Here is a 144179-nt window from a genome sequence, read left to right on the forward strand (position 1 = left end):
GTTAGGGATAGGATAGTAGGGATAAGGATAGTTAGGGATAGGATAGTAGGGATAATGATAGTTAGGGATAGGATAGTAGGGATAAGGATAGTTAGGGATAGTATAGTAGGGATAAGGATAGTTAAGTTACCATGTTAAGTTGGTAAGGATAGACATGTTAAGAAAAAAACTGAAAAAAAACAGTAGTTAATGAGAGTGAAAGTGAAGATTAATAGGGTTAGGAAGATGGTCAATTCCTGAGGGCTTAGGTTGTAAGGTTTCATTAAAGGTTCTAAGTAATCATTTAAAAGCCTGGAGGTTCTGAGAGGGTCTAATGGGATGGGGTAGAACATTCCAGAGATGGGTGCAGCGTGTGAAAAGCCCTGGATGTAATCTTGAAGTGAATTCTGTGTATGACAGGTAGCCAGTGCAGTGACTGGCAGAGAGGGGTGGCACTTGTGGAGCAGAGATATATGAGTTGGGCAGCAATGTCTATGATGGATTGGAGTGTGCTTATCTTAAACAGGGAGTCTAGAGCTGGGATCCCCAACCTTTTTCACTCGTGAGCAAAACAAGCATTAAAAATAATCTTTGGGGATGCCAAATAAGGGCTGTGATTGGCTATTTGGTAGCTGCATGGGAACTGCTGGCCTGCAGAAGACTCTGCTTGGAGTAAAACTTTCTGTCTGCTTCCAAACTTGCCTCCAAGGCCAGAAATTCAAAAATAAGCACCTACTTTGAGGCCATTGGGAGCAACACCCAAGGGGTTGGGGAGCAACATAGTTGGGGATCACTGGTCTAGAGAACAGTCAGTTACAGCAGCCTATGCGGGATATGATGAGGGCATGGATGAAACCATTTATTTACTGTGGGCTTCAGAGAGTTTGAAATATTTATGTGGTTCTTTAACTTGAAGATCCTGCAGTAATTATTTTTGCTAAGATTTCCTTACAAAGCTTGAAAATCTTCCTTGCAGAGCCAGGGCATGGCAGGGAAGTAAGTCTTACCAATACCTGGCACCATCTGCATAAAGTTTATGCCTTTCCTCTGTGTTTGTGAGGGTTTTTTTCCCCATAATCCAATTCCTGGAAAGTTCATTGGCTTGTGATGAATGTGACCCTTGTGTGCCTCGCTGAAATTAGATTGTAAACCATTGGGTCTGATGTGAACGTTTCAGCATTCGCTGAAGGACTAAAGCTTCAGTGCTATATAATGGGTAATAATAATAATAATAATAATGTTGCCATCGTGGCATTTATGGGAATCTCTCTCCAGTGCTGTCAAGTTATACATACGTATTAAATTCCTTATTGTTCTTGAATTTCCAAACACTGCACCTATTGGGCTGAGTTCTTCAAAATGAAACCGTTTAGCAGAGCCTGACGGCGGCAAATAAGCCTGGCAGATGTGAGGAGAGCGGCACAAAAGCAGCAATTCTTACAGCGTCGGGGAAAGTTTATCACCGGCTGGCAATGTAACGGCGCACGGATGTAGCTCATGTTTAGTCATCTCGAAAAAGAAAGAATGAGGAATATTGTGACAGCAACGATTTCTCCCCTCTGTCATGAAGCGCCGGGCGGATGAGTCACGCCGCTTTCTGATGTCATGGACCCTCTCAATATTCCCCTAATTTGTATCCTGACCTTCATGGAAATGCATCAAGCGCGTCTTCTCCCATGACAGACGCATCAGGCAGATCTATAAAGCGCCGGCCTGCGGAAGGCAAAACAACATTTTCACTGGGAAATTGAAGTTGGATAACATTATTGTGCTGCTCTGGTCTTGTTTAATGAGGATTTGGTTCTCAAATGGGGCGTATTCAAATTTAGGCAAGTAAAGTTGGCTTTTACTCTACTGCAGGGGTCAGGAACCTTTTTGGCTGAGAGAGCCATAAACACCACATATTTTATGTAATGTAATTCCGTGAGAGCCATACAATATGTTTGGCCGCGGATGTTGCGGGGCAAGGTAGGGTGGGTGTCAAGGATGCCAGATGCGATGCAGAAGACGGCGTGACCTGCGCTTAGCGGATAGAAGACGTGTTCTAAGGCTTAGAAAACATCTTCTATCCGCCAAGTGCAGGCCACACCCCCCGTTATTTTTTTTTATTAAAGATTTGGCAGCGAGCCAGATGCAGCCATCAAAAGAGCCACATCTGGCTCCCGAGCCATAGGTTCAACCAGGCCCAAGAAAAGTCAGGATACCGAAGCTTGAATGAATCCAAAACTTTCATATTCGTTGCGACAATACGATTTTGTCGCACAAATTGTTGTTAAGTACGAAAAAGTCATGGAAATAACTGGAAAAAAGCAGAAAATACGCATAGTTCTAAAACTTAGAAAAAAAAGAGTTTTAGCAATTGGACTCAATCGTACTTTAATGAATAGGCCCCCTAATGGGAGATTTATTAATTTACTATTTTTCTTCCTCGATTCAAACTATTTAGCACAAATCAGGGGTCCCCAACCACTGGGCCGAGGGCTGTGCTGAACCGGCCACCTCTGGTCCCAATTACCTGTTATCCTAAACCGCATACGTTTGTTTGTTGAATCACTCCAGGGTAAGTTCACTTTATAGGGTAGCGTCCAATATTTTTCTTCTATTGCAATCATCCTTCAGGACAGGATGGTCACTAAATAGGGGCCTATTTATTATGCTGTGTAAAATGAAACTTGGCGAATAAACAGTGTAAAAAGCTGTGTAAAATAAATGGCGAATTTTGTTGACGCCACTATTTTCCATAGGTTCCGGCGGAAGAAAAAGAATGCGTATGAAGAAGAAAAAAATGCCTACGTGTGGCAAATTGTGTCGCCATTTTTTACACAGTATAATAAATAGTCCCCTAATAGTCTTAAGGTCCCCATACACGGCCGATCCGCTCACTTGGCAATGTCGCCAAGCCAGCGGATCTTCTCCAGATATCCCCCACCTACAGGTGGGTGATATTGGGAGAATCCAGGCTAATTCGATCATTTGGCCCTGGGGCCAAACGATTGAATTATAACAACGGGTATAGGCACAGTCAGTCTGGGGACCGCATCAACGAGCCAATGTGGTCCCCGATCCAACTAGATTTTCAGGCCAGATATTGGTCGGGCAGGCCTGTCGGTAGTGCCCATACACGGGCCGATTAGCTGCTGAATCTGTCTAAGGGACCAATATCGGCAGCCAGAATCGGCCCATGTATGGGGACCTTTAGACAAGTATCAGCAAAAGGCATAACTGTAGAAGAGGCAGACCCAGCGACCAGGGGATAGAGGAGACCTGCAAAGAGGGATCGGGGGTCACTCATGACATCACGTAAAACAAAGGGTGATCTTAAACGCATTGCGAGTTACCATGATTTGACAATGTATGTATTTTTTAAGGAACCCTAACCCATGCCCAAGACTCATGTTGAGTGTTTCCTTTTCCTTTAATGGGGCACTAAAAGCAAAAATAGGTTTTTATCCTGACCACAAATTCTCCTTCTCCCTTTATTCCCCTATTAGCATGCATACAAGATAACCAATCATGCTCCTGTCTGGCTGCTTCCCATAAAATTACAGCCCTGCTATGATGCTTTGGGCCCCTGCTCATGTCTAACTGCTATTATACCTTGTACAGGGGCCACGAGTAAACTGTGTGACCCATGTCTGTATGTTTTACTGAGAGCAAAGTGCTAAACTTTCATCTCCCCATGTTATCCCAAATTCAGCTTTAGATTATTTGCCAGTAGAAATGATACTTGATGCCAATTTTATTAATAGTAGGGATGCACCGAAGGCAGGATTCGGGATTTGGCCAAGATTCTGCCTTTTTCGTCAGGGTTCGGATTTGCCCGAATCCATGCCTCTGGCCGAACCGAATCTTAAAAATCACATGACTTTTTGTCAGGTAAACATGGAAGCTGAAAATGTTTCCCATTTTTCCCTGATTTAACCCTTCCAAACCATAGGATTTGGATTAGCTTCAGTATTCAGCCGAATCCTTAGCAAAGGGTTTGGGGGTTCGGCCAAATCCAAAAAAGTGGATTTGGTGCATCCCTAATTAATAGGGAAAAAAAATTAATTGTAGGAAAGTCGGCACTTTTGTTCTAGAAAAGGTGGCAGCCCTACTTGCAGCCCAGATCCCGTATTCCCAACCAATGCTGGTAATGCCCTTTCCATGCCAGCGCACATCCTAGCAGAGCAAAGGTTATTTACCAGTAATGTATGTTATTGGGTTCCAGAGTAATATTCCTATTGCAAAGTATGAAAGGAAAATTCTATAAGAAGAAAGAACATTTTAATTACATTAAGGATCAGTTTTTAAATATTTATCGGCAACTAAGTTGTAAATTCCTATTGCCATGGAGACAACACAAATCTCTAACATCTTCCAGAGAACAGAGTACAGCTTGCTCTTATTTCTTTTAAAGTGATATTGGCAGGTTGCTGTAATTTATAGGAACGTGTCACTACGGCTAGTAATGGGGGACAGCATATTTTGTACCCCCCTTAGCCACTCCCTAACCCAGTGGTGACACAAACTCATACAGTACTCATACACTAAGGAGATAGTTGCATTCGGCATATCATTGTGGCCCCAGGTGTTCCCTAACTTGCATCTTTTATGGGTTGTCCAGATGCCCCTAATCTAGTTTAGCAACACCTTGTGCCACACCTCTCACAACTCTGGTCATGCCCATTCCCACACCTTGTGTCTCAGCCCTTTCTATTTGTAGATTGTAAGCTCTTTTGGGCAGGGCTCTCTTCACCTCTTGTATCGGTTATTGATTGCTTTATATGTTACTCTGTATGTCCAATGTATGAAACCCACTTATTGTACAGCGCTGCGGGATATGTTGGCGCTTTATAAATAAATGTTAATAATAATAATAATGCCACCCACCCACCGCCTTCTCTGTGGGCAACGTTGCACAGAGAGTGGTCCATTCTAGCGATACGTCTAGGAACCCAAACATTCACACAACTGTATGGGGCAAAGTGCAACGAGCAAAATTAAAAAGGTTCCTTTGCACCCACCTGTTACACTCTGCACCTTCTACAACCACAAAAAAAGCAAATGGCACTCAGGGCTATAAACAAGGGAAAAACCCTTAGAATTTTATTGCGGAGGTGCAACGTTTCGGGGCGACGTGACCCCTTTATCAAGCATGCTTGATAAAGGGGTCACGACGCCCCGAAACTTTGCACCTCCGCAATAAAATTCTAAGGGTTTTTCCCTTGTTTATAGCCCTGAGTGCCATTTGCTTTTTTTGTGGTTGTACTGGTTTTGGAGGGTGCCGATCCCTCCAGCAGTGTGCACCGGGCATTTAATTTTGGAGTACTAGGGTGTGCGGATAAGGTCTCTGTATTACACTCTGCACCTTGCCCATTTAATAAACAAAGCCTTAAATCAGTGGTCCACAACCAGTGGTTCATGAGCAACATGGTTCTCCCCAACCCCTTGGATGTTGCTCCCAGTGGCCTTAAAGCAGGGGCTTATTTTTGAATTTCTGGCTTGGAGACAAGTTTTGGTTTCATAAAACACAGTGTAAAGCCAAACAGAGCCTTCTATAGGCTGCCAGTCCACATAGGGGCTGCCAACTAGCCAATTATATCTCTTATTTGCACGCCCAGGTGCTTATTTTTGAATTTATGGATTGGAGACAAGTTTTGGTGCATAAAAACCCAGTGTAAAGCCAAACAGAGCCTCCTGTAGGATACCAGGCCACATAGGGCAGGGGTCCCCAACCACCGGGCCGTGGACCGGTGCCAGGCTGCGGGCTGTGCTAAACCAGGTCACCTGGTCTTCCATTGATTTTGTATTATGGTGAGCTGTATTATATTTTACAATGTAATAATATCAATAACAATAAAAATAAAGTGCATAATATAAAATGTAATAATGACATTTACATTATACATGTCATAATTAAATTATATACTATGAACTAGTTGCACCCCCCCCCCCAACTTAGGTCCTTGGAAAATTTGTCTTGCTTGAAACTGGGCCGTGGTGCAAAAAGGTTGCGGACCACTGACATAGGAGCTACCAAATAGCCAATTATAGCTCTTGTTTGCACCCCAGGAACTTTTCCATGCTTGTGTTGCTCCCCAACACTTTTTCCATTTGAATGTGGCTCACCGGTATTAAAGGTTGGGGACCCCTGCCTTAAATCTATGTTCCCAGGTGGTGCCATTTTGCTAAAATCTGTATATTGGGCACATCCCTTGCTATTCACGCGCTGGGTGTGACATAAGAAGGCTCAGTACATGACATATAATCCATATTTATGGGAATACCAGTAGTGCCTTTTACTACGCCGCGCCAATCTGAGAAGCTATAATGGTTTTCTGTTTCTAAGAATGACATGACTCCGTGCAGTAAATGTGACAATTAAGGAGTGATTCATAACGTAGATTTAATTTCGTTTGTATTAATATAAAAGGCATTTAACAGCCCAGTTATCTCTGGAAATGCAATATTACAGTAATCAGTTTTTCTTGGAAATACGAAGGTTGAGATGAGAAATCAAATTAATCCTCCCCGTATCAAGGTTACTCTCATTTAAGGGGGGGCCGTAAACTTTTCCTAAACCTGATTCCTTGGCGCCACCCACACTGTAACTAATTAAAGATACGAGAATATTCTGCAACCTGCTACCGCCACATCATTCATCTTGTTGTTACCCAATCTATTGAGATAACTGGGCTATTTTTGCTGTTTAGGGCTGGAAAAAAAAAGGTTCAATGCCTTCAGCAATGGTTGTATAAAGTGTTATATACAAAAGGAACCATACCACAAAGAGTCAGGTGGTATGCAACTGAAAAAACTATATTCACAAATAAATAATAGGAGAAGAGAGCTCCTTGAAGTATTCAGTTTAACTGCATCCTCCACCAAAATGCCTGCCAGGGTCTGAAGAATAAAACTTAACTTTTATTAAATATCTAAAAGCAACTCTCATAAATAATAGAAACAATAATACAAACAGACAAAAATCACCAAAAGCACATTGACCACAGGCCCAGGGGTGGGGGAAAGGGGTAAACTTACTGTCTAGAGCAGGGGTCCTCAAACTGCGGGGCGGATACGTCAAAAACAATATGGTATCAATAATTATACCTTAAGAGTACTACCCCCTTAGCTCAATTAGCAACCCAGCTAAAACACAAAGAGTTAAAATCATTCAAAACTATATAGAGATTATATAGAATATAAAGTGCAATGTCTAGTGCAGAATGGGACAGGTGAGAACGGTAGATGAAGATGAATTTGGGAGCGTGCCAGGAAACTGGAGGGTCTGGTTGCGGGGGGCCTAATTTGCACACAAAGGACAGAGGGTGCTAGTCTAGAGGGACCCATGGCACCCGACTCGAGTATAAGCCGAGGGTGACTTTTTCAGCACATTTTGGGTGCTGAAGAAACTAAGCTTATACTCGAGTATATAAAGTACATGCTAGGCCCCATCAGCCAATTAATCGACAAAGATCTGTCTTTTACTCCCACACTACTTCCTGTTACAGTTAGAGCTGCATCACTTCCTGTCAGCTGATCTCTGAGGGAGCACACAGCCCATCACTAAATGGCGGCTCAAGGGAAAAGATCTAGGGCAATATTTACTGATATATATATTCCAGTTTGATAAGATTCCTTAATAGGCCACTTAATATGATATAAACTGTCCGTTGGTTATGTATTCATTCTGGGGGTATAGTTTTCCTTTAATAAATAAGCCCCATTATATTTTATGATATTTTCATTTAGGTTTGCTGGTTTCCAGGACAGTAGATAGTAATCATCCGGCAGATTAAATTAAATATAGGCACGTGAAGATTGCCCAGATTTATAGTATATTTGTCTACCTAATGGGGAGAGGAAAGGACTAACAAATTTTAATTGCAGAAAGATTTATAGCAGGGTTACAGTCTTACACAAAGGCTACTGGACTGTGATTGGCTAGCTTATATGCATGTTAAATAGTCAATCAATAGGCAATGGCTAGACAGTGATCTCCAACCAGTGGCTTCAGAATAACATGTTGCTTACCAACCCGTTGGATGTTGCTCTGGGCTGGAGTCTGAAGATAGAGGTATAACATATTTCGCCTTAAGTGCCCCTTTGATGACCAACTATAAGCATTAGATATTACATATTACATATATTTTTCTACAAACACTAATGTCACATATATTTTATGGGATTTTCACCTCCTGTTGAAGTATGTAACCTGCTATGGCTCAGCTGCTCCACCCTTATTTATCAGGATTCCATCATGTTCATTTACTGGATTCCATATTATTACACATCCTCCCTGCAGAAGCTTGAAGAGCCTTCAAACCGATAGCTTTTCCAGTGAGTAAAATCCAAGAGGGACGAGTCAATTACTGAGTCAGCTGCTTCCTTGCTAAAGCTGAAATCTATTCCATAACCATTGTACGTTATTAGTCTTTGTGACTCAGCGTTGTTAGCTCCTTGCAATTTGTCTCCCACCTTCCCATCCCTTATGCCTCTTAGACAGCAGCCGAAACATAACAAACCTCCAATTATATTGGGAACGTTAACTGAAATTTAAATGTCACAACAAATCAAAATATTAAGGCACCCAGAGTTAGTTTTAGATCTTAGAGTGTCTGTTTTGGATACAATTGCTCTTCAAAAAGATGTTAATGAACATTTATTAATGTTATTATTACTTTAGAAAGAACAATTTAGAGAAACTTACTGCTGATATTCAACTGGAAAGATACCCGGATACCCGCGTATTCCTGTGGGACCTCAGCTGGCAACAACAAAGACTTGGATAGAAGACAAGTCAAGTGATAAGCAACAGGCAGTAGGCACAGATGGGGGACAATCAATAACAGAGCCGCATAGTAAGACCTAACCTATCTGGGGTTACATTTTGTCCTTCAGAAACTTTATCTAGCTGTCAGGATCTATGGGGAATTGGTCTTTGGACTGTGTGCTAAACTGTGATTGGATTAAACTACTGAGCCACTGGAGGCTCTTTGAGCAGCGTTTGGTTAGTTGCCCTAATGTGCATCCAGCATCTCTACCTGCCTCCCTCTTTTATGTGTTGTTGGTCTAGTAATAAGGGGCCTTTATAAACCTGGCCCTTGTAACTCCCAGTTGCTCGATCATCATTGCACCTGAGTCTGATCTAGCCTTTTATCCTGCAATTCTGTGTTCCCTGCATGTGCCCTGTCTGGTTCCTGTGTTGCCTGCCTGGTTTCCATGTTCCTGCCTAGTTCCTTGCTGCCGTTCTCCTGTCCCTACCCGGTACCCACCTTCAGTGGATTCCCTGGTTTGACCTCTGGCCTGTTTGCTCGACCTCACTTGCCTGCTGCCTGCTACTGACCATGGCCTGCCCTATGGACCTTGCCAGTCTTCTGCCAGCCCTGACCATTTTGCCTGTTACCGGACTGTTTTGTTACTTGCCTTATTTTTGCTCATTAAATCACCTTTACTATGGCTTTTGCTCATTATCCAGCCATTAATGGACATTCCCCGGGTTACTCCTACCTGCTGGTCACTCACCTGTGGCCTGACCTAACACCAGCTTCCAACCTGCCTGACTTTTTCTGCATGAGAATATCATGTTATTATCTGGAGTGCTAAAATATGCTATAAAGAAAAAGATGGACAGCAACAGTCCAAAAGTCATTACAGTCTATTACAAGTTAGAAAATGAAAGCTAATACCTGATTGGTTGCTATCATAACTACAATGGTGTCTACTGGGCCTGTCATGTTGTGTGCATCAACATAAGTCAATACATTTTGTTCTGTCTGTGATTTTTAGGTAAAATAGTAAAACAGTGACCACACCTACATGGTAAAGGCACACCTTATTATACCGTAAAAAACACAGGACCACAGGACATCTTCTCAGTTATGAATAACTTGATTTTAGCCTAAATTGGGAGGTGACCGCATCTACATGGTTAAGACACACCTTATTTCCCAAATAACACCTCGCCCACAAGGCAACTTCCCAGCTTATGAATAAGCTTGATTTTTTACTTAATGGCACACGGGGAGATTTTGAGGGTTCTTCTCCCCACAGACATTAGTCGCTCTATGGGCAGCTGACAAAATGCTCAATACTTCTCTGAGGCAGTCATGGTTTCAAAACAACGCACATAGCTACTAATTACTTCAGGGTTAGACTCATCCCCTTGTGCCATTTCCCATAGAGTTATTAACTCATTGAATTGTTGATTGCTGAATGCCAAAGTGGAAGGTTCCCTAGAAATATATAACATGAAGGCAAGTCAAGTAATTTTGAAAGTAGTCTTACATTTACATGTGAATTGTCCATAAATCTGTCCCAGCAACATTGCTTTGGCAGAGGTCCCCAACCCTGTGAGCCACATTCAAATGTAAAAAGAGTTGGAGAACAACACAGCCATAAAAAATGTACCTGGGGTACCAAATAAGGGCTGTGGCTATTTGGTAGCCCCAATGTGAACTGGCAGCCTACAGGAGGCTCTGTTTGGCAATACACCTGGTTTTTATGCAACCAAAACTTGCCTCCAAGCCAAGAATTAAAAAATAAGCACCTGCTTTGAGACCACTGGGAGCAACATCCAAGGGGCTGAGGAGCAACATGTTGCTCAAGATTGAAAAAGGTCTCCTTGGAGATGTCAGGGCTATGAACACATGTGTATTGAGAAGAGGAATGATGATGTTGGAACGGGAAATAGGTGAAACGGTTAATATAGTAATTAAAGAAGGCAGTGGTGCAGGGCATAGGAGTGAAAATAATGCAGGGCTGGGAAGTGAAAGTAATGTGGCTTGGGTGGGAGGAAGGTGCCCTATGCTGACACAATGTTGAGAAGTTGAAATAGGGTTAACATTTCCTTTAATGTTGCTAGACTGCATCTACCAGCATGCTTTAACCAGATTTATCATACAGAAACATTTGAATAAAGTGTGGTTGAGAAACAGTATTTAGATCCTCTTTGACCTGATCTTTAGTCCAGTTCTTGACTTCTTTTGTTGAGGTATTGGGTTGAACCCAACATTATCAAATCCATACTTTCTCCTGACTGCAACTGGTTGGGGATATCTATATCTTCAGAAAGCTTCAATGTCCATTCTCTGTTCCCCAACTCTAAGATGCTAAAAGACATATGACCGATATATACTGGTCCCAAAGTTCTTTTTATGGCCAATATCTTCAATGCATCGTGATGGGTTCTGCTGTATTACATAATAGCACATTTTAACTTTTTGTGGTGTGGACTTCTTTGGCATTTCAGCCACAGGAACAGGATATCAATGATGAACACAGAAATGATCAATTTTATTCTGAGTTCAGGGTTGATGTGTCCTACTATGGGTGCAGGGCAGTGTAAGATCAGTTTACACGTACGCTAAGAGAGAAAGCCAACTGTGTATGGCGAATATATCATTATGCACAGAAACCAGGAGATGGAAGGATTATCTATTCAGCTGAAAATGAACTACGGCTGGATACTGTCTCTTAGGTGAGTCATCTGAAATTTTAACATTAATATCATGTTCAGGAGACTGCATTCATTTGCATAGATTCATAGACGCTGTGTTTTATGAGCGAGTTGATGGCGTTTGCACACCAGGCTACTGGCGGACTTTCCAATGTCTCGTACAGATGGCAGAAACTTTCATTTGCAGCCAAATGCGCTAAAATTCCCAATATACATATTTGCACCAGTTGTTTGGGGATTTGTTTGTAGATCAAAATACACTATATTATTTATTACACCATGTAAAACCAGAGTCAGAGAGACAATGTTATGAACATGGAGTATATTGTGTTAAGGAGGACAGCAGTGGGCTGCATTTAATCACATAGCAAAACATAGAAACATACATAGTAACATAGTAAGTTAGGTTGAAAAAAGATGTACGTCCATCACGTTCAACCTTAATGCCTATATATAACCTGCCTAACTACTAGTTGATCCAGAGGAAGGCAAAAAAACCCATCTGAAGCCTCTCTAATTTGCCGCAGAGGGGAAAAAATTCCTTCCTGACTCCAGAATGGAGATCGGACCAGTCCCTGGGGCAACTTGTACTAAGAACTATATACCATGTTGGTGTATGCTGGGCCAACTAAAGGATATGGGTGCGAGTCCATTCAGATGCCCCTAGTGGCAATAGGGCCTGGAAAAATGGAATGATCAAGAATTTCAAACTTCAAGATGAGTGGGGTAGAGCCTAGAACAGATGCGGTTTGGGTGAATTGGTGGCTATGACTTATTTAGGGGAGATTTTTTTTAACAGGGGTTCCCATTCTAAAAGGGGTTCAGTCAGGCAGAAGATTAAAGATGGCCACACAGGCACAGGTAAGATAGTATAAAGATCTGTGCATGTATAGTGGACACGGGTTCTGTCCTATTTCCATATATTATGGATATTGGTTGGTTCGGAAGTGGCTCAGTTTGAAAATCCAGTCTGCCACAGCTCCTTTACACTTCCTATTGTTCCAATTGTTCTTGCTCTTTACAAGAATGATCAGATGACTACAAAGTTGGACATACCATGTGTGGCCCCATTCTGTCTCAGTCTGTTTGGCCCATGGGCTGATCTGAGAGCATACCAGGTCATACTACTAGGTAGTATTGGGGCCTCATGAGTTCTGATGGCACTGGGATAGACCCTTTTGTTACCAAACCTAAAAGTACACTAATTGTGTAATCTAATAAAAGTTCTAAAGTCTCCAGACTTTTTGAGCCACATTTTGCTAGAAATAGAAATAATATAAATGTGAGCTATCTACTGAATGGTAGTTTGTTGGGGGGATCCTTAATGGAGAAGGATCTGGGGGGTTTTGTAGATAACAAATTGTCTAATTCCAGGCAGTGTCATTCTGTGGCTACTAAAGCAAATAAAGTGCTGTCTTGTATAAAAAAGGGCATTGACTCAAGGGATGAGAACATAATTTTGCCCCTTTATAGGTCCCTGGTAAGGCCTCACCTTGAGTATGCAGTGCAGTTTTGGGCTCCAGTCCTTAAGAGGGATATTAATGAGCTGGAGAGAGTGCAGAGACGTGCAACTAAACTGGTAAAGGGGATGGAAGGGTTAAACTATGAGGTGAGACTGTCGAGGTTGAGGTTGTTTTCTCTGGAAAAGAGGCGCTTGCGAGGGGACATGATTACTCTGTACAAGTACATTAGAGGGGATTATAGGCAGTTGGGGGATGTTCTTTTTTCCCATAAAAACGATCAGCGCACCAGAGGCCCCCCCTTTAGATTAGAGGAACGGAGCTTCCATTTGAAGCAGTTTAGGGGGTTCCTCACGGTGAGGGCAGTGAGGTTGGGGAATGCCCTTCCTAGTGATGTGGTAATGGCAGATTCTGTTAATGCCTATAAGAGGGGCCTGGATGAGTTCTTGATCAATCAGAATATCCAAGGCTATTGTGATACTAATATCTACAGTTAGTACTAGTGGTTGTATATATAGTGTATGTATGTGAGTGTATAGATTGGTAGGTGTGGGTTAGGTGTGCTGGGTTTACTTGGATGGGTTGAACTTGATGGTCTTTTTTCAACCCTATGTAACTATTTAACATTTAAATGTAAAGAGAGTTGGGAGCCTATTATTAAAGCTGTGAGTTGATATCATGGGACTGTGGAGCCCATTCTAAATTCTAAAAAAAATGCTGTGTATAAACATGCATTCTTCATAATTATTAGAAGACTATGGGCCAGATTCAATCTGATGAGAAAAGATTATCCAAAATGAATTCAAGATTTCCCCATTGCCTTTAGTTGAGTTTTAAGTTTATTCCAATCAAACTGAATCTGGCCCTATATCTGCTACTAAAACTGGCTTTAGCAATTGAGTTTTATATCTCTAATTAAGCTTGGGATACTCTAGGGTTGTGGAAATGAGCAAGCGTTAGGGAAAGTTTACTTCCCCTTTATAATTAACCCATCCAGACCCAGTCTCCAACATCCTATTGATTGCCTGGGAGGTACAACTTACATATATGTGTTAGGAAAAGCAAACATCTGAGCCTAGTTACTGCTGCTTCCAGCCAAGGCACAAGGCTATAAGCACAGCCCCACGCCAGAAGCCAACCTAAGCTCATTCCTTCTGACTGGCTAAACTGGAAATTGATTTTCTCTGTAATCTGATGCTGTAGTGCAGCGCCGCACGTGAGTCAGATCATAATCAGAAACAAACTCAGCTGGACTTGGAGATGAAAGGCGGAAAGATCTCTCTTTATTGCTGCCATTATTTACTTACCTGTGCTGAGCACTTTCCTTACTAGCCTGGAACAAGGGCTTGAGCTCAGGGACTGTATGTGAAACTGCAGGCGCCTTTATGGGTGAGGCTCACACATGGGGAGGATGTACAGTAATGGGATTGGAGGGTTTCAGAAGGGAATTCCCTGCAGGTTTCCAGCTAGAAGGTTGAGAAAATGATACAATGATTGATATTTATGGCGTATGGTTAGCCAATATGGGGACGTGAATCGAGGATTTTTTTGTAGTTGTCGTGAAAATTGTTATAAAATGTGAATGAACCAACCAAAGATCTGGGAGGGGGTTGGTATTGCAGGGAGGCGGAGACCCCCCATAGGTCCCTGATGGCGCTAAGGCCCAAACCGGTGCTTTCGGCGCCAAATAGAGAAGCAAAAGTCGCTACATTCATTTTTTTCACATTCAAAATAATTACAAAAATGTTCGTTACTGTACAACTCCCTGCAGGAAAGGTATCGAGCACGTTTGGCACAGACACGCCCCCGAGGTCTCGTCCGTCGCAGGCCACGCCCATGAGTTAAAGTTAAACTATACCCCCAGAATGAATACTTAAAGTGATACTGACACCAGAAAGTAAATCTTTTTTTACATCTATCATAACAATGTCTTTGCAAGAACTTTATAATTTTGCCATAAAAATTTTTGCCTGAGGCGTTTACATAACCTGTCTGATCCCCTGTGTTCCTCTATGAGGGGGCGGCCATATTTGTCTGTTAGCATTAGAAGCTGTAACTGACAGGCTGAGAAGGGACAGTCAGGTTGGCAAAACAGTCAGGTTTAGGTACTTCAAGGAACAATTACTTACAAAACCAAACCTGTCTGCGAAAAACCGTCAACACAACCTATAGGTAGCTTTTTATGTATATACATATTTTGAAAAGTATTTTTTTCGTGTCAGTATCACTTTAACCAACATACAGTTTATATCATATTAAGTGTTCTATTAAAGAATCTGGAATATATATACTAGTAAACATTGCCTTTATACACACTTTAGCCGCCATTTAGTGATGGGCTGTGTGATCCCTCAGAGATCAGCTGACAGGAAATAATGCAGCTCTTAATTGTCCAGAACTTTGTGATCCCCAACCAGTGGCTCAGGGGCAACATGTTGCTCCCCAACCCCTTGGATGTTGCTCTCAGTGCCCCCAAACCAGGTAGTTATTTTTTAATTCCTGACTTGGGGGCAAGTTTTGGTTGAATAAAAACAAGATTTCCTACCAAATAAAGCCCCTGTAAGCTGATAGTGTGCATAGAGGCTGCCTAATAGCCAATCTGAACCCTTATTTGGCTCCTCCATGAACTTTTATGGTGCTTGTGTTGCTCTCCAAGTCTTTTTACATTTGACTGTGGCTCACAAGTAAGAAAGGTTGGGGACCCCCTTGGTGCACCGTATGATCCCAGGGGGTGACAGTTTTCTATATAGGGTTACCCAATAGCACAATGGTTTATTTAGATGAAGCAGGACCTTACATATGGGCTGTTTAATGCATTATAGAGACCTACAGAGCTCAGGGGTATAGTTTTACTTTAATGCCTCCAAAAACTATGGTTTGGCTTTTGGAACCTTTACCTTTTTTGGTTGTACCCCCTACCAATAAATATATTCACTCAAACCCCCTCTAACTTAACCTCAAATCCCTACTAACTTAAAGGTACACTAAACTCTACTGCACTGCTCAAAGACATCTTGGCTCAGTTGTCGATGGACTATAAATCCCAGCATACTTTAACATATTATCAAGGTTAAAAGAGAAGGAAAGGTAACAACTAAGTAAGCTTTATCAGAAAGGTCTATGTAAATACATAAGCACTTACAGTAATGCTGCACTGAGTCCTCTATCAAAAGAAACACAGGATTTCTTGTCTTCTTTTGTAAACATGTTCTTCTGTGTCAGACTTCCTCTCTCAGAAAAATCTTTCAGGGCACGACAAGAGTCTGCTCCTCTCCCCCTCCCTTTTCCTCCTCCCTCTCCAATCATCTCTCACTCCCTGGTTTGAGTACCAACAGTTGTATATATTTATGAACAACAGTAGCACTGATCTATCGCTACTAAAATGTCAGCTACATTAAAGTATAATCTGTATATATATATATATATAAGTTCTTTATCTACAAAACTTTGATAACTTCTACATCCAAGCCTTATTGTCTAAAAATCCTATTTATAAATATATTTAGACATTGAGGAATGCAGAGACCTTCAACTTCTAGGGGACCGAATTCAGATGATTAGTGGCCACAACACACCCCATGTTCCAACCATTATAGACCAGGCCCGTTTTTTCCCCCCTCAGGGTAATAAATATTCCTGAAAAAAGGCCCTGTTTCAATATTCAAGCCTAGATAGACAATCTGGGCCTTGAGCAGGTAGTGGAATCAATAACTTCAGTGGGGATTCCATGTGGGTGTTTCCTTTATTTTTGTAGTCACTAAAAGACCCTGTTTGTTATTTTTTGCTGAAAAATGTTCTTTGTTGCAAACATACAGAAAGCTTTTACATCTCATTTGTTTTGGGCCAACCCCCCACCAATCATCCAAATTTAACAAAATTCCAGTAGAGTTTCTCAATCCAAATATAATTTCCTTTCGTCAACTTCGCAAATACATCAGTTAGAAAATATGCAACATTTTCATGATTTTCAATGTAATAATATGGTTTGGTACAGTTCCCTAAGCCCCGCCCCCTGTTCCCCATCTGATCTGGCTGACTACTTTGTGACTCAAATAAAATGTAACAGTAATCGCCTTCCCTCAGCCTGCCTTCTCCCAATCCCACAATTCCCTGCACATGTGATGTCAATAAGGAAAGGAACATCAATGTGCAATGCATTGTGGGTAATATAGTCCCTGCATGCTGTCTGTAAGCTGTGGGGAAGTTGTTAGAATTTGTAACATTAGTGTTTTAGTCCCTCCTCCCCTGCCAGGATTTCAAATGATGCAGAAAGAGAGGAACTGTTTGCAGCTGGATTTCAGGATATACAATTATTTTTATTCATACTTGTTGATGATTACAGTGATAGGTATATTAAGGGTTTCTGTGTTGTGTGGGGCTTTTTAACAAATTTTGGTTCAGAAGCCAGAGTTCCCCTTCTATTTAAAAATGACAATAAGAACTCAGATGATAAACACAGCAATGGATATGTAGTTGGGGCTCACCAGATATTCATTGAGGCTAAATCCTTCTCTGCATTTCCTGTGGGTGCACTGTGATCCATTTACTGGCCCACTGACCTAATGATTGGATGGCCCAACCCTTGGGTGGCCAGATCTGGGGTAGATTGGTTTGGTGACCTTGCCAAATGAGTGAATATCCAAGGCCAGACTAGCCTGGAATTATCCAGTTACACTTCAGATTTTCAGTTATCCCCATACATAGACATGGAATATAACCCCCCAAACTTAAAGAACAAAACTGGCCCTACACAGTATATGCTAAAGCAATGGACAGATGGAACTTTATTGTTGAGCCCTTAGTTAATTAAAATACCAGTCTCATTGCAAATTTATACAGTAAATTATACTGAGCTCATTTGAAAAAAAAAAAAAAGAAAAAGTTCTTCAAGGACACAGAGAGGCGCACACATGGGAACAATAGTTATGCAAGTCATTTTCTATATTAAGGCATTTCAGCTTGGCCTCGGCACAAATGAGAGTGCTTTTATGTAACGTGAACATACAAAGTCATGACTGGCTGTTACATCAGTGCTAAATGAAACAAAATGGCAAACGTGATCATGAGACAAATCCAACAGCTCATCATCCAACGATCTGCCAGGCTGATCCAAAAGCTACTTGCAGGGCTGCCCACACTACCTGACGAACGCACGAGAAAGGCAGATGGGACTCGAGAAAGGCTTGCCAGACTGACAGCTGCCGGATAGAGAAGAACACATAATATCCAAAGGAGAAGTGGGTAATATGAGCGCTGATCAACTTTTAGAGATGTTTAATTGTTCGTCTGGGTGGGAGGACCATCAGATACTGTGGGATGGGATTAAACATGTGACCTTATGTTTTTTTTTTCAGTCACTTCATCTTCTATTTTTAAACTGAAGGAACAGAGATGCTTGTTTAACTGAATATTAATTGTTCGGCACGGTTAACGCCATAGGGCTCATTTCCTAATCAGGCTTATTTGACTCCCAACGCAACATTGTTTCCCAGAACTGCAGCATAGCTGTGCTCATTGGATGCCCAACGTGCACCTAATGTGTTAATTCTGGCACAAAATGTACACCTGTTTTATAAACTTGGGACAAGGTGCATTGGTGCTGATGAGGGCGTTCCAGCGTATGGGATGTCAGTAGTATGGTGTCGAACTGGGACCCCCACGGCCCACCAGAAAACCTTAGGCCATAGGCCAATTCTCCAAACTATATTTTTTCCTCCTTTCCTCGCCCAACCTATTTATTCTCCTAGTCTCCTTTATTTACTTTAGCATCTATTCTTCCATCTATTTCTCCTCTTTGTTCCCATTCAGAAATAGAGAATGGCCATGAAGCAGGCCAAATGATCAGGAGCAGGAGGGCCCACTGACCCCTGGGCCCACCGGGAGTTTTCCTTGTATCCTGGTGGCCCAGTCCGACACTAAATACTGTTTGAGCATGATTCAAATGCCACAAGTAGGAGCAACACATAAAGGGAGTCATTCTCTGTTCTATTGGGTAGGGATGAATGGATCCGGCTGAAATCCTTTGAGGGTTGGCTGGGCTTTGGCCAAAAAATGTATTCCCAGGGTCAGGTGTATGCCAGACTTAAAGAAGAGCCTCTCCCTGTTGGTAATAAACTTGTACCAACTCTCAGGCCAAATACTGGTTATAAAATGAAGGAGGACCTCAAGGCCTAGTTGGGTACAGGTAGATAAGCAGCAGGTTAGTGCTGGCACAAGTCAGAAATGTTACTATCAGTCCATTACAATAGGCCAGTGTAAATGCCAAGGTGCTTTTTAGCCCTCTGCCATATTTAATTACAGGCACAAAGTTTGCCCAGCAGCTAATAAGATGTATGCTTTTAAACAGGTGACCAGGACTTGCTACCTTCTGATTGACCTTTTTCAGCATTCAGTGCAAGTATAGAAGACAAAATATACAGTAGGTGCAAGGATTTTCATGAATGGTGGCTTGAAGGGCCCATATTCACACCTACCACTGTGCAGTGAGTAGATAGGGAGGTCTGGGTGACCAAAAATCAGTAGGTTTCAGGTCCTGGGGCTTGTATCTAATGCTTCGTTTGCTTCCACCTTACCCCTGTGCTGAATTGTAAACCCAATACAGCCTGCTTTCCATCTCATCTCAGATAGAAAATAGTCCCTGGCATATCATGTACGGAATTGCCCAAACTGCCTCCCACCAGCCCAATATCTGTGGCAGCTTACAGCAGCCCCTCCGGCATTTGCCAGGGTTTTTAGATTGCCAGTCTGGACACGCTTTCTGACATGCTGACGTGTAAACATCTTGTATTCTCTGAACAATATGGGCTCAGTGCAAGTATCCAAACTGGCATTCAGAATGGGGGTTTGGAGATATTTAATAGAGCAAATAATGACCCCATTTATGATCCTGTCCACTTTCTCTGCTGTGGGGTAACCCCAGGGTTTGTAACCTCTGCTCTAGCATATCTGTGAGTGCTATGTGCCCCTATAGCGGGCCCACACATGCCATTCAGTTATGCAGAGACAAACTAATTATTGGGGTATGTACCAGCAGCTATATTGTACATTCAGTTATACTGGGCAAAGCAATTATAGAGGCGCAAGGACATGCATACTCCATATTTCATTCAACTAAGCAGAGCAATTATACAGAAGGTATGACCCTGGCAGCTGCAGTGGATAAGCACAGCAGTCATAGAGATTCATAGCCAGAGCAGCACTATCCATTCCATTTAGTTAGGCCAGTTATAGCACAGCCAGAGATGCACTGTTACATTCAGTTATAGAGTCTTACAGCCGGCGCTGCACTATCCATTCCATTTTGTTAGAAAAAAAAACAATTATAGCACAGCCAGGGCTGCAATATCCATTCCATTACAGTTGTATAAGTTTACAACCACAGCTGCACTATCTATTCCATTCAGTTATAGAGTCTTACAGCCAGAGCTGCACTATACATTCCATTCCGTTATAGAGTCTTACAGCCGGAGCTGCACTATCCATTCCATTCAGTTATAGAGTCTTACAGCCGGAGCTGCACTATCCATTCCATTCAGTTATAGAGTCTTACAGCCAGAGCTGCACTATCCATTCCATTCAGTTATAGAGTCTTACAGCCAGAGCTGCACTATCCATTCCATTCAGTTATAGAGTCTTACAGCCAGAGCTGCACTATCCATTCCATTCAGTTATAGAGTCTTACAGCCGGAGCTGCACTATCCATTCCATTCAGTTATAGAGTCTTACAGCCGGAGCTGCACTATCCATTCCATTCAGTTATAGAGTCTTACAGCCGGAGCTGCACTATCCATTCCATTCAGTTATAGAGTCTTACAGCCGGAGCTGCACTATCCATTCCATTCAGTTATAGAGTCTTACAGCCGGAGCTGCACTATCCATTCCATTCAGTTATAGAGTCTTACAGCCGGAGCTGCACTATCCATTCCATTCAGTTATAGAGTCTTACAGCCGGAGCTGCACTATCCATTCCATTCAGTTATAGAGTCTTACAGCCGGAGCTGCACTATCCATTCCATTCAGTTATAGAGTCTTACAGCCAGAGCTGCACTATCCATTCCATTCAGTTATAGAGTCTTACAGCCAGAGCTGCACTATCCATTCCATTTAGTTATAGAGTCTTACAGCCGGAGCTGCACTATCCATTCCATTTAATTATAGAGTCTTACAGCCGGAGCCGCACTATCCATTCCATTCAGTTATAGAGTCTTACAGCCAGAGTTGCACTATCCATTCCATTCAGTTATAGAGTCTTACAGCCGGAGCTGCACTATCCATTCCATTCAGTTATAGAGTCTTACAGTCAGAGCTGCACTATCCATTTCATTCAGTTATAGAGTCTTACAGTCAGAGCTGCACTATCCATTCCATTCAGTTATAGAGTCTTACAGCCGGAGCCGCACTATCCATTCCATTCAGTTATAGAGTCTTACAGTCAGAGCTGCACTATCCATTTCATTCAGTTATAGAGTCTTACAGCCGGAGCTGCACTATCCATTCCATTCAGTTATAGAGTCTTAAAGCCGGAGCTGCACTATCCATTCCATTCAGTTATAGAGTCTTACAGCCGGAGCTGCACTATCCATTCCATTCAGTTATAGAGTCTTACAGCCGGAGCTGCACTATCCATTCCATTCAGTTATAGAGTCTTACAGCCGGAGCTGCACTATCCATTCCATTCAGTTATAGAGTCTTACAGCCGGAGCTGCACTATCCATTCCATTCAGTTATAGAGTCTTACAGCCGGAGCTGCACTATCCATTCCATTCAGTTATAGAGTCTTACAGCCAGAGCTGCACTATCCATTCCATTCAGTTATAGAGTCTTACAGCCAGAGCTGCACTATCCATTCCATTTAGTTATAGAGTCTTACAGCCGGAGCTGCACTATCCATTCCATTTAATTATAGAGTCTTACAGCCGGAGCCGCACTATCCATTCCATTCAGTTATAGAGTCTTACAGCCAGAGTTGCACTATCCATTCCATTCAGTTATAGAGTCTTACAGCCGGAGCTGCACTATCCATTCCATTCAGTTATAGAGTCTTACAGTCAGAGCTGCACTATCCATTTCATTCAGTTATAGAGTCTTACAGTCAGAGCTGCACTATCCATTCCATTCAGGTATAGAGTCTTACAGCCAGAGCCGCACTATCCATTCCATTCAGTTATAGAGTCTTACAGTCAGAGCTGCACTATCCATTTCATTCAGTTATAGAGTCTTACAGCCGGAGCTGCACTATCCATTCCATTCAGTTATAGAGTCTTACAGCCGGAGCTGCACTATCCATTCCATTCAGTTATAGAGTCTTACAGCCGGAGCTGCACTATCCATTCCATTCAGTTATAGAGTCTTACAGCCGGAGCTGCACTATCCATTCCATTCAGTTATAGAGTCTTACAGCCGGAGCTGCACTATCCATTCCATTCAGTTATAGAGTCTTACAGCCGGAGCTGCACTATCCATTCCATTCAGTTATAGAGTCTTACAGCCGGAGCTGCACTATCCATTCCATTCAGTTATAGAGTCTTACAGCCGGAGCTGCACTATCCATTCCATTCAGTTATAGAGTCTTACAGCCGGAGCTGCACTATCCATTCCATTCAGTTATAGAGTCTTACAGCCGGAGCTGCACTATCCATTCCATTCAGTTATAGAGTCTTACAGCCGGAGCTGCACTATCCATTCCATTCAGTTATAGAGTCTTACAGCCGGAGCTGCACTATCCATTCCATTCAGTTATAGAGTCTTACAGCCGGAGCTGCACTATCCATTCCATTCAGTTATAGAGTCTTACAGCCAGAGCTGCACTATCCATTCCATTCAGTTATAGAGCCTTACAGCCAGAGCTGCATTATTCATATCCATTGGCAAACAAAGGAATCTTACAGCCATAGGTGCATTGCACATTCTATTATTTGGGGTAAATCATTATATATTTATACAGTATATACCCAATGACACACATCCGTAGCTGCACTGTGTATTTCACTCAGCGCACATCCTTTAGCCACACACATTGGAACATTTTCTCATCACCCTTCCAGCTCCAGAAGAACAGGGGCTGTAGCAAATACTGCCGTTCCCTGATGAATCCAAGTCTATATCACAGATCTATACACAAATCCAAGCCTTTTTCTAAAATGTTTAGTGAATTATAAGCCAAATCCAGAGCAGGGACCACCCAGCTAGAGCTGTTGCTTTAACACCATCCCCATATCACTCTCTGTGTTTCACAATAAAGGTACAACTACCCAATTAAACATCTCTGCAGCATCTCGGTGCTATACAATGGGGATCGTTGTTCGGTTTCATGCCTGGAGCAATATAAGCGCTCTGACCCTAGGGCTGCCTCTGCAGGTTTTTAAGAGCACTGATATAATAGAGCATCTGAACTGCTCGGCTGTAAGACTCAGAATTCTTTTTTTTCCCACTATTCTCCATGGTCTTGCTTCCCACGACTGGCTGTGTTCCCCATCCAAACGTATGATGCAGCTGTACAAGTTCTCAAACAAAGTATGGGGTTTTTAAAGAATTCATGGTTTCTGTGTTTGACTTAAGACTTGCCGAGAGCACCCAACGAGGCATGGGAAATATCATAAATCTCAAATATTGTTTGTAGCAACAAATCCTACTGTAGAAAGGTTGTCATGCAGGGCTGTAGGGTACAGTTTAATAATCCTTGCTAAGGTCTGGGGCAGGATCATAGATAGAAGGTAGGTGAGACCTTGGGAGAAGGCTGCTCAGCTGGTTGTGTCCAAGGTAATGCCATTAAAAAAACACTTCTTTCCTTAGCATCATAAACATTGACCTACTGGTTGTGCCCTACAGTTTACTCTATATATGTCCTTCTGTTAAAAGGATTAGGCTTGAGGATCATGTGAAGTTGCCCACACATATGTAAAGGTAGCCATACACAGGCAGAATTAAGCTACAGATTTGGGTCCTGCAGAGCAATTTGGCAGCTTATCTGCCTGTGTATGGGGACTTCGGCGGGCTTACTTGACCAATATGTGGCCTAATATTGGCCAGATGTTGATTGGGAGGTATGATGAGGTCCATGCTCCAACAGGTTCCACTCCCATGGTAATTTCCCATGGTAAACCATCCTAAGTTGGCACGTCAGTGGAGAGATCTTCTCATTTGGTGACCTTGCTAAATAATGAGTGGATCTTATAGTGTATGGCCATCTTTAGATATAAACACATTGTGCATTGAAGTATTATCTATCTGTAAGGAATAGCGCTTCTTATTCTAACAAAAAACAATACACGAGGACTAGTGATGCACCAAACCCACTTTTTTGGGTTCGGCCGAACCCCCAAACCCACCCCGACGGATTCTGCCGAATCCCAAACCGAATCCTAATTAGTATATGCTAAAAAAGATTTCCCCCGACCATTTAACCCTTTCCCAATGCTAATTATCATATGCTAATTTACGCTAACGAGGATTCGGATTCGGTTTGGCCGGGACCGTGGATTCAGCCAAATCCTTCAAAAAAAGCCTGGATTCGACACGAACCCTGAACGGAATCCGGCATTCGGTGCATCCCTAATTTGGACACATGTTGGGTCCAAAGGTGCAAAAAAACAAGTCAACAAATTAATATCTTTCTTAAATGCCCTTACTATCATTTTATGCTGAGGGGTGGGAGGTACATGCATATGCAGCGGGTAGGAGAGGGGGTGGCCAAGAGTATATAAATGTGCCACTGTGCGGTTGGCAGTTGTTGTTCCAAGGGGCGTTCCCCAGCTTATACGTCTTTAAAATACACAGGTTAGAAGCCCCCTGGTTGCTATTGCCCCAGGGGTAAGAGCTCTGTGTATGGGGGTGCACATTAGTGCCTCTTAGTGCTCATACACGTACCCCCAGGGCAATAGTAAAGGAGCCCTCTGATATTATAGCAATTGGATCACTCAGGGGGGCCCTTTAACCAATGCAGCCCATGACTACTTCATCAGATAAATAGATCGACCCTTTCCAAGGTTTCACACAGAATATTGGATCTAGAAAACCGCACGTCCATTCATTTCACTACAGCGAGCACTCGGGTGGTGTTTGTGCAAAGAGAAAGCGTAAAACCATGCACCCTCTCTGTCATCCCCATTGTGCGTATTTTAACCTAATAATGAAAGACTAATGCAGCATTTCTTTAACTTCCATGTTGCTATGGTTACTTATACAATGAATAAGATAAAAATAATACAATGAATAAGCTACATTTTTGGACATTGGAAAAACAACATCTGTTAACTTTGTCCAACTTGCTTTATTGTTCTGCCAGTTCACCTAATGTAACCTGACTGGGGCTGCTGGGAGTTCAGCAATAGCTAAATCATCAACCACGTCTACACCAGTAGTATGGCTAAAGGTCCTTAAGTTCCGCATACACGGGCCGATCCGCTCGCTTGGTGATGTCGCCAAGCGAGCAGATCTTCTCCGATATCCCCCACCTACGGGTGGGCAATATCGAGAGAATCCAGGCTAATTCGATCGTTTGGCCCTGGGCGGGTATAGGAAAAGTCGGTCCTGCATCGCATCGTTGATCCAACTAGATTTTCTAACCTGCCTGACCGAGATCTGCCCGATTTCAGGACAGATATCAGTCAGGCAGGCCCGTCGGTAGTGCCCATACACGGCCCGATTAGCTGCCGAATCAGTCTAAGGGACCAATATCGGCAGCTAGAATCGGCCCGTGTATGGGGACCTTTAGTCCCTTATTTTAGTGTCCTCTTCCTTGTCAATCATACAGTCCTAAGCCCCCATCTCAACCTACTTATACACCTAAAATGGGACTGGGTATTGGCCCTTTTCAGCTGAGGTTGGATGTTGGCCCTTAAACAATAGGATATGTCCAACACTCACCTAAACAATTAAGGGCTTGATTTGACCACTTTAGTGCTCCAACGGAGATAGCAGTAAAAAAAGGCTTCCATCTGCTCCTGTCATTGGTAAATGCCTTGATGATTGAGAATAGCTAGGGAACAACTGACACTATGAGCACATTTCCAATTCTTTAGAACAGGAACAGTGGTGTAGAACAGAGTAAACCTGTGACCATGGGTGGAACCATGAGGGAAACCAGAAAGGACACAGATTGTGCATGTAAATAGGTGCTTAGGGGGTGTCAAAAGTTGCACAAAGTACAAGTGTGGGATGATGAAGTCCACATTTCTTGCTGGGGACCTCAGGGCCATGAAGTTACACTCCTGGGAAGAGATGACTAAAGGAAAAGTGGGTTTGGATTGCAGCATGCCAGTCAAATCACCTGCTGTGTCAAAGCCATAAATGTCAATGGTAACATTTTATCTCTTGCGGGCAAACTGATTTCCAGATTAAGGAGCTCATTGCACACCTCTGTATCATTGGACTTCTAACCCAAAAACACATTGATGAGTTCTAAGGCAAGACCTGCTGCTTGCAGAGCTTTCCATTGCTGGGATATCCACATGTTGAGGTAGACATGTGTGCCATAGAGGTTGGCATGACACCTCCATATTGTCTCAGTGACTTCTCATCGGCAAAGTGGCCAAGACAAAACTAGGAAAAATCACAGCAGCCAAGAGACTACGTTATTTTCCTGAACCCAAACCTGGCCACGAAGCCAATGATTTTCTGAAAATTGGAACTAACGTATCTGTCCTCGTGATTCTCACGGTAGAATGAAAGCTATAAAGTAGGCGCTGCATCTAACAGTCTAAATGTCTTCCATGAGTCATGCAAGCATTCAATAAAGAGCACAGGAAGAATCACCGCCACTGAAGAGGAAGATTTATTGTTTGGGGGGAGAAAACTGTTTTAGTCCTGCAATTACCAACACCAAAAACACACACAACACAACATTAACATTTGTGCTAATGGGACCCATTGAATAAATCAGTTTAAATCCCTCTAACGTCTGTTCTACACAGCATATGTCACATTGTTAATTAAGTATATATTATTGATACTACACAATGAGAAACAACAAGGTGTGATAATGTAATTAGCAAGTTTTACTATTTCATGCTTGTATTATTAGTAGATAGTCTGTTGAACATAAACAGCTACAGTTAGGTTCTCCTTGCTTCCAGCTAATATTTTTGGCTGAATTTATTACCAAAATGATGAAAAAAAACAGAATATTCATATTTATATGGTTTTACCCACTGTTTGAAAACCCGTAAATAGACATGGAGGGATAAGCAATTTTTGCATGGGTTTGGTAACCCATGGCAACATGACAGCAGTTAGTTTTCTGGTATAGTACAGTTAGAATGATTGAATCAAATATTTAATCATTGGAACAGGGAAAACGGACGCCCCCCAAACTGTTCATAGGTCAGCTCATTTGTTGAGATTTGAGAGACAGGTATTTAACCAGATTTAATCATGGCCGTTCCGTTTTCAACCAACCAAACCAGAAAATCCAGTCTACTTCCGTTTGGTCCTTGGTCCTACTTGTAGCAGTGACCAAAAGACAAGTTTGGTAACCCAAAGCAACATGACAGCAGTTAATTTTATGGTATAGTACAGTCGGAATGACTGAATCAAACATAAAATCATCGGAACAGGGAAAACTGACGCCCCCAAACCGTCCATAGATCAGCTCATTTGTTGAGATTTGAGATTCAGGTATTTAACCAGATTCAACCATGGCTGCTCCGTTTTCAACCAACCAAACCAGAAAATCCAGCCTTCTTCAGTTTGGCCCTTGTTCCAACTCAGTAGCGTAGCAGTGACCAAAAGACAAGGATCACTTGATGCAAATGGGAAGCCAAGGCAGAAAAAGTAGAGCAGATGTTACTGCTGAAGACTACTTATGGTACCACTATTGCAATGATCACCACACAGTGGCTCAGGGGCAACATGTTACTCACCAACCCCTCAGATTTTGCTCCCAGTGGCATCAAAGCAGGAGCTTATTTTTGAACTATTGGCTTGGAGGCAAGTTTTGGTTGCATAAAAAAAAGAGCCTCCTGTAGGCTGCCAGTCCACATAGGAACTACCAAATAACCAATCACTTGCCTTATTTGGCACCTTAGGAGCATTTCAAGCTTGTGTTGCTCCCCAACTCAACATATGAATGTGGCTCACAGGTTAAAAAGGTTGGGGATCCCTGTATAATTGTAAAGTGACCTATTTTGTAGACATTTTCATTGTATTGGTATATGGACAAATTATGCAGAGGACAAAGCAATTTCATAGACATGCTGACCAAGACATACAGTATATAGTATATATGCATGCCCCATTTTTTCCCATGGCTCACCCTGAGTAAATAATGTTGTTCCAAACACAATATATATATATATTTCCTTTAGTTTGCTATTTCCCCACAACTCTTTGGGGGAAGAAATACCATTTTCTTTGGATTGTTTGAGATGTTGGGTTTTAATTGGTTGAGCAAGTGCCGATACGATCTTCAAGTAAAGGTCCCCTGCTGTTTAGAGATGGAATAGTGACACTGGCTTGTTTGAGATAAGTATATGGTGTTTCTGCTCACCAATCTGGCAACCATCATCTAAATTACTTCTTGCTATTATTGCCCTTGGATATGATTATAAACAGTGGGACCTTTATACTCTCTTTGGACACGCTATTATACTTATAGTTCAAATGCTGTATTTGAAGTTGGGGCGTAAGAGTTTGATCTCGGAGGGGGCACACAGCCCATCACAAAATGGTGGCTTAAGGGAAAGGATGTAAAAGGGCAATATTTACTGATACTGTCTCTATATATATATATATATATAAATGTATAACTGTTAATATGATAGACATGTTATTCCTGCTACATTATATGTACATTTCTTTAGCTATGGTGATTAGAAGCTCATAAATTGCCTTAATGAAGGCTGAAGGTTTTTTTTAAATGGCTCTTCTTGATAAAGGTTAATGTGAAGAGTTTGTACACAATGGAAAATGAAATAATATATGATGCATGATGGACTTATCTGCTTGAGATATCATAGCTTCAAATGAATGGTGTAAGCCCCCTTCGCATTGCGGTGAGTGGATTAATGATTACGTGCCTTGCCTTGTATCTTGCATTGCCTGGACCTTTTTTTAGAAAGGGGTCTGCCAAACCATAGGATACACCTCAAACAGCATCTGAACTGTAGGGGGTAATTTATCAACACTGGGCAAATATGCAACCCATGGCAACCAATCAAATGGTTGTGTTTATTGTTCTATTTGCAGCTAGCTAAAAAAGGCCAATCACTGATTGGTTACTGCCCTCAGGCATATTTGCCCAGTGATGATCCATGAGCCCAAGAGTTTTTGGAATTCCCTTTGTACATCGATTTGTGTCAGCCTGAATGTTTTTGGACGTGCACCCAGACCCAAAACTTCACACATTGGCAGTGCACTCCAGGTCAGCATAAAAAGCCGCAACAGTTGGTATTAAACTCGATCAACCTTTATTTGCACATGTAAAAAACACAGCTTGAGGTTACATAGTTACATAGTTACATAGGGTTGAAAAAAGACCATTGTCCATCAAGTTCAACCCATCCGAGTAAACCCAGCACACAACCTATACTAACCAATCTATACACTCACATACATAAACTATATATACAACCACTAATACTAACTGTAGATATTAGTATCACAATAGCCTTGGATATTCTGCTTGTTCAAAAACTCATCCAGGCCCCTCTTATAGGCATTAACAGAGTCTGCCATTACCACATCTCTAGGAAGGGCATTCCCCAACCTCACTGCCCTCACCGTGAGGAACCCCCTAAACTGCTTCAAATGGAAGCTCCGTTCCTCTAATCTAAAGGGGTGACCTCTGGTGCGTTGATTGTTTTTATGGGAAAAAAGAACATCCCCCAACTGCCTATAATCCCCTGCAGCCAGACCCACCATATCTAGCAGTAAGCTTACACTTTTCCCTCCTACTGGACTACTATATTATGTCAGTACCAAGATAAAAGACTCTCACTGTGGGTAAAACATTTGAATGATGTAATTCCATGAAACTGCAGAAGACAATTTCACCCGGTTATGCTAAGTTTGGCTTTGCCATTTGTCCCAATAAAGGGGTATCTTTGGGTGGTTTGCTGTATGTTTGGGGTGCAATTTTGTGCAGGCAACGAAGAGGCTTGTGTGCCATAACCCAAAGCGTATGCGTTGATGAGCAGGATCCTTTTTCAGGACTTTATCGCTGCATCTTTCTTGGGTGGAGAAAGACCATGTCGGCTTTTCTCTTGGTTGCTATAAGTTACTAAATCCATTGCCAACTTTGCCGTTTTTTGTATATTACCCTGTTAGGTGTTTTATATCCTCACAAGGGGTAGAAAGGAATAGGAGTAGCCCAATGAACCCTTTCCCAGGCTCAGTTGGATGTGATGAACCTTCCAGACCCTTGTGTAATTCCAGGAGATAATAAACGGAAGTTGGGGATTTGCTTACATACATCTATTCAATATATTCAATTTAATGGTACTGAGATCCAACTATATATAGGTTTTTTTCCTGTCTGGTTTTGGAATAACCGAGTGGGATTATTTGTTTAATCTTTTAGAAGTAGTTTCATCATTTAAAATAGTTTGGAGCTGACATTCCTTCTGCTAATCCCCCTTATCTAACAGCACTATTCCGCCCCACTTTCTCTACTGGTTTTATAATTCAATTTCATTAAATTTCAATTTTGTTAAGGCTTTGTATTTCTCCCCGTGTTCCTATGTTCAGGGTCTTTTCTTTTATCTTGTTTTAATCTAAATCCCAATTTGGTGGTGATGTAACTCCATCACAGGGTTAAAAAAACAGAATTCATTTTTTTTCTTGATTTTCATTCTATTTTTTCACATCTAATGTACTTTGGCTTTCTTTTAAAAAAAGGGCCTATTCCCAATAAACTTGTGGGCCTCTGTCCATTTAATTTCAGCTTAGTCTGGAGAATTGGAGCCCCTTTCTGCCAGATAATTATGTTCTCCTCATGTTTGGTTGAGTTTCCTCCATTTTCCTCCTAAACTTTGAAAATGAGTACAAAAACGATACTGTAGCTCCTTGGGGCGGGGGCTGTAATATTAATAAAAGTATCAATATTCTGTTCTCAATTTGGCCCTTATTTTTATAATTTAATCAAGGAAACCATTCTCTGAAGATGCATTTTTTTTTAATAAAATCGGTAAAATGTGTGATCTACGGGTCCCAATTCTTGGGCACCAATGATTTATGTGCATGGACTGTCTCTTATATAGATAGCAGTCCCCCTACCTAGGCTCCTAGGTACCAATATCAGTGTTGGACTGGGTCTGCACTGGGCCCACAAGAGAACCTGATATTCACAACCTACACCCATAACAATTAGATGTAAATAGTGATATTACAGGGGTTATATATTGTGCAAATACGTAAGGGTTGATGGGAAAAGTCCTTGTCTAGTATTCAGGGGCGATGCTGCCATGATTGCGAGTTGAGAAACTCAAGTTAACAGGGCAGCAAAAAGCCGTTCCTGGTAAGAGCTGAATTTGTGGTTCTTAAACCGGAAGTTCAGCTCTTCAAGATCGTAATTGCGCTTTCTGCACTAGCAATGTGGCCCCCATAGACCAGAATGCTCTGGATAAGGGATCTTTCTGTACATAGCTTAAGTCCACTGAAAAATCATTTCAACGTCAATTAAACCCAAGTGCTGTTTTATTATTACAGAGGAAAAAAATATGATTTTGCCTCTTTAAAGGTCTGTGGTAAGGCCTCACCTTGAGTATGCAGTGCAGTTTTGGGCTCCAGTCCTTAAGAAGGATATTAATGAGCTGGAGAGTGCAGAGACTGCAGCAAAACTGGCAAAAAAAGGATGAACTAAACTATGAAGAAAGACAGCAAAGATTAGGGTTGTTTCTCTGAGGAAGGAGACATAGCTACTCACTTACACTTACGTTAGAGGACATTATAGAAAGATAGCAGGGATATTTTTTACATAGAAAAGAACCAGAGGCCAACCATTTAGAAACTGAACGTTCATGTGAAACAGTATAGATCAGGGGTGTCTTCATCACATAAGGGGGCCTAATTCTAAAACACAGGCTAAGTTGCGTACCAAATTTTTTATTAATATACTTAGTAAGATACTAAGGGGTATATTTATCACAATGTGTAAAAAGTGGAGTAAGATGTTGCTCATAGCAGCCAATAGATGCTTTGCTACTGTTGAAATCTGATTACTGATTTGATGCCACCAAGGGTCACATAAAACAGCCAGGTGGGCCGGATTTGGCCCCCGGGCCTTGTGTTTGACATATATGGTATAGGTTGTTCTTCATGGTGAGGGCAGTGAGATTGGGGAATGCATGGGGTGATGTTATTATGGAAGATTCTTTCAGAATGCCTTGGATGACTTCTTGGACAATTATATTATCCAAAGCTACAGTAATCTCAAGATCTAGTTAGTTTAGATTAGGCATCGGTATATACAGTTTATATATGCAAGTGTATAGGTAGGTCTTTGTAGGTTGAACGGCGTTGAACTTGATGGACCTCTGTGTTTTTCAACCCAAAGTACCAATGTGACTATTATCACATTTTGCCATCAAACACTTAAAAGGGACACTGTCATAATTTTTAGAGTGTACTTTTTATTTCTAAATTACACCGTTTACATAGCAAATAATTCACCCGACTATTTAAAGTTTTATTCTTGAACCAACAAATGTATTTGTAGCTGTAATATTGGTGTGTAGGCGCCATGTCAGTGCATTGTGCCTGAGTCTGAGCTTTCAGCCAGCACTACACATTAGAACTGCTTTCAGCTAACCTATTGTTTCTCCTACTCCCATGTAACTGGAGGAGTCCCAAGCCGGACTTGGATTTCTTACTATTGAGTGCTATTCTGATACCTACTGGGAGCTGCTATCTTGCTCCCTTCCCATTGTTCTGCTGATTGGTTGCTGGGATGGGGGGGGGGGGGGATATCACTCCAACTTGCAGTTCAGCAGTAAAGTGTGACTGAAGTTTATCAGAGCACAAGTCACTGTGGCACCCTGGGAAATGAAGAATATGGCTAGTCCCATGTGAAATTTCTGCTAGAGAAGCTCTATTAACTGATGTGTTGTATAAGAAAACATGATTTCCCATGACAGTATTGCGGACTGCAATAGATCTTGAGTAAAGCTAGTAAGGCCTATTCTACCTGTCATAGAAATATTTCATAGAAATTTGCCAAAATGTCACCTACCTGAGTGTTTTGGCGCTGAAAACATAGAGCATTCGTGCAAACCCAGGGTGCAGCAGTGCTTATAGCTCCAACACTGACTGTGAGTTGTGTCCATGGCCTGCCCTGCTATTGCGGGTATGGAACCAGCAGACTCGCTTTATAAGCTCACATGAAACAAGTTTGACCAGTACTGTGATATTGGGCCATTAAAGGGATATGCTGCGCTATTATAGATTTAGAAAAGAATATTTTGTTTTGTGGGGATTTTCCTGCTGAGTAATGGCACTCACATTGCTGACTTATGTTAAGTCATTGCTAAGTCATTGCTTAATAAGCAGTCTAATCGTTATTTGGACTATGTAATGGTTGAATTAATTAGACGTTATGCCATTGCTGGTTGGAACATCACCAACCCATATTGGTTTGCTTTCCACTGACGTGAATGCGAATAGGCCCTGGCATTTCAAGTAGAAAGAGACCCAAAGAGACCCCCACCATCCCATTAAATAGTGGCTGTCTATGGCTAGTGATGAGCAATATCGTTCGCCAGGCATGGATTCGCGGCGAATTACCACGTTTGGCCATTGGCGAATTTTTTTACGAAACGGGTGCAAAAAGTCACAGCAGAAAAATTTGCCATGCAACAAAAAACTGCTGTGTTATGGTGGCCATACACGGTAAGATCGGCTCACTTTCCGAGGTCGCCAAGTGAGTGGATCTTCTCCCATTACCCCTACCTACAGGTGGGTGATATCGGGCTAATTGGGTCGTTTGGCCCTGGGCCTAAAGGACCAATATCAGCAACTAGAATCGGCCCGAGTATGGCCACCTTTAGTTTTATTGCCACATAGCAAATTTTATTTGCAACCCCAGATATTCTTGGAACTATGGCTGAATGACTGACACCAATATATATCTATGTATATTGTATATCCCTGAACTAAGGAGAAAGACCTGAACAAAGATTGAAACTCCAAGGGAAGGGGGGGGGGGGTGGTTGGACTTGAACTAAATAAAACTACCAGTGCCCTAGATCAGGGATCCCCAACCTTTCTTACTCGTGAGCCACAGTCAAATATAAAAAGACTTGGAGAGCAACACAAGCACCATAGAAGTTCATGGAGGAGCCAAATAAGGGCTGTGATTGGCTATTAGGCAGCCTCTATGCACCCTATCAGATTACAGGGGGCTTTATTTGGTAGTAAATCTTGATTTTATTAAACCAAAACTTGCCCCCAAGTCAGGAATTCAATAATAACTACCTGGTTTGGGGGCACTGAGAGCAACATCCAAGGGGTTGGGGAGCAACATGTTGCCCCTGAGCCACTGGTTGGGGATCACTGCCCTAGATACTTGCAAAATTGTCCCTACATGCCAATATGTCACTGTAAGAGAATGTGACCACCAAGGCATTCCATAAAAATACTGTATTGTTATGGTGTGTGCTATAGGCCTGTGGGGGGCCCCCTGCAGCATAGAAATTCTGGTCCAGATTTCAACAGCAGAGACATTCCAGATAATTAAAAGGTTCTGATGGCTATGTACACTATATATTATCTAATTCTATTGGTCACAGGATAGTATAGGCCTGTGAAGTTGGACAAACAGATGGGCTTATACACTGGTTACTCACTGCTTAGCTCCATGAGTATTCATAAAAGATTTACTAAGTCAGTTAGAAAAATCACAGTCACCTCTCATTGGCTGCAAGTATCTGGAAGTCAGAATCGCAAGAGAGTTTGTCTGGTTCCATAAGGGTCTTGCAGTCACGGTTGGATGATGCTGCCAATGAATATAAACCACCGAGGATTCATTCATTCATCTAACAGCGGAAAAGAGAAATGTCAAAGACACAAAAAAAAAAGAAAAATACATCTTTATTTGTGACTCCACACGGCAGGGTACAGTCTAACATATGGCAACATGTAATGTAGTAGTATCAATCTTCCGTAATACATTATTTATTCCTTAGGAAATATCTGGGTTTTTTTTTTTGCTCTGATATAACAAAGGTGGGCGTTTTTGATTAGTTGGGAAATTAGCCAATTTCATCGCTTTCTTCCTAGTTCTTGCTGGGAAATGAATGGATCGTTGCCTTAATCTGCTTTTCAAAATCATTTTTGCAGGGGATCAATCTATTTGTTGTGGTCTTCTATTTTAAAGGGGAAGTTCAACCAAATACTAATAAAAATGTGCCCAATGAAAGTACAGGTAAAAACTATGGAACGTTCTTCACAGGTCTGTAAATTACAGAGCTTGCATTGTGGACAGTGTCGGACTGAGATGGCAGGGGCCCACCAGAAAACCCTGGACAAATGGGCCCACTCTCAAAACTTTATTTCTTCCTCTCCTCCTTCAAACTCTATTATCCTAATCTCTTTTCTCTACATACTATACTCTATTCTTCCATCTATCAAGATTCCATATTCCCACACAGAAATAGGGAATGACCATGGAATAAGCTAAATAATTAGAAGCAAGGAGGCCCACTGACACCTGGGCCCACCGGGAGTTTTCCTGGTATCCTGGTAGGCCAGTCCGACACTGATTGTGGGACTTAGTCTTGTTTGAGGGAGTTACTTACTACTGCTAAACTGGTCCAATGGGGCAGGCAGTCAGGACAAGCATTGGAGAAGGAGTAGTTGACTAATGTCTAATTGTTCATCTATTCATCAAACCACAGGATAAATCCTCCCTTAGCGCCTCCTCAAAAGAAACCTTTCTACAGACCTTTCTAATGCCTGGTGGAGAAACTATGGTCCCATACATGTTACCTTCATCACTACATGTCATCTGTGGCTTTTACTGTGGTTTGCGGCCCAAAGCCAAGAGTCTCCTTGGTCTGTAGCTACAGTCATACCAGTTTTTGACCAAATGATAATCATATCATGACACTGTCAAGGCGCAATATCTTAAGAGGTTCAAGAGTCCCAGACAACCCAGAAACCCCTAATATACCTATCACTGTAATCTCTTCCTTCAAACAGTATGAATAAATACCATTTTTATATGCTGAAATCCAGCTGCAAAACAGTTCTCATTTCTGCAGGGGAGGAGGGACTAAAACATTGATGTTACAAATTGTAACATCAATCCCACAGCTTACAGACAGCATGCAAGAACTACATAATGCATTGCACTGTGATGTTCCTTTCCTTATTGATATCACGTGTGCAGGGGATTGTGGGATTGGGAGTATGCAGGCTGAAAGCAGGCTGAGGACAGTTGACTGTTGCTACATTTTTTTTTTTTTTTGAGTCTCAAAGTAGAGATCAACAGGGGGTGGAGCTTAGGGAACTGTTCCAAACTATATTGTTACATCAAAAATCATGAAAAGGCTGCATATTTTATAACTCATGTACAATTCAAAGTTGCTTGGAATAGTGCTTAATTTTCAAAAAGCTTAAGTTGCGTTTGGGTGGGGTTCCCCTTTAAGAGGTTGTCTTAGTTTCTAATAACTATTTTATCTTTTACTCACCTGTTTAGAAAATAGGAAGAAGGTGCTAAGAGAGTTCATCGATTCTTCTAGCCTCCATAACGTTTTTACCTACACATCTTAGTTAAGAGTCCTCCTTCAATAATTTCATGCTATGTGATTATTTTAGATAGCTAGGGTATGTATAATGGTTCAGGGTGGAGTGTCCATCAGCCTTTTGTTATTTTCACCAAAGGTATGACACCTCTGAGGGTGATGGCCCTTGGAGACCTAGTCCAACGCTAAAACTGTGCAGTTGTGCATTAAGAATTTATCCCAGTCTCAAAATCAGCCCAAAGTATCCCTGTCAAGATGGCAGCACCCATGGCCACAATGTTATATTACGTGTTGCGTAGCGATGCAGCTCCATGTGACGTCGTCACGTTGCGCTTTGGTGAGAAAATTTGAAATAAAAAGTTACCAGAGACCCAAGTTCAATGCCCAAATACAGGTGTTTCCCTGTGCCGTTCCTGGGTGTGTGTAATTACTATTGTGGCTTGATCTGTTGGTTCCCGACTTTCAGTTCTGTTCGTGACTATGTTATTTGCTGCCTTGATGCCTGAATTCGACTCTGAACTTTCCTAACCCCTTGGGTACCGCAAATCAGACTCTCTAAATACAGCTTCCTCCTTAATCCAAGACTTCAACCCCATTTTAAGCCCTTTGGCCCTCGACTATCTCTTATGGAACACTTTCCGTTTGCACTTTTATGACCTATAAAGCATTCCTGCAATTTCCCCAAAGTTCCTAAAGTATCTTTGGATGTCCATGGGCATTAAAGTATTACTGGATAACTGAGAAGGTCAGCCATTAACCTCATTTCAGCAATTAAAAGATCAGTTTATAGCTTTCCAATACAACGTGGTGCACCACAATTCAGAGTTTCAGTAACAGAATAATCCTGCATGAGAAATTCTAGTTTTTATTATGTTTGTGTTTAGGAAAATGAATGACTAAATATAATATCCCCCAGCAGTACCGACACTGTATGGATGAATAAGTCAATGTGAAATGCAGATATATTTGATAACAGAATTGAATAAGGATTCTTGTACATCATCGTTCTCAGTAGAAGTATACACATTCATTGAAGGTATTATAGAGCTCAAGAAGGCAGCTTATTTCAAGCACATTAGGTCTGTGGTTAGCACTGGGGTTCAATTCCAGTTTGTATGTTCTTCCTATGTGCTTGGGTTTTCTCCATAATTTACTCCCACATTCCAATATAATACAGGCTGGTTCATTTTCTCCTGATAAACTATCACCTAGAGATGGGTGATGGGTCATTGCGTTAGCACTGAGTTGAGGAAGGAGTAAAAAAAAAAATTGCCCTAAGGTTCCAATAAAGTTTAATATAGCCTCGGGCAAAATAGCTATAATTAAAAAATTCATAGTGATGTTATTAGCAGATATTCACTGTGATGTTTCGATATATATATATATATATGGGACTTAGTGCTCTTACTATAGGGGACCCCACTGGGTGGCCTGGGAGGAGGAAGGGGCCTGGTAACAACAGGCTAAGTGGCCTTTGCTCTAAAGAAGTTTGACTGCGTTTGAGTGGGGTGCCAGGTCACCCTCAATTTCATGGCCATCACAGGCCCCAAAAATATTGTAGAGGCATCAGGCCCCTGAAGTTACAACCCTGTTAGGGCACAAATGCAGTGCAGGCAGGCCCGGATTTGTGGGCAGGCCAAATATTGGGGGTTGACGTGCTGCCCTCTCCACTGGGAACTGGGTGGGAGATTTAGGCAGCCGTTTGATTCTCCTGCCCCCTCAGTCCCCAGTGGACTGCTCATGCCGGAACAATGGCAGCAGGAGGGACCAGCAAGTGGGTGAGAGGGGGTACGAGTGGTGGTGGGATGGGTGCAAGTGGCAGTAAGGCCTAGTAGTGGGGGGGTGGGAGGTGGGGTGAGTTCAAGCAACATTGAGGCCTAAGGGTGCAAAAATGTAATAAAAGTTGATAAAGTTGTGACTGTTGCCAGTGTGTGTAATGAGACAAAATATTAATTGCTTAATGGCTTAGCTCTGGGGCACCAATTCCCACTCGCCGTAACAATGGCATTAGCAGTAGTGGCTACTGACTGCCAGAATTACCCAAGAATAATTACCCTGAATGCAATTGCACGTATATGAGCCTTTATAGCTTTAATCCCAATGCAAATGAATGTTTTGCTTAATTTTCATACCCTTTTCAGCCGTACACATGCCCTTACACTTGGGCTTCAGCCTGTCTTGTCAGAGCTCCACGACTGAGGAAAACAGACTTTTTGGACTGACCCGATGTGCCACTATAATGCTGCTAAAATGGATTAATAAAAGAGTTGACTTTTAATATGACATCCGTTCTCCAGCTGGCCTTTCAAACTCCGCTAAGGGAGTGCTGTGATTCAAGTTCTATTGAAAGCAAAAAAAAAAGAGAACCCAAATCTTGCGTTTGTGCCCGACGTTCCTTCTCGTTCTTTACTCGGGGTATTTTTAACTTGCCGTTTGCTGTCTCGGCTCTATGTGTACTTGGCATAGCAAAGCCTTCTAAGGTTCAATAGTGAGGTACGGCTTTAATAGAGAAACCAGCATCCCAGCTAACCCTGAGTCAACGTACAGAATGTATTAATGTCTAGTCAATTTACTCTGTGTTTGGGTATTACAAAGCAAATTGCGCAATAAAATATAAAAGGTCACTGGATGAATATCTGAAGGTGATGCTTAGACACGACAGATATGATTATTTCTCTATATAAGGAGGCAGCATTGAACTAGAGTCATTTGTAGAGATGACGTGGGAGAGGCCATGGGGAGGATGAGTCTCGCCAGCCTGTAAGGGACTGCGTCTTCACTGAGTCTATGTGCCCACGGATGTCAAAGTCAGTGTATGCAGAGTGCCGAGGCCATGGGGTATGCGTGGCTGCCAGAGAGAAGATACAAATGTATGCCAAAAGGCGATAATGGGGCCTGGGGCATTTGTAGTTGACTTACCGGTGGAGTCTGTACGCTGGACAGACGACATGAAATGGTACCAACCTCATATTGCCTTAATATTCCATGCCATATGTAATGTCTCTTATGGGGAGAAGAGAGGAATTAATGGTGGTAAGGGGAGTTTTGTTTGTTTTTCCACTGTTCCACTATTTCTTCATGCTAGGTTAGCTCCTCCCATGGCTTAGGACAAGTCCATTTTCAAGATCAAGGTAATTATACATTATTTAAACAGTATATCAGGGCCCCTTATCCATTTTTTTTTTATTTGAGCCACATTCAAATCTAAAAAAAAAGAGTTGGGGAGGAACACAAGCATGAAAAATGTACCCGGGGTACCAAATAGCGGCTGTGATTGGCTATTTGGTAGTCCCTATATGGACTGGCAGCCTACAGGAGATTCTGTTTGGCATTACTCCTGATTTTTATGCAACCAAAACTTGCTTTGGAAGTCAGAAACTCAGAAATAAGCACTTGTTTTGAGGCCACATAGAGCAACATCCAAGGGGTTGGTGAGCGACATGTTGCTTGGGAGCTACTGGTTGGGGATCCCTGCAGTATATCAACAACATGTCCCATGGCCCTATGCAGAGGCTGTTCATTAGTCACATCAGTCCCTGCCCCAGTGGAGTTAGTGTTCCATAAAGGAGACCCACATAGCAGAATGAATAGTTTAGGGACCAGGACTTGGCTTAACATCTATCGATATGGTCACAATGTTATTGCTGAACACTCTGCTGCTAGTAATTCTACCCAGTCATTGTATGGTATTCTGCTTTGGGTTAGTGATTTTAGTGCTCGTATAAGAAAAGTGAACCCAGCTGAGTTTTGGGCAGTTTGGTAAATTATGTAATACAGGTTGCAAAGCAGTGAAAAGTCTGCCAGATCAACTAATTAGCAACCATAATTTACTGGTTACATGACTGAAATCAAACAGTGTATTAGTTGTTATGGGTTATTCAACCTGAGGCAGACTTTGGAACTTACTTTACTTTGCCAACTCTTTCTAATGCCCAGGGATAGTGCCTAATTCTCACTGTGCCATTGGTTTAACTACCATCCAGGAGACCCCATAACCTGGGGAAGAAAGGAGTCCAGTCCTGGTAATGATTCTGCCTTCCCATTTCCCCTTCCTTCTTGCTATCCAATGGCATCATCCAGTTCTGGACTTTTCGAGTTGACTCACAGACCACAGCACTGTACAACCCAGAAACGCTATGTACCTGGAAATGCTTTGCGTTTTCTTATCAACTCCCCTGTAGGGTTGCCACATGGCTAGTATTGTACCAGCCGAGTCAGTAAAGCATCTGCCAAGGCCAGGGCCGGATATTGCAATTTTACTGGCAAAGTAGCTGCTGCTGAATTTGTAAAACCCTTAAGATAAACCCTTGATCCCCCCACAATCCACCCAAAACTTAAATTTTTTCTGCCCAGTCGCTCTACATCCATCCCTCTGACCGTTGTGTGTCATATCCCCTCCCCTTTTTGTGCTATAGTCCTGCCCCTTTCATGTCATTGCCTCGTCCCCTTTGCCCCCCCCCACCAGCCTGTGAAAGATTTACATAAAGGTGTCAACCCTATTCCCTCCCAACATCAATCTTTTTATTATGGCCCTCCACCCAATAACTATTTTTTTAGCATAATAAACAAATATATCATTCAATGCAACTTTCCAATAAGTATTAATGGGAAGTTGCTTAGGATTATATTTTTTAACTACAAAAAATAGCCCTTGCTTGGAGATCCCCTTTAAAGAAATGAGTATTTTACTCAGTAAGAGTAAGCAGTCTAAAAACGATGGTTATATCCCGTCCCAGACTGGAAATCTGGATATTGTAGCATATGCCAGAGAAGCTGCCATAAACTGACATAGACTGGCACTTTTTATTGTGCCCGTGGGGGCCTCAATGTAATGTAATGCCAGGTCCTATTTTGAATGTTAGTCTGGTCATGGTTAATACACAATAACTTTGTAATAAATATCCCCATGTGCTCTGTCATTCATTATGAGATGTCCCCTTTTATAGCCTTTATGAATCCCCAGGCCAATTACAAGTTGTACTTACATATTGTTTTCAAATGTTAGCTATGAGCAATATATTAGAATGGGGGTAGGTGGAGAAGAAAAATAGGAATTGAATTAGATAAAATAGGAAAAATATGAAATAATGGAACTGGGAAACAAAGAGAAAATTACTGGTAGTACCCAAAGACCCCCCACTTACCTTCCTTCCCCTCCAAATCGCATACTGCTAATATATATGCCGACAATTAAAGCTTAACAAAGAATTAGGCTAGAAATGCTTTATGTTATGTTTTTGCCCTTCTGTACCAGCCCATAGCAACCTCAGCCCTTTAGCAGGGAAGATCTGTGCCTTTGAATGTGCCGCCAGTAGCCTCACCGTCTTCTTTTCTGCTGATTCCCTTTTCTCTGTAATAATAAAACAGTACCTGTACTTGATCCCAACTAATATATAATTACCCCTTATTGGGGGCAGAACAGCCCTATTGGGTTTATTTAATGGTTAAATGATTCCCTTTTCTCTGTAATAATAAAACAGTACCTGTACTTGATCCCAACTAATATATAATTACCCCCTTATTGGGGGCAGAACAGCCCTATTGGGTTTATTTAATGGTTAAATGATTCCCTTTTCTCTGTAATAATAAAACAGTACCTGTACTTGATCCCAACTAAGATATAATTACCCCTTATTGGGGCAGAACAGCCCTATTGGGTTTATTTAATGGTTAAATGATTCCCTTTTCTCTGTAATAATAAAACAGTACCTGTACTTGATCCCAACTAAGATATAATTACCCCTTATTGGGGGCAGAACAGCCCTATTGGGTTTATTTAATGGTTAAATGATTCCCTTTTCTCTGTAATAATAAAACAGTACCTGTACTTGATCCCAACTAATATATAATTACCCCTTATTGGGGGCAGAACAGCCCTATTGGGTTTATTTAATGGTTAAATGATTCCCTTTTCTCTGTAATAATAAAACAGTACCTGTACTTGATCCCAACTAAGATATAATTACCCCTTATTGGGGGCAGAACAGCCGTATTGGGTTTATTTAATGGTTAAATGATTCCCTTTTCTCTGTAATAATAAAACAGTACCTGTACTTGATCCCAACTAAGATATAATTACCCCTTATTGGGGGCAGAACAGTCCTATTGGGTTTATTTAATGGTTAAATGATTCCCTTTTCTCTGTAATAATAAAACAGTACCTGTACTTGATCCCAACTAAGATATAATGAATCATTACTGAAGTCAAAACAATCCAGTTGAGTTTATTTAATGTTTAAATGATATTTTATTACACTTAAGACAAATGAAAAAAGACCCTGTATCCGGTGCTGAGCATTCTGGATAATAGGTCCCATACCTGTATATAGAATACTGTATTTCTAGCCTTATTCATTTTTAGGTTTCAGTTCTGTCTTAACCCTATCAATGCTGCCTTTCAGCTGTTGCCAGCCTACGGTAGGAAAGCCAAATCAACCAATTTGGGCGCCACAGCATCTACATACATTGTGTGCCACCAAAAGGGTTAAATAGTTACAACCCAAGCGTTCCACCTTAAGATGATATTATTTCAATAGCTGGTGTATTCCAGTCTGTGCCGTCCCTCGCCCTCTCATATGTGAGGGAGGGATGTGTGTGCGTCGGATGGCACCTGCAGCATAAGGACGGATAATAGGGAAAAAAAACGCCATAATTATTATCTTGCTTTTTACAACTTTATCAAAGTTTGCTCTCCCTGCTGTGTTTTTCAGGCCTGGGCTGGATGAGTCAGTATCACCTACAGCTGCAGAGCTTGGATGAAGCTTTTAAGTGAGAATAGATGTCAATGAGAATGTAAGCGGGTTTTTTCTGATGTTCGGAACTCTGACAGTGTAGACAGAGGTGGGGTTTTTTTTTTCTCTGCTTTGTAAAAAAAAAAACCTTTCCATGTTTTATTCTTTGCCAGCTTTTTGTTTGGCTGTGCTATGTAAGTGTTACAAGCGGATTTCTCTTTCCATGGTGTTTGCTTCTTTGTAAATATTACTTCCCAGATGCTGAGTCTATGGTACACACTGCGGCAGGTTTGTCGGCCTAATCGGCGCGTGGTGTGCGCCAGCGGAATGTTCCTCCTTTGCGCTGAAGGCATTTCTATTTCTATAGTAGGTTATAGTAGAACAGAAGGCAGAAAAGATAGTGTTAACTAATGTGAGTGAATAATGGTATGTATGTATGTATTTGTGTCTGTAAGTTCCCCTCCCATATAGATTGCAAGCTCTACGGGGCAGGGACCTCCATCCTCCTGTGTCTTTGACTCTTAACTTATTGCAACTGTATCTTGTATTTATTTGTGCTTATTGTAATACTTTGTATTTATCTATTTTAATACCCCTGTTTGTATTAATGTATTCTACTGTACAGCGCTGCGCACATAAGTAGCGCTTTATAAATAAAGTTATACATACATACAAGTATGTATATCTTTAGTTATAAAGCTTATGTACGCAGCGCTGTACAGTATAATACATTAATACAAACGGGTTATTAAGATAATAGTAGTAGGCTCATTAAAGACAGAACAATTTATTTAAACCATCAAAAGTGCCATTTAAATAGCCCAACGCGTTTCAGCCCCATATGTTTCAACCCCATCCTCTGCCATCTCCAACCATTTCTCTCTGAGTACTGATCATACTCATAGTTACATAGGGTTGAAAAAAGACCAGAGTCCATCAAGTTCAACCCATCCAAGTAAACCCAGCACACACAACCCACACCTACCAATCTATACACTCACATACATAAACTATATATACAACCACTAGTAATAACTGTAGATATTAGTATCACAATAGCCTGGGATATTCTGATTGTTCAAGAACTCATCTAATAGGCTAGTCACATATCCTTAGTTAAATACAGCTAGTCACATATCCTTCACAGTTTAAATAAAGTTTGATTTATTCTTGTGTGACACGCAATGCCCATAAGGCTCCTTATAGCAATGCAACTGGATAGTGAACTTGTGGTACAAGCATCCCAGAACTGATAAGCTAAAATGAAAACTCGGTGACTGAACTTGGGACACCAAGGTGACCTGGAAATGCATGTGTGCAGTTCTGATGAATGATTTAGGCAACCAAAAAATAATAGATATTGGGGGTTATGTAATAAAAGGCACTAAGTTTGCCCAGGAGCAGTAACCCATAGCAACCAATTAGCTGGAAGCATTTACTGGTCACCTGTTTAAAAGCAAACATCTGAGGGATTGGGTTGAATCCGTTTAGCTCTCCCAAGTAGCATTGCTTGGTTTTGTTTGTGATGATTATCTGAGCCTATTCCTTTTGGCCAGCACTGGGTCCGTAGGGTTGGAGTTTGATATTAACCATTGGTTACACATTGAATTTGATCTGGCCAATTGCCCCCACACCAATCTGCCTAGGTTTTCTACATGTGTGCCCATTTAACACGAATTTCAGGCAATTGTTTTCTTTCAGAACAATCAGATGTCCCAAAGCCACGTGTGTAGCCAGCCTTAGCCATCGAGTAAAGTCCTGCCACCCCAGAGACATGTGGCTGGTTAGAATAGGGGCAATATGGCTAGTGCTCTATTTAAATATTGACTCAGGTCATTAGTCAGGTAAGCCAATAAATGTTGAATTGCTAAATAACTGATATTCTACCTTTTTTAATTTCCAGTGTAAACAAATGCATCTGATGCTTGAGAGATACTTAAATCACCTTTGAGTTGACTTTTATTATGAGGTAGAGAGTAATATTCTGAGACAATTTGCAATTGGTCTTCTTTTTTTTCATTCCTTCATTTTAGTTTTTAATTATTTCACATCTTGTTCAGCAGCTCTCCAGTTTGGAGTTTCAGCAGCTATCTGGTTGCTAGGGTCCAAATTGCCATAGCAACCAGGGAGTGGTATGGGAGATTTTGGCAGCTGTTTAAATCTCCCACCCAGTCCCCAGTGGAGATGCGGCCAAATGGGGCACGCTGCCCGCTGATATTTGCCGCCCTAGGCTGGGCCTTTGTGGCCTGCCCATACATCCGTACCTGGCTGTATTTGGGCGAATACTAAAATGATGGATTAGGCTTTTCCATATCCGTAAGCGGCAGAGGTTACAGTAGGTTACTACTGCATAACATAGAGAGGTCCTAATAAAATATTATATATATATAGTCCTCCAGATATCGGCACTCACCACTCATATGAATAATGGCCGGGGTGCTGACCCAAAAAAATGCATCAACTCCAAAGAGAGCACACACGGCACAGGAATCAATGTAACAAAAAGGTCCTTTATTTGGACATCATTTCTACGCGTTTCGATCCCCAAGGGACCGTCATCAGGATAAATATATATAAAATATTATAAATATGAAGGATATTTGAAAGATTAACCACGGGGCCAATTTTCTAACATTAGTGCTACCTTGTGCCGGTGCAGTTATTTGTAGCAACCAATCAAATCTTTGCTTTCATTCTTTCGTTTAAAGTCATCTGATCAAAGTGTATTGTTGACCAACCCGTGTTACTAAATAAGCCCCTCCCCCCTAGTTAGCCAATAAATGCCAGCAGTTACAATGAAATATTCTTCAAATCGTCATTTATGAACCACGGGAGCTACTGGAGATGATAACGCTCGGCTCGGAGAACTTTATTTCCCGTCTAATTAAGCGAATCCGGTGCATTGTCTCTATTGATTCCTGCATGTCTGTCTCGGCCTTGACTGGAAAGCAAACTTGCAGTCGCCACAGCTGGAGGTCAAGGCAATGTGTATAATGTTAATTTTGTGCTTGCCTACACTCTCGTGTGCCGACTTACAGAGATCCCTCAAGCATGTAATAAAGGGAGAAGCCAATGATTCTGAACCTCTAATTTCAAATGATATTCTAGCGAGCCCTTGAACCATTACAACCTATTCATAATGCTTCTTAACAGGACATTTGAAGGGTGTTGTTCATTGATTGAAGCGGCCCAATGCTACAGAGGTAGGCCTGCAAGGTTATCCTGCCATTGTGTTCTATACTTCATCTGCTTTGTGCTGTTACAGGGCATACATCTAAATTCCACTGCCCGACCTGCCATATAAATGTGCGTTTAAAAGGTCAATGACTTCATTATTCTTATTGCCTCTGAATGTGCCCATTATTTCCTATTTAATGTGCTTATTGCTGCTGTAACTATGGAGGTGTTGCTAACCCTGCCTGCAGTTTCAGCCTTACATCATTTACCATTTATTTTGGACTCTTGCTACAGTCAACATTCCCTCTATCTTCTCATAGGGAAAATTTGTCTTCTATAAACACCATTTAGAAAGTTTCCTGGGTGCCCTGAAGCCATGAGATGGAACACAGCCACAACTATTGCAGTTGAAGCCCCCCCTTAGCTTATAACAAGGTCATTCAGTCATAGTTCCAAGGACATCTGGGAAACAAACTAAGGGGTATATTGATCATGCTGTGTGAAGAAGAGAAGTAAAACATTACTGATGATGTTGATCATAGCAGCCAATCAGATGCTTTGGTTTTCTATCCTGTAAATTGTATCCTTATAAAGAATGTTTAGAGATGTACAAGTATGGAATCCCTTATCCAGAAAGTAATAAAACAGTACCTGTACTTGATCCCAACTAAGATATAATTACCCCTTATTGGGGGCAGAACAGTCCTACTGGGTTTATTTCATGGTTAAATGATTCCCTTTTCTCTGTAATAATAAAACAGTACCTGTACTTGATCCCAACTAAGATATAATTACCCCTTATTGGGGGCAGAACAGCCCTATTGGGTTTATTTCATGGTTAAATGATTCCCTTTTCTCTGTAATAATAAAACAGTACCTGTACTTGATCCCAACTAAGATATACAGTAATTACCCCTTATTGGGGCAGAACAGCCCTATTGGGTTTATTTAATGGTTAAATGATTCCCTTTTCTCTGTAATAATAAAACAGTACCTGTACTTGATCCCAACTAAGATATAATTACCCCTTATTGGGGCAGAACAGCCCTATTGGGTTTATTTAATGGTTAAATGATTCCCTTTTCTCTGTAATAATAAAACAGTACCTGTACTTGATCCCAACTAAGATATAATTAATCCTTATTGGAGGCAAAACAATCCTATTGGGTTTATTCAATATTTAAATGATTTTTAGCAGACTTAAGGTATGGAGATCCAAATTACGGAAAGATCCCTTATCCAGAATACCCTGGGTCCCAAGCATTCTGGATAACAGGTCCCATACCTGTAATTGTTTATAACTGTTGCTTAGTGATGTAGACCTGCATAAAAGCACTTGGCCTTTGGCCTTATGACTTTACATGGGGGAAGGTACATTATTCCCTATATAACAGGACAATTTAGTAAGAAATGTTTCATATATAGTGACCATTATGCCATAAGTATTAAATTGTATATTTACCATTTCTACTCCCTCTTCATCCTGTTATAATTAAAAGAGTTTGTTTAAATAGAGATAATGAGCGCTGCACAGACCCCTTTTGCTTGCAGCCTCCCCTGTCTCGGATTTACAGATAAGGAGGAGTTCCCTATACTATAAGTGACAATGATATATTGATTAAATGCCTTATCCCTTTCTTACAACTGCTATAAAGAAGCAGCAACGAATGGTGCTTACAATTGCACTTCTTTCTCTGTAAACCAAGAACTGTAGAACTTTCTTAATTAAAACAATAGGCAGACAGTATGGTCAGCTCAAGCCCTATATACTGCATTTAACAACTTATATATTGCCCCTTTAATATTTTACCAAACCTATTAGCGTTGGATGCATGGCTTTTAACTTTACAGTGGAACAATAACCCCTTTAAATGGTACGATCTTAGGCAGATCATTTGTGTCTGGCCTTCGTTTTCGAAGAGCTATAAAACCTTATGATGTGTGTATCCAATAGTCTGACATCTGGATTCTGTTGGGATCTGGGTCGTCTCCAACACGCTGTTAGAAAAATGGATATTCTCTTTTAAACAGCAATGTTAATCAGAGACTAGCAGCACCGGTCTTTATGTTCCTATGGGACCTCCCTCCTAATAGGTGGCAGTGGGTACTGCAAGTGACAAATCTATCAAACCTGCAATACATGTGAAATAAGAAAGAGAAAAATCCCTGGTCTTGTCTAAAAATGTTGGTACAGGTATGGGACCTGTTATGCGGAATGCTCGGGATCTGGGGTTATCCGGATAAGGGATCTTTCCGTAATTTGTATCTCCATGCCTTACGTCTACTAAAAATCATTTAAACCATGAAATAAACCCAATAGGGCTGTTCTGCCCCCAATAAGGGGTAATTATATCTTAGTTGGGATCAAGTACAGGTACTGTTTTATTATTACAGAGAAAAGGGAATCATTTAACCATTAAATAAACCCAATAGGGCTGTTCTGCCCCCAATAAGGGGTAATTATATCTTAGTTGGGATCAAGTACAGGTACTGTTTTATTATTATTAGAGCCATGAAGTCCCCACAACTGGGGCAGGGCACCCGCAAACAGAGTGACCAGGCGGCCTTTAACCAACTACAGGTGCCATCTGCCTGCGACTGTCAGTGCTGCCACTTGGGCAGGTAAAGGGCCAACAGGAGCCTCCCCAGCCCACACTAAGTCACAGTGCCCTGATCCATTGTAATAAGGCAGTAATAGTTATAGCAGGCAGTTATTTGTATTATATTCATAATAACTACATAACTCCAGCAATGTAGCAGTTAAAAGGTGAGAAATGTGTTTTAGATCGATAAATAACTAGATGATAGACAGAGATAGATTGATAGGTAGATAGATAAATACAGATAGATAGATAGATAGATAGATAGATAGATAGATAGATAGACAGATAGATAGATACAGTAGATAGATATATGATAGATAGATAGATGATAGAGAGATGATAGATAGATAAATGATAGAAAGAAAGATGACAGATAGACAGATATATGATAGGTAGGTAGATAGATAGATGATAGATAGAAAGATACATAGAGATAGATAGATAGATAGATAGATAGATAGATAGATAGATAGATAGATAGATAGATAGATAGAGAGATAGATGATAGATACTGTAGATAGATAGATATAGATAGATAAATGATAGATAGATATATGATAGATAAAAAGATATATAGAGAGATGATATAGATAGATAGATAGATAGATAGATAGATACATGCTAGAAAGATAAATGATAGAAAGATTATAGATAGATAGATAGATAGATAGAAAGAAAGATGATAGATAGAAAAAAAAAGATAATAGAAAGAAAGAATGATAGATAGATGAGAGACAAATAGATAGATTATAGATAGATAGATAGATAGATAGAAAGGTAGATCAATAGATAGAAAGATAGATAGATTATAGATAGAAAGATAGATAGAGATAGTGAATCACTTATAATGAAAGTTATAGATGATGTGGGCTCCGTTCGGAGCAATGCTGCTGCACGGGTTGCAGAGCCGCAGGCTGGGGGCTACTGACTGGCTGACAGATGAGTCACACAACGGCCTTGATCTCAAACCTTCAGCAACTCCCTTACACTCTCCCCACAAGCTGGGTGGGTGAAACCAAGAGGCATCTGAACCCCGGGAAAGCCGACAGAGTGGAATCACGCAGCTAAATTTGCTACCAAAACCTATTTTGTAAGATTTGAGCCGGGCTGGTGTTTTGGGCAGCACTTTGCCATTAGGATGAGCAGTAACTGAATATTCACTTTCCCTCTGTTTGGGGCAAAAGGGCAATATTCCCATGTGTACTGCAGTTGCTGCAATGCCAAACATACTCTGGGGCATATTTACTGATTGGCACCCAGTGCCCTGCATGGATGCTGCCAAATGATACCATAAAGACAGACACCTATGTCTTCTGCCAGTCCAAGCCATCTCCATTGCCTGACACCCATGTGAATTGCAAGTACAAGGTATAGCCACCCAAGTACCTATGCACTTTGCCAGGAAATGGCATGCCCACTAATCATATGAATTAAATTTCAATTCAAAAAGTATGCCATTCCAATTGCTGCAACATTCTGTAAGATGTAACCACTAACTGGCAACCTGGCCATATCAGACTTGTATTTATGATAGCTAGGGTGCCAGTTAGCGGCTACATCTTACAGATGTTGCAGCAGACCAAATGGCAAGTTTTTGACAGTTTGCAATATTTCTGCCCACTTCATGACACATATCCATTCATACAGCAATGCAGAGCAAGGAAACTAGTGCCTGAGTACTGTGCCACTGCAAGGTGTGCCAACGACCTAGCACCAAAGTGCTCTTCTGGTGCCAAGACACTATACCCGCTGGTGTTCTCTCAAAAGTACTGGCACTAAAATCAGTTATACTTTATGTCAGTGCTCTGTCAGGGCTAAACACCATAACAAAGTTCTGTGCCCCTGCAAGGCATGCCAATCAGGACACCCAGTGCTTAGACATGCAAGGCACTTCCAGTGTTACCCAAGGGCTCTGTCAATGTTGGGCATTTCTACTGTTACACCAGTGTAGGGTAGGCAGTTCTGGACACCTGCCTACTCTGCCAATGCAGGGCACCCAGTGCTTAGCCGAGTAAAGCAGTTCCACTGGCACCCAAGTGCTCTATCACCGCAGGGCACCCAGTGCTTAGCCAGGTAAAGCAGTTCCACTGGCACCCAAGTGCTCTATCACCGCAGCGCACCCAGTGCGTAGGCACACATGGCATTTTCACCCAGTCCTTAGCCAAGTAAAGCAGTTCCACTGGCACCCAAGTGCTCTATCACTGCAGGACACCCAGTGCTTAGCCAGCTAAAGCAGTTCCACTGGCACCCAAGTGCTCTATCACCGCAGGGAACCCAGTGCTTAACCAGGTAAAGCAGTTCCACTGGCACCCAAGTGCTCTATCGTCGCAGGGCACCCAGTGCTTAGCCAGCTAAAGCAGTTCCACTGGCACCCAAGTGCTCTATCACCGCAGGACACCCAGTGCTTAGCCAGCTTAAGAAGTTCCACTGGCACCCAAGTGCTCTATCACCGCAGGACACCCAGTGATTAGCCAGCTAAAGAAGTTCCACTGGCACCCAAGTGCTCTATCACCGCAGGACACCCAGTGCTTAGCCAGCTAAAGCAGTTCCACTGGCACCCAAGTGTTCTATTACCGCAGGACACCCAGTGCTTAGGCAGGTAAAGCAGTTCCACTGGTACCCAAGTGCTCTATCACCGCAGGACACCCAGTGCTTAGCCAGCTAAAGCAGTTCCACTGGCACCCAAGTGCTCTATCACTGCAGGGCACTCAGTGCTTAGCTAGCTAAAGCAGTTCCACGGGCACCCAAGTGCTCTATCACCGCAGGACACCTAGTGCGTAGGCACACATGGCATTTTCACCCAGTCCTTAGCCAAGTAAAGCAGTTCCACTGGCACCCAAGTGCTCTATCACTGCAGGACACCCAGTGCTTAGCCAGCTAAAGCAGTTCCACTGGCACCCAAGTGCTCTATCACCGCAGGGCACCCAGTGCTTAACCAGGTAAAGCAGTTCCACTGGCACCCAAGTGCTCTATCACTGCAGGGCACCCAGTGCTTAGCCAGCTAAAGCAGTTCCACTGGCACCCAAGTGCTCTATCACTGCAGGACACCCAGTGCTTAGCCAGCCAAAGCAGTTCCACTGGCACCCAAGTGCTCTATCACTGCAGGGCACCCAGTGCTTAGCCAGCTAAAGAAGTTCCACTGGCACCCAAGTGCTCTATCACCGCAGGACACCCAGTGCTTAGCCAGCTCTATTACCGCAGGACATCCAGTGCGTAGGCACACATGGCATTTTCACTGTTACACAAGTGCTTTGCCACTGCAGGGCACCCAGTGCGTAGGCTCACATGGCATTTTCACTGTCTCACAAGTGCTTTGCCACTGCAGGGTAGGCTGCAGGGTAGGATATTTACATTGACATCAGCCTGCTCAGGCAGGTTAAGCAGCTCCACTGGCACCCAGTGCATAGGTACACATGGCATTTTCACTGATACCCAATTGCGCCACTTTCGCAGGGCACCCAATGTTTAGACACACACGGCACTTCCACTGCTGATCAGGACTCCTACAGACCCATGTAGGAGTCATGATCACTTTCACGCAGAGACAGAACAAACAGCCTCCCACCACCGGTAAATCCGACTCATAAATCAGCTATAAATCTCCCCGGCGGCTGAATTGCCGCAGCGCAGACACGAATCTGCTATGTACAGTCACACGCTAAGTACGCACAGCTCATCGCCAACTGCCCTTCTCTTGTTTAACTTTTCCTATGAATAAAACCGGTGCCATTATACAGGGTTACTAAGGTAAAAACAAACATTTCCAATGACAGTTCTAACTGACGGGAGTCTGCGTCATTGCCCATGGCGATTTTACGCAGCTGCCCAAGACGCAATAACATCTGCCTGGTATATTTGTATGTACCCGCTCGGGCACCATGCAGGCTCATTAACTTGTTGCTGAGCATCTGAAGTGATATTCAGGTATTTTTAGATTCCTACAAAGTACAGGGAGCTGACGTGCAGAATCTAAAGTTCTCCCAGAGGGCAATAAACATTCCATTAAATCAATGCAAAAGGCAAGGATTTACAAACTCTAATGAGAGCAGAGAGACGATTCATGTCCATTGTGTCTTTTGTCAAACGAGAGAGACATCTCAGAGTTCTTTCAAAGCAACTTTCCCTGCAGCTCTTGTGTTTTATAATAACTCGGAGAAGTCAATGCAACAAGTGAAAGGCTTTGCTGCTTCTGCGGTGCACAGAGCCCCGTTGTTAAACACAAATGTGCTCTTACCTGCTAGCTTGCCTTCTCCCCCAGGCTTAGACAGCTGGCAAACCCACAAGCTGAGACCAGGAAACTTGCATATAAAGTCATGCTTTGTAGTTTAATAGAAGACTTCCCCGGAGGAATGGGACTTCCCAATGCTTGCAGTTAATATCTACTAGCTGGGAAGATTTGACATATTAATTATATGCCTGTCCCTCATTGATTAGGAAGTTAAAAAAAAAAATCATAACAAAAACAAAGCTGCCTGAAGTATAAGGCACTGCCTTCATTTATATGTAATTTTTTTTTTTTTTGAGAACAATATCTCTGCCAGTTGCTTTCTGCCTTCTGTAGTCACCAAGGTGGTTGAGAGTTTAAGCTTGCGGATATTAGATTCATAAGTCACACCAAGTGGTGGGCGATTCACTGAGCAAAGCAGAAGTCTTCACATGATGACTTCAAACAAGACGCATTACCTTCCTGCATCTGTTAGAGAGACTGGATTTTAAGACACTTGTGTCTCCAGGACAGGGAAGAAACAATGGTGAGTACCACTCCAGTTTCCTTCTCTTTTTATTCAATAGCAAAGCTCAGCCATGCAATTTTAGGGCATACTTTTTCCCCTTTCTTTTAATTTTTTTTTTTCTTCTATTTTTGCCCCCCACCCCCCCATGATTGAGGGTCTGTTATTCCAAACACAAGTGAGGCCAGAGCAACTGGGCTTCTGTGCAACTTTAATTGAGATGCTATGATTTAAGAGTCTGATTACAGGCTGCATAGGGAGCCAACTTGGAGCTAGGATCTTTATTACTGGTTCTTCACTGCCTGACGCTTGCTGTTTTCTGCTGCTGTTCCTGCTCTCTCTGTGAGAGATTGGATTGAAGAGGCTGGTGGATGCAAGGCAAGGAGGGCAGCAGATTTTTATCAGTTTGGTGGAGACTTCAGGGCAAGGCAGTAGAGTTCCCCCCTTTGCATTCAGGGTGGCTTTGCTTAGCCTTCTTAGGTGGCTATTGGGAAAGGTAATGGCATTTCTAAGCATAAGGGTCTGCACAACATGTGATCAAGCAGGAACGGGACGGGTTTGGCAAGGTAATATTCACGTGACAGAGGGTGGGTATGGGCCAGTGCTGAGCGATATTAAGTGTCACTTTATTACAGGAAATGTGCAGGCTTTGTGTGTATGGTCTGTGTGTTAGTGCTGAGGGCACGGAGGAAGGTTTCAGCACCTCGGACAGAGGCAATGAATAGCAATGAATGGAGCGCTGGTCCCGATCAAGCTCTGCCTTTATTTTCTGCCTGATCCCCCCACACACACGCGTCTCATTGGATTTGCTTCCAGTAGCCACAGGCTCGTCGCATAGCAAGCACAATTCTTCTCCCGATTTGGAGCCTTTTTTTTTTTTGTTCTTTTTTAATTAAATCCTTTGTGGAATAGGCTGTTTTCTGTGTTCATTTTAGGGAAGGCTTTTGTTTCTTGCAGGATCTACCCATTTTGGGGAAGGGGGGGGGGGGTGTTGTTTAAGCTTTAATGAAGGTAAGTAAAATTCAGTCGCCGGGTTGCTGCGATTCTCACTCATTCTGCATCTGAAATCCACGCGCATCAGCTTGCCGATAATTCTGCGTTAATTAGGACTTGTATTGCTGTAAGGCATTAAACAGTCTGGGGCTATGCTTAAACCCTTTGCTTGGTGTGTTATTTGTGTGGGAGAGTACAAGGATATTAATTATTGAAATAACTACCCCCCCCCTTCCATCCCTGAACCAAAACAGCAAAAAGCAAATGCAACCCAGATCTGCCTGCGACAGATTTAGCCTGGGCTTTAAATTGCCCTGCGTAGCATTGTAGCTAATAATATGTAGCCGTGCTGCTAAAAATAAGAGTTGGAAGTCAGCAGATTTTTTTTAGGCAAATAGCAGGTATGCCTGTGGGTCCCAGGCTATTAAAGGGGATTGGCATAATATCATTCTTCATTAAGCTGGGCTGAATAGCACTATGGAGAATGCAGAACAAAGAAAGGGTTACAGAGTGCGAGGGAGAGAGGGGGCGACGGTTAACCCCCTCTGAGCGTTTGGAAGGAACCCCCTACTTAATGGAGTGACGCTCTGGATTAACATTCTAGCCTTTTTTAGAAGATGCTGAACAGGTAAAAAAAAAAAAGCACCAACACCTGGGGACCCGTTAAACCCTTATTTTTAAATCAAAATGCTTGGAGTGGACGTGTTTGTAACCCAACAGTAGCTAATGTCTAGTATTGATCTGGGCATACCAGGGAGGCTGTTTAAGAAACTGGCTGATACCCAGCCTGGTTTTACTTTGCCTTTGTCTCGGAACAGACGCACCGGCAGAGACACATTACCGTGTTAAAGCCATTTTATTATATAATTGTGTCGGCTGGGTATTTTCGTTATATAATAAACAGTTTGCCAGAGAAAGGGGGGTGCCTGTTGCGGCTCTCTCTTCTATTCACCCTGGGGGTACCCCACTCTTTATCTGCAGTTCGAATCTGTCAATTCACTCGCTGTTTTTTGCTGCTGATAGCCAGATAATCCCCCCTCCATGTTCTCCCCTTGCTATCTCTCTATCTCTTCCAATCTCCCCTCCTTCAATTCCCAGGCTCTTCCCATCCCCATCATTAATCTTCCTACATATCTAATAGGGGAGAGGAAAAACCCTCCTGCATAAAGATCGCACGAGACCTTTAACGACAAGATGTTATCGCTATACATAAAAAGAGCTTGCACCTTATATAACAGATCGTAAAAGGCAAAGGCACCAGGGCGTGTGTGTCTCTGTGTGTGAGTGTGTGTGAGACAGAGAGCTATACACATATAATGAGACGGACGGACGGTGGGGGGGGAGAGAGGAGAGTTGGGGGGGAGATTTTTATCTTTGTAAACCTGTTTTAAGTGGAGAATGGATGGAGCACAAATTGTTCTTAGATCGACCTGTTTTTTCCCAGCTCCTGGAGGGTTCTCCCCCCCCCCATCAATCTGATGAAATTTCCAAACATGTTGCAAAGGAACTCCAACCACCAGCAACCCAGCCACCCACCTTTCCAGATGGTGCGTCTCTAAATATGGATCTGGAAGGCTGGATCGCTCCTACTGGAGTGGAGGCTGATTAGAGGAGAGCAATTAAAGGCACATTGTCTCTATTACCCCTGCTAGTAGCAACTCAGCACCGACAAGCGGCACGGGGCGATTAAGTCGCATTTAGTAATCTCGTTTCAATCAAGGTAAATATTAGAACGCTCTGCTCAGGCAAGGGTGGGAAAAAAAATCAGCTGTCATTGAACCGGTGACTTCCCTGGCACCAAATTACAGTTGCTAAGGATCCCTGATAATAAACCCAAGCATTAACCCCTTCAGTGCTGGAAAAGCTCACATCCCGTTGCTCAGCACAAAGCTCCAGCAGCTTTGTAATCTAGTAAAGGGGGGGGGGTGTCAATGAAATGATTCCTTTTTGCTCTACCTGCCAATTTGTCTGACAGCTCAAGTGCACCAAATTACACCCACGTTTCAGCACAGGATCATTTGTAACAGAAGGGGATGATTATAGGCTAGGGAAATCTGTAATTTGCTAAAGCGCCGAAGTAGCAATTTGTTTAGTTTTTTTATATTATTTATTAATTTAGCTTATGAGCCTGCAATTTACTACACGGGCGGAGGGACGCGCTTACTATAATAATTACGAGTTGGAATTAATGCACGCATGAACGTAGATATTAAGGTGTGTAATATCGTTATACAGTCTCACGTCTCGTTTAATAATTCGATACTTTTATCGTCGCCGTCTGAAACGGTTAAAATTCAGCTCCGGAACGCCTCGAAAATTTCCTTCGTATTTAATGCAGATTTTTCTTTCTTTTTATTTTTACCAAATAACAATGAAATAATGAATTAAAGGCAAACTAAAACAACTGAGAATTAGACTGACGCAAAGAGCTTGTTATCTAGGTAAGGAACGCCCGCAGCAGCAGTCCCCTTCCCGGCGCCACCCCCTTCCGCACAGAAGCTGAGTCTGACTGACGTCACGGGGAGTAGCAGTGAATCGGTTCAGTTTGGGGATTCCCAAAGTCCTCTGCTGAATACACAATCGTCTGCACTCTCTGCTTAAAACATAAAGTTCAATAAGACTGGGATTCCTGTGGGGCTTTGGTTCCCTTATAAATAGAGATGTCTAGATGTTCTCCTATAGATTCCTACCGGCAGTGTGTGGTGTGGGCAGTTCATAACAGAAACCAGGTTATTCGAGAATTATTTTCATTGGGGGCAGCACATCTGCATTCTTCTTTATTTTTCCCACAGAAGCTGCACTCCCGGATCCTATTAGTAAGGGCAATTTTAGAATTTGGGGAGGTGACAGCAGTTTCGACTTTTTTTTCTTTTATAATAAAATCATGGGACTGATCAGTGCACATATTTGAAGCTGCAGAAAGTAACGTATTACATTCAGTACCTGGGAAATAGAAAGGCGACGGATAAACAGACAAAATAAAGACACATCGGAGGTGCATAGATAAATAAATAGGTGATAGATGGGTGGATTGAAGACAGACAGAGAGGTAGACAAACAGATAAGTCGACAGATGACTAGATACATATAGACTTGGGTGGTGGACAGATAGATAAATAGATGGTAAGGATGCATTATTATTTAAAGTTTATTCACATTTAGGTAAATCCCAAAGCAAATCATTATTTTAAACAGATGTCATCCTCAATAGATATATGATTTATTGATTGATATATAGATAGATACATATATAATAGATATATGATCGATAGATAGATAGATAGATGATTGATAGATAGATAGATAATAGACAGACAGATAGGGAAAATGTAGACAGACATATATGGGTAGATAGATAGATGATAGATAGATAGATAGATGATAGATAGATTGATTGATATATAGATAGATGATAGATAGATAGATAGATGATTGATAGATAGATAGATAATAGACAGACAGATAGGGAAAATGTAGACAGACATATATGGGTAGATAGATAGATGATAGATAGACAGATAGATGATAGATAGATAGATAGATAGATATATAGAGAGATAGATAGATAGATAGATAGATAGATAGATAGATAGATAGATAGATAGATAGATATAGATAGCTAGATGATAGATAGATAGATAGATAGATAGATAGATAGATAGATAGATAGATAGATAGATAGATAGATAGAGAGATAGATAGATGATAGATAAGAAGATAGACTGACATGGGTTAGAAGATATAGCTAATATTTGAATACTGACTGCATCTTTAGAAAAAACAGTTTTCACCAACAGTAGCTGATAGTTAGATGTAGAGAGAGATGAACAGATATATACAAATATATAATAATATATATTTATACATATATAATTATATATGTACCATAGAAATGATTCTTAATTTGTGATTGATCTGCCTAGAGTCTGTAAGAGGAGTAACACTAATAATAAGTATTTGCTGATAACCAATCAAGCATCAGGTTGGGTTAAAAACAAGTTTTTAGTATCCTAATGGTGCTCCAAATGACTAAAAGATCATTTATCCATAGCAGCCCACATCCCAAGCAGCCTAGATAATAGATTGCATCCCTATACATATAATATATATATGTGCAATAAAACCAATGTTCTGCATCCGCTCAGCGGCTCCTCACCAGCGCAGCTAAAATATGCAGAAAACATCTGTTTGACTTTCAGACATCTGTTTTATTACTGAAAATAACTGAAATCTCAGTGGAATAAAAAAAAACTAATTAGCATTGGAACAGGTATAGGACCCGATATCCAGAATTCTCAGGACATGGGGGTTTCTGGATTTTGCAAAATGTAGACCTCGATACCTTAAGTCTACTGAAAATAATGTTAAATAAACTCAATAGGGTTGGTCTGCCCCAATAAGGGGTAATTATATCTTAGTTGGGATCAAGTACAGGTACTGTTTTATTATTACAGAGAAAAGGGAATCATTTAACCATTAAATAAACCCAATAGGGCTGTTCTGCCCCAATAAGGGGTAATTATATCTTAGTTGGGATCAAGTACAGGTACTGTTTTATTATTACAGAGAAAAGGGAATCATTTAACCATTAAATAAACCCAATAGGGCTATTCTGCCCCCAATAAGGGGTAATTATATCTTAGTTGGGATCAAGTACAGGTACTGTTTTATTATTACAGAGAAAAGGGAATCATTTAACCATTAAATAAACCCAATAGGACTGTTCTGCCCCCAATAAGGGGTAATTATATCTTAGTTGGGATCAAGTACAGGTACTGTTTTATTATTACAGAGAAAAGGGAATCATTTAACCATTAAATAAACCCAATAGGGCTGTTCTGTCCCAATAAGGGGTAATTATATCTTAGTTGGGATCAAGTACAGGTACTGTTTTATTATTACAGAGAAAAGGGAATCATTTAACCATTAAATAAACCCAATAGGGCTGTTCTGCCCCAATAAGGGGTAATTATATCTTAGTTGGGATCAAGTACATGTACTGTTTTATTATTACAGAGAAAAGGGAATCATTTAACCATTAAATAAACCCAATAGGGCTGTTCTGCCCCAATAAGGGGTAATTATATCTTAGTTGGGATCAAGTACAGGTACTGTTTTATTATTACAGAGAAAAGGGAATCATTTAACCATTAAATAAACCCAATAGGGCTGTTCTGCCCCAATAAGGGGTAATTATATCTTAGTTGGGATCAAGTACAGGTACTGTTTTATTATTACAGAGAGAAGGGAATCATTTAACCATTAAATAAACCCAATAGGGCTGTTCTGCCCCCAATAAGGGGTAATTATATCTTAGTTGGGATCAAGTACAAGTACTGTTTTATTATTACAGAGAAAAGGGAAACCAAGTATCTGTTTTGTATATGAGCTTGTAACACCACAAATCTTATAGCTGCAGGAAAGCAACACCCATAGGGTGGCAAGTCTCTTTATGACTCTCTTTATGATAGATTATATCTAACTTAATATAGTATGTCCTTTTTATCTGTGTGATCTAGTCAGTCCCTACCTGGTCTGGACTGGGAGTAAAAATAGACCCTGGCATTTCAAGTACACAGAGGCTCCAATACTGTCTCACTTTAATCTTCTATGTGGTTGCTGGGGTCAGGGCCCTCTGGCAACCAGAAAGCATATTTATTCAGAATCCTTTTGTATTCAGCTGATGTTTAAACCATTGCCGCGTTGCTAGGATAATTCTGACCCTAGCAATGGGAAAAAAAGAGTTCTAATTCCAAGCTGGACTGTCACAAAACAAAGTTTAATATAAATCAAAAACACAAAAAAATAGTGTAAACTAAAAATGCATTAAAGTTTTTTTTATACTTGCTCTATTTGTCATTGAGTAAAATAAAGCAAAGCTTCCATAATTGTCATGGTACTTTGGCTGTATCTCAGTAGAAAAGGCAAAATGGTATACAGATATGTGGAAATATGTTTCAAGGCAAAAGGGAAATAAACCCAAAATAATTCCCACTTGGAAATATATATCAGCTGTAATTATTGACTGCTTTTACAGATATTAAAGTAATTATGGGAATTTTTTAATCAATATTTATAAAATGACATTCTGTTCTATGGAGTGTTAGAGCTCAGAGTTAGCACTGAGCTTTAAAACGGCACTGATTCCCTAAACCCTTTAATGCAATTATTGTTAATCTTAGTCAGTTCAGTGTTAAAGCTCAGTGCTGATTCTTTAACACTTACAGAATGTACAGTTGGGTGTTAGAGCTCCGTGTCAGCACTAAGCTTTAACACCGCACTGAATCGCTAAACCCTGAAATAGAAAATTGCATTAAAGCTAACACAATGCACAGTAGTGGGGGCTTAGCAATAAGGAAAAGGGCTTCTTAAATCTGAATGGACTGATAACTGCTTGTTATAACATACAGATCCTTCATAAAACAGCCCCTAAGTGGTAGAGTTATCAACATCCAAGTTTGGCTTTTTGCTGCAATTCAGGATTTTCACGGTAAAAATCATGTATTCCAATTCAAGTTTGCAAAACTCTAATTTCTGAGATTTATTAAATGCAAAAAAACCCTAAAAAACTCAATTTTCTTCAAATGTTTTTATAGCGATTCAAGTTTTGTTTTTTTTAAAAACTTTGTTGAGTTTTGGACTTTTAAAAACTAGAATTTTTTCCAATGGAACAATTAAGACCTATAAAATATTCTTCTGTGCCCAATTTATGAATCACTTCCCGAAGCAAATTGTTTGCTCAATACCCTGACATTGCTTAATGACTCCCATCAATTATTATTGTGATTTAAGCATGTGTTTTCATTATAATAGTGGTTTCTGTGCTCTATTTTTTGTTAATTGTGCTTTGTGTGGTTAATCTCAAGCAATTTCATTGAATCACTAGAACATTGTTTGAAATGACTGATTTCTGCTCTCACGTCCAAACTTTACCCCATAAATCACGGCTGTGTGTTTATAGTGATTTCTGCAAAAATCCATAACAGACAAATCTTCAGAAATCAAATACTGATAAAAAGGAATAAAATAGAGCAAATACAAAATACTTATAGACAGCAACAAGAACCCCTCTGCACTCACCCATTATCAATATATATAGGACATTAAGACATTCTGTGCATTAAGCTACCAAGATATGCCCTCCCCTTTAGGCAAAACAGGGATTGTTTGTCCATATATTGCAATATATTCAAGCCGACCAACTACGTCACAGTCATCCCCGGTCTGGCCAGTCCTATACTCCTACATTTATCTGATTCATTAAGAATGCTACTGCTTCAATATACATTTAACAAAGGGATTTTTACCTGCAACTTGCTTGCTTTCAAGGTTAAATGTTGCCCTTTTATTGGCTCCACTGGGATCCCCTGACTGTAGCTGGGAAGGGTGGGAGCTACAACATGGAGCTACTCCTGTATAAATTATAGCAAAAAAAGGGGGAAATTGTGCTCAACCACTACATTTTAAACCATTAGGCGGGAGTGCAATAAGGTTGCAAAGGACATTTCTCCAGTCATATTCCTTAGCGCCCAAAGATTAAGAGCAAGTAAAATGCCGGTAAAATGCTTTCCATAACGGCAATTCAGAATCTTAGTCATATCAGTGCTGTAAGCTTTTTATTTCAGTCATCACAGTCTCATTTAGAGATGAGTCAAAAAGTCGAAGTGACGTGCTGTCTCCACCATTAGCACTGCATTAGTCTAATGGCACGCTCTGACGGCAGAGAAACGCCCAGCGCCACACCCATGCTGCCTCCTGTCATTGAGTGACATGAGTGATAGGCGTTGCTCTGGACATCAGAGCATTATTTGGGATGGAACCATCTTACGAGTGGCGACAGGCGGTCTCCATTCATGTCAATGACAGGAGAAGGCACAGAAGGTGTTGCCCATTTCTCCACCGGCTGAAATAGACTGCTATGTGCGCCCAGGCTATGTGGGCTGTTAGCCTTCCATGGTCACGTTCCCTGCTGGAGTCGCAGAGCTCTCTGACTTGGGGGAAGCGTATTGACTTCCTAAAATCTGAGATCACCTCCTCGTGCTGTGCACCTCCCTTAATATGAAAGACTTAAAGGCTAATGGCCCACATGGTGTTTTCTTTGCCAGCGGAAAAATGCTGTGTGCCGTGACAGATGGATTCCATTCCTGCCAATATGCACGTATGTGGGGGCAAAATAGGCATTTTCCTTGCCAGTGTTTTTCCATGTACAGGTACAGAATCCCTTATCTGGAACCAGTTATCCAGAAAGTTCTGAATTCTGGAAAGGCCATCTCCCATAGACTCCATTATAAGCATTATTATCTAATTTTAAACAATTATTTCCTTTTTCTCTGTAATAATAAAACAGAACCTTGTACTTGATCCAAACTAAGATATAATTACCCCTTATTGGGGGCAGAACAGCCCTATTGGGTTTATTTAATGGTTAAATGATTCCCTTTTCTCTGTAATAATAAAACAGTACTTGTACTTGATCCCAACTAAGATATAATTACCCCTTATTGGGGCAGAACAGCCCTATTGGGTTTATTTAATGGTTAATTGATTCCCTTTTCTCTGTAATAATAAAACAGTACCTGTACTTGATCCCAACTAAGATATAATTACCCCTTATTGGGGGCAGAACAGCCCTATTGGGTTTATTTAATGGTTAAATGATTCCCTTTTCTCTGTAATAATAAAACAGTACCTGTACTTGATCCCAACTAAGATATAATTACCCCTTATTGGGGGCAGAACAGTCCTATTGGGTTTATTTAATGGTTAAATGATTCCCTTTTCTCTGTAATAATAAAACAGTACCTGTACTTGATCCCAACTAAGATATAATTACCCCTTATTGGGGGCAGAACAGCCCTATTGGGTTTATTTAATGGTTAAATGATTCCCTTTTCTCTGTAATAATAAAACAGTACCTGTACTTGATCCCAACTAAGATATAATTACCCCTTATTGGGGGCAGAACAGCCCTATTGGGTTTATTTAATGGTTAAATGATTCCTTTTTCTCTGTAATAATAAAACAGTACCTGTACTTGATCCAAACTAAGATATGATAAATCCTTATTGGAGACAAAACAACCGTATTAGGTTTATTCCATATTTAAACAATTTTCAGCAGACGGAAAGATCCCTTATCTGGAAAACCCCAGGTCCCGAGCATTCTGGATAACAGGTCCCATACCTGTACCATACGCCAGAGGGTTTCTGGACAACTTACTACATCGATTTTACCACTCTGATATGGTTAATTGTTTGCTGCAGTGACATTCAAGTAATAAATGATGACATTATCTCTGCAATTAATTTAGTTGCCATTCACTGAACCCTTCTGTCTTTCGGGATATTGCAAGCAATTTTTCAAAACTGTTGGCCGGCATTTCTCCAGTGCCTAATCGGAACAATACTATGTTAAAGGGGTGGTTCACATTTACAATAATTTAGTACATTACAGAACGGCCAATTCTTAGCAACTTTTCAAATAGTGTGCATTATTTATTTAGTATAGTTTGGCAATTATTTGCCCTTTTTTGACTCTTTCCAACTTTCAAATGGGGGTCACTGACCACGGCAGCCAAAAACTATTGTTCTGTGAGGCAATTTTTTTGTTATTGTTACTTTTTGATTACTTACTTTTCTATTTGTCTTCTCCTATTCATCTACCAGTATCTCATTTAAACCAGTCTCTCATTCAAACTACTCTATAATTGCTAAGGTAATTTGAACCCTAGCAACAGACAACTGCTGAAATTCCAAACTGGAGAGCTGCTGAACAAACAGTGACAATTAATTAAAAAAAAAACAACACAAATAATAAAAACCAAAGACCAATTGCAAACTGTCTACACCACATAAAAAATCATTATTGTCAAATATTAAGGCGTGTCCTATGTTTGCTTATTTCTCAGAGGAGAGGGATCTCACACCATGCATAGATGTTGGGCATGGGCGACCAATGGGGAAAAATAAAATTTGGACAAGGTGAAGACCACGGCGTTGGTGGACTGTCCTTAACACCTGCCATAGGGCACAGAGGGTTGTTCAGTTTCAATGTCCAAATCCAAAATAGTAAAAAGGCCACAGTAAAAGCTACTTTTTAAACCTCTTAAGTCATTCCTTCTCCTCTCTTCTTTTTTTTGCAATGGCAAACAGACTCAGCATATCCCAAATCTAACATACTGTATCTTTGTATACTTTGTGTCTTACAATTAGCCTACAGCTAAGATTAATATAAAACTACAATACCCAGCATGCAATTATAGACAGAAGAGCCCTTTTCTATTCCTATTTGCTGAACCTGAAGCAGCAGAACTACTATAACCTGCAGGGACTGGGCACAGAGGGAAGGGAAACATCCAAGAGACTGGAGGGGGGGGCACAGGGCTTGGGTAGTGATTATACGCTGTAAAAAGGCATATTTTCCCATATATACTTTTATTTTTCAGACATTTTTTTCATTGTGCGTATTGGGCTATTTTTGGGCTGTGCAGTAATAGACTGACAGGAGACACAGCCAATATGAGTTAAGCTTGCTGCCAGTACTATGTGCGACATCTTATAAGGAAGTAAAAAAGCAACTGTAGAGTTTATAGGGGTCACTGACCCCCCCCCCAGCACAGGGTCTGTGCAGTGATAGACTGACAAGAGGCAGAGCCAATAGGAGTTAAGCTTGCTGCCAGTACTATGTGTGACATCTTATAAGGAAGTAAAAAAGCAACTGTAGAGTTTATAGGGGTCACTGACCCCCCCCCCTTCCCCAGCATAGGGTCTGTGCAGAAGTGAAGGATCAGCAGAGGGATTATTCTGAGGTGAATATCTCTTCAGCTGCACATTTTTGTTAACTGTGTATAAGGCAAAGATTGTTCTATTTAACTTTAAGATTGTTGAATGTACAAACGTCAATAACCCCTGTAAGTGTTAATGGTAAGAAAGGATATCTTGTGTTACCTGCGGGCAACAAGGTTATAGATTATACAGTGTGCAGGGATTTTAGTTCAAGCCATCTTTTCTCTTTTGTGAACACTTTATAATGCTGCAGGTAAATTCGCATTATAATGTACAGGTATAGGATCCGTTATCCAGAAACCCATTATCCAGAAAGTTCTGAATTACGGAAAGGCCATGTCCCATAGACTCCATTATAAGCAAATAATTCTAATTTTTCAAAATGATTTCCTTTTTCTCTGTAATAATAAAACAGTACCTTGTACTTTATCCCAACTAAGATATAATTACCCCTTATTGGGGGCAGAACAGCCCTATTGGGTTTATTTAATGGTTAAATGATTCCCTTTTCTCTGTAATAATAAAACAGTACCTGTACTTTATCCCAACTAAGATATAATTACCCCTTATTGGGGGCAGAACAGCCCTATTGGGTTTATTTAATGGTTAAATGATTCCCTTTTCTCTGTAATAATAAAACAGTACCTGTACTTGATCCCAACTAAGATATAATTACCCCTTATTGGGGCAGAACAGCCCTATTGGGTTTATTTAATGGTTAAATGATTCCCTTTTCTCTGTAATAATAAAACAGTACCTTGTACTTTATCCCAACTAAGATATAATTAACCCCTTATTGGGGGCAGAACAGCCCTATTGGGTTTATTTAATGGTTAAATGATTCCCTTTCTCTGTAATAATAAAACAGTACCTGTACTTGATCCCAACTAAGATATAATTACCCCTTATTGGGGCAGAACAGCCCTATTGGGTTTATTTAATGGTTAAATGATTCCCTTTTCTCTGTAATAATAAAACAGTACCTGTACTTGATCCCAACTAAGATATAATTACCCCTTATTGGGGCAGAACAGCCCTATTGGGTTTATTTAATGGTTAAACGGTTCCCTTTTCTCTGTAATAATAAAACAAAATATCTCTATATACATGTTCATTTACATTTGTATATAATTATACACAATAAATCTCACCACTTGCATTTAAGAAATCTTTAAATTTTCTTTGCCTTTTTGCGGAAATCCTATGAGTGCCGACACTCTTGACCTGTTTAATTATATATATATATATTTTTTTTTTACTTTATCCTGTTTTCCTACCTTTGCTCTTGGGAAGAATAACAATCCACAAAGATATGTTTTAAAAAAAAAAAAACCCTCTTCTATAAATATATATTTTGTAAAACAACTGTTTCCATTGGCTGGCCACGGCTCCATCTGGCAGAATGGATAATTAGGTAACCCAACAAACATGAAAGGTGTCTGATATCTGGAGAATTACAGAAGGTGTGTGGGCACGCTGACACTCGGGGAAAGCCATAGATCATACCTAACGTTCCCTTTCCTTGTGGAGATAATTAAGAAGGAAAATGTGGGTGTGCAAACCTGTAAACGGCTCGGAAGGACTAGTTGAGCTATTACTGTATTTTATGGACAATTGGCAGGAAACGCCCACACTGAACATCATCATTCTTTGATGATGTTGATATTGATCTTGTTACCTTGACATATTTCAAATAATTAAATAAAAAAAATCGCACTGAGCCAAATTCGATCCATGTCAGAGGGGAAATTCATCTCTTCCTGAAGTCGGCGGGTTGGCTGGAGGAAGTTTTCTTGAGGTACGCGGTTAAATGGAGCGGATTCTGCAGTAGCAAAATTTTCCTTTTTCTTCAGTGGGATCAGCAGTTTTGTATGATCCTATTTCCATAAAAACACATATTTTAAACTGTTACGGGCTTAATATCTTGCAGTCACATAAACAGTGCTTTTCACACAGGATAGGGTGCCCACAGTGACCAGAATGTTGTAAAGGACATGTAAACCCCCCCACCACCCGCACAAAAAAATGTAATCAGTGAACAGCCTCTTTGAAATCTTTAAATACCTGCTGCTCCTGTTGTTCATCTAGGATTCCATCTCCTCCTGTAACCCACTCGGCCCCCTCCCTCAGTTATTTGCTTTGGCTAACTGAGCATGCTCAGTTCCTTTCACTGCTGGTTTCCGTAAAAACTCTGCTCCAGCTGTGCACTCTGCTGGAGAGACATATTTTTGTCCTGGTTCCTCTCCTGAGCTCAGCTTAACCATTACAAATGCTAAAACCCGCTAGAACTTTTTATCAAGTAAGTTGTGCCTGTGTAAGCCTGCATTCTTCACTGCAGATGTAAATGTCACTGATGATGTTAGAGCAGGGGTGGGCAAATTTGGCTCAGGGACCACATTGACTTACAGGCGGGCCGGGCCAGCGTTACGCCCAGTCCTGCCATCAGAAATCACGGGGCCTCTAAACTACCCCCCAGCATCCTCCAGCTCCACTCCCCAGCATCCTGCAGCTCCCCACCCCAGCATCCTCCAGCTCCACTCCTCAGCATCCTGCAGCTCCCGAACCCAGCATCCTCCAGTTCCACTCCCCAGCATCCTGCAGTTCCCCACCCCAGCATCCTCCAGCTCCACTCCCCCGCATCCTCCAGCTCCACCCCCCCAGCAGCATCTTCCAGCCCCATTGCCCAGCGTACTTCCCAGCATCCTCCAGCTCCCCCCAGCAGCATCCTCCAGCTCCATTCCCCAGCTTCCTCCCACCAGCATCCTCCATTTCACAGACCTGCGGCTGCCTGAATCCTCCGGCTGCTTCTGACCCCGGCTCCCCGCTGCATCCTATTATATGGTTGCACCCCGTGTGTGCTGAGGTCACGCGCACGCACGGGGCCCAACCAATTGGGGCCCGGAATTCTTTTAAGAGGGCCGGAGTCCGTGGGCCGGATTGAAAAGGCTAGTGGGCCGTAGTTTGCCCACACCTGTGTTAGAGGGTAAATGGCGCTGGGGTTAAAGCTGCTATTTGTTATTGAAAACTGTGAAGGTGCTGGCAAACATTGGGGATATATACAATACAAATGATGCAGTGTGGGTGTGGGAGATGTGCCCAACTTATATACATTTTATATTCATTTTAAAAATGATAGAATAGAAAATGTTTTTTTTTTATTTACAGAAGTGAAAAAATAAAAAGCAGGGTAAAAAAAAAAGTTATTTTCTCAGTTAAATTCCCTGCAAATTCGTACTCTGAGAAGCTCGTATCGGCCCTTGCTCATTTTAATGTGCGTGGCTGTTTAAAGAACATGTGTCATCTGGGATGCTGACAGATTGGAAGACGGAGCTATTATGTCAGTTGGTACATTCCACATGGAAGTGTTGCCGTGGTCGGAATTCTTACATGATGTTGGGAGCTCATTCTTCAGCTCCCTATAAACAAAGACGAAGGGGCCTGTCATTTTGGCCAAAACCATATGTGAGAGACTTGGGGAAAACCCGGGAGCAGGGAAAATAACAAAAAGTAGAAAAAAAATGAAAACACAAAGACATCATCTTTAACAATGACTAAACCCTTGAGGTATTTAAACACTGCAGTGGTTTATTTATTACCTCTGTTTGAGAGAGAAAAAATGATGGTACTTTTGTGTAACTGGAAACAAAAATATGATTTTTTTAATACAGATATTCCCAAATAAAGGACAGAATATTTGCATATGTATATAGGAGTGGGAGCTACTATATTGCTTGCTGCAGGGAAACTGCTTTGTGCTCGCAACATGCCCACAACATTCTTGTGACTTTTCCTGACTACAGCAAACTTGTGCCCAGAGCATTCCCACGATCAAGACATACTAGATTTTTTTCCTGACTAGAGTGTACTTATGCTCAGAGAATTATCATGCCCACAGCATTCCTGATCCCAGAAAACATTCTAGAGCTTTTTCATACTCTTGCCCAAAGAGTCCTTGTGCCCAGAGCATTCCTGTCCTCAGTGCATACATGTGCTCAGACAGTAATAGAGCATTCCCATGCCCAGCGCACTGACATGCCCAGAACATTACCATACTGACATTTTGCTGATCCTTCCAGAGCTTTCCCATGCCCAAAGCATTTTGTGCCCACAACATTCTCAAGCCCAGAGTATTCCTAGCCTTTTCCTTACTAGAGCCTACTTGTGCTCCGGGCATTCTTGTGCCCAAAGCATTCTTGACAGGGTTAGAAACAATATGGTCTGGGTGCACTGCTAAAAGGATGAACACATGACCCACAACAACAGTAAGCTACAAACAATTAACAGTTTTATTTTTGTTAAAAAAGGGGAAGAACAGATTTGCATTATTTTTTGTTCTTTCAATAACAATTCTTTTATTTAAATTGTGCCGTTATATTGTGAATAAGAGGACAGACTCACTGACATAACAAAGCAGCAAAAAGATTTCAACATACAGTAGTAATAAAGGGAGGTGCCATCTGCCCCTACTTATTAACATAGTGATATCATAGAATCATAGAATGGTGCTCGCAGTGCACACACAACAGATGGGCCACACGAAGAACCCACACACATTAAACAGGCTCACAGCACTGACTAAATATGTCTACATGTCACTGTAGGGCTTTCAGGATCCTAGATCTTCACTGATAGATATACTTATGGAGCTACGTGAATGTTGTGTATTGAATAGAGATAGATAGATAGATAGAGATAGATAGATGATAGATTAATAGAGATAGATAGATAGAGAGAGATAGATAGATAGATAGAGATAGATAGATACATAGATAGATAGATGATAGATAGATAGATGATAGATAGATGATAGATAGATAGATGATAGATAGATAATAGATAGATAGATGATAGATAGATAATAGATAGATAGATGATAGATAGATAGATAGATGATAGATAGATAGATGATAGATAGATGATAGATAGATGATAGAGAGATAGATAGATAGATGATAGATAGAGATAGATAGATGATAGATAGATAGATAGATAGATAGATAGATAGATAGATAGATAGATAGATAGGTAAATGGACAGACAAATCTTTGCCTGGTTCTTCTGTTAAAATATGCACATACTGAAGAAATCCCAATTCCCCTGCTTATTGTTGTCCATTAAATGGAGGAATTGGCTTTTTCAATATGAAGGCCAACATTGGATCGCTTGCCCCACGCTTTTCAACCACTAAAGCCTGGCCTGCCTACTCCTAATTGTTTGGAAATTTTTACCACCTAATAAAAAATGACCAGAGTGGAAGATTTAACCATTTATCTCCCTCACCAGAAGGATTCATAAATTGGATTTTTTCGACTTGCCCAGAACATCTTCTGATTGGCTCTAAAACAATAGTTTGGCTTCGGAAAATGCTTATCCTAAGAGGTTGCTTTCATTGCTTGATACTGTAGCTTGTTCCCCATAAAGTCACCTCTGTAATGTAATAGACGTGACAGATTATCACTGCTTTAGAGACAGAAATGCAGCATTTCCTTTTATATGAAAAGCAGGTTGTGAGAATTTCGAGATTCATCCGAACTTAGAGATGACACTTCACGGAATACATTGCTGAGTTATTAAACTTCAGTAGTTCACATCGGCAGAATTTTTGAAATAAAGAAATGATGACAACTAAGAGAAGATAGTCATGTCGTTCTGTCTTAGCAATGTGACACCCTAATAACCAACAAAGGTGGCATCTCTTCACCTCTTGTATCGGTTATTGATTGCTTCATATGTTACACTGTATGTCCAATGTATGAAACCCACTTATTGTACAGCGCTGCGGAATATGTTGGCGCTTTATATGTTGGACCACGGTAAACCTGAGATTATCAACTGAAATTGTGAGTGTGTTTCCAGCTTTAATGGCACATGTTGGGTGCCTTGTGTTGTTTCCTATTGATACTGAAGTATTGATTCTCATGCTGGGTATTCCGATGCCCAAAGCATTCCCAATGCCCATTTCCATACCCAAAAAATAAGTGAACATTTTCCTGACTTGAGCATTCTTGTGCCATAATGTAGAATTTATATTAGCCCCAAGGGCACTGCCTTGTGCCATGGAAGTAAATTCTTTCAAGTTCCATGTTAAGACACTGACACTTAGGGCTGGCAGTCATCACCAAGCGAAAGCAAGAATATCAACTCCCAAGACAGAGGTTAGATGAATTAATCCCATTAAGAAAAAATGATGTCTGTTTTCAAGTCCAGAGCCAAGACCGCTCAAAGCTGTCATGCTCCCTCAAGAAAGCAAGGCACTATTCAACACACAGTCATACGTCTGTGTCTACCTTATCTTCCTCACTCAGACTGAGGGACCAAACAGTGATTATTAGCCTGTATTCCTTAGTGGGTGAATAGAGGGAGTTAGGTCAGTCGCAGAGCAAGGACTTTGTGGAGCTACAAATTGCACTCTGGAGGTTACGTAGTCCTACAGGCAAAGCCTTTGATTGCATCAAGCATCAGTTTTGTCTTGGTCTACTGCTGTTAGAACACTAAAAGAAGACATCTGATTGGTTACTGTTACTTTGCAGACTAGGAAACATTTGACCCGATAGCAGCTGTTTTGGGCCCATGGTTTGCATACAAAGCCCCTCTGGCATTTCATTCATTCAGTAGCGCCAGACGGCAGAAGTCAGCCATTTTGGCACAGAATTGATTGCAGCTCTCTGCGCAAGACCGGTACCACATGGCTGGTCACGGAGTGACTAACGTCATCATTCAGGGCCCAAGTATTACCGTAAATACTGTTTGTTGCTGCCGGGTTGCTACGTTTCCATTCACAGTGGATTGTGGTGGGTTTTTTCATAAGCCACGGGAAGTTCCCATTTCTGGCCTGAATCACTGTATGGTGAGCCTTTCTCCTTTTTCCCCCTACGCTACTCTAATTATATTTCTCAGCGCAGCATTCTCTAAGGGATAGCATGTAGTAATGTGCTTTTAGTGCCAGGTATCTCCATTTTTAGGGTTCAGAAGGTTGACCGCATTCCGCTGGAGCTAATAAGCTGGAGTAGCCCTGCCTGCCTGAGGCGGAAGCATGAAATATGCACATACTTATTTGTCATTTATTTGCTCCTTCCTGTGCATTAGTCATACAAAGACAGGCCAACCAAAGCAACACCTATTGTAACTAATACATCTGTACATGAAACACGTAGATATATACATGTCAGCTTGTGATTAATATCTCAAACCAATCAGCACACTAATTAAGAAACTTATTAGCTAATATTTGCTTTTCCTATCAGAGAATCATTTCTTCATTTTTTTTTTTAAATAAGAAAAAAAAATCTGCTGGAATGGCTCATACTTCTCTCTTGTGTCCACTCGTAGGAAATGCAGTCTGTGCCTTAATCACGTCTGTGCCACAGAATTCCCCAACACCGCCACAGAATGCTTTAGGGATCTGCTAGGCAATCTTTGTGTAGAAGGCATAGTTATGCAAAGATAAAAACCAACAGGCTGCTATGATCCAAACGAGCGTCATGGAACATTTCTTGCTTTGGTTTTTTTATGTTTTTGGAAATCATATTTTTCTGTGGGATGACATTTTAGGTCATTAAGAGGTGCATGTTATTAGTGTAAGGTATTGACCCATGTTTTATTCTTTGTTGGGGTTGAATCAATTTATAGGGACTGGCTTTCTGTGTATTAAAGTCTACCTATTCCAGGTAGCCTATTCCTGCCAATTGCTCTTAATGACCTCCGAGCAGAGACTGTCTATATATATCCTTATCTTGTAATAAACCCTGGCTAGTTCCTTGGTCTAACTTACTGTTCTTGACTGTGTCTGTGGTAGGTACTCCTGTTACCTTTGTTCTTTGCCCTGATATTATCCCTTGTCTGTCTGACTCTGCCTGAAGGCTGCCAGCCCAGTACCTTAACTAGACTCTAAACTTTGTTCAGTTTTACTCCCAGAGTGTGGGCTTTGCCAGTAAGCTTACTAGCCTGTTTGCCCAGTGTCTACAGTCTTTTTAAGCATACTTGTGTTTCAAGTGTTCTGGTTAGCCCAACATCTGCCCTGCCTGTTTCCCAGTTAGCTTTCTCCTTGGTCCCTTTCTAAACTACTAAAACCAGTGGCCACTAAGACTCCATTGTGACTCTATGGTTGCGACAGTACAAACTAGCCACTGTTAATGACAGCTTTGCCGTCTGAAGCATGCATGTTTAATAATTAGTTCAATGAAGTGCCCTATGGTACTGTAGAGGCCTATTTGTTTTTATCATTTTTAGAACATCACCTTATCCATGTCTCAAAGTTTCTCGGACTTCTGGTCCTGCTCAATCTTTTCTACAGGGCTCTCTGTTGCTTTCAATGTACTTTATATTCTTGATTACCCCAAGGCTTTAAGTTGGCACTTCCATTTCTACCTTTTCCAAATTAAACACTTACCTGCTTTGATACGGGGAATTCTGCCCAAAAAAATTTGATATATAAAGAAAGGCAGTTTTTCACATGGAACCCAATAGAGTTTACTTATAGCAAGGAAAGCAGTGTGCAAAGTGCAAAAAATGGCCACAATGGGCTAACTTTTTGCACTCTGCCTTCCCCTGTTGCTGTCTTGCCACAAGTCTCAGCATTCTGTTTCAGACTGTGCCACCAGTATCCTAAATGTCATCTGAACAACTGCTTCGCTTAATGATCAATAACTTTCAAGCAATATGTCAATCAGACACTGGAGATTATTCCACTCTGCAAGACCCCAAAAATCCATAATTTTTCATTATGACGTCCTTTTAAAGTTAGATGGCTTGTCTCCAAGTCTATAACTTTACAGGGTAGGTAGATACACCCAAGTGAAAAGCAGGGGTCTTCAATTTGTGGCTCTTAGTAGATCATGGAGGCAAGTGAAATTGCAATAGCAGAAAAAAAATCCCCAAGTGTCTTCAGAAAAGGGTACACTCTTTACTACATACTCTTTTTGAAGAATAGGAGGAAACTGGATGAGTTGGATGAGTTGTAGACGCAAGTCTTCTATCTCTGTCAAGCTAAAATGAATTGGCACCCACAGTTATCAATACAATAGCAACCTAAGTAGCAGAATTATTATAAAGAAAGTAGAATGCTTCCTTGGTTTACTAAAAAGTATCACGAGCAAAGAACCTACCACAGGATTATGGTTGTTTATACCCAGCAGGAAATCCTTAGAACTTATTGACAAATATCAGTTGGTATAAAGTCTTCAGAATAAAGGGGGGATTTAATTTTTGAATGCACTTTTTCTCCTGTGCTGTTTGATTGTGGTGTGTGTGCCCAGCTTAGCCCAATGGACATGGCTACTAGGCACTCAGCAGGTGACTTGGACATGGCAACCTTAGGAGCACTCAGCAGGTGACTTGCATTCGGAGCCATGAATTTATTTGCCCCAGGGTTAAGCTGCATGAAAGTTGAATTCAATGCCACATCCAATGCTCCGCACTGGGGGCTTGTCCCAAGACAATAGGATGTGGTTTCTTTGAAATCTAAGTTCTAGGTACATATGCCGATGGCGACATCACAAAACTAAGGATCAAATTCAACCCCCTGGATCAGGGCTGTCCATCTGGAGGCCCATGGGCCAGATTTGCCCATCCAGGGGATAAAGTGTGGCTCATATGTTTCTCTATGTATTGAAATATATAACGGAAAATAATCCTTTGCTCTTTTATTACACCTTTCCCCTAAGGGTCCAGTTTGATGCTGGGGACCTATGAAGCCTCCCCCTGCCATAGATATAACTACTTACTTGTCACTTCAGCTTTAAATGTGAATTGTAATTATACTGTATATACCTTTGCTCAACAAAGGAGCCCAAAGTTGCACCAAGATATTCAACAAAATGTCCCTATTGTGCCCTAGTCTGTGTTATTTCATTTTAAACATAAAAGTCTTGTCTGGAGTAGAACTCAGTGGGTGGTAATATTCTGTTTCTTCCCCATGGAAAAATGCTTAAACCAATGAGACGCATGAGTGCAACTAATAATCAATGAACATATATTTCTTTAGATTTTAATTGCAATAACGTTGGCACACCGCCCCCTACTTTCTATGGAGTTGCCACTGGCTCGGCTTGCAGTGCAGCCCTTATCACTGTCCTATTGTTTTTAATATTCCAAACAAAAAGCCAAAAAAGGGTGTGGCCAGGCAACTAAAGGGGTATGGTCTGACATCTATCGGGGGGTGTGGCTAGATGAGCAAAGTACTAGATGAACTCTCCATAGCAGCCCTGGATATATTTGTGGTGTTTTTGTACTTTGTCAAAGGGACTCGGGTATGAACATTCATGCTAAACTGCACAAGAGCAGTCACCAATAGCAACCAGTAAGCAATTACTAAATTAGACATTTGTAGATTGGTTGCTGTTGGCAACTGCACTGGTTCAAGTCAGCACCTACATTACTAAATACACTTTAAAGCCTATATATATATACATAACAAGTGGAATTTGTACACTTCTTACTCCCTGTTGTCTGGTATACTTCATTTCAGATTGTTACGTCCATTATTATTGTCTTTCAGAAATCAGAAAGTGATTTTAATGTTTTTAGCATATTTTATATTTTATTTTAGCATATTTTGGTATATAAATGTCCTGTTACTTAGGGCTTGAGACTGGACACAGTAATAGACAGTTCAAGTCTGTAGTGGGCTACCAGGCATGCCCCTTGGGCCAGCGATCTGTCAGTGCCAACCTCTCTCAGTTCCATAATGTATAAATTATAATCCAAATAGATCAGTGAGTCAGGAGCTTCATGTGCAGCATAATGAGACACAATGCTGTTGTAATTGACCTCATCCAATTAAAATTATTAATAGCATACATGGCAGCAGTGCCAATTCTAACTCCTCACTTGTTTCATCACGACTTCTTGAGCTTTCTTCATAAAATCATGGCATCGGGAAGGATGATTTACGACTGGGGGATCCTGTCATGTGAATGAAAAAGGGTAGAGGCAAAATACAGATGGGCCCTAAAGGGGAGGCAAAAGTCTGTGCAAAATGTTCATTTACATCTAATACCTTTTAATCAAGCCTAACACTCAACAGTGTATGTATGGCCAGGCTAAAAAAAAAATTGGGGTTTAGACCCAAAAAACTATAGAAACAATTACATGAAACTGAAATTTTCTTCTTTCTTCGCGATAAATAGGGTGGGACAATGAGATGAATGGTGGGTGGCAGAAAAGGAAAGAGATAGCTAGATAGATGATAGATAGATAGAAAGATAGATAAATAGATATATATAGATGATAGATAGAAAGAAAGATAGATAAATAGATATATATATATGATAGATAGATAAATAGATATATATAGATGATAGGTAGAAAGATAGATAAATAGATATATATAGATGATAGGTAGAAAGATAGATAAATAGATATATATAGATGATAGATAGATAGAAAGATAGATAAATAGATATATATAGATGATAGATAGAAAGAAAGATAGATAAATAGATATATATATATGATAGATAGATAAATAGATATATATAGATGATAGGTAGAAAGATAGATAAATAGATATATATAGATGATAGGTAGAAAGATAGATAAATAGATATATATAGATGATAGATAGATAGATAGATAGATAAATAGATATATATAGATGATAGATAGATAGATAAATAGATATATATAGATGATAGGTAGAAAGATAGATAAATAGATATATATAGACGATAGATAGATAGATGATAGATAGAAAGATAGATAAATATATATATATATAGATGATAGATAAATGATAGATAGATGATAGATAGATGTGAAAATGTTATCAGTAAAGTAAGTCAAGGATTCTACTAAGCACTGTTATTGCTAATCTCAAATTGTACATTAACAAAATATTGGATAAATTATGAGCGCACCCCTCTGTTCCATAATTCATACAGTGATAATACAGTGTGCATTAACATAGATAGATTATAGATAGATATACAGATTAGAAATAGACATTTTAGATATATATACCAAGAAATAGATTAGATATAGATTAGGTACAGAAAGACAGACAGATAGATCTGGGTTCTCCAGTTTCTTGTAGAATAAGCACTATATAAAGGAAGAATAAAAGAATAATTAGATAAATAAAGAGATAGATAGATGTGGGAAAATCCAGGGTTAATATGTATATTGAATTATTCTTAATAAATCACAGACTGATAAGTGAAAACTGGGGTGTATAAGAATGTATGCATTTGTGTGTCTATATATATATATATATATATATATATATATATACTAAGCAGTAAATCTGTATTTCTCACTGTCTGACATCAGAGAGAGACGTAGCCGGAGACCAGGCTGAGTATAGAGAAACATGGGCAGCCTGAGGCTGTTATAATCCCTAATATCCAAGTGACAGACGTGGTGAGCTTTGGCAATAAAGGTTATTACAGTAGCTAGAATGGATATTACAGGGTGACTACAAGCCTCACTTATACAAGAGCTAAAGGTCTTGCTACAGCCTGCCCAGTGTTTGTGCAGACACCTCGCTTCCCTGTCAGATGCAAAAAATTAATTATTAGCAACTTTTATTGTGAAATGAATAAAACATGTGCTCCTGAATGAATGCCTTTTAAGTACCCATTGTCATTGATAGTCGTCTCTCAAAGTAACCGCAGCAGCCAACACACATATCTAATGCTATATCCTAGGAAGTAAACATAAAAAAAAAAAAATTAGCAGACACCATTACTGTCTCACCACACAGATATTATTCTAAAGCAGAGTAAGGGGAAATAAAGAGAGACAGGGTTATAGAGAAAGGGATGGAAAAGAAAAAGAGACAGGGTTATAGAGAAGGGGAGAGAATAGAGAGACAGGGTTATAGAGAAGGGGAGAGAATAGAGAGACAGGGTTATAGAGAAGGGGAGAGAATAGAAAGAGAGAGGGTTATAGAGAAGGGGAGAGAATAGAAAGAGAGAGGGTTATAGAGAAGGGGAGAGAATAGAAAGAGAGAGGGTTATAGAGAAGGGGAGAGAATAGAAAGAGAGAGGGTTATAGAGAAGGGGAGAGAATAGAAAGAGAGACAGGGTTATAGAGAAGGGGAGAGAATAGAAAGAGAGACAGGGTTATAGAGAAAGGGATAGAAAAGAAAGAACAGGGTTATAGAGAAGGGGAGAGATAAAAAAAAAAAGAGAGCGCTATAGAGGAGGGGATAGAAAAGAAAAAAGAGAAAGACGGTTATTGGGAAAGGAATAGAAAAGAAAGAGACAGTTATAGAACTAAAGAGAGAGACAGTTTTGGAAAGGGGATAGAAGAAAAAGAGAGAGGGCTATAGAGAAGGGGATAGAAAAGAATGAGAGAAAGACAGGTGTAATAAGGGGAGATAAAACAGAAGAAATGATGGAAAGACAATAACATAGAGAAATGTGACAACAGGGGGGAAAGAGAGATAAATTAAGAGACTAAAGAGAATTAAAAAGAAAGAAGAGGTAAGAAAGGAAAAAAGAGGGAGTGGGTAACATATGAAGAAAGTAAGTAAAGAAGGGAAAAAGAGCAAATAAAAAAGACAGGATGAGCAAAGAAGCAAGAAGAAGAGACAGAGAGGAAGAACAGGTTGCAGGATGAGAGAAAGTGAAAGAGAGAAAAGGAAGTTTGTAGCAGAGAGAGAGAGACAGAGCTCCTGCTGTTATATTAAACCCTCTAGGGGCTCTCGCTGTCAGACACTGCAGATCAGTGACATGCGTGGCAGTGAAAGGGTTACTCATTCTCTCTGTACTGCAGGGAGACTTGTGTGATGCGAGTAATTCATTCAGTAGTGTGTCTTTTAAGAGGCTGGCAAAGTGTCACGTGACGACCCACGTCAAAGAGAGTGGAAGAGACTAATGTGGATTCCCTCCCACATCCCATTCACAGCTCCAGAGGGCTGCTCAGCCAGTGTGTAACCCCACTGAGTTACACTAGTATGAAATCTCTCTCTCTCCAACAAGATCAAATGGAGCCATTTAATGAAGAGATGCCATTGTGTCCACCATGCACCTTCCACTATCAATAATTTAAATAGCCCTCGCTGCAAGCCCCGAAGACCAAGCCTGAATATTTTTTTGGGTTTTTTTTCCCCCCCCCGTTGTTTATTGTTTGTAGCCTTTTTAATTTTTTTTTTTCCTGAGGACAGCTGGAAAGAAAACTTCACCCAAACAAACAAAACAAACCACAAAAAACTCCAACAAAATAGAATTTATACAGAGTTTCATCTGAGATCCCCAATACAAGTGTGTTGATGTGTTCTTTGACAAGTACTAACTAAAATAAGGTGGGTCCAATTCTTCTTTTTATCTGTTTCTGTGGTTTTCATGAGTTTGGGGTTTTTTTTTCTATTCTTTTCTAAATGTGGCAGTGGCTGCCTCCCTGTCACCCAGCAGGGTCCTGTTACCTGCAGCCGTCATTAACAAAGAATGCTGCTATTATCTTGATTGCATTTGCTCAGTAAAGGTGCAGTATTGGAAAAAAAAAATAGAAATTCAAATTTGTATTCTTTCCTTGAAACTAAATCTAGAAAAATTGCTAGTTTTATCCTGTGTTTTATGTACGTTTGTATTTCATTTTAGCATCTAAATATACCCTAAATGCATCTTGTGATCAGTTTGAATTATATTATGGAGAATTGTTTCTGATGGTTAAAAAAAATTTAGAGAAAATACTTTCTGAAATTTAATTTAATTTTTATAGAAATACATATTTTGTTTTTCCAAAAGCCTTTCTGTGCAGCATGTTCTTTTTTTTATAGCTTCTAAAGCTTTTACAGCAAGAAATATTTTTATCCCAAATGTGCAGCCAGACCTCCCTCTCTCCCCTCCCTGCGCTCTCTCTGCACTGAGACTTCCATAAAGAAATTCCCCAGGTGGTTTGCATTGTGGAGAATAATAAGCAAATATTCACTGCAATCTCTTTGAATGGTTGATTTACATCTGTGCCGTCGTTGCGTTCATTTCGGCGTCTTGGCAGAGGATATTAGGAGGCAAAAAAAAAAAAAAAAATGGGTCAGGGAGCTGCTAAAGTCAGGTACCTATTATTTTTTTATGATGTGCGTGTGTTGCTGGGGTAGAAAAAGCTGTCCTGTCTCTTTAAGGGAGCAGCAGTTGTTGCCTAGAAGTTTTGTCCAATAGACATACAAAGGGAGTGCTAAATAATTTCTCACTGACAAAAGGCAAGACATTCTGGGCTTAAACGCCTTGCTAAACTCAACAAGCAGTAGGCAGGCAGCGAGGGAGAGACAGAGAGAGAAAGAGAGAGAGAGGGAGGCAGGCAGCGAAGACAAGCAGGGGATCCTGATCCGACTCATGAAGATTTGATGAGATATTGGAAACTGGTGTCTATCAGTCAGACAGAGCATGAATTTGCTTTCTAATCTCCGGCATGGGAGGATGACTTTGCAGACAGAAACTTTGGTCAGGTTACCTGTCTCCAACTGAAAAAAAAATTATATATAAAAAAAAAGTCTGGCAAAAATCAAAAAAGGTAGGACAATGATGATGATGGACTGATCAGAACATACAGGTACAGTGTGGACGGGCTTGCTCTTTCATAATGCTGATGTTAGTGGAGAATATGTATATATGTGTGTGTGTGTAGCTGTGTTAGTAAGGGAAACACAACTTGCCGTTGCACCGTGCCGCGGGCAAGTCCCTTGTTTTGGAAATTACTCCAGCATGACAACGTTCAAAGCAGAGGGAGTGGGGTTTATTTTGATCTTCGGCAAGCAGCCTTTTGTCCTAGGGTAGGTTAGCAAAAGGACGGAAATAATTGCATGTTTGCATGGGAGGATTACTGTGCGTATTACAGCTCTCGCTGTTCTGCTCGGGTGCTCTCCGGGCACAACATAGCTCTTTTATCCTGCGTATAACCTCGTTAGCCTGGCTGGGGGGGAAACTCCTTCAGTCCTGTTCCTATCTGGCCGGATAGGTGCCAATAGGAGCACTTTTGTTCTCCAAGTAGATCTTTTGGAAGACTTTCTTGTTTGATAACAATGGAGCTGCGCACTTAAGTCTTAAGGGAACAAATTGCACCTGCTTTACATCTATCTCTTCCTTCACAGCCCCACGGTATATGTTGGCACTCTGTTATAGCTGCTGGCTTTATTTCCCTAATATCTGGCTCAGTTCTAGCAGCATAGTTAAAGAGACAGCAGCTAGCTAACTAACCATGAATCTATTATTTTCCCTTTCCTCTCTTACTGCAAGTCTTCTGCCTCTGGGAAGGAAAGGGTGCACGTTCCCTAGCAGCTTTGCATTATGTTTGGTATTTGTTTCCTATATGTATATATGAAAATCCTGTGCCCGAAATGCTGATTGTATCCCAGCAAGGGGTTAAGGGATTGCATGCTCCCAATTGTTCCCTACTTCTCTGTTCTTAATCAGAACCCCCCTTTGTTCAACCTCACCCACCCTTCCTAAATTCTTTTATACACATGTGCAGAATACAGTTTAGCAGCCGCGTTAAGATTCGCAGATCTTTCAGTGAAAGAAAGTGCCCCATAAGCGATCCGACCGGAGTGATTTGCCATAAAGCCGTGCGTGTACCTGCACATCAAAAGAATGTGTTCTCCCCCCCCCCCCACACCCCCCAGAAGAGACATCCATTCCTTGTATTTTCATTAGACCATTGTTGCCTTACAGAAGGGTGAGGGTGCCCTCTATGGGTCAGTAACAAAGAACTTGCTGCCTAAATTGTTAGGATTCCAGCTGGATATTACCTTAAAAATGAAAACCCATTAAACATTAGAAAGTGTAAATAAAACAATTTTAGGCTCATGGGTTCCAAGATTTTACGGCTTTTTATACAGAATATTTTCACAGTACATTCTTTCCAGCCTTCGTGTTGGCTCGCATAGTCCGAATACCACGTGGATACAGAATGTAAATGTTTTTAAAAGGCTGAACTTGAAATATTGTTTGGGGCTATATTGGTATTTCCCTTAATATCTCAGCAAGAATTCGTGAGGTTTGGCTACCTCGAGCATGGTTCCGGCATGAGAAAAACTCTGTGTTCTTGATATCAAGTAAGGAACCATTGCAAGAATGTTCTTGGCACAGCACAGAGAGGCTCAATGGTTTCTAGATATTTGTATAGTGACGTTAAAGGGAAAAGCCTCCGTTTATGTAATCAAGTCATAACTTCAGCAGCAGCAGCTATAAAAGCCTCCTATTATGGTGACTCCATATATATTCCAACATCTTATTCAAAATATATATATATACAATATACCTCTTGTTAATTCTGAATTTCAATAAAAGTACTACTTGCTTATACATTACCTCTGAATATTAAGAATATAATCTAATCCAAGGCCCTAAGTGTAACACTCTAGTTTTTATTTGGCACAGTCTACGTTGTTTTCTGTTGCATTTAACCCTCTTGGGGCAAGCCATTCATAGCACTCTCTAAGGGTGCCAGGTATAGCATGAAAGTTTTCCATTTTGCCATTGACGTATATAGCTCTGGAATTATTTATAAAATGCTATAAGGAGTACAGGGAGCATTGAGACTGCTGTTGATTTCAGTTTCCCTTCAAGCATTAAGTATGGAAATGTCTATGAGTCAAGTTGTGCTGATGCAAGCGATGGAGTAGTTTAGTAATACAATAGGGCTTGTATAAGCGAGTGGTGGATCTGCTATCATTGCTGGTACACTGTATGCCGGAGCCCTAGTGGTGGAACCATTATCATCTCTCGTGCTGACAGAACTAATAGACGACGTGCAAGTGTTCAGTATTTCTTACAGAGTAGTCATTATTGCTGCTGTTCAAGGGCCAAATATACATTACAGTAGTAGCACTAACATGGATAAGCACGGTTTGACATTATCCAGACACTAAACGATGGTAGGAGTGACAACCATTGACTAAGCCATGACTAAGTAAGCTATTACAATATTTACAGAGGTTCTGGCAGGTGGACTTGCAATTAGCAATTGTAAAGGCATGGCTATTACAGTATTTACTGTAGTTCTGACAAGTGTAACTGCTATCAGCAATACTACTGGCGTGGCTATTACAATACTTACAGTAGTTCTGGCAGGTGGAAGTGCTATGAGCCTTGGCAGTGGCATGGCTATTACAATATTTACAGTCGTTCTGACAGGTGGAACTGCTATCAGCATTAGCACTGGCAAAGCTATTACAATACTTACTGTAGTTCTGGCAGGTGGAACTCTTATCAGCATTAGTATTGGCAATGACTATTACAATATTTACAGTAGTTCTGGCTGGTGGAACTGCTATCAGCAATAGCATAGCTATTAGAATACTTACAGTAGTTCTGGCAGGAGGAACTGCTATCAGCAATAGCATAGCTATTAGAATACTTACAGTAGTTCTGGCAGGTGGAACTGCTATCAGCAATAGCATAGCTATTAGAATACTTACAGTAGTTCTGGCAGGTGGAACTGCTATCAGCAATAGCATAGCTATTAGAATACTTACAGTAGTTCTGGCAGGTGGAACTGCTATCAATAATAGCATAGCTATTAGAATACTTACAGTAGTTCTGGCTGGTGGAACTGCTATCAGCAATAGCATAGGTATTAGAATACTTACAGTAGTTCTGGCAGGTGGAACTGCTATCAGCAATAGCATAGCTATTAGAATACTTACAGTAGTTCTGGCTGGTGGAACTGCTTTCAGCAATAGCATAGCTATTAGTGATAGTGTAACTGCTATCAGCATTAGTTTTGGCAATGGCTATTACAATACTTACAGTAGTTCTAGCAGGTGGAAGTGCTATCAGCCTTAGCAATGGCTTGGTTATTACAATATTTACAGTAGTTTTGGCAGGTGGAATCACTATCAGCAATAGCATAGCTATTAGAATACTTACAGCAGTTCTGGCAGGTGGAACTGCTATGAGCATTGGCATGACTATTACAATATTTACAGTAGTTCTGGCAGGTGGAACTGCAATCAGCAATAGCATAGCTATTAGAATACTTACAGTAGTTCTGGCAGGTGGAACTGCTATCAGCAATAGCATAGCTATTAGAATACTTACAGTAGTTCTGGCAGGTGGAACTGCTATCAGCAATAGCATAGCTATTAGAATACTTACAGTAGTTCTGGCAGGTGGAACTGCTTTCAGCAATAGCATAGCTATTAGAATACTTACAGTAGTTCTGGCAGGTGGAACTGCTATCAGCAATAGCATAGCTATTAGAATACTTACAGTAGTTCTGGCAGGTGGAACTGCTTTCAGCAATAGCATAGCTATTAGAATACTTACAGTAGTTCTGGCAGGTGGAACTGCTATCAGCAATAGCATAGCTATTAGAATACTTACAGTAGTTCTGGCAGGTGGAACTGCTTTCAGCAATAGCATAGCTATTAGAATACTTACAGTAGTTCTGGCTGGTGGAACTGCTATCAGCAATAGCATAGCTATTAGAATACTTACAGTAGTTCTGGCTGGTGGAACTGCTATCAGCAATAGCATAGCTATTAGAATACTTACAGTAGTTCTGGCTGGTGGAACTGCTATCAGCAATAGCATAGCTATTAGAATACTTACAGTAGTTCTGGCTGGTGGAACTGCTATCAGCAATAGCATAGCTATTAGAATACTTACAGTAGTTCTCGCAGGTGGAACTGCTATGAGCCTTGGAAATGGCATGGCTATTACAATATTTACAGTAGCTCTGGCAGGTAGAACTGCTATCAGCCTTGGCAATGGAATGGCTATTACAATATTTACAGTAGTTCTGGCAGGTAGAACTGCTATCAGCTTGTCAATGGCATGACTATTACAATATTTACAGTAGTTCTGGCAGATGGACAACTATGTGTACTCTATGCACACTGTATTTATAACAGTATGTGGCAAACGGCTCTCCCACATCTCATTCCAAAACCAAAGGTATTGATATTGTTTGTATTCTCTTTTTCTGCTTTATATCCTACTTTTCTAGGAAGGCTTTTGACTAAATATTAAAACATTGTCGGTGGGACTTTCACTCATACGTTGGGCACATTTGTTGGGGATCAGGCCTAGGTCGTATCAATGTTTCAATTTATCCCAAGGTTGTTCATTGGGTTTAGTACAGGGTATTATAAAGGACTAATGTAAAAGTGAAGGAGGACGTCTACCAGACAGAGAACGCCATGGCAGTTGTCATGCCTGATTGCAAAATAAAGGGTTTCTGATAGAAAACTTGGAATTGCTCTCAGTGTTGGCACATAATTCTGCAAATAAAGTCCAAATGTTCCATACAGTATCAGGAATGGTGCTGACTGCTGGTGTTACCCTAATAGTACTGAGGCTGACTGATGTGTATTCATTGTTCTCAGCTGTGTGTTAAAGGAGAACTAATGCCTGAAATACAATATGATTAGAAATGCTAAAGAAACTTACTTTAGTAGGGCAGTGATTCAGCAGCCTTGTACAAGTAATGACTCGTGCCTTCAAAGGTGTCCTCACCTTGTATTCTGATATTGTTAGACTGCGTTTCAAGAGTCAGTGACCCTGCACACGCTCAGTATGTTTCAGGCTGCTATGGAGAAGCTGAGCTTGGGGGTCATCAGAAGCCATCAAACTCTTACAGAGTATGTGCTATGAATCAGCAGAAGACGGGGAGCTACTAATGGCACCTTTGAAGGCACAGACTGCCAAAGAACCGTGGTGGCCCAGGGCTGCAGCAAATAGACATTCTTCACAAATGTGACTGTAAGCGCCCTTAAGGTTGCCCACCCTCAAAAAAAAAACCCTCTGCTTTGGGTATCCAATTTTGTAACCTGGTGAATACCAGCCATCAGTGCTTCTAACTGTGTGGCTTTCAAACTAGCTTCAGGAAGAGAAAATATATATTATATATATATATAAATAAGAAAAATAGGCAAGGCAGATGCTTTCGATAATAACAATAAGCAATCATGTTGAAGCTCAGTTTGTTTTTGTTTTTTTTTATTTTTTCCATGTATAACTGTCCTCATTGGAAGATGCATAACATGCTTATTAAAATGGGACCTTTAAAGGAATCTTAACCATGCAAGTCCCCATAGCTGGAATTCCACAATCAAAAAGACTATTTGTTGTTTGACTGCCTAGTGATGTCACTCGTGTCACATGACTCACCAACCCCTTGGATGTTGCTCCCAGTGCCCCCAAACCAGGGAGTTATTTTTGAATTCCTGACTTGGGGGCAAGTTTTGGTTGAATAAAAACAAGATATCCTACCAAATAAAGCCCCCTGTAAGCTGATAGGGTGCCTAGAGGCTGCCTAATAGCCAATCACAGCCCTTATTTGGCACCTCCATGAACTTTTATGGTGCTTGTGTTGCTCCCCAAGTCTTTTTACATTTGACTGTGGCTCACAAGTAAGAAAGGTTGGAGATTCCTACCTTAGAGTATGAAAGTACTTAGGCCCTGTGCCTTTATGTGGTTGGAGACCCTTTGGTCAGAAGTGACTCTTTTTACTTTTTACTACTTATCTACCTTAAATACTTTTTTGCATGACATCTTGAGATTAATATGTGACCCTCAGATATCTCAAATATTGTGTATAGTGCCCACCATATTACTAAAAACCAATCTTCATATTTGATGTCCAACTGGCATGCCTTAAGATGTAGCAGAAAGTCAGCTACCATTAATAGGAACTATAGATCCGTGATGGAATTGGGAGTGGCACGGCTAAGGCAACCCTGGCTCTGAATGCTTTCACTCATCCCTAGCAGAAAAGAGCATGAATGTAATGTCCAATTCAATTTGCAGATAGCTTGGTACCACCCTTGACTGATATTTGATTAATATTTTCTACAGTGTTGCAGTTTTTAGCCTGTTACCACAGCGAGATCAATACTCATCACTTATTTATGGTTCTAGTAACTGGAATTTAATGCACAGTGTGCAGTCAGACTCGATGCTGTTTTCATTTCAGGAGGTACTGAGGTAGATCCGCCAGCCAGCCTCCTGGATATACACGTAAAACGGCATCTATTTGTGGCCGCAGTGGAAATTTCGAGAGAAACGAACTGTGAATTACAGGAGGGCGGTGGAGGGATGAGTAATTTTTTGGCAGTTCAGAACACAATACTTTCTTTAGAATGTGTGAAAGACGAATATAGTTGGTTTGGAATATGGAATTGTGTAAAAGAAAGTGTGAAATCTAAAACAAAATTGGCTTCAATACAAATACATAATTAGCAAAGATGCAATATGTCTTCCCTCGGTGATCTGTGTGTCACAAATCTATATCCTGTTACCAGTGAGCACAATCCTAGTAGCAGGCAGGCCTTTCTTTAGTAGTCAAACTGTAAGTGGGGCTAGTTACTTATACGGAGTAGGACTAGCCAATCTTTAGCCCCACTGACAGAGAGTAACCACCTCAACAGCCACTATAGGGCTGCAGCTTGGTCCTACAGTCTCCATCTTGCTCTGTTCCCATCTTACTTCCACACCTATTGGAAGCCCTAAGGACTGTATGTTATTGAAGAATATTCATAACTCATAACTTACAGTAGGTGGTACACCAATAAGTGACAGTGCTTACCTGAAATTGGCAGATCAGACGGGGGTCAGGATATGGTTGGTTGTGACTATTACATATCAAAGGAGTGGCCTAACTTGTCTGTGGCTTGAAGCCATGAAGGCTATGATGATTTGGTCATCACATCATTGTCTTAATTGCTGTCTACAGATGAAAGTTACTTTTAAGCTTGTCAGTGAAGACAATATGGCTGCCAGGTCTGGACTGGGCTTCAAAATAGGCCCTGGCATTTCAAGTATACAGAAGCCCAAACAGTCCCCACCAGCCCAATAAATAGTGACTGCCTATGGCATCTTACAGCAGCCCCTCTGGGATTTACCGCAATCCACAGATTTCCTGGTAGTTGTTCCAATGTTTTATGTTTAGTAAACAAAAATAGTGAGAATATAATGATTCTCATCTATACACCTTCCTAAATATAGCCAAGAACGTGATCTGCATACATACTGCTCGTACACCTGTAAGAGAGAGCTATTGATAGCAGCGTTATGCACCGACAAAGGCAAAGTTTGCAAAAACCCTTAATCTGTAGCACCCAATCCGATATTTTCGTTCTGCAGCCATTTACAGGGTTTAGGCTTCTTGTGTTTTTTTGGTTCAACTATCAAGGAAAAAGGGAAATCTACAGGGAAATAAATGAATGAATGAGAGCAGGATGTGACCCAGAGGCTCTTGAGGTCCAAGCCTTTCAGCACTTACTACACCCTGCTCTGTTGATAAAGCCCCCTCAGCCTTTTGAAAGGATCCCCTTACCTCTGTACAAGACTACAGTTATATAAAAAAACATTAATCTACTAAATCCCACTTTATTTGACCCTCATGCTTAGCTTCTAGGAGTACCTAGAAGAGTAAACAGGCATTCCCCTCAAATCTTTCCTTAGCTGGCATTCAGTACTTGAAACCATTGCTTCAGGCCCCCAAGAGGAGGCAGTTTGTTAACCACTGCCGGACTGAAGCCCTAATGCAGCGATTCCCAACCAGTAACTTTTGAGCAACATGTTGCTCACCAACCTCTTGGATGTTGCCCCCAGGAGCCTCAAAGCAGCTGCTTATTTTTGAAATCCTGACTTGAAGTCAAGTTTTGGAGGCAAAAAACCAGGGGTACTGCCAAACAGAGTCTCCTGTAGGCTGCCAATCCACACAGGGGCTACCAATAGCCAATCACAGCCCTTATTTGGCACCCCTAGGAACTTTTTGCATACTTAAGTTGAGCAATAACTCTTTTTACAATTGAATATGGGTCAAAAAGGTTGGAGACCCTTGTGCTAAGGAATGGCGGAATAGGGGTCTCCGACCCACATTCTAGCTGTTGTATACTACAAATTCCAGAATGTGGCTGACAGCCCTGAACCCATAATTGCCTTTAGACATGCCTTATATATAAATACTGAATATATCTAAATATAAATTTAAGAATACATTCCCTTTCTCCCTCAAGGGTCCCCTGTGACGTGGGGCCCAGAACATATACCTTTTCTGCCCTAAGCAATAAACCTGAAATATTACCTAGTCTCTTTGGGCAGACAGCCGCCGAATGGAACGGAAATTCAATGGGCAAATCCGTGTAACTTGTTGATTTATTTATATTGCAAAATGTAAACTTCACTTGTCTCTGAATGGAATCAGCCTCCGACCGCGGCTGGTAAGTGGGTATCTCCTCTAAATGGGGTAATTACTAACTTGACTTGTTTTCAGATGATTGCTGGGAGCACTCAGTTTTCTCCTTTTGTTGCAAAATTGCTGTTCAATTGGAAGGCTGAATCATCTCGTTCAGTAATTCCTAAATAAGCACTTTAGTTTCTGTCAAACTGTGAATTGCCTCCTGAAGGGGAGGGGAGGCTGGAAAGAAATCCAGCTGAGTGCTTCCTTGTTAACTCCTTCAGAACGTAACCTTCCCGCGTATCTTTCATTTTTACTTGCTTACAAATACCCTTTTTTATCCAAAATACATCAATAAAAACACAAGTAATGGGCATGTTAAAGATCTGTGGCCCTCCTGCTGGGATTTACGCACAACTCTTAGCAACCTCTTCTGCTTGACTGCATATATAGGCCCTTCTATAGTGACAATGTACAAGTCCCACCAACCCCCAATAGGCCATGTAGTTGCGATTATGAGAAGAATGCCGAGGGTTGTAATGAAGATGGACCCCAAGTTGGACCTCTGTTACATACATGGTGCCAATATCTAGCTGTTGATCTATGGACGCATATGTGGTTACAGAGCTGGGATAATATTCAAAATGAATATAAAATTCAGTCTTATTTAGCCAGGTTTATGCTTTATTCAGCACTATCATGACTCTGTATAGTCATGATAGTACTGTATAGACGCCACTGGTCTGTCTACCAAATATGATGACCGTCGTTAAAATATTCCTTTTCTTGAGGATTAACCTTTGCATTAAGGTGTTAATGTCATCCATTCACAAATAACCTCCTTTCAAAGACAAGTAAGAAGTATCCTGGTTCAACTGGTTGGACATTTGATCAGCTGAACCAACTGGAAGGTTGTTAAAGTAATTGCACATGGAAAGAATAATCCAGTGTTCCTTGCTGGGGGTTGGGATCGTATGAGGCCAGTGACATCCCCAATATATTGCCACACAAAGCATATGGACATGTTGTGAGCAGCAACCAATATGTAGATGTTGGTGTTGAATCTTTGGTAATTTTCATGCTCATAATAATGTTCAATTGTCCCTTCCCATTAAATTATATGTGTTCCTGTATTAAGGGTGAAAATAATATGGTCAGATATAGGTAAACGGGTAGAATCTTTTACAGATTAGTATTTTTAATGCAGTTCCCCCAGTAGAGTCTATCTGTATCCTCCATTGGGGCATCAGGTCCAGATTGAGAGTCAAAACAGGCCCTGGCATTCCCCCAGTAGAGTCAACCTGTATCCTCCATTGGGGCATCAGGTCCAGACTGAGAGTGAAAATAGAACGTGGTATTCCCCCAGTAGAGTCTATCTGTATCCTCCATTGGGGGCATCAGGTCCAGGCTGAGAGTCAAAATAGGCCCTGGCATTCCCCCAGTAGAGTCAACCTGTATCCTCCATTGGGGCATCAGGTCCAGACTGAGAGTCAAAATAGGCCCTGGCATTCCCCCAGTAGAGTCTATCTGTATCCTCCATTGGGGCATCAGGTCCAGACTGAGAGTCAAAATAGGCCCTGGCATTCCCCCAGTAGAGTCTATCTGTAGCCTCCATTGGGGCATCAGGTCCAGACTGAGGGTCAAAATAGGCCCTGGCATTCCCCCAGTAGAGTCTATCTGTAGCCTCCATTGGGGCATCAGGTCCAGACTGAGGGTCAAAATAGGCCCTGGCATTCCCCCAGTAGAGTCAACCTGTATCCTCCATTGGGGCATCAGGTCCAGACTGAGAGTCAAAATAGGCCCTGGCATTTCAAGTACACAGAGGCCCAAACAGCCCCCCAGCCCAATAAATAGTGACTGTCTATGGCATCTTACAGCAGCCCCTCTGGCATTTACCAGTATCTACACATTGCCAGTCCAGACTTGGATGGCATTCTGGCAAATTTTATTGTAAACAGGTTTTGATGGTTACTCTGGTCTAGTAGTTTGGACAAACCAAAGTCAATGGGGGTCACTTACCAAGACCTGAAATGTATGCCCCTTACTCAAGCACAGGCCAGTATTCTGGACATGCCAGTCCTTTCTTTATCATTTACCCCTTGGTACAGGGCGCCTCTGAGGCCTGCATCCACCACTGCTGCCTAATGTATGTCTTATAGGACATTGTCACTGTTTATATTTGTGAAATTTCACCAGCACCCCCCCCCCAAAGGCTTCTCCCATTGCTAAACAGATCCTCATACAAAAGTGTTAATAATAATCTCATGGAGTATCACAGCCTAAACACTTAGCAACAGACAATTAGCAGCCAATTCCTTGGCCTACTCCCTAATCGACAGACCTAGTAGACTGCATTCTGCTACAGAGGCAGCAGTCACACTGGGACACCGTCCGTACGGTTAGTTGCGCCTGCCTTTAAATGAACGTGTCCTGTCACGCTTGGTTCACATATGTGACAACATTAATTGCAATTATCTATTTGGCTACGCAAGAGGAAATTAACCTTGCAAGGTTTATCTTTAGTCGGATTTTGTATCTTCCGGAGCGCACACCGCTGTGTGGTCTGGCCGTAATGGAATAATAATACACACACACATGGGTTCATGGTTTTTGTGGATTTGCGGGCAGGTTTTCAAAACCAAACGGTTACATGATGAATGTTTTGCCACCCCATGGCAACCGTGATATGAAGCGTGCATCAAATGAAAATGTAATCTAGGCAGCGCTAATTGATACAGCTGTTGTCAGATGGGCCTTGTCGGCCGGCCAGAACACTGACTGAAGGCCACTCTAATACATTTCATGCTTTGGCGGCAGCTGAGATCATGAGATATGCGCTTTGGGAAATTCTTATGTTCTTGGGATGGGTAGAAATATCAGTTATCATAAAGGTAATGGACAATTCTATGCATCTTCCAAGATCACTGCATCTGTTTGCTCTGCCTCAGCTAAACATTCTCATATCCTCTTGTTTAATTCGCCACAGGCATCTTAAAGCAGAATTGTTTTAGACTTTAATTAATCTTTACGATAAAGGATAACTGATCCTACTTTGTCTCTGTTATTCTGAGCATAAATAGAATCACCTCCATAAAGCAAGGTGGTACTGCTGTAGTTTGAAGGTACGGAAATAGAAACAGTCACATGGGTACTAGGGAATGGACTCTACAGCTTGAAGCACATTGCAATTTATGGACAAACAATCCCTGTTTTGCTTAAAGGGGAGGGCATTAGTGATATGTGGGTAGAGCCACCTTAACCTGCCCACTCCCAATCCGCATTCTGCCCTGTATTAATAAGACCTGCACCCGCCCCATAATGACTTCACAAAAGGGGCGGAAGAAGCCGTAAGAGGCAGCCCATAGTGCGAGTGGAAGAGCCCAACCCGAACCTGCCTGCGACCCACAAGTGATATGCCAAGGTCGGCACGAACCCGTCACATGTATCGGGCCAGCCCGCACATCACTACAGGGAATATCTTGGTAGCTTAATGCACAGAATGTCTCAATGCCCTATATATATTGATAATGGGTGAGTACAGAGGGGTTCTTGTTGTCTAAATGGACCCTACATGCATACATACAACTTTATACAATATCACACAATATTTTAGGGCAAAGGCATTTTCTTTTGCTCCATTAATTCATTCCCCACTGGTGAATTCCAATATCAGCTCCTGTTGTGTTTCCAGGGAGAACAGGTTGCTAGGCAGTCGGCCTGCCTTAGGACGAGTTCCATGGGCAATTTTTATTTCCACAATATTACACCTCTAACATTTATCACTAACAACATATAATTGTTGTGAGTGGGCCCTTCATGTCAGATTCTCCGTTGGGCTGTATGAGTCCCCTTCTCACACTGTTGCCTGGATCCCCAGCCCTAGCATTACTGTTAGTATAAGTTACTTTGGTTCAGACACACTAGCCTTCCTGGATATTTGTTTGTGTTCTTTTCTGTACGAAACCCAATTAACATGAATGAAATCTAGTTACTGTACATCAAAAACTCTCCATTAGGAACACAAATGACTTCTCCATCCCAGAAGAATCCCCTCCCATCAGAGCTTCAACTCACACTTCATAAATTTACAGGAACAGTTCGAGTTCGACCTTAGTTACTCAATCCGGCCAGCGTCCCCCAAGCAATATCAATGAGTGACTTCTAGACAATGTGAAGCACTTTTTGCAAAACCACTAGGATGTCAATTACAATAAAGCTCAGTTCAACAAACCTGCGGAACCAGTATCACGTAACACAAGCGCTGTTTCTCCCCGAGTAGCAAATAACAAGCTGTAAATAATTCAGATGGTGGTTTGGGCGGACAAAACTTGAACCTATCTGTATCGCCCTATTTCCATTTCTGTTTTAGGCTGATGGGACGTATTTGCATCTCTCGAAAGTAACGCAAGGGGATTAGGAATCAATGAAATCCATAATTTACTTCCTCGGTCAAAATATTTTGCCTTTCTTGTATATTCTAATCAAAAATATGAATAAGACTCTATGAACCCTGCAGATACAGTGCAATATCAGTAAGTGTTTGTCATGTTTGTTCCTATGTACTATCCATTTAAGGAAAAATCAATGTAATACAAACCATACTTATAAATAGCATATATTTTCCATTTCATCGAAATACATTTACTGGAAGAATCAACTGCAAATAAGTCAGCGTTACACCGCCAACCTAAAATACATTCCACTCATTTACCAAAAAGTGTGCATCTAATCGTCTTGGTTCAGAGATCAATCATTACAGATGCCAGCAAACGATTTTTGTGTCTGCCCTGGCCAAGTGATTGTTTTATTTTAGGTTCGCCATTTGTACTTGTGCAATGGGCCTATGCATATAGGAGCAATAAGCAAGGGCTTCAGTCAATATATAAACCACGTAAATGTTCCTCATTGGCTATTCTATGTTTGTATGCCTTGATTGGGCATAGCCAACCTCAGTGTGCCTGCTTTGGTGTCTACTAGTGATGGCCGAAATGTTTCGCCAGGCATGGACTCGCGGCGAACTTCCGCCAAAATAATATCCGCGGGCGACAAAATAATAGCCTTTTACTCAAGTCTTCTTATCTGCAAGATATTCTTACTGACAGTATGTCATTTTTTAATTATTGATACAATTACGAAGTTAGCAGGGTTGAAGTGGATATTGGAAATGTTTCGCCAGGCATGGACTTGCGGCGAAATTCTGCCAAAATAATAGCCGCGGGCGACAAAATAATAGCTGCGGGCGACAAAGAAATAGCTGTGGGCGACAAAATAATAGCCGCACGGCAAAATAATAGCCACGGGTGACAAAAAGAATAGCCGTGCCACGAAAGAATAGCCGCGGGTGACAAAATAATAGTCGCGGGCGACAAAATAATAGCTGCGGGCGACAAAATAATAGCCGCATGACAAAAGAATAGCCACGGCGACAAAAGAATAGCTGTGCGACATAAGAATAGCCGTAGGCAGCAATTTTTTTTGACGCGCAACATTTTCACCGTTTCGTGAATTTTCCGTCGTTTTGGAATCTTTTGAGATTCGCTAATTTTTCGGCAAAGAGAAACGGGACAGATTTGTTCATCACTAATGTCTGCAGTAATACCGGCCACTCAACCAAGAAACTGGCAAGTAGAGTAACGCGAGACATTTTACTAAAGTTGATCCTGAGCCTTTTGGGAATCTGACACCTACGGATGCTTAAGAACTTTCCAGTCAGGTATTACAATAGAGATATTTTGGAAGGCACCCAGTTTCGGATGAAGACTTTCTTTTTGTTACGGTGAAAGGATAAGTATTGTATCATTGTAGAGTTTTTTTGTTTTCTTTATAGGTTGTCCAGACATAAGCACACCTAGAAACTATATCGGTTTATCCCTGAAGTTCAGGTTTTTTTTTATAACCCAGAATGAAATTGTCTTAAGACAACGAGACAAATCCAGAAAGCAAATGGTGGATCTAAATGGACTTCAGTCATTGTTGGAAAACCTTGAAAAGACATCAACGAAAAGAGGACATTGCTTATCAGTCATCTATTCCGATGACCGTTATAGCTGCAAATGGTTATTGTATAAATGATAAACCTCAACTGAGTTCTAACAATGGCAGTACTCTGACCTTTTGAGCTTCCTACGAGCTTTAGAAATTGAAAGGTTCTGTCTATTAAGTTCCTTAATTTATAATTCATCTTTTACTCAAGTCACCGTCTTCTTATCTGCAAGATATTCTTACTGACAGTATGTCATTTTTTAATTATTGATACAATTATGAAGTTAGCAGCGTTGAAGTGGATATTGGACTTCAACTTTCAGAAAATAGTGTTCGAAATGCTGTAATCGAACATGAATTGAAGTGGTGTATAACCGGAGAGGGAGAAATGTATTCCTTCAACCGTGACCATAAGTATTCATATTTCAGTTAAAGAGAACATATTATAACAGAATGTTCTTTTTGAAATTGCATTAGTAAGATTTTTTGTTATCTTGGTCAAGAGGAACTTCTGTTTATGTACTTGTTTTTGTAACTGTTTCCCAACTAAAATGCACTAAAATGCAAAGCTTAATAGGTAGGAACACTATAACTAAAGGCCAATAAAGAAGAGATGCCAATAAAAGAGTGCAGGATGTGTTAAATGTTCCGCCTAGACCTTGGTTTATTTATTGGAAGACATTCTTATACATATATACAGTAAGAAAGCAGAAAACAATAGTGTCATTCAAAATGTGCCCTTTATTTATCCTTAATAATCAACAAAAATCGAACCAAGTATAATTTGTAATAAGCCACTATCAGGATAAGGCCTGTTGGGAAGGGAAGTCTTGGCAAGGAAAAGTCCCTGGTCAAACCTACAAAAGTTGGGTTTCCATTTGTCTAACAGCAAGATTTATATGATATCCTTGGCTGTTTCCAGTGTAAACACTTGAGCACATTTGTAAAAATAGATAGCAGGATTGGCCAGTATTAATTGGTTTTAATGAAATTGATAAAGTCTGTGTGTTTAAGTAAATGATTCTGGTGTGTGTGTGTGTTGGACACTTCTGTGGGATCTGAATACTAGATATGTCAAGTGGCAGTAAACTGAGTGCTGAAAAACTTATGAAAAGTTAATTTTGTTCTAGGTTTTACTGGTTCATCTAGCAGCATTGGTCTTGTGTAAGCTGCCATTGTCCTAGGCTGGCTGGCCACATCAATCCTTATAGATCCCCATTAGATTGTAAGCTCTTTTGGGCAGGGCTCTCTTCACCTCTTGTATCGGTTATTGATTGCTTTATATGTTACTCTGTATGTCCAATGTATGTAACCCACTTATTGTACAGCGCTGCGGAATATGTTGGCGCTTTATAAATAAGTGTTAATAACAATGTGTTAAAATCCCTTTACAGATATGGATTAGTTTCTGTGGGTAAGTGGTTTTATGACACTGGGGGCATCAAGAGTAAAGGTGGCCATACACGTACCAATAACGATCTTATATAACCATTCAACGGCACAACGGCACCCAATAAAAATCTTTTGGCTATCCAAAGCTTTTGCGATAACGGTCGTCTCGTCGATCTGCCATACACACACTGAATATCAAACAAAACAAGGTTTCCTACAATACTATCAGAGCGTGTATGGCCAGCTTAAAGATGTCATTGTCTAGCTAATTTTTCTCATAGCCTTTACAATGAGACACCACAACAAAATCAACATAGACATCTCCCTCTACTAAACACAATTCTGCAGGAATATTTAAGCGCAATTGGTAATTGTAACATCCAATGACATGAGAGCACATAAAACTGCAATTCAACCTTTAAAGACCCCACTTATAAATAGGATTGACTGTAGCAAATCAAAATAAAGCAACATGCCCCCACACTGGGTTTAGATGTCTCTGGACATTGCTAGTTACACCTCATTAAAATGACACGGGCACAAGTATGTGTTTTGCTTCTTTCCATCCATCCGTGTAAGGGAATGCTAACAGATTTTATGGCTTGTTTGATGGAAGAATAGAGAGTTTGTGGATGCCAGTCTGTACCACTGAGCTGCCAAGCTTTGTATCTGACTTTTGAAGCCCCTTAAGAAGTTGGTGTCAAAATGTTTATTAGTTTCAGGCTGTATAATGAGGCAGAGCTTTTTTTTATGCTTTGTGGATTGTAATGTGGCAGAATCTGTTGGAGCCTTAATATATGCTAGCACTTGAAAGGCTTCTGAAAATAGTCTCAACTCTTTGCTTAGAGCTATATAGGGTTTTGTTTTTCACACTGAGGCTGGATCTCACAACTAGTAATCATTTCAGTGCCTGAATAGCTGGTATCAGAGCTGAAATGTTCCTTAACTGTGAATAATGAGTATTTTGTGCTGGTAAATAACACAAAAATGCCCAGTTAAAATGATGTAACAATCCAACGTCTGTTTCCCGCTGTTCGTGCAGATGCCAAAGTGCCAAGGAAAATGTAAACACGCAGCAGTGAAATGCGTTGTGGAGTTCTACAGGGTCCACTTATAAGTATATATAGAACTTGTTTATCAAAATATACGGGTAAAATTAGAATGTTCCACTCATTGACTCATGGGATGGGCCACAATTAAGGCCGATCCAATCAGCCACCATTAAAAAAAAACGGATCAGTTGGTGTGGCATTGTGGCAGGTCCATGATTAAAAGTCTAAAGAGATTTCCCAGACCAACTGAATAAAGCCAGAGTAAGCATAGGGGGTAGCATAGAACATTTAATAAGCAGTTAGGGGGCCACAGTCAGGGAAAACACAACTCCTATTTTAATTCCACAATCCCCCATGGACTTCTATTGAGTTTTCATGAGATAAATGTTTTTTTCATCAAATCTGGCCCAATATGTTTAATAGGGATGCACCGAATCCAGTTTTTTGGATTCGGCCAAACTCCTGAATCCATCATAAGGGATTTGGGAAAATACCGAAATTAAATAGCATATGCTATTTAGGATTTGGAAGGGTTAAATGATGCATACGGCAAAAAAATTTCCACTTCCGTGTTAACATGACAAAAAGTCACGTCATTTTTAGGATTCGGTTCGGCCAGGACCATGGATTCAGTTGAATCCGAATCCTGGCAAAAAAGGCTGAATCCTGGCCGAATACCGAACAGAATCCTGGATTCGGTGCATCCCTAATGTTTAATAGGGTGTATTTAATTTTGATGTAAAATGAAACTCATATATAAAAAAGCTGAGATAGGGCAATAAAGAGTTCACCAGAATTACACTAAAATGAGATCATAGACTAAGATTCTGGCCAACCCTTGGGCCTATTAGTCACATGAGTGCTTGGTCACATGAGCTGGCCAAAAATGTGTACCCAAAGGATGAACGCTTTTCAGTTATGGAGATAAGTAACTCCTTAAACACATACATGAGTCCAAGGGTGGGCCCATTTTTCTGGACCAAATCCGATCCTAATTGGTCAACAACAACTCAAAGGGGTAGGGATTCAACTGTCTGCTACATGGTGGTACAGTCATACTACAACCTGGGTGTCTATCCGCCACCCACTTGCAACTAGACGTAACACACCCACAGGTACTGGGGGGTTTCAGGGTAATCCATGGACCACCAGTAGGTTCCTGATACATCAAAGTAAGGGCAACTGGCAAACCGATGATCTCAGATAAGCATAGGGACATATCTATCTGCATTGTGTATGCTGCATCAGCCAATCATAAAGAGTTCTTTAGTTCATCATCAAATTCAGTTTCAGTTAGGAATTCCCAGTGTACAGAGCACTTCATAGAACATTTTTTGTAATCTACCTATTTTAATGAAAAAAAAATGCACTGATACAGTCAACAAATATTTTCATGACATTCAGACGTGTATGTGTTAGAGAAGAAAGCATGGATCCACTGTTTTGTGAACCTTTGCACTTCAGTTAGAGCTTGCTGTTTGCCATCTGTAGACAAATTATCACTTTGGTGCCTTTGTTTTCCCAGTGGATATTCCCTTTCAGGAGCTTCAACACCTCTGGCAGCAAGGCAGTAAAGCAGGAGAATGTATGAAAATAGTAATAGAAGGATAGGTAGGGAGTTAATTGCCCCAAAACAAATTGCCCGTGAAGAATCGAGAAGCTGGCTCATAAGTCATAGCAAATCTGCTATCCATCACTTAGGCTCTATACGGGATATGACACTTTGTAATGTGTATAGAGCATTGTGTCATTCCCAGGTGTATGGCATGTGTAGGTTTACAGAATGTCCTTCACGCGAATGATTGCCTTCTTATATTGCCTGGAAGTCATTTAGGCTCCTTTTTCCTTGTTCCTATTTGTCTAAGAGCTTGTTAAAATAGAAATAATAGTTCCCCTTAATTTTGTTGATACATTAGACTTGCAGAGGCCAGATCTGTAGGACGTACTCTGAGTCAGGCAGAAATGGAAGCATTATATAGCAGTTAACAATGTGGTGGGACGAAGCCCTTACATTAAATCTGAAAATAGATCGTTCTGCTTGGTTGGGCGCACCATGGCCACAGACAGTGCTTTCTTTGTCATTTCGAAATCATCTACCGAGACAAGGAACAGAGAGAGGCAGAGGTCATAACACTTTGTAGCACTGAAGTCTTTATCTGGCCAAATTTATCTGTAGATTATAAACATAAGTAATTTGGTCTCATTAACATGTGATGCCTTTACTCCTTTGTGTGCCAGTGTCACTAGCCATCACCCTCTCTATGCAATGTCTGGGCCTGCTCATGGCCACGGCACATTAATGCTGCTAGCCGAGCAATAACGGATGTGCCACGTTACATCAGCCCCACGGGATCAATGTGACCCCAGAGCTGATATCAGTACAGGTGGACGAGGAAAGTGAAGGGGTGCTCCCGACGGATTATCCTATGCTACAGAAGCCCACGGGCAGGACAATAAAATCATGCATTTTAAAGGGATCATTTAACCAATTAAAAAAGTTGACTGTTGATTGGGGGTAAATTATTTCTTTACTCTCTTGTGCTGTTCTAAGGGTGTATGTTGGGTTGCATTTAAGGCATAAGTGGTATTCCATTGGTTCCAACATTTTGTTGTCTGTTGTCTTGATAAGGAATAGTGCCTGGCTTTGTAAAGATTGAACCACGCAACACCAACCCTCCCTATGCCACTCTACCCTTCTAACTAACACCCCCTCCCCACTACTGAATCCTACCCATTCTCGCTATACTCCATATTTTCTTACCTGCTACAGTTTGATTTGCCAATTGTCTTAGGAACAAAACGCTTCAATACCTGTACAGTGCATGCAAGGGTGCAAAATTGCATCTGGGGTTTGGCTGCACTTACACCTTCCACCACATAAAAAATCTGGTGGCGTCAGTGGGTGCAGGGCACTCCCTCACCTAAGCATCTCAATGATGTGTAAGTTAGAGGGCGGTGCCTATGTGCCTGCTTCCACCGCCCCTCATGAGTAAAGCCCTGCCGAAAAAAAGAAGTGCTGTATTCATTGTGGGCACATAGGTCTCATCCCTGTGTTTCATGCAAAAAAACAAGGCGGGAAGCACCCTTTTTTCACTCTTTGCACCCTGCAATGCACATCTGTTAATGCAAAAACAATTACGATCTTTTCCACAACCATTGGTGGTAGGAAAGACCGTTCATCTACTCTAGTAACATTAAGAGCTGAATCGTTAGATATGCAGGAACTCTTTACCCCTATCTGACGATTCAGCATTAACCTGACCAAAATTTTCAGTCCTGCCTGACAAGGCGACCGATATCCAAGGCTTTTACTGATCAACAAGGCAACCAATATTCAAGACTATCAATATCAGTGTATTGTGGCCACCTTAAGAGCTTGCAAGATGTTAAGGATCCTACATAGATAATATTACAGCTTTTTAAATGAGATTTGTTTTTCCTTTTGAATTATTGCCATGCTGTAATAGACCAACATAAGTATCCCTGGTTTCATTTATTGCTATGGAAACAGATTGGCATCTACATTTTAACAACATTACAGTTTCACCAAAGTCAAACTCAAATCCCTCTGCTTGATATTGGTGGCTGCTGATTCTGGGACTTATGGTTGATTCTGGAAAGGGGCCATTTACTTTACATAGCCCTCTTAGAAAGAAAAGGTTCTTGTAAGACAGAATTACACATGACACATCCCTGAGCTAGCCGCCATTCTTCTGGTCAGTATATTGTAATTTACAAAGCTAGACAATGGCTATGACCATACAATACACACCAACTCTTTCAACATCTCCATACTGAGATGTTATTTGTCACTAACCTGACATCCTTGCCAGTAGCAAGGCCATTTGCTCCATCAGTGTTATCCATTTAACTCCTAAGTTAAGATCAGGAAGGCGATTTTAGAAACCACTGGGGATCTAGCGATAGTGTTGGTTCTTGGAAGCCATAACCTACAGCTTGAATACTGGATTTTATAAGGAAGGGGGTTATGGGTGCTAGGTTGGCAAATAGTGAAGTGGAACATCAAATCTGGCATAGCAGTAAGGATTATTGTAATTGGTTACTTGTACAACAGTCTCTACTTGAAATACGTTCTTCAAGTGACCCATAAGTGGCAATGCTGACTGAGTGTATAGCCACTAGGAACAATAGGATCAGAAGTGTCTGATTTCAACCTCATTCATCTATCTAGCGAGGTACAAAGCGAGTCAAATGTGGCTGTTCCAAAGCATTTTCCCCCCATGATATTAACATTATGCAATGTGTTCCACAGAACATACCATTATCACATCTAGGTGGGTATAGGTGCCCATTCTGGTATAACTTTCCCATAGTGTCCTATAATATTCTTCATTTATGACAGAGGGTGGTTTCAATATCCCTAGTTCTTAGAAGGCATGAAGCTTTTTAGATTATATTTAATAGCTTACAAAATAGAATGTACTTAAGTTCTTGTTTCTGCAAGGAGCTCAACATGGGCCATTAATGTCCCTTATATAATGCTGGACAGAGAGGACACATGTATTCGCTGAGGCCAACCCTGGCTAGAGCGTTAATACTGAAGTGTATTCTTGTCAACTGTGTTCCTCACTTTACTCCACCATTTATAAACAGAAAATGGCCTGCTAAAGCATCTCCACCTGCTGTATGACTGGATTGGCACAAATTAAAGGTTTAATTGCATGTGTATACACTACATGGCTACTTTTTTAGATTTTATTGTAAGCAAAGCACAAGTGTTTCAAGGCTTTAAATTATGCAACAAGTTGGTTTTAGCTGGTGACACTGATACCTTTTAGTGAAAGAAAAAAATTCTATACCTCTACGGAAACCTGAGCTTTTGAACTCCCATAGGCGGATTTTGAAAGCCATGTAGCGTACTTCATCTTTGATGAATTATGTTGCTCTTCTAAAAGGTATCGTCAAGTACACGCAACTTCAATTTCTCCAGGATTACCCCTGTAATCAGGGTGTTAAATTATGTAGCAGGGACACTTTGTTCTGGTTAGAAATGTCTTTATATTTTAGAGCTGTATATAAAAGCTTTCACTAATGCATTAAGAGGAATACATATCATCAAAATCATGTTTACTTTAAGATCAGATCTACAGAGATGGGGTTTAAGACATCTATGGGCAGCTTGTTTTCAACAAATGTGCCGTGGCTCTAGCAACGTTCTCATCTCCGATTATTTCCTGTTGACTCAGGGAGAAGAAATGACCACTGTTTGCCTTAGGGCCGTTGACTGTTGTCCCCAAAATGTCTTTATATACCCACTTTGTGGCTTGCTTTTTAAGGTGTTACTCAATGAAGTGTAGTCAGGATAAGGGTCTTGCTGTGCAAGGAAGAAACAAGCAACTAAGAAGGACCAAGAAGGGGTTCAACATTGGAAAACATCAAGTGAACATCAAGTGAACAGAAATATTGGAAGATCATTAAGAATTATTTGAAAAGAAAATAAAAAGAACCATGTACATGAAACCAGAAGTTAAAAGGAGAATTGTTGTAGGGCTGCTCCATTAAATTTAACCTAAACCAGTGAATGGAGATAGTGGTTGTGGGACTTTATTGACTTAAACTTCCCTGGTGAATGGAGGTTGGTGTAAGGTATATGGCAGTGGTTGTCAGATTTTCTTGATTTATCCCCCCACACCGGGGAATGGAGGTTGGTATGAAGCTTATTGCAGTGGTTGTCAGACTTTCTTAGTTTAACCCCCTACATCAGGGAATGGAGGATAATATGAAGTCTAGTGCAGTGGTTGTGAGACTTTCTTCATTTATTCCCCCACCCGTGGGAATGGAGGTTGGTATGAAGTCTTTGGCAGTGGTTGTCAGACTTTCTTGATTTATCCCCCCACCCCAGGGAATGGAGGATGGTATGAAGTATTTGGCAGTGGTTGTCAAACTTTCTTAGTTTAAACCAACCTTGGAAATGGAGACTGATATGAAGTCTTTGGCAGTGGTTGTAGGAACTTCTTGGTTTAAACCCACCATGGGAATGGAGACTGGTATAAAGTCATTGGCAGTGGCTGTAGAAATTTCTTGGTTCAAACCCATCATGGGAATGGAGATTGGTATGAAGTCTTTGGCAGTGGCTGAAGGAATTTTTTGGTTCAAACCCACCATGGGAATGGAGATTGGTATGAAGATTTTGGCAGTGGCTGTAGGAATTTTTTGGTTTAAACCCACCATGGGAATGGAGACTGGTATGAAGTCTTTGGCAGTGGCTGTGGGAATTTTTTGGTTTAAACCCACCATGGGAATGGAGATTGGTATGAAGTCTTTGGGAGTGGCTGTAGGGCTTTCTTGGTTTAAACCACCATTGGAGGGCCAACCTTTGTTTAAGGTGCCCCCTAGTTAATTTCAAGGTATAGGAAAACATTTCACTATCAATTATTCAGCCATAGTTGAGTCACACAGTTTGGAATATATCAAAGGAATATATTTGGAATAGCAAAATCAGAGGATGCAGAGAAGACAACAGATACTCTGACCTCAACTCTAAAAATACAAGTGGTAAAAGTGACATAGCAGTAAGGATTGTGTTGATGTTTGTTGGACAGCCACATCAGTGTTTAAATGCCATTAACTTGTATCAGTCAAGTCATCAAAATAATTTCAAAACTACCCCTGCACTCTAGGGTGATTTCATCTTTAGGTTTGAGTTCCTTAATGAAAGGGCACAGTGTCGTATTGCACTTTGTATAGAACAATGTCCTCCTCCTGTGAATTGTATCGGTGCTAGATGTCACGTCGCCTACTAAAGATGCTTCAAACACAGGCTAGCGGGTTAAGCAAAGAATCTGGAACTCTGCATACAAAAGCCAATTTTTCTTTTTTTGTGTTTTTCTAAAGGTTAATGAGGTAAGAATAGTGAATATTTCACTGTTAGCTTTCAAAACAGATGATTGCTTCTATGAGCTATCTGGGGCAATGGGCTAATGACATTTAATTCCACTCTAGCTAAGATAAATTATAATTGCTGCCATCTTTTATTCATAAAGTACTATACATAGGCTGGATATACATAGATTTAAAAGTACTGTACATTTCCTTTCACTGGGGATGAAGACCGTATATTTTTGCTCTAACTGCACTCATTATTGGACTTTTGTGAATGTTTGAGTGGCCAGTTTGGGGGATTGGAAAGGTGTCGTCTGGCCAAAGATTTATGGTGGGGCAAAAAGTGGGTGTGGGCTCCAGAATTCCATTAGTCTTACTTTATCATCTTTTTTAGATGGTCGGTTATCATATAATTAGACATGCCTCTTATGTATTAGGTGTTTCTGCTTGGGTAAGCTTCATAATATTGCAAAGGACGGATCTGGAAACCATGTGCGCTGGATTAATTAAGGTTCAACGAACATACACAGTCCAATGGTGGCTCCCCAGCAGGGGGGCTGAGAGTAGAGTGAACCCAGCAGGAATGCTTATTGATCATCAAGTTAAGTGTGTAAGTGCACAACAGAATATTTCCACATGGTTTGGGGGATCCTAAATGCTTTTGTTGTAGGGCCCAGTAATGTCTAGTTATACTATTGATTCTACCTGCTTTTCATAGTCATCAGCCAGGTCTCCACTTAAAAAAATACTAAAAACACATAAAAATCATACCTAATTCCTAATAAGGCTACACGGATACACAGTATTATTACATACACTTTTACTATGCAAAAAAGCAGTCACAAGAACAACTGAAATGAGATATTTGGGCTCAGTACTGGTTGTGAATCTCTACAAACACAACTTAAGCCTTCTGAAAAGTAAATATCATTTCAAGCAACTTTGCAATATACAACAAATTTTGGTTTGAGTTCCCCTTTAATAGATCTTTGTAAAATGCCCTTTCTAGCATGATGGAACTCAAACAGAAACCATATTTAACAATAGGTTCCCATGTCGATTTTATTTTTATTAACTAGACGTTAGTGGGCTCCCTTCTTGGGCCTAAAGACCCTGTTTATCATATTTATACTTGAGTGGGAGAATGGGTGTTGGCCTGTTGTTTGCACTAAGGATTATAATCATTTACATTGACAATAATAGTAATGCAGCATCATTCTTTTATGGGTATTGGGGTTGGTATTGTTGTCTATGACTAAGGTCAACTGCCCAATGTGTTGCCACTGTAAGTGCAAAGTTAAGGTGATGGATCTGAAGTGCAGAATTTTGATAGGTCTATTTAGCTGTTTCAGTACTGGAGTCATGGTGGCTGCGGAGTTGGTAGGGTTGTCCATTGACACTTGGTTCTGCCCAGTCTAAGCTTTTACACTACGGGAGGGGCGTATGGTCTCCCTCTGGGCAACTTCTTTTCATGTTTAATGACCACAGGTGGTCACAATAAGTAAAGCCCTAACTCTCCATGTATATTAAAGGGGAAATAGATGCATATGATAAAGAAACAGTCTCCATTTAAGACATATGCTGCTTTACTTGTTCCAACAAACTCGACCCTACACAAACATTCCAAAGGCAATAAAGCAAATACTATCAGTAACTATATTTCACTGTTTCCCGCCACAGTTCTCCCAAATACTCTCCCTTTATTAGAAGCTCCATGCGTGTTTTTCATTTTTTTTTTCCTTTCCTTTTCATTTTCCCCCCCCCAAAAGTTAAAAATATCTCTCCAGCTCATCATTACAGCTGTGACTCAGTGATCTTCATTTTCTTCAAAGCAGTGAGGAAATACAGGGAGGAGGAGGGCAGGGAGCCCAATGCGCAACTCCAGACATTGGAAACAAAGATCTTGCCTATGGATCTTCTATACTTTCTTTGTGACGGGCTCTATAAAGATCTGAATCACTGCTCCTGCTCATCCTCCTTTGCGCCAGCAGCACTTCATGAGTCTGGGACAGCAGTGACAATCCGTTCAGTGCCCGGCCGCCTACCCCTCAGAATGAAGGCATTGTTAGTGCAGAACACATGCTAGTGTAGTCACTACACCCACATTGCGATGAGCCAAAAGCCACTGGGCACGGCCCATATTCTGGTTACAGGATATTGTCACTGGAAATGGGTTTGTGGATGTAAAAAGGCCTTGTTAGTAATGTATAACTGCTGCACATTAGTTCATCTGGCGCGTATCAGTCACGAGCTGTAGATGCTAAAGGAGATGCTGCATATTCAGAGCAACGTGTTTGCCTTGACCTAAGGCCAAAGTAAACGAAAATGATAAATCTACTTGAGCAATCTCACGAGGCAGAAGGTCAACCATCATTTATTAAGCAGACATTAAAATTCAGTTACATTTATAAATGAAGAGGCAGTGGGTCTAATTGACGCTAAAGGCACTTATCTGAGCCAATACCCTTGTCCAAAGCAACAAATCTAATGTTTGCTTTCATTTTCTAATTGGGTAGCAAAGTGATAAGATAACTGGTTGCTACCCGGAGCTTGCGCAATTTAGCACCAAATTATTCATTGATTATTAAATGGGGGGTTCACCTTTAAGTTACCGTTTAGTATGTACAAAAGCCAATTCTTAGCAGCTTTTCAATCGTCCTTCATTTTTTAAATTGTATAGTTTTTGAATTATTTGCCTTTCCAGCTTTCAAATGGGGGTCATTGATCCCGGCAGCCAAAAACTGTTGCTGGGTTAGGCTACAATTTCATTTTTATCATAACTTTTTATTCCTTATCTTTCTATTTAGACCCATTAACCTATATTCGCATTCCAGTCTCTCATTTAAAGAGAGGTTGCTAGGGTAATTTGGACCCTGTTGAAACTCCAAACTGGAGAGCTGAACAACCCCCTTAACTTCCATACCTAAGCATATACCCAATAAAGAAGTCAAATAAGCCGAGTGTTGTTTCTCCATCTAAGTCATTTTTGTGAGAGTAGGCCCTGGAAGTCAGGTTCAATGGGGGCCCTAGGAGTCTGACACTACTACCACACCCCTTCTGCCCTCTACCACACAGTACTACAGGATCTTGAAGTGGGCCCATCTTGAAAAATTCCCATTAGCCCTTTCTTATTTCCACCATTAGCCTATGTTACCTATATACTACATAGCACTATCTCCATCGATATTTGAGAGTAGGTCTTGGAGATCAGGTTCAATGGTGGTCCCTAGGAGTCTGTCACTGATATCACTCCCCATTTGCCCTCCACCACACAGTACTACAGGATCTTGAAGTGGACCCCTATCTTGAGAAATTCCAATTAGCCCTTTCTAATTTCTACCATTAGCCTATGTTACCTATATACTACATAGCACATATCTCCATCGATATCTGAGAGTAGGTTCTGGAGATCAGGTTCAATGGTGGTCCCTAGGAGTCTGACACTGCTACCACTCCCCTTTTGTCCTTTACCACATTCTGTCGTTCAATTATTGTTATATTTCTTAGGAACATATGGCTTGTGTATCTACCAAATATATCCAGATGGGTGGAATATTTTCCTCCTGATATAGCACATATATTTTTTGCTATGAAAATTGTAGGTCCCTCCTACATTACTAGCGGTATAGGCAAGGTTGGACTGTCAATCTGTGGGTTCTGGCAAATGCAAGAGGGGCTGCTGTAAGATGCCATAGACAGTCACTGTTTATTGGGTTGGTGGGGGGCTCTGGGCCCTTTTTGTATTTGAAATGCCATGGGCTTATTTTGTTGTTATTATATTGTATTATATTGTAGTCCGGACTTGGGTATAAGCCTGGATCTTTAAAAAAAGAATCAGACTGCTGAATGTGGTTCTATATAAAGAAATCCACGGTGGCGTGAGTGCTCTTACCTTCTCACATTCCACGACAATGTTCATGAAAGTAGAAAGCTGAATGTGTTACAACAGCTACACTGGGGTTGCCTGGTAACACGTCCCATAACGATGTCACAATGCTTTCGCAGAATAAAGGAAACGCTCATTAAAAATTAAATCTCTATACTCTGACATGTAGCTTTGGCTCTGGGGAGCTCCTAGGTTATCTCTTCCTGGTTATAAATCCAATAATAAACATTCCAGGCCCGATTCACTCTCCTCCAGAAAGCAATAACAGAATAGGAGCAATCTGCGTGATAATGTAATGCATTGTTTGCACTAATTACTAGTACAAGAGGTTTATCTCAATAAACCAAATGTTTCATTCTGTGCAGCGTGATAGTAAAGTAAATATGGAATAATGGATTAAAGATGTGCCTTAAAAGGGTCTATAATAGCATGTCTTTAGAGAATAACACATATTATTTCCTCACTACACATCTTTATTAATGGCTGGCTTTATGAGCTATTCCAGGGCCCATTCTGAGATGAAAAGACCGAGGATAATTATGCATACTATTTAACCACAGAAAGAAACATTATCTTTTATTTCAATAAAAACTTTTTTTTTTTGTATTCAGTTCATATAAACCAATTCAAATTGGCAGAGACTACATTTTCATTTCTTTCTAATAAAGCCACGTTTATGTCTCTTCTATAAAGAGCAGCAGTTCCGACATGCTTTATGGCCACAAATCTCGCTGCCTTTATGGCGTCTGTCATGGAGGTTACAGATTCCATATAGAATCCAATTATTTACAGAATAGTGATGAGAGATTTTTTTTTCGGCAGGCATGGATTGGTAGCGAATGATAATTTGCCATGGGATAATTCGTTGCGCATCCAAAAAAGTTGCAGTTGTGTCAAATTGGGCCCAGTCTTGTCACAAAAAAGACGCGGGCGACAAAAAAAACACACAAGCTACAAAAAAGTTGTGCACGAAATGCGTTTCGCTGATTTTTCACTGTTTCACTCATCACTAGTCCTTAATTGTGGACTTGTTGAGATGATCTGCAAATCAAAGGAGATGCAAAGGTTAACACAAAAGTAGTCTTGAAAGCATCATGTTTTGGGCCATAATGTTACCCAACTGCATGTTTTTGTTTTAATGATACCTATAACTTTTCAAAAACCACCACAGCTGTTTGTCAGTAAAGACCCGGGCCTCTTGAAGGTGCCCCCAGTCGCTCCCTATCCTCTTTTCTGCTGATTCACAGCACTTGGCACACAGATGGCTGAACCCCTACTGGTATAATCCTTAACAGGATGATTATGGGAAAATAAGGACTGCAAGGTGAAGCTATCTCCCTCATATACTAGAAAGTCGCCTTGATTGTGAAGACTTGTGGTAGAGTATTCATTAAATGAAGAGTGGGTAAAAGCTCTGCTTCTGAAACCCAATCTTGTCTTAGCAAAGATGACAATGTGACAATATATCCAACCAATGGCCCAGGGCCCGGATAGGTTATGATATAATCTTATGTCAACCTCGCAAGATGGGTCATTCTTCTTCATATCTAGATCAAGTTTTGAAGACTTTGGCTTAATTTCCTTAAGTCTTGGAGTGCAGGTTTTTAAGTAAAGCCTTCAGAGAAGCTATTATAAACCAAGCAAGGGACATACAAGTACAGATCTATATTCTCTTATTTCCTTCAGACAAAAGACCCTTAAATTTACTGATGGCTCACTTTCTGTGTTGATTACTGGTAGGAAATGTTTGTTTTGTTGTTGGTTTTCCATTGTTGCCGGTGGCATGAATGAAGATGTAGAGGCTACTGAAAGAATGGATGGGTTGACTAAATCATTTGAGAACATAGGAGTACATTTTTTTTCTCAGGATGACATGTGCTCAGTGAGTTAACTGGACTTTGTAGATGGGGCAAATTATTTGTATTAACTACTTAAACTAGCACTTAAAGAGGAGGTTCACCTTCAAGTTAACTTTTAATATGTCATAGAATGGTCAGTTCTAGACAACTTTTCAATTGGTTTTTGAATTATTTGCCTTCTTCTTCTAAGTCTTTGCAGTTTTGAAATGGGGGGTCACTGACCCCGGCAACCAAAAAACTATTTTTTTTCTATTCAGGCCCTCTCCTAATCATATAACAGTCTTTCATCCAAACCACTCCCTGGTTTCTAAAGCAACTTGGACCCTAGCAACCAGATAGCAGCTGAATGTCCAAAGTGGAGAGCTCCTGAATGTGAATGAAATAACTAAAAAAAACTACAAATAATACAAAAATAAAGACCAATTTCAAAGTGTCTTAGAATATCACTCTCTATATCATACTAAAAGTTGACTTGAAGGTGAACAACCCCTTTAATGGTGATTTTAAGTTCTGGAAGGTTAAAGTCCCATCACCGCATTGCTGTCATTTTTTTTCCATGTATGCTATGCCTAGAGATTAAGGTTAAGTAGATATCTAGCACTTAATGAGGCTGGTCAGATGTTCCTAATTCCTGTTTTTCTGTTTTTTTATACAGTTCCATCAGGTGAGAAGAGTGATGACCATCCTTTTCCTTACTATGGTTATTTCATACTTCAGTTGCATGAAAGCTGCCCCCATGAAAGAAGCCAGTGTCAGAGGACAAAGTGGCCTGGCCTATCCGGGTCTTCGGACCCATGGTACTCTTGAGAGCATAGGTGGTCTCGGTGTCTCAAGAGGAGGAGGACTTCCTTCACTGACAGATACTTTTGAGCATGTCATAGAAGAACTCATGGAAGAGGAACAAAGCATACGACAGAGCGAGGAAAGCAAGGACTCTGACTTGTATTCATCTAGAGTTATGCTAAGCAGTCAAGTACCTTTGGAGCCACCACTGCTTTTCCTACTTGAGGAGTACAAAAACTACTTGGATGCTGCAAACATGTCCATGAGGGTCCGGCGCCACTCGGACCCAGCCAGGCGCGGAGAGCTGAGCGTGTGTGACAGTATTAGCGAATGGGTTACAGCAGCAAACAAGAAAACTGCAGTGGACATGTCGGGGCAAACGGTTACTGTCCTCGAAAAAGTCCCCGTATCCAAAGGCCAACTGAAGCAATATTTCTACGAGACCAAATGTAACCCTATGGGTTACATGAAAGAAGGCTGCAGAGGCATAGACAAAAGGTACTGGAACTCTCAGTGCCGAACTACTCAGTCTTACGTGCGGGCTTTCACCATGGATAGCAAAAAAAAAGTTGGTTGGCGCTTTATAAGAATAGACACTTCTTGTGTATGTACACTGACCATTAAAAGGGGAAGATAGTGAATTTATCTTGTATAGATTATATTGAGAAGAAAATATCTATTTGTATATATACATAACAGGGTAAATTATTCCGTAAGAAAAAGAAAATTAATTTTATGGACTGCATGTATAAAAAAAAAAAAGAAGTTTATACAGTAAAGTGGTTCTACAATCTATTTATTGAACATATCCATAACATAAAGAAACCAGAGTCATCTGTGCACAATGTAACCTGTTTCATGCTGAAGCATCTGGGAACCTATTGCCGTGCAATGCTTTCCTGGTTTCTCCAGCCCGTTATGGGTTAAAGGGAATATATACGCTCTATAGATATAACTAGAGTTTATCTTTCATTTCTTTTCCTTCACACGAACAGTAAGCTATGATAATGCATCTTATTGGGTGTAGAGAAGACTTTTTCTCTAGCACATAGCCGCCATTTTGTTTATCTCAACTGAGGTATCTCCATAGATTTAAACAGAACGGTGTTTCTGCCATAAGGCAAGGTGACTACCTCTTCTGAGGTGGTGGAATAGTACTGCACAGGTAACTTTAAAGGAGACATATTGGATAAATGGAAAAAAACCCTAATTTTGTAGGCAATTAGGAATAATATATGGTGCTGGTTTCACTTTGGGCTAAAATTGAATACTGTCTGCAAAAATGGCCCCTGTATTGGAGCTCCCTATTGATCGTCTCTCTGTCTGTGTTTCAAAGGAAGGGTGGGTGTGTCCTAACGGTCTGTCAGAAGCATAGCAGGAGGGGGATAGCCAATCACAGCCATGCAGTCATACAAACAAAGACTTCAGTTCCCTATCAGGTCAGCCTAGCTGCTGATTGGTTCCTATCCTACAGTGCAGTGTACTGAGAGCCACTGGCCCCCCTGCACATTCAGAGAATTTAGCCAGCAGGAAGTGGAACAGATGGGCGGGACTAGTAGGGTTTTGGGGGAATTTCTCAATAAATCAGTAAGAAACACAATTTTTTAAGCACAATCCTTCTGTATCTAGAGGAGTATAATTCATTGGTACATTTCTAATTTTTATATGATATGTCTCCTTTAAGAGTTGGATGTCTTCTTCTAGACGGGGACATTCTCTGAAAGTCTATGGAGGATCCCTCAGTCTACACATCCCAGCTATAGGGTTTCAAATATAAATATGCAGAAAGGGAGCGATGGCTGCATACAGTGGGCCAGGGCCGGAACTAGGGGTAGGCAGAAGAGGCAGCTGCCTAGGGTGCAACGATTGAGGGGCGCCAGGCAGGAGCCTCTCCTGCCTACCCCTAGTGCTACTTTGTCATTGCCTCCGCCGCTTGTCATTAGCGACGGAGGCAATGACCGATCTAATCAAACCGCCCCCCCCTGCACCTCCTCCTCTGCTTTGGCGCGCATGCGCCGTTCGGGGGAGGTGGGAGGGTTGGCCGACCAGGTTGCCTAGGGCGCCCGGTCGTCCTGGCCCGCCCCTGCAGTGGGCCCTGGTATCATTCTCGACTCTCTAAATGGAGAAAAAGAAAATGAAAGATAAACCAACAGGGTATATTCTCCCTTTAAGACTAAAGCCTGCGTTATGTTCCTCAATAACATTGTGGTTTGTTGCTGTTGCCAAGAATTGAAAAGCATAAAAAGGTAAAAACCAAGAATTGCATGCTGCTTCAGTTGTGAATTGACAATATGTCTTCTCTTCAGACACAATTTGAACCAAAACATTCCGTTTACATTTCACACAGTATCCTTTCCCGTCGGTATTATATCTGTTTACTGCTTTTAAACTTCTGATCGCGTTGGAATTAAACAAATGTCAAGGTGCTGTTACAGCTTTCACTGTTTTAATTTAATTTTTTACTTTTATTGTTTTTTGTCTTTTTTTTTTTTTTTTTTTTAATTCCTGAAAAAAGTTGCAACGAGCTTGTCATGAATACATGTGTTCTGGTTAAAAAAAACAAAAAAAAAAAAAATCATTTTGTATGTTGTAAAGGTGTTTGCAAACTCCAATCAGACTACTGATGAAAAAAAATAAATAAAAAAAAAAAAAAGCAAGGCAAACGAGAAACTGACGCTCGCGGTAGACTTTTGCGACCCGCACTGGCAACCAAAGTGTAAGCTTCAAGCGTAACTGAGGTAATTGCTTTATAATCTGCTCTTCGACAGGCTTGTGTGTGCTACTTTAAATGTGTATGGTAACTTGGGGGTGGGGAGGGAATGGAGGTAGCGCGAGGCTATTGCGCCTATCGATATAAAACAAAGTGTGACGGCTCATAGAGAAAGGATAGAGACGTAAGTGAGCGCCAGAATACTGCTGGTATTAGTTCCTATTTCCAATGCAAATGCTGCCTGAATATTGTTTACCTACGTCCCGTCGGCCCCATAACAGTGTCCTCAAAATGCTAATTGGAAAGCAAATCAGATCTCCAGTAATCACAGCGTTTCCAAGGAAAATGGCAATTGGCAATAAAAAATAAATTTGTTTGGAATGAAGAAGCACAGGAGAACATGGGGCGGGCTGGGCGATTAACACGTGAATGTCACGTAGGTGGCAACTTGATTAAATGTCACGTCTGACCCAGATATCTGACCATAAGGAGCTCTCAGTTTCACATAAAGGCCTCCGATACCTCAGTACCACTTGTACGGAGGAGCTGAGAATGATTTTAAAGGGATACTATTGTTTCATATTCATCCCCTTTTATTCTATTACTTAACAACTGAGCTTAATCCGTGTTGTGCTTGTCCCAAGGTCCAGATTTATCTTCTGCTTCTGTTAATTCTACCTCTGCAGAGCTTTCTTATCTCGCTGTTAAATCAGCCATATGCATCGCTAATAAAAAAGAGCAGTAAACGCCTTTAAAATAAAGGGCAATTAATTCTGCTTTGCCTTGTGGGACAGTAGGTTAGATCCATAGAGTATTCATGCCATAAAGCAAGACGGGCACTTATTTGACTTCTGTTGATTGACAGAAATACTTACCAGGACATTGAACTATACACAACAGCTGGCAGTGTCCTTGCCTTTCTATTGCTTAGAATTGGCCTCTGGGTCCATTTTAGGGTAAGGGATGAATATGTAACATTATAAGAATCAGATGAGAACTATCTGAATGGTGGTGTTCTGATAAACTGAGCAATTTAGAGGTCAGCTAGAAAAGTCATGCTGAGGACCTTGCTATCACTCCTTGACACGGAGGAAAATCCAATTACATTTGAAAAGCAAGATAATGTTTTAGTGTCATCTACCCAGCATTGTTCATTAAAGGTCCTGCTAACAATCTGAAAGTGCGAGTGGAAAAAAATAATCAACGCTTCAACGGGAAGTGAAATAAGACGTGGTTGTCTGTACTGCACCACTGTAACCCTTGCTGAGCTTAGAGAGGGGGCTCAGGTTTGGGAATGTAGTTCCTCAACATTACTTGCCTTAGCAAGAGGGGTGAATTAGCCAGGTTTTCAGGTCGTGGTGGCCACGTTTTCAGGTGCCAGTTGCTGAAATGCAACGAACTGAGCTTAATTTGGTGCCATCAAAAATCCTGGGCATCTGGTCATCTTCTATAGTTTAAGCCAGTTTCACTCCACAAAGAAGACTTCATCAAGAAATGGATGTATATAGAGCAAAACTGGCCCCCAAAATTCACAGTATAATGCCATTCAACATATCGAAGGACATGCAGGTCTCTCCCAATTGATCTAGCCAAAGATGTGCTAGGAGGAAGCTGAAGGGAATGACCATTATAGATTAATATGGGTCAATGACAATGTCCAGGGAAGGGACATTATTTGGGAAACAATAGCAGCTACATAATGAGCATCTACAGTAGAGCTGGAATTCTCTAGGGCGTACCATATTATCTTGCTTGCTTTATTTAATCTAATAGTGTCTTTCTTATCTGCATTGTGCAGAAATATCCCACGCGTATGTTTACCTACTGCCCAAAGCCAGAAATAATAACTTCTAACGTCCAAAGCCAAAAAATGTTGGTTCCTTCTCAACAGACCAAGGGAGCATTTCAATCATTGAAGAGAACGTGGGTATTAATTAGAAATAACCTTGATTAATATTGGTTTCGGTGTTTGTTTTATCATATATATGTGTGCAAGTGTATATATAGACATATAGGCGCACCAGTCTGCAAACATGCCCCTATTTCTCCATCTACACTTGGACACAAATATATGTATAAACTCATTTCTTTTTATATGGAGTACGAGAAGCCCCCTAGCTCACAGGATAAACATCAATGTATCCTTTTGTTTTCTTCAACGTACAATAATCAAAGTTCAGTCTATGCATTTACTCTAGGATGATCAACGGGTCATCTAGATGCCCTAACTATTGCCTTGAACCTTTGCCTAGAAAATAAAGGCCCGTGTGTGAGTGTGAGTGTGTTTGTTTGTCTGTAAGAGAAGATAAGGCTTCATAGTCAAAAGGAATAATGATTGATGGAAGGAGTCCCTATCTCTTGAAGGTAGAAGTGGATTTCCATTCAGCCCCTCTCAGTATGGGTTGCTGCTCATAGACTATGTTGTTTCCTGGACTCATCCGTCAAAACGAAGGGGGAGAAGTCATGAGAGTCTGACGAGTCAAGAAGTGGCCTTCCTTAGCTGTCAAATATTAACAGTGCCCCGCTCCTCGATCCTGTCCCCCAACACAACTGTGGTCTAAAGAAAAATGTCCTCCTATATGTTTGTCTGTATATACAAGTACACAATCCGTGTATACACGACTTAAACAAATATGCAAAAGCTATAAAGCGGAAACGATATGAGGCAGTTAGACTAGTTTCAGCAGTGTCGAGGACGTAACGCGCGTTCTTCTGGACGCAAATCGACGTAATGTACACAAAAAAAAGCTATTACATGCCCCTGGATATACCTGTTGGATACTAGGCTTGGCAGTTTTAGCTGAACTGAGCTGCAACACAGACTTTTTTATTTTTTTTATTTTTAATTTATTTTCTTTTTTTTTTTTTTTTCGTCTTTTCGATAAATTTTGGTTTTTGCCGTGGTCTGTTTGTGGCAAACGTATATTCTGCATGTCACCTGCCTACCGCCTTGTTAAAAAGTGAGACACTTTGAAAAATGTAAGTTTTATGTATGTGACCTTGTTCTTTCTGAAAACTAAAAAAAAAGGTATATATTTTCACGATGTGTAAGAAATATTTATTGTATGTTAAGTATATTTATATAATTATGTTATTGAAACATGGAGATTGGCATTTCAAAATGGAAGCATTTGAAACATATTGTAAATAGGATTACCTCTATTTAAGTGTACTACATAACATATAATATATGTTGAAAAATAGAAATTTTTAATGTTTTTAAATATATTTTCAAAATATATAAACAACGTTTTGGCCCATGTTATTTTTCTCTGCCTACTAAACATACGTGCATTTATCTAACCATCTCAGTATTAGATAGACATTGCTGCTATGGGGATGTTCCAGCAAGAAATAGGAGACACCCATTGATTTAACCTCCACCCAGCAGGGGGCAGCAGTAATTCTAAGATAAAACTATAATATTTGTTATCTTTATTATTAACACAGTCAGCATCAATCTACAATAGAAGGGTGTATACATTGACAATAGAGATTACATACATAAAATATGACTAAAAACCGATACAAGAGGTAAAGAGGGCTCTGCTCAAAAGAGCTTACAATCTTAAGTAATTTAATGCAACTTGATTATATAGGACCCTGATATCTCTAAAGGTCCCGACTGTAGCTGCCGATATCGGTCCCTTGGACCGATTCAGCAGCTTATTGGACGTGTAGGCGCAGTAACGACGGCCATACCCAACCGAAATTGCTCAGATATCGATTGGGCAGGTTAAAAGATTCAGCGGGATCGGGGACCGCATCGGCTTGTTGATGCGGTCCCTGAACCGACAGCCCCATTGCCGCCATTATAATTCAATCGTTTGGGCCCAAGGCCAAACAATCGAATTAGCCTACACTTTCCCCGATATCGCCCACCCGTAGGTGGGGATATTGGGTGATGATCAGCTCGCTTGATGACCTCGCCAAGCGAGCGAATCTTCACGTGTATGGGGACCTTTACTACATACACGGTGATACCTTCTGCTGGTTACCCTCTGCCCAACACAAAAGACATAGCGTGATTAATTAACCCCTGCACAATAATTATAATATCAAGAAGATAAACTATATCACCCCCATTCAGTATAAAACTTGGCTCCAGAGGGCAACTTGGCAAATAACTGTCCTGTTTCCCCACTAAACTAACAGGGCAATATAATTTAAGTGACCAGGTGCATTTAAAGCTAAAACCTGATTGGTTGCTATGGGTTACTAGACCTGTTCTATTAAACTACTTCCACACCTACAATATTCCTAAAGACGTGTCTAACACTGAAGTCCTATTCCGGCAAGTCTGCCCCTACAGACTATATGACCCAAAACCAATATAGAGCCAGCAGCTCACCTTAAAGCATCTCTAGAGGCCAAACTGGCATTTATCTGTAGGCCATCATTATTCAAACCATGTGTTTTAAGGATACATTACATTTTATATGAGGCTGAGAGCAATGGAATATGTAACATTTTGTCCTCCAAGGTGCTTCAAGGGAGAACGGAGGCTGTTAAAAGGTCTTTAATGACCTGCTATCTCCACTTTACATCCACTCTACCTATGGCATACACTAGTGGTAACAAATGGTATACTGGTAACACCACCTATAAAAACCTAAAGCAAATGACATTCTCAGCCTTGCATCTCTGCTCCATGACTGCCAAGGAATAGTAAACCTTGCAAATTTCTGATAGTCATTCACGCAAAAACTCTTTGGTCCCTCGAGTGACGCCAGAGCTGAGCAGGCTAAATACATTCATATAATGCACCCAGTAGAGGGATTGGGTTGCACAGGTCAGGCCTGAATATACCCTATGTACACTCAGCATTATCCATTGGTACCACCCTGATCTGCTTCAGGAACACCATTTTGCCCACACATTACCCCATAGTGAAGGGTCTATACAAGAAGTTATGGGCACCTTGGCATACTTGGATGAAACAGCTCTAATACTGGGAAAAGATGGCGGCACAGAGCCACAAGATCAACAGGAATTCACTAAATTCGAAGCCGACCTACCGGCAGGCTTACTAAAAGGTCATAAAACTTTAACCCTTTCTTTGACTGTGGTCAGCTCTGTGCTGCATATTGGCGTGTAAACGAATGTGTGGCACAACTCACAGAGCCACCTGGAAACATAGAATCTACACTGCCAGCATTGTGGGGTCATAGACTGAATTGATTAGAACGTATAGGGGACTGTAAAAGGATCAGGTACTAAATTTTTCTAATTTCTAATTGGGGTGAGGACTGGTCTTAAATGGGAGAGTTGTGGGTTTACACACAGGTCAGACATGTCTAGTCCAAAATGTGGGCCACCACTTCACGTACTGTTGGGTACAGTTCACCAGTGCCTAGAGCAGCACACACAACTTACCTGTGTACTGCAGCTGGACTTCCAATGGCTTGCCTTGCACTAGTGGCATAAAGTTCTTGGAGACCAACCAACCCACCCAACGCCATCTCTGATGTTGCAGTGGGTTGGGCATGGGCCTTCGAGTTCCTTGTTATCTTAGGGCAAGTCAGGTCTGAGTTCAGATGGAGCAGGTAGGACTGATGAGTGTGAGAACATTTCTGACCTGTGCATCACTAATAGCTACAATTTGAGAGGCAGAAGCAAATTTATTTTACTAAATGTGTTGTTGTCCCCTTTTTCTGTAGAACTCTTACATGTCATATATAAAGTGTCTCACAAAAGCTTGGTTCCAAATCTATTGCAGCTGAAGGATGTATTGCACGCAGCTGGGACATTACCATTAATGCAAAGTTAGGCTTATTCTTTGGTCTATTGCAATTTCCTTCCGCGGCTGCATCGTCTCATTGCAGTCTCAGTATCGTTGCCAATGCAGTCAAATCAAAAACCCAGGTGACCAATTTGGCTGGCAAATTCTGCAGGGCAACAAAAAAGTGGTTGTCCATTCAAAGGACTATTTTGGTTTGTTTAAATTCGTTCGTCCTCACTTCAGCTCTAACTGTCAAGCCTACTCAAGCACTATTATATGTATCAGAGGTTTATATGAAAGAATATTTTAATCACAGAGGGTCGTAGGCAGTTACATAGATTACACTGAGACTGAATACTCAAAAAGACCACAACATGCAACTATCAATTTGCAATGGAATATAACAAGGTTTACAAATCACGCACCCATTAAATGGTATCAGAGAGAATGCACAGGTTTTCAGATAAAGTCTCCAGTAGAAAATCATCAGCTCCTAAATTCTTCTTCAGGATTTAATAGAGTTATAGACCTGTGTGAACAAGTGAAGACCATAAGACATGTGTCTAGTGCACAATTCGAATGGCATGGCCCAACAGAGGTACAGTGAGGTAGCATTAAAGTAACAGGGCAACTGACCTGCTTGGCCTGGCTCTAAGGAACACAATCCCTAAAAAAGTGGCAGCCCTGTTGGTGTGTATAAATATATATTCATACTATAAAAGTATCTCAAAACCAGTATCGCTGGTTTACCCTCTACTTTTCTGGAAAGGCTTTACACTAGATGGTGGAACATTGTTGGTGGGATTTGCTTCCATTCATACATTACAAGTTGGACTCTGATGTTGGGGATCGGGTACATATTGGTGTTTCATCCCAATAGTGTCCAGTTGGGTTGAGGTCAAGGCAATAGTGTAGGGACCTTACTTTGTGTGTGTGGTTATTATGCTTTTGAAACAGGAAAGGACCTTCCCCAAAATTTCCCTACAAAGTAGAAAACACAAAAGTGTCAAGAATGAAACTGAATGCTGCATTGGCACTAGTGACGGCAATGGGTGTGGTTTGCGTAGCCAATGCCAATAATTAGAAGGGGTGTCTACATATTTGGTCATACAGTGTATGTATAGATCTATATATATACCACAGCAGACAGGCTGACCCTTAACATACCATATGGTCGTAAAGTACAAAGTATTCAGGGTTGGACTAGCCAGCCACAGTAGCAGGTCCTCCCAAAAGGCTACAGCCAAAGATGATCCCATTAGCCCTTTCTTATTTCCATCACAGCTCTATATAACATCTATAATATGCTGAACTATCTATGTCCCATTGTTGTCAGGTCTACACCAGGTTTGGTCCATCAACACTAGAAAAACAATTAAATGGTTGTACTGTTATTCAGACATTATTCAAAAGTTACGGTAACACCACAGGCCATAGGGGACATTTACGAAGGAGTCTGGCATAATCTTCACAACTTTACCATCCTTGATTTTGTCAAAAAATGAAATTTTGTCCCCAGAAAACACAGCTAAAATGTAGTAACTTGCCACCACATATTACTGTAAGCCTAATAAATTCACCTTTGCACTGAGCCAACCTGTGGTGCAATTCATGCTGATACCGAGGGAGTTAAGTTAATGTAACTATTCCATCAGCCTGACTTAAGTTTTTTTTTTATTCCGTCAATATCAAATACAGCAGGAAAATCAATTTCTGCAATCCCCATGGCTCTGTGGGGTAAGTGTTCAACACGAGCCAATTAATAGGGCTTATGGGTTCTGTATATTAAAAACACCTATTGTTTTGTGTTTTTGTTGCACTACACAAGGCAGACTGGTGAAATAAAATGCAATTTCATTTTGAACTTGTCCCAAGTCTCTTCTATGCACCTATAGTAAAAGGAGAAAGTAGTATGTTTTTAGTAGTATGAATCCAAACAGCCCTAACCTTTGTGCAGCCCTATGTAAATGTACAAAGTGTTTGGCTGTGGAATATGAGCTGTCACTAGCTGTCTGTCAGCCCCATGTGGACTACAAGTACATTTACTATTGACTTCTATAGAAGCTCGCCGGGTTTTAGTTGTCTAATGTTTACATTTAAATTCGGAAAATTTGATTTAGAACATAGGCTCTCCCCTACATGAAGTTAATGCATTGAACAAATTTGGTTTTGTGGAATTAGACACCTAGGGGCACATTTACTAATCCACGAATGTCCGAAAAGCGTCCGAATGCGTTTTTTTTCGTAATGATCGGTATTTTGCGACTTTTTCGCGAATTGTCGTGAATTTTTAGAACTCAATACCAAAAAGTCGAGACAATTCGCGAAAGTCGGAATGGCTATGAAAAAGTCGCGACAATTCACGAAATTTGTAATGGCTATGAAAAAGACGAAAAAAATCACAAAAAATATGAAAAAGTCGCAAAATGTTCGTTTCCAATCCGATTTTTTCCCATTCGGGATTCGGATTCCTGGATTAGTAAATCAGCCCCCTAATGTCATTACTCTATTCCAAGGATCTGAGCCACACTCAGATATACAAAGCATTGGTGAGCCACACAAACATGAGAAAAATCCTTTTGGGGTGCCAAATAAGCAATGTGATTGGAGTAAAACTGTGTCTCTGTGCTTCCAAATCTTGCCTCCAAGCTAGAAATTAAAAAATGGCACCTACTTTGGGGCCACTGGGAGCATCATGTTGATCACGAGCCACTGGTTGGGGATCACTGCTCTAATCATGGGTCCTTGCACTTGCAACAATTCCCCTACACCAGCTTTGGGGGTGGGGGCTTACAAAATGAATAGAACCAGTGACTACATAGCAGTGCGGTCCCATATAGAAGCATAGTGCCTAATGGCTCTCCAACCATGACAGGAATCATTAGTCTTATTGGTTTTCTCTTTGAAGAGATCAACTTACATGCAGGCAACTCCAGAGTTTGACCTGACAAATGTCTCTTTGCAGTATCTCACACATACAGTAACCCTCTATAGTGTTATGAACAGCTGACAGATAGTCTTACCTCTAACTAGTTCCCTGATGAATGTGTTATTATCAAGGGAGCAGAAGATGACTAGTCCCAACGTACAGTATATAACAGTACTAGGACAATATCCTGTAGTACTAATGGCTTCTTGCAAAGAGCATGATCATTGCTATAGCTGAGGGGGACAATTGCCAGTTCTATTATTCCAACCTCAACAAAAAAGACTTATCTGCACAAGTAAGGGACAAGTAAGGCCTACCTCAAGGTGGACATACACGGGCCGATTGAACCTGTTGATATCGGTCTCTTAGACCAATCCGGCAGCTAACTGGCCTGTGTAGGGGCACCAATGACCAGCCTACCTGCCTGAAATCGGCAGATTAAAAAATTTAGTTGGATCAGGGACTGCATCGTCTCGTTGATGCGGTCCCTGAACTGATTCCGGCATTCTAATTCAATCGTTTGGCTCTGGGGCCAAAAGACCGAATTAGCCTAAGTTTACCCGATATCGCCCATAGGTGGGGATATCGGGAGAAGATCCGCTCGCTTGGCGACCTCGCCAAACGAGCGGATCTTCACGTGTATGGCCACCTTTAGTGTCAACAATGTCAGATTCCTTAAGGAGTAGCTCAGTTGGGGGGTATTATGTCTACAATCTAGTTCTTAGCACTGTAGGTTGGGTGTATGACTACAAGACCTAAGGGATTTGAGCATAAAACAAATCAGTTATTAAAATTACAGTGTTAGGTCCAATGTTCTGTTGTGGTAGCATTATGCCAGCCAGGTACATGATAAACAATTACAATCGTGTGAATAGTGTGGACTTGCCCTTTCCCCATTACATATGTAAGTTCAATGGATTCTATATATCCTAAAGTGAGCTTTGTCACCTACAGTATTTATTTCATAGAACTCTTGAGGATCTTCCAGTGCGGAGACACGTACCTAGTCAGACATGTGATCTCACTTAAAACTCCAGTTTATGGTGGGGCAGGCAGGGATAAAGACGATGCAAACAGCGTGACATCAACATAACTTTCTAATATGTCCGCCACATTAAAGAGGATTCTTTTTATATTAACCCAAACCCCAAGAAGTGCACTCATTTCATCCTTTTTTATTAGTTTATATTTCCGGTGGGAGAGATTTAAGAGATTCCTATGTGTAGTTTATGGAAACGATCACCATAAACAGTCATACGGTTGTAAAATCATGCAAGTATTTCAATATGTCTCACACATGTCACAAAAAGAATTAGAAAGCTACACTGCTAAAAATGTAACATCAAATAATACATAAACTCATGCCCATGGAATCAGGTAACTGAAGAGTAATTGGATAAAACCATGCTTGGTGCTATATGCAAGTCAAGACTTATTCTTTATTAATTATGTTTATAGGCTAACCAATCACAAGAGGTGCACTGTGGGGTTTTTTCCTGTATGGAGACCTAATATACTAAGAACACAACTGGTTTTAACCAAATGGGACAATTGAAATAAGTATTCTACAGTACAGACTCCAAAACATAGCTTGCACTTCATATTGCCCACGCAGAATCCATCTTCAAAAGGACTGACGCCCGAGCTGCTCTGAGCATGCTCAAGTCACTGACTGACTGGGGCAGCACCATCTTTAAAGGAGAAGGAAAGGCTAAGTCACTTGGGGGTGCCAAAATGTTAGGCACCCCCAAGTGACTTAGATCGCTTACCTTTTACCCCGGGCTGGTGCCCCTGTACGGAGAGAACAGCACCAGCTCAGGGTAGCAGCGAGCGCTTCCTCCTTCCTTTCTCTTCTGCCGGCGAAATCTGTGGGCCGGCGCATGCGCAGTAGAGTAAAAAGCCGACTTTCTTGTTTAAGTTCGACTTTTCACTCTACTGCGCGCGCAAGCGAAAAGGAAGGAGGAAGCGCTCGCTACAGGTACCCCGGGCTGGTGCTGTTTTCTCCTAACAGGGGCACCAGCCCAGGGTACAAGGTAAGCGGTCTAAGTCACTTGGGGGTGCCTAACATTTTGGCACCCCCAAGTGACTTAGCCTTTCCTTTCCCTTTAAATGCAAATGTGACAGAAGGAAAGATAAAATAGTCAGAATAATCAGAAGGTACAGATCAATAACCTGTTACCATCTAATGACACACTACATCTTCATAAAAGTAGATAAGTGGTGGTATTTGTCATTCTTCAGAGAGCATACATATCTCCCTTTAAAGGAAAAGGAAAGGTAAAAACTAAGTAAGCTTTATCAGAAAGGTCTATGTAAATACAGCCATCGGCACTCACAGAAACGCTGCACTGAGTCCTCTATCAAAAGAAACACAGGATTTCTTGTCTCCTTTTTTGTAAACATGTTCTATAGGTATCTGACTTCCTCTCTCAGAAAAATCCTTAATTCCCTGGGCCAAAGTCTGTGCAGTTCTCTCCCCTCTCCTGTTCCTCCCCATAAGAATTCACAAAACTCACTCCCCCCTCCCATAGGAGTGTGTGATCAGAGCTACAAGGGCTAGAGCTGCAGCAGGAAGCTACTTAATGGCAGCTGCAATGTTAAACAAACAGAGAAAGCTTCTAGGTCTCTTTACTCAGGTATTTTAATGCTTTCTGCAGAATAAATATATTGTTCTAGGTGGCACTAATGTAAAAAGGTGCCTAAACATTATCTGAACCCTAAAAAAAGAATTATATTTTTCTTTACAGACATACATGATTCGACAGATTCAAAGGAAACCATGATAGTGTGCTTCTGACTAGTAGAAACTATTTCCACACTCCCCTTAGGCTCATAGAGTCATTCAAACCCTCCTTCACCCTGTTCCGTTGTGAAGTGATGGATTCTGGGACTTCCTTCTGCTATTGAGAGAATCTGATCACCACTCACTATAGAAAGCAGAGGGACTTCAAGCCCCAGTATCCAGTACTTCACAATGGAACAAGGAAGGGGTTCAATGACTCTGTGAGCCTAAGGGAAAATGGTTTGAATTATCTTTCAAAAACTCGAATGACTCAAAAAACGATTCTCAAGGTTTTTTGAGTTTGTAAACTCAAAGGGGCACATTTACTAACCCACGAACGGGTCGAAATGAGTCCGATTGCGTTTTTTTCGTAATGATCGGTATTTTGCGATTTTTTCTGCGTCTTTACGAATTTTTCGTTACCAATACGATTTTTGCGTAAAAACGCGAGTTTTTCGTAGCCATTACGAAAGTTGCGTAAAATCTGGCGATTTTTCGTAGCGTTAAAACTTGCGCAAAAAGTTGCGCTTTTTTCGTAGCGTTAAAACTTACGCGAAACTTCGCACCTTTTAAGTTTTAACGCTACGGAAAAGGCGCAACTTTTCGCGTAAGTTTTAACGCTACGGAAAAATCAGGCGATTTTACGCAACTTTCGTAATGGCTACGAAAAACTCACGTTTTTACGCAAAAATCGTATTGGTAACGAAAAATTCGTAAAGACGCCGAAAAAATCGCAAAAAATACGAAAAAGTCGCAAAATGTTCGTTTTCAAGTCGGAACTTTTCCAATTCGGGTCGGATTCGTGGGTTAGTAAATCAGCCCCAAAGATTTGAGGTATTCTTTTTTTTTTTTTTTAATAACTAAGGAAACATTTGAGTTTTTTTTTAAATTGTCAGGTTATTCAAAGTAGAGAAAACTTTAAAATTCACAGTCGAAAATTGATAAACAAGCTTATACATGTACAAGAGAGATTTATTGCCTTTATAAAAGTTATAGGGGGGTGGGAACATGAATAAGCATATTCTACATGTCCTACATAAACTGGGTAGACTAGCCCTTTAAAGGAAAACTATACCCCCAGAATGAATACGTAACCAATAGATAGTTTATATTATGTTAAGTGGCCTATTAAAGAATCTTACCAAACTGGAATATATATATATATATATATCAGTAAATATTGCCCTTTTACACCCTTTCCCTTGAGCCGCTATTTAGTGATGGGCTGTGTGCTCCCTCAGAGATCAGCTGACAGGAAATAATGCAGCTCTAACTGTAACAGGAAGTAGTGTGGGAGTAAAAGGCAGAACTCTGTCCATTCATTGGCTGATGGGGCCTAGCATGTATGTGTGCCTTGGCTTGTTTGTGTGCACTGTGAATCCTATGATCCGAGGGGGTGGCCCTTAATTTTTAAAATGGCAATTTTCTATTTAGGATTACCCAATGGCACATACTACTAAAAAAAGATATTTTTATGAATATGGTTTACCGTATATACTCGAGTATAAGTCGATCCGAATATAAGCCGAGGTACCTAATTTTACCTAAGAAAACTGGAAAAACGTATTAACTCGAGTATAAGCCTAGGGTGGGAAATGCAGCAGCTACTTCTAAGTTTCAATAATCAAAATAAAAACCAGTAAATTACATAAATTGAGGCATCAGTGGGGTATATGTTTTTAAAATATTTATTTAAAAGAAAAACAGTAAACGAGCTCTGTAAGCGGAGAAGAGGGTCAACAAAAACAATATGAGTACTACTCCATGCTCATTGCACATTGACAAACTGGCAGCAGACCCGGTCCCGGAGGGATGTAAAGGGAAATAAGTATTGCTAGTGGGAGCCTAGGCCAGGGCACTGGAGGGTCTGGTTGCGGGAGGCCTAATTTGCACACAAAGGACAGAGGGTGCAAGTCTGGAGGGACCCATGGCACCCAACTCGAGTATAAGCATTTTGGGTGCTGAAAAACTAGGCTTATACTCGAGTTTAGATGAAGCAGGGTTTTACATATGAGTTTTTGCAATACATTTTAATTGAGACCTACATTCTTTGGGGGTATAGTTTCCTTTAAAACATGATACAAAAGCTTGTAAAAAAAAAAAGCCTAGAACTTTGATTTAAACAAAAAAATGAAGATTGGCCCCAAAGGAATTTTCTGCACCAATTATAGCACTGCAGGTCTTAAATGTGCGTTCAAAGGCAGCAATCCATAGAAGCCTCAGCCTTTATTTGTGTAATAGCAAAAAGACACAGACAAATGAAGGTTACACGCTAACTGAAGCCGTGAAGGTGACAGAACAAGTAGCAGCCCTGGCTGTCGTCCGCTTGTATCAGTGCAGCTGAAGATCAACCAGACAAATTCTGAGTCTGTAACACCTTGTGTTCCGAGCTTGTGACATGCTCCATCTTCCCGTCTGTCTTACATTAACTGCATTTCCAACTGGCAAATAGCGAAGGGAATAACATGCCAATCACAGTCCCCTGGAGTCCAAAGTTCATGGCCCAGTTGCAAAACAGTTTGAGTCAAAATAAGTGGGTCGCTTTGATGTGCACTCAATTAAAAGGAAGGAAAATGGTATTATGCTGAGCTTGGCCAGAAACATTTCTGCATCTCCTGTATGAAACTCTCAGGCTTCTTCAGTGTTGGGCAAGGGCAACTTTACCTCTGTCCTATAACTAATAAAATGCTATAATGTTACTGGGACCCTCACAACTTCAATCTGAAGCTCTATAGCGTCTCCATCTGGAGAAGAACTGGTGCAATATTCTTCTTTATGAAGGTCACAACATCAGGTACCCACCATCTCATCCCGGGTTTATGAGCTCAATGGGAACTGTGATCTCCAAATCATTATTTGCAGGCATTAGCATTGGCTACATACTAGCATTCCACACTTCACTAGGGTTGCAAGAAGATACTATAATGAAAATGTTGCTATCCATGCAACTATTGATGTGCTGTTGACAAGGAGACATTCCATGCTCAACCTAAAGTGAAGTGGATAATTAATCATTTTGTTATACACTTTTTCATTAGTGTGCTTCCTCAACCTAACATTTGTTCCCACTGTAACAATTTAAAGAATAAGTAAACCTTTTTTTTTAATCTCTAAACTTACTCTGTACAACCTATAGAATAACATACCTTTCTCTCTGCATGCAGATTTATTTGGGTTGGTACAGTGGGTTCAGTATGTAAAAATACATCAACAACTGAAGCTGCTAGTAACATACTCATGCTGTGAGTCATTGACAGATTTCCTGTTCTCTAACTGGCTGATGGATTACTTACTTCCTTGCCTAGCATTAAGCACCGCCCCTTTCACTTTATGAGCACTCCTTCTCTATCTGACTATAATGACCTCTGAGAGGTGCCTACTACGCATGCCTGATTTTAATTGGAGCAGAGGCTGGGAGCATGCCCAGTAGGCACCTTGTTGGGGTCTTCATTTCTGGAGAGAGGAGTGCTCAAAAAGCAAAAGGGGCAGAGCTTCATGCTAAATAAAGAAGTAAGTAAACCATCAGCCAGTGAGAGAAGAGGAAATCTGTCAGTGACAGCAGGAGTGTGTTAGTAGCAGATTCAGTTGTTGATGTATTTTTACATACTGAACCCACTGTACCAGCCCAAAGATTCAGGCACACAGTGGCTGTTTTGTGTAATTAAATTTCCACACAGCAGCTTCCCATCTTGGATCTTATTAGGCCATATTTGGAGTGTCAGCGACACTGCACATGCTCAGTGTGCTCTCTGCTGCTATTTGAAAAGCTAAGCTTAGGGGTAATTGAAAATCATCAGCCTTGAGTTAAGAATTTTATATTGTAATTGATATTGTATATTGTAGGGATGCGGCCAAACCCCCAAATCCATCCCAAGGGATTCGCCCGAATACCGAATCGAATCCGAACCCTAATTACCATTTGTTAATTAAGATCTGGAAGGAGTAAACGTTGAAAACGAAATTGTTTTCACTTCCGTGTTCACGCAGACATTTAACCCTTCCAAATCCTAATTAGGATTCCGTTCAGCCAGGACCATGAATTCGGCCGAACCGGAACCCTGACGAAAAAGACTCCTGGCCGAATACCGAACCGAATCCTGGATTCAGTGCATTCCTAGTATATTGTGAGTAGGTCCCTAAACTCAAGTAAGTGACAGCAGCCCAGAATTTGCTGCTAATGAACAAAAATTATTATGGGGAGCTACTGGGGGCATCTCCGAAGGCAAAGATCATCCCTGCTAAAGTCTGATGTGCACTGGGCCCAAAATGTATGATGTCACATATCTAGCAAAAAAAGTTTTAGTTCTTCTTTAAAAATATAAATGTAAACAGCTGTAAGAAAATATAATAAATTGACTAGAGATTAGTGAATTTAAAATCATGGCGATGGTAAAGCTAATTTTTGGGGCCCGAAATTCAGAACTGCTCTGCAAGAAAATAGAACTTGTGGGAGACACAAAATAGAGAAATATCACAAAACACGAGAGCAAAAGGACTGAAACATGTTAATTTGCGCATTAGCAACCACCCCACTCTGTTCAAAGGAAAAGAACCAAAATGTTCCAAAAACAAATATTTTCACTAATGTCTTCCTCATAAACCATCATTTGTTGTTGATGAAGAAATAGTTCCAAAGTGCAGGGCATTTATAGGGGGAGTTTCATCATTTCCAAACAAGTCTGGCATTTCATTAACCAGGAATGATTCAACTGGAATATTTTCCTTTTTAAGCTGCGCGAGCCAAACAAGAGAGAGGGAGAGAAAGGGCTTTCTTGGTAGTGTAAAACTTTCATAATCTGTATTTTATTAATATTATTAGCTGACCCAGATCCAGACTTTCGTCAGACAATCATGACAAACCGCAGGCTTATATAAAAGTCAATAAACAGGCTTTATTCTCCATAGAAAATGGATTTTTTAGATTAGCTTTGCAATTAATGTTCTTTTTTTCTTATTCAACACAGAAAACTCTTTTGAAAACTATTGCCAACCGACTAATATATTCCAATAAACTCGCTCTAAATCTCTCCCGTTAGCACCCCCATTTATAGTCATCGCAAACTCAGGGGCAGATTTATTAAATATCGAGGTCCATGGGCGTCCGCAGAAAATTTTCCAAGGGGGGGCAAGTAAGCTAGCATCATCCTGCAACAGACAAATATATATATATATATATATATATATATAAAAATATATATTTTTTTTTTTGCAGGATGATACTAGGGGAGGCTAAAGATGGCCCATACACAGACTGACCTACAGCTAATGTGACACTTAGTGGATTCGCTGCTGGCGTAAAAAGTTAACCTCCCAACTACCTCTTGCCGTTCCCACTGACTCCCAGGGATACTGTACAAAAGTGCGGGTGGGGGTGCTTTTTTTTTTTACCCTAAAATGTTTAGGATGTAAAAGTATTCATACGCGCACTTCTGTTAGGGGATCTGCAAACATTTGTGTTTGTGATCAGTTAGCTTAAAGGGGTAGTTCGCATTCAATTCACTTTTATTTTTAATGGTTTTTCAGTTATTTAGCTTTTTGTTCAGCAGCTCTCCATTTGGTATTTCAGCAGCTATCTGGTTGCTAGGGTCTTATTTACCCTAGCAACCAGGTAGTGGTTTAAACAAGAGATGGGAATATGAATAGTTAAGGGGCCTACTTAGAAAAATAAGTAATACAAAATTATAATAATAATAAAATTGTAGCCTCACAGAGCAATATTTTTTGGCCCCCATTTGAAATCTGTATAGAGGCAGAAGAGAAAGGCAAATTATTCAAAAAAATTAATTAGAAAGACCAATTGCAAAGTTGCTAGGAATAGGCCATTTTATAACATACTAAAGGTTAACTTAAAAGTGAACCACCCCTTTAGATGTGTTTATGTTAGTTTTATAGCAAGAAAGGCAGTGGGTACTGACTCCCCATTATATACAGTGAGACGCAGTCCGTATTTACAAACCCAGCACATTATATACAGGGAGATGCAGTGGGTACTGATGGCAGATATTCAGGCCCTGGCACTATAACACTGGCACTGATACACAACATTGGCCCCACTGTAACTTACTATAAATGAACAAAACAATGACAAAAAAAAAAAAAAATAGTAAGTGCAAAAAACAACAACAAATATATAAACACACAATGAGCTTTTTCAGAGGGAAAGAGTTAACTTACCCTCCATGTGTTAGGGTAGGGGATAGATTATAAATTATTATAGATGTCAGGTCAGGCAAAAAACAATTTAATGTCAGCTAGTGATTCTTTAGAACTGTATAGTGCCTGTGTATAGTACCTGTGTATAGTACCTGTGTATAGTGCCTGTGTATAGTACCTGTGTATAGTACCTGGGTATAGTGCCTGGGTATAGTGCCTGGGTATAGTACCTGGGTATAGTACCTGGTATAGTGCCTGGGTATAGTGCCTGGGTATAGCGCCTGGGTATAGCGCCTGTGTATAGTACCTGTGTATAGTGCCTGGGTATAGTGCCTGGGTATAGTACCTGGGTATAGTGCCTGGGTATAGTGCCTGGGTATAGTACCTGGGTATAGTACCTGTGTATAGTGCCTGGGTATAGTGCCTGGGTATAGCGCCTGTGTATAGCGCCTGGGTATAGCACCTGTGTATAGTGCCTGGGTATAGTGCCTGGGTATAGTGCCTGGTAGTGCCTGGGTATAGTGCCTGGGTATAGTGCCTGGGTATAGTGCCTGGGTATAGTACCTGGGTATAGTACCTGTGTATAGTACCTGTGTATAGTGCCTGGGTATAGTACCTGTGTATAGTGCCTGGGTATAGTACCTGTGTATAGTGCCTGGGTATAGTACCTGTGTATAGTACCTGTGTATAGTGCCTGGGTATAGTACCTGTGTATAGTGCCTGTGTATAGTACCTGGGTATAGTACCTGGGTATAGTGCCTGGGTATAGTACCTGTGTATAGCGCCTGGGTATAGCACCTGTGTATAGTGCCTGGGTATAGTGCCTGGGTATAGTGCCTGGGTATAGTGCCTGGGTATAGTACCTGGGTATAGTACCTGTGTATAGTACCTGTGTATAGTGCCTGGGTATAGTACCTGTGTATAGTGCCTGGGTATAGTACCTGTGTATAGTACCTGTGTATAGTACCTGTGTATAGTGCCTGTGTATATAGTACCTGTGTATAGTACCTGTGTATAGTACCTGTGTATAGTACCTGTGTATAGTGCCTGGGTATAGTACCTGGGTATAGTACCTGTGTATAGTACCTGTGTATAGTACCTGTGTATAGTACCTGTGTATAGTGCCTGTGTATATAGTACCTGTGTATAGTGCCTGGGTATAGTACCTGGGTATAGTACCTGTGTATAGTACCTGTGTATAGTACCTGTGTATAGTGCCTGTGTATATAGTACCTGTGTATAGTACCTGTGTATAGTGCCTGGGTATAGTACCTGGGTATAGTACCTGTGTATAGTACCTGTGTATAGTACCTGTGTATAGTGCCTGTGTATATAGTACCTGTGTATAGTACCTGTGTATAGTACCTGTGTATAGTACCTGTGGGATGAAAACTGCAGCAAAAGTTGAGAGTTGGTTCTTAGGTAAAGTTACAGGGGCAGATTGTTCTTTTCAGTCTTTATTTCTGTTTCCAGTTTGCAAAATCTCCCGATCCCTGTGTGCATCTGTGCTCTGATTGGTCAATTTTACTGTCTGTCAAGGAAGCTGTGCTCTGATTGGAGAATCCACAAGAAGAAAGATCCAAACGGAGCACAGCAAAAACGGGCTTGAGAGGAAAGTGCAGAAACGGAGTAAGGTTTTTGTTTTTTTGCTACTTTTCCAGGGGGGGGCAAGTGCCCTCTCTTGCCCCCTTCTGTGGACGCCCATGTCGAGGTCCAATATCTATTATCCTATTCATTTTATTGGATTAAAGGGCAAGGAAAGTAGAATTCAAGTGGGAGCAGCTCCATGCCTTCATCTTAATACCTTTCTCAGGCATCCATAGTGCAGGCGTTAAGGGTCACTGGCTTATGCAAGTGCTGGGGGTTAAGGAAAAACTATACCTCTAGAACGAACACTTAACCAACAGATAGTTTATATAATATTAAGTGGTCTATTCAAGAATCTTACCAAACTGTAATACAGTAGAACCCCTATTTTACGTTTTTCAGGGGACCATGGAAAAAAGATGTAAAATCAGGGAAAATGTAAAATCAGGGAAATGTGTTAAGGGCAAAGTTTGAATATCACTATAAATTAATAAAAAGATGCGGAAAAGAATACTGTACAACAGGGGTCCCCAACCACCGATCCGGGGACCGGTGCCGGGCCGTGGGCTGTGCTGAACCGGGCCACCTCTGCTCCCAATTACTTGTGATCCCAACCCCGTGATGCGTTACACAGCCATGACAATAGCTATGCGAAGCCAAGGAAGATTTCTACTGATTACGACAAGGACCAAAGTACTTTATTAAGCTGTATGTAATAATATTAATAGTAAAGTGCATAATATAAAATTTAACTAGCACTAGTTGCGCCGCACCCCCCATCCCCGGTCCTTGGAAAAAATGTCTTGCTTGAAACTGGTCCGGGGTGCAAAAAAGGTTGGGAATCAATGCTGTACAGCACTGTATTGTTCCATCTAAAACAAAAATCGGTACTCTTTTAACGAAAATCCGCACCTTGTACAGCCGTTTTAATAGAGGACTGGTGTTTCTGTTGCGCATTGCCCATACTTGTGGTGACGCTGACCTTCCTAAGATGGCGCCTGTGATCGCAAGACATGGGGGAAACTTTAATTCCTAAAGTAAGCTGTATTTTCACCTTAAAACTATGCGATTTGCTAGGGGGAGGCATGATAAAAACAGTGTAAAATGCGGGAAATTCAAATGTAAAATCCGGGAATAGAGCCCATAGGGATGCATTAAAATTGGTGGGACCACAACAAAACGGTGTAAAAAGCGGGAAAATGTTAAATCAAGGGACGTAAATTCGGGGTTCAACTGTGTATATATCAGTAAATATTGCCCTTCTACATCCTTTCCCTTAAGCCGCCATTTTGTGAGGGTCTGTGTGCTCCCTCAGAGATCAGCTGACAGGAAATAATGCAGGTCTAACCGTAACAGGAAGTAGTGTGGGAGTAAAAGGCAGAACTGTGTCCATTGATTGGTTGATGTGCCCTAGCATGTATGTGTGCCCTTGGTTTGTTTGTGTGCACTGTGAAACATATGACCCTAGGGGCAATGAGAATATTTTAACGCTAGTACCTTTAATGAATGGAATTTATTGTGCAACTGTCCACGTCCAACTTATAGCATTCACTACTGTGCCGGTAGTTGTAAATAACCCCTTTAGACTTTTGTATGTGCAGTAGAATAAAATCCAAAGCATTTTTTTTTTTTTTTTGCAATTTTGAAAAACACTTATACAAAACTTTGCCACCTAAAAGCTCATTGGGTCATGTAGAAGTCAATGGCAGTGTTCCTAGGCAAATTGTCACAATCTTTATTTAATTTGTGGTTTTAGAGGGGTTTTTTTTGGGGGGGGGTCATAGGAAAACGAAAAAAAAAAACAAAAAGTTGTGGGTTTCGTTCTTTTCATTTTTGTTCCACATTTTAATTAATTTATGATTTTTCAATTCAGATTTTTATAAATGACTACATTCGTGGTTTTAGTGGAAATTTGTTTTTTTCGTGGTTTCAACTATGTTGATAAAACTGCCCTATGTCTGCTGAGAGATGCTTTGGAAATGTATGTTGTAAGTAAGATGGAGGAAAAAATGGCAAGTTCATAACCCCACGGTGAATTTGGCCTCCTTCAATTGTAAAAGTCACTCTATTCAATGTTTCTAACAAACCCATGAAACCAGGAAGTGAGAGAATCATCTAACTATTGTGCCTTGCTTCTGTAATAATCCATCTGTATAGTTGCTAGACTAAAGCTCCAATCATCTTTTTAGCTCTTGTTAATATGCTGAAAGAGTTTATGTCACTGTTAAAGCTCACCAAAGTAGTTGGCCAAAACTAAAATAGGTGCATAAACCTCCACTTGCACCTCTTGCTCTCTATAATTGATGTCCCATTTCGCCATTATCGAGCAAAGTAGGTTAAACGTTTTTGCCTGCCAATATTACACTGTTATCAAACTTCAGAAGGTCAGACAGAGTATTGTTTAGATCAGGGATCTCCAAGTTTTTTTACATGAGCCACACTCAGATGTAAAAAGTGTTGGTGAGTCACACAAGCATGAAAGAAGTTCATTGGGGATGCCAAATAAGGGCTGTGATTGGCTATTTAGTAGCCCCATGTGGACTGCTGGCCTGTAGGAGGCTCTGTTCGGAGTAAAACTGTGTCTCTGTGCTTCCAAAACTTGCCTGCAAGCCAGAGATTTCAAAATGGGCACCTACTTTGAGGCCCCTGGGAGCAATATCAGGGGGTGGTGAGCAACATGTTGCTCACGAGCCACTGGTTGGGGAGCATTAGCTTATATATTCAGAGCTAGAACATACTCCAGTGATAATTATATAAACTAACAGTAAATAGTTGTGTTTACAAGAAGAAGAAAGGATACTTTTGTATTGAGGGGACCTCTAGACCCATAGAGCTGGGGAAAGTAGTGCTGCTTTAAGCATAAGGACACATGGGGCATATTCTCCGCCAGAGAATTTCAGCCACTGATGAATCGCCAGAAACCGCCATTGTCTCCTCCCTTCCTTTTAAACAGTCTATGCATGACAATCCTGGAGCCTTGATATTGCTAGACAACAGTATAAATCACGTTATTTATAAATATTTATGCTCTGATCTTGGTTTATCCTCAAGGAAAAAAATATCCCATAAAATGTTTTGCTTTCATGTCATTTTTTAATAAAAGTCCAGTACAACACACGAGCCCAAGATATTTTGAACAGACAGTTATCTGCATATTTTTATCAGCATGAGTTCACTTGTTTTCCTCAGTAACTTTTCCTTGGTGATCTGAGCTTTGGTCAAGGTGAATAGTTGGGATTTCTTTCCATTCATGTAATCTCAGCCTGCAGAGACAGGTGACCACCATCTTTCCAGCTGTTGCAGAACTACAATGGACATCATCCCATGAGCAATTAATGTTTGTGCATGTAATGGTGACCCCTCCCCACTGAATTTATACTTACGTGTACTTAGCAGCTAAATGATAATTGGAAGGCCACCACACCATCCTTGCCTCTGACTGGGTCTTAATAAAATAACATACCAAGGTAAAAGACAAACATGGCACCATCTTGGTACACCCTAATGGAAATCTTGGCTGTACCAAGATGGTGCTCTGGACAAATACACTCTAGGCAGTGGACAAAGGTGGTGGCTATTTGTGGCATTATGTGAGTATAAGAAGCCTATTATCTTGGGAGCATCAAAATGGTGCCTTGTATGTAGTCATCTGCCAGGAAAACGTTTATCCTGCAGGAATAAGTAATACATTCAGACTAAGGCCAACATACCTGTATATCCGTGGTCTATTCTTCCCAAACTATTGCACTAAAGTTTGCAATAAACTGTCCATTATATCTTTAGGCTAATGTCCAACTAGGGTTCACCACCAGTGCCTGTAGTCAGTGATACCAATGGTATTCATCTGCCACTGCAAACTTTGGCCCCAGACCCCCCCCAATTTAGTGTAGTGTAGTCAATATGAAATCCCAAACCTAGCGATATGTCCTTTTTAAAGTTTGCTAGGATCAGCTGGGGGCTGCATTTAAGTATTGCCCAACCCTGTGCCCAGAGCCATCCAAACTACTCCCCTTTAGGCTTTGTCATATTGCCCAGGTGTATACCTATATAGAAATCATGGTATATAAATGTGGAATAAATTTACTGATACCATAAAATTCTTATGAGGTTAACATTTACCTTATTCATTATCTTATTCCTTTAACAACTTCAAATTACCTTTTCATTACCTTACATTATTGAACGCCATCAATTTTATCTTCAGTCGTTCAACCCAAGACATTTGCTCCTGTCTTCAGCCTAAAGATTAGAAAAAATATGAAGAAACTTCTAAATGAAATAAAACTGACTGGTTTGGAAACACTAATATTTCCTTATTTTCTTGAAAACTTTACAGACTGTTTTGTGCATTTCCTGGTACTTGTGGCTTCTTTCTTTCTTTACAATAGTTTTGTCTTGCATTATGGTAAGGATTACATATACTGTATATACTCGAGTATAAGCCTAATTTTTCAGCACCCTAAATGTGCTGAAAAAGTCACCCTCGGCTTATACTTGAGTTGGGTGCCATGGGTCCCTCCAGACTAGCACCCTCTGTCCTTTGTGTGCAAATTAGCCCACCGGCAACCAGACCCTCCAGTGCCCTGGCCTAGGCTCTCACATCCATCTTCATCTACCATCCTCAGCTGCCCCATTCTGCACTAGACATTGCACTTTATATTCTATATAAAATATATATATGGTTTTGAAGGACTTTAACTCTTTGTGTTTTAGCTTGGTTGCTGATTGAGCTAAGGGGGTAGTACTCTTAAGGTATCATATTGTTTTTGTTGACCCTCTTCTCCACTTACAGAGCTAGTTATTTTATTGGTATTTATTTTGATTATTGAAACTTAGCAGTAGCTGCTGCATTTCCCACCCTAGGCTTATACTCGAGTCAATAAGTTTTTCCAGTTTTTTTTTGGTAAAATTAGGTACCTCGGCTTATATTCGGATCGGCTTATACTCGAGTATATACGGTATATATACTGAATATATGGTGCTTTTATATCGTTATGAAACGACTGGGTGACTTATAATATCCCTATATTTTACAACAGGGGGTTTGGTTTCATTGTGTCTGGTCCTTTATGTCAGGGTTCGCTCTGATTTGGCAATTTGGAAAATCCTTTCCTGGGCCATGTGTCCACTTTATTCTACTGTAGCCACACATATACAGGAAAGATAGACTTCTACAAGTGTCTAGAAGTCCCTCCTGATTGGTGCATTGGAATGATGCTAGCATATATCAGTTATAGGAAGTTAGTCATCCACCATACATGTTAGCCATACATGTTTCCTTCCAGGTACTGCTAATCGTTGCCCCTTCCTGCCTAACTGATTAAGCACATTTATAGACTCCTATTCAATGCTGGTTCCAGTGAGTCTGACCTTTTAGTTGGCCCTACACCATAAGAGTCACCAAATGAGCGAATCTTTGCCCCATATGTCCACCTTGGTTGTGCGTTATTGTGCTAATGCGAGCATTCAGCCCTAGGGCCAAATGATCACAATACAAAGTAGGGGATACGAAAAGTCAGAGTGAGGGCTGCATCAAGAAGCTGATGTGGTCCCCAATCTGACTAAAAAAATCAAACCTGCCTGATTGACACCTTGCCGATTTTCGGTCAGATAACGGTCAAGTAGGGCCGTCAGGGGTTCCCATACAGCTGCAGATAAGCTGCCGAATTGGTCTAAAGTGCTAGAGTCAGCAGCTGAAATCTGGCCATGTATGGCCACATTTAGTTAGTGTTAATTAGACTCCTACTGCTTGGACCAGACATCATGGCGGCAAACTGTCTGTTTCCTGCCCTAGAGTCAAAGGGTAAGGTCTCATTATAAATTAATAAAATATAAAAACCATAATAATCTTCCATGTTTAGTTAACAGGGAAGCCAAATGAAGCGATGGATAATATATTTCATGTAAGAAAGCTGATATAATTATAGTGAAATAATAGCACAAATAAAACGTAATGGAATAATGTAGCCATTGGCCTCGGCGTATAATGTAACAGTCGCTTCGTCCAGTTCATCACCAAGATCTATTTTCTCCTGAATTTTTCTAATAAAAAGAATTAAGATGAATATTTCCCAAGGGCCTCCGACGATAATCCACTATGAAATATGTAAGTCATTACATTACACCTAATTGTATCCCTATTTCACTGGAAGAGGCAAAGAAAAAAAACTCTATTCAGGTACTGTGGCTGATGAATATAAAACAATGGACAGTCATGTTTTTTTATTATGCGCCGGCTTCTTGGGGAGGAATTAAGAGGTTATACGAGTGCAGAAATTCAATGCAAATGACATTACTAAAAACTGTAGCCAACGGTCCTTCCAGTATAAAAAGCTTTTCCGGATGTTGAGAGTCTCGGTTCCCAGCATGTTTGGCTACTCGACTCTCATTATTCATGTACGACGCCTGACATTTGACTTCTTCTCGGGGCTCAGGAAGTCCCAGAACATGAGCACTAGAAAGGAACAGGTGGAAAGATGGGATCTGGTTGGGAAAATAAAGAGTCCTAATTACACGACTTAAGGTTTATGGACTTCTTAATATGGAGCCACAAAACCTTCTGGCTTTTTTGTTTTTGGCTACGGAGAAGGATTTGGAATTCAGTCGAGGCATTTGCAAACCAGGTGAAGAAAGCTCCAAGCTAAATCCTTAAATACAACGTCAGAGGATGGAGATTAGGACATCCTGGTACAGTTTCACATAGACGATATCAGTCTAATTGATCTTAATTAATGGATATGGCCTTTGCCTGTCTAGGGCTCCAATATCCCCTTAGTAATTGTACTTCCACTTAAAGTGCCTAAAAATCCCTTTAATCTAAGCTTATTCTGTGGTGCCTTCCTTCATTTTTTTGGACATACGTGTTTTCAAGCTCAAGCATTAATGTTATTAATGTTATTATATGGCCCCGCCCCCTGCTGATCTGACTACTTTGAGACTCAAATAAAATGTAACAGTAGTCGCCTGTCCTCAGCCTGCATCCTCCCAATCCCACAATTCCCTGCACACGTGATGTCGATAAGGAAAGGAACATCCCAATGAAATGCATTGTGGGTTATGTAGTTCCTGCATGCTGTCTGTAAGCTGTGGAGAAGTTGTAACCATTTGTAACATCAATGTTTCAGTCCCTCCTCCCCTGCCAGGATTTCAAATGAATGCACTTTTTGCAGCTGGATTTCAGCGTATAGAAATGGTATTTATTCATACATTTGAAGGAACAGTTTGATAATGATAAGTATTTTAGGGGTTTCTGTGTTGTGTTCGGAAGACGGAGTTCCCTTTTAAGAAAATAGGTGTCACATAACTGCACCAACAGTGCACAAATTGCAATTTTCCAATGCACACACAATGGCAGAACCTTAAGTCCTGTAAAAGTGGACTTTGGGGAATGAGGATGTTCTTCGATGTACTTGAAAGTCCATCCAGATGGCTAAATAGGGCAATATATGGTATAAGTCGCATAAAAGAAGAATGAAAGCAGTGCTTTTAGTACTCAATAGTAAGTACTCAATAGTAAGAAATCCAAGTCCGGCTTGGGACTCCTCCAGTTACATGGGAGTAGGAGAAACAATAGGTTAGCTGAAAGCAGTTCTAATGTCTAGCACTGGCTGAAAGCTCAGACTCAGGCACAATGCACTGAGATGGAGCCTACACACCAATATTACAGCTACAAATACATTTGTTGGTTCAAGAATAAAATGTTAAATGGCAGAGGGAATTATTTGCTATGTAAACAGTGTAATTTAGAAATAAAAAGTACCCCATAAAAATCATGACAGCATATTAAATCATAAATCAAATTTTTGCCCTTTTCTCTGTAATAATACCTTGGACTTCATTCAATCTAAGAGATAATTATTCCTTATTGGTGGCAAAACATAAACATTTGGTTTATGTAAAGTTTAAATTATTGTAAGTTAGTGTCAAACCGGGGGGGCCAGAGGCCCCCCACCCCAGCCCGTGATCTGCATAATGCACCCTTTTGCCCCACAGTTCCAGACGGGCAGGCGTACAGGTGGGGGGAGCTGGAGGATCGGGCGGGTGGGGGCCACAGATTGAGAGCAGTAGGAGCTGGCCAGCAGGGGCCGCAGATTGGGAGCAGTAGGTGCTGGCCAGCAGGGGCTGCAGATGGGGAGCAGTAGGAGCGGGCCGGCGGGGGCCACAGATTGAGAGCAGTAGGAGCTGGCCAGCAGGGGCCGCAGATGGGGAGCAGTAGGAGCTGGCCGGCAGGGGCCAAAGATGGGGAGCAGTAGGAGCGGGCCAGCAGGGGCCAAAGATCGGGAGCAGTAGGAGCAGGCCAGCAGGGGCCAAAGATGGGGAGCAGTAGGAGCTGATGGAGTCCACAGGGCCCACTGGGTTTTTTCCCAGTTGACCCAGTCCAACCCTGCACTTGCAAAAATAGTATTGTTTCCCCCAGCTGTAGTGCAGACTCTATTAGATTGCACCACCAATGTGGGGAGAAAAAACCTTCTATAATAGGTGTCCTTTAAACTGAACATTCAATTGCACATGTTGCTGGCCCACTGGTGTCGGTGGAGACCTGGGGATCCAGGTTACACCTCTGGCTATGATTACAATTTCCAGATCAGCATCAACTATGCTAGGGATCCTTCTGGAAAGTAAAGCTGTAACCTGGATAATAGCACTTCTGAAAAAAATATATGGCCGTGGAACTTATTCTCATATATTATTCCCATATATCTGTCCTTGTATTTCATTATATATTGAAAGCTCAAATGTATTGGGATATAAAGGTGGTGCAGTGTTAACTAATGCATCTAAAGGGTGTGATTTAAAGTGCCAGATGCATTAGATCTGTCCACAATGAATCATTTACATGAGTGTTTCAGATATATCCTTAGATTTGCCGGAGCTATAAACTCCCCCCATATCAGCCCCACATATTCCACAGCCATCTTTCCCAGTTTAATAGCCAGAAAACTCCTAGGCAGTTTGCAAACCTGCAGCTGAAATAGTAAGCTCTTAGGATTATAAATTTATGGCCTCTTTAGCGCCATCATTTAGAGCGCACACGTGCAATTTTATAATAAGGCATAATAGCCTGAAGATTTATATGTCACAGGCATGTGCATTCTGTGCCTGCGACTCCGTGGAGAACAATAACGTGTGACAGATCATGTGGTCAGAACAGAACCGTCTCATACGGCTGCATGTTATTAAGCTCGGTGTCAAGCCTCAGCCACCTGATGGAAAATATAAAGCACTATGCACCCTGGGGGGGTGTTTTTTTTTTATTTTTGCACTTAATGAGGGGGCATGTTCTTTACAGGATGAAATGAAGCACATGCACCAGTGTTCCAGCAATGAGAATATGAAATTGCCATACGGGAAAAAATATGTTTTGCTTCTGGCGCAAGCAGCTGTTTGCCAAATGACTGACCATGGGAGGAAGCGGGTCCCGACGACGTCTTGGGCTGCGGAAGTCGGGGATATGAGCCGTTTGCAGTAAAGAAGACGGATGCAGCACATTAAACATAATGGGAAGAAATGAAAGACAAATGCTCAACACGAAGGTAGTGTTTGTAATAGTGATCCATTAGCGAGCTAATCTTTATGGGCCACTTAGGTGCTCCTTGAACGTAGGGCCTGTTTAAAGGTAGGAATACTGTATTTATATCAGTAAAAACCTATTCCAAATGTCTGCTTCCAGATTATTCTGCCCATTCACTCATCATAGTCACTTGGTACAAATAAAACCACAAAGGCGGTAGAAAAAAAGAAACTGACCTCCTGGATGACTGACAAAAATCTGTGGGTCCCAGGGGGTTGGGGCGACCTTCACACAGTTTTTGTGGGTCACAGGCAGGTTCGGGAGTCCTGCCTTCCGCACTCTCTTAAGTCGCCTTGGGAAGCCTGTATTTATGGCTGCATGCCTGAGTGCCCAGCCCCCCCTTTGTAATGTCACAAATGGGCAGGTCGGGTGTAATTTCAAGTTTGGCACAAGTTGGGAGCGGGCGGTTTAGGGTCGGGTGTGGGTGTTGACCCGGACATCAGTAGACTGTTTTCCTTGAGTAGAATTTGTGTAGCCTCTTCGCTGATGTCAAATCTAACCTAAGGGATGGTTAACATCATGATAGGAAGCCTCATGTGGTCCCACAAGCATATATAAAGCAGGGGAAGGGTCTAGAAATACAAGGAAAGTGGTTCCAAAACTGGGGGGCAAAGGTAGCCAAAGTGGGGGTCCAATCTGAAGGCCACTCAGGCTGAGTCTTAGTAACTTTTAAGACCATGTTTTGATATATTTGTCGCTATCAGGAATCACAGGGCTCCAAAACTACTAAGTTAGCAGGGTCCTCCCCTCCAGAGGGCCCCAATTATTAACCCATTATTAATGATTATCCTGGTTCCCTGGGTGGAGGCCCTGCCAAGTAGAATGGGGCCCAAAGGAATAAAATTACCCGGGTCCCCTGACTGCAGTACCTGCTCTGTCCCCATGATGGTGGCCCTATTGTAGCCCTTTCTATGAGGGGCCCAGCAAGATGTTTAACTGGGAAAAGAGAGGGCCCAAACCAAGAGGTCTTTGCTCTTTGGCACTTGAGTAAAGATTCACATTTTTCAAAACAACCGGAGTGCTGCTGTTTTCTTCATTTTTTAATTTATCTGCCCGGGCAGTGGGTACACCTGGGGCTGCAAGAAGCTAGTTTCACTGTGTAAGCACATGTTAACTGATTCTATTTGCTCCAGGAGCAGTAGGACGGTACAGTTAGCTCCAAAGAGCCATCCCTACAAGTGTTTAGGACTAGGGGCAATACTGAGTGTACCTCACTAAATAAAAGCACTGCCCTTATTGATTGCTCAGTTAGCATCAGAGAAGGTCCAGTCTACAACCAAAAAATTGCAGATG

The 144179-nt window shown here is 41.0% G+C and overlaps 1 protein-coding gene across 4 annotated transcripts; it reads left to right on the top strand.

Moving 5' to 3' along the window:
- Positions 1–53589: 53589 nt before the first annotated feature.
- Positions 53590–112148, top strand: bdnf (brain-derived neurotrophic factor). 4 transcript variants are annotated; one of them, XM_031899708.1, is made up of 2 exons: positions 53590–53816; positions 111305–112148. In XM_031899708.1, the coding sequence occupies exons 1-2, from the start codon at positions 53814–53816 to the stop codon at positions 112067–112069; spliced, it is 768 nt and encodes a 255-aa protein (XP_031755568.1). In that variant the 5' UTR covers positions 53590–53813; the 3' UTR covers positions 112070–112148.
- The last annotated feature ends 32031 nt before the right edge of the window (positions 112149–144179 follow it).

The sequence above is a fragment of the Xenopus tropicalis genome, chromosome 4, assembly GCF_000004195.4.
Source record: "Xenopus tropicalis strain Nigerian chromosome 4, UCB_Xtro_10.0, whole genome shotgun sequence".
Classification (NCBI taxonomy): domain Eukaryota; kingdom Metazoa; phylum Chordata; class Amphibia; order Anura; family Pipidae; genus Xenopus; species Xenopus tropicalis.